The 144179-nt window shown below is 39.8% G+C and overlaps 1 protein-coding gene across 4 annotated transcripts; it reads left to right on the top strand.

Annotated features, from left to right (window-relative positions):
• The first annotated feature begins 29347 nt into the window (after positions 1–29347).
• Positions 29348–98316, top strand: SLC38A4 (solute carrier family 38 member 4). Of its 4 annotated transcripts, none has more exons than XM_032492670.1 (16): positions 29348–29368; positions 68534–68764; positions 73000–73090; positions 73610–73725; positions 77370–77443; positions 77877–77969; positions 82444–82525; positions 82612–82694; positions 82795–82853; positions 83732–84004; positions 84136–84215; positions 85632–85732; positions 87644–87768; positions 93338–93482; positions 94378–94475; positions 95990–96362. In XM_032492670.1, the coding sequence occupies exons 2-16, from the start codon at positions 68646–68648 to the stop codon at positions 96089–96091; spliced, it is 1641 nt and encodes a 546-aa protein (XP_032348561.1). In that variant the 5' UTR covers positions 29348–29368; positions 68534–68645; the 3' UTR covers positions 96092–96362. The 4 variants fall into 4 exon arrangements, with proteins under 4 accessions (XP_032348561.1, XP_032348560.1, XP_014419505.1 ...); XM_032492669.1 differs by lacking the exon at positions 29348–29368 and adding an exon at positions 29658–29679; XM_014564019.2 differs by lacking the exon at positions 29348–29368 and adding an exon at positions 36189–36430.
• Positions 98317–144179: the final 45863 nt, after the last annotated feature.

Here is a 144179-nt window from a genome sequence, read left to right as displayed (position 1 = left end):
TTTCATCTCTGCTGCCTCATTAGCTGTGTGACTTTGAGCGTGTTACTTAACCTCTCTCTGTATATAATAATAGTTCTCAGCTCCGAGAGCTGCTCTGAAAATTAACTCTGTTGTTATAACTAAAGAACTTAGAACAGTCTGGCACATTTCAAGCTCTCCTATTATTGTCTCATTGACTCTTCACTCATATATTTAAGGAGTTCCTTGAATTTATCTTCCATATCATCAACTTTCTTAGATGTCTAATTCATTATTCACATCACTTACTAATTTTTTTCACTCCGGCAATTGTACATTTAATTGCAATAAAATCTCTCCCATTTTCTGATTTTTTTTTCCATTTTCATTTTCTGATTTTCTGTCTTCATAGCAGCCTGTTCTCATTTTTGGCTGCAAAACCTTCTAAATTCTAATATTAATTTTTTTAAAGTGTGAAGTTCTTGTTTGTTCACCAAGTTATGTCCTTTTCCCCAGGACATTTCTTTTGTTTATCTTGGTCTTTCTCTTTCATGGTGTTGATTTTCCTTAAATGCCTACTAGTCCTTGATTTCCTTTTTATGCTGATGAATATTGATCAGTACACATACTGAGCTTGGTTTCCTTTGTAGTTGCGTTCAGTCTGGCTCTATATCAGTCAGAGTCCAAAGAGGAAAACAGAAAACTCACAAGGTATTTCACACATTAATACACATCAGATTCAATACAGAGATTTTTTTTTTACAAGATTATTGGAAATTCTGGAGAAGTAAAAGGCAATAAGATCAAGTTACTCAAAGATTAATAGCTATAAGAGACTGCTACCATCACTGTGCTAAAGAGGAAATAGTTTTACCCAAAAGCCAAGTTGGAGCTGTTGGAGCCCAGTTGCCTGAAAGGAACCCAGTAATTTGATCTAAATGGTTGGGACTGGGGTCTACACACTTAAATGCCTTCAGGGGCTTGGTAAGTTTTACAATAGATAAAGCAGGTGGATCACGAGGCATGAAACAGCAAGGGTGGTAGGAACTGTGGCTGGTTGGAGAATGCACACCCGGGGCCAAAAGGCATTTGCATACAATTTTTACAAAACATTATGCTGTCTAACATGCGTTTGCTATTCGTGGAGTTGAATTTGTTAACTTGCATCCTATTTTATCATTTTGTTATAATCATATGTCATAGTTTGATTTGGGTCATACTGTTCTGAACATTCAGTTATTTTTTATTCAGTACTTTGGAAGGGATGGGAAAGTGGTTCTGTTCCTTTAAATACTTTACAGTTGGTTTTTTTTTGTAGCCCTGTCTGACAAACAGGAGCTGAAGTATCATCATGATCTGGCTACTTTCCAGACATACGTATCACTTTTCAGACCATAAAAGGAGTGACAGGATCTCTGGCAAATGGACTAGAACTGACTGCACCTCAGGACTGGCTTCGTGCTGCCTGGCGCAGCCGGGAAAGGATACAACAGGAGCAAAGGGGACCTGTCCTATGTATGGTTGCTTGAATCTGCCCACATACTATTACACTTACAGGGAAAAGCTCATGCCAAGACCACACAATTATCTTCACTTCCAGGAGAAAGGAACCAAAAGGGTTTTGTGTCAAATACATGCCACAGTACCTGCACACTGCGTGATTTTGCTTTACTCCAACCAACCACCTGAGGCAGGCACATTAGCCCATGTTCCAGATACAAACCTGAGGCTTAGCGAATTTAAGTCCCTCAAGCAAGTCAAACAGCTATTAAGTGACAGTTGTGCGATTCAAACATAAATCAGTTTGATTTCAACACTCAGGTTCTTCCCTCTGCACCGTACTATCTCTTTATGAAGTCACACACAAATTGGCGAGAAATTTCCGAAGACCTTGGGAGAGCTCTCAACAAAGGAGCTTTTCTGAGGGCTGTCAATTTCCCCTAACAATACGTTGGAAAAAATGTTACGTTTTAGACATTTTACTGGTTGATTGGCAAGCGAAGTAACAAATGGGTAGAATTATTCCAACTTCACCTCCACTTTGACAGCTATGGAGCTAAGTCAGGTGTTGACGACTGCCTGGCAGTCTTTGCCCCGTTCCACAAATAGTGTCAGTGATGACTCGTGCACACAGAGGTGGTAATAAACTGGACTGCTGACACACGCACCCTGAGCTGTGTTCCCCAGTGACTTACCGCGTTTCTAAATGCTGACAGCTAGCCACATCTAAAAATCCCAGCTAGGAATAGAAGGGGACTGAGAAACCAGATATAGGCTCACTCTTTCCAGAACCTTCACAGCACAGCAGCATAATGGAAAAACCAGAGCTAGGCCTTCAACAGGCATTTGGGAGATTACATTCCGGGATGGGCAGAATTAACTAACGAGAAGCATCCTTGTTCAAGGGGCAATGGATCCTGTGACCTGCAGTAAATGAGAGGCCCCTGGAAGCCTGGCAGTGCATGGGCACCGTCTGGTTGTATCCATTCCCGTTGAAGACCAACACGTTGATATTTTATGAGCATATTAATGGTGCTGCCTAATACCACTAACTGCCACTTAGTGTTAAGCTTGGGCTTTATTCCTTCTGCGTGTTTTGTGATCCCCTCATCAGGTGACCTAGACCAGCACTGGCCCTGAAGGAGGTGAGCCAGTGCTGCCTTCTGCATCTACTCACCAGAGACCAGTAGCCAAGGGCTCCCCCGACCCTAAGACGACCACAGTTTGATTTTTCCTTTGCCACATCTCGTCTTGAAGTAGGAAACTTGGAAAGCCCTTTGCACTGGCTAGTATTAACTAAAAAGGTCCTACATGGCTTCCAAACATCCTCTCTAAAGCAGCGGTCCCCAGACTTTGGCCTGCATCAGAATTACCCGACGGGCTTGTTAGAACAGAGCGCAGGGCTTCCCACTCACTAAATCTAGGGTGAAGCCCCGAGTGTGCATTCCTAGCAAGTCCCAACCGAGGCTGCTGCTGCTGCACACTTCGCCGCCCCCCCCCCAACTGGATACCCCAGAGCCTCCCTAGGACACGTGACTTGGGCAGTCTTTAAAGACCCAGCCTTGCAGAAGCCCTGCATGGAGACTCAAAGCTTTGTGAAAAGAAACACCAAGGAAAAGCCAAACCCTGTTTTTGTTCCCCTTAAATGGGGGGGGGAAGCCACAGCGAACCGTCTCATTTAGTGGTTCCCAGAGTGTGGTTCCTCAGCCGGAATTACCCGTGTCACCTGGGAACTGGTGGGGAATGCAGACTCTCAGGCTCCGCCCAGCCCAGCTGAGTCAGACATCCTGCCGGTGGAGCCCAGCAATCTGTGCTTTACAGCCACCCCTCCACGCCTTGCCACCATTCTCTGTGATGCTGCAGCCCTCCTGGGACTACAGCCCTTCTCACAGGACCACCCCACAAGCAAACACCTAACCAAAACTTCAGCTTCGAAAAGAACATCACCCTCATCATCTCTGATCAGCTTTCAAAACACTCTGCAGTTACAAAGCAGCCTTTATTTTCCAGCACTTGTGTGGCATGGTATTTTGGCCAAGTGTTTTATAATTAGCTCGTTGATTGTTTCTCAAAACCCCTAAGGAGGAATGTTCACCCTCTCTCAGCAATTAGGGAACTGAGCTGACATAGATCAGAAAACCGCATCTACAGTCACACGGCAAATCATTAGCCCTCACTGCAAAGTGTCTCTGTCTCTTTGGCTCTGACCCTGGCATGTGACTGCTCACTATCCTGGGGAAATCCACAGAAATCAGGGGACACCCAGAGGGGGTTATACAATAAAACTTTCCCTTTCAGAACATTAACAAAAATCAAATGATGATTATTTTTAATGCCTGTGTGAATGTATGAATTGAACAAATATCTTCTTAATTTTTTTTTAAATGGAAGTGCTGGGGATGGAACCCAGGACCTCATACTTGCTGAGCACATGCTCTGCCACTGAGCTATATCCCCAGTCCCCATTCTTAATTTTTAAATGTGAACTAATATTCTGTTTAAAAGGGTTGGCTCATTATGAGTCCTGCTCATTGTTAGCTTACTAAATAGTTCCTGGCTTATGGAATAGACTCCACAAATTAGTGTAATCATTCCTAGAGCTTCTATAATATTGGAAGAAGAGAAAAACATTCACAAAGGGCACTAGTTCATTCTCTTTATTTTGTGCAATTTCATCTGGATTGCCTCTCTTGTAGTTGAGTGGAATTAAGGACATCCATGGTAACCCGTCACATTTTTAGACCAATCTGAGCCTTCAGTACAGACCCTTACACAAGGAAGAAGCACCTACTCAACGAGTCATTTACAATAAAGGAAATTTGGGAATGAGACTGCCCAGCCCCCATCCCCCGTGTGGTTTGCTCTTTTATTTCTAAGGGAGTGAATTCTGGCGGTCTACAAGGTCTCCTTGGGGCAGCTGTGGTTGGTACAAATGAAGTATTAGGGCTTCTTCTTGGACCAAGCTTGATTGCTGCTGGATCTCCATCCCTGCGTTCTTGTCCAGAGGAACAAGACACACGGGGCAGGTCGGTCTCAAAGCATCACTTGAACCAGTGAGCTAGACACAGCAGCAGTGCGGGGCTCAGTTCTCACAGCATATCCATCCATCAGAGCTCATCTCTGGTTGATCCACTCCAGGGCTGTGGCATCAGGAGCAGAAATGTACTTCCCATAGACTTAGTTTGTCCTCAACTCACTCAGATATAGATTACAGCTATACTCAATGGTTTTATCTTGCTTATGAAGATAACGTTTACCTATTACTGGGATTTAAAACATCTTTGTAGTCTGATCTTGCTGACCAATAGAAAACTGTTGTTCATTTATTTATTCAACATGAACTTATTGACTACTTCCTCTGGGCCACGTATTGTGTTTGGCACTGAGAACTGAGAGATAAACAACACAAGTGGGGCCTCTGCCCTTTTGAAGCTTTCAGTCTAGCAGGGGAAGAATTTAATAATAACAGTCACACAAGCACGCCTACCCCTCCTTTAAAGCCAGCCTATGTCTGCAGCATTGATTTGTTAAAACATCACTTGTTTCGAAACAGTTCCCTTAAAGGTACACACACACAAGACACACGCACAGCACATTATCTATAAAACTCTCTATGGCAGTGCTGTGTGGGTGAGTGTTTTCCCCCATGCTCAGTGAGAGCCCACTCAGCCATTTGAGCATCGTGTACCACGCTCCCAAGATTTTCAGCCTGCATGTGATTGTCAGGACAGCAACACTGCATTGCCTACAACCACATGGAGCTAAATTCTGCTAATAACTTGAATGAGCTTCAAAGTGGATTTAGTCCCAGTGCCTCCAGAAAAAAATGAATATTATATATAAAATAAATGAAAATTATTGAATATTTTTAAGTAGACAAAGGTTAGAATTGATTTGCATCTTAAAAAGAGCCCTCAGGAGTCCTCAGCGGTAAACTGATGCAGTGAGGTTCATCCGCCCATTGTAAGGAGGTAACTCACACATTTAGGAAGACCAGCAAAGCCAGCGTCCCTCATAGCGAGACCAAGGAGAGTCTTCTCACTCATTAGAGCAGAATTTCTCAAAAGTTAATAATAAAATGACAGACTCTCTCGAGGAAAAAAAAATTGCTCATGACTACCAGAATTGATTGAACCTATTTTAATTACAGTGTTACTTAAATATATAATAAATCTAGGCACAAACAATGTGTAATTGCAGTTCTTATACTGCTCTAAAACCAAATAGATTTACAAATTAAACACTACCAAAAAATAACTCAAATTTAGAACATTAATATACTATTATAGAAAATGTTGCTTTACAGAAGCTAAATTGCCAAAACTTGATTTACTAGTTGAGAGACGCAGTCTGCTTCTTTTTTTTTTACATCAACAATACAAATACCAATGTCTGCTCTCAAATGTGTCGTAAAAAGTGATGTTACTAACATCAAAGCTCTGCGTGCTAGTTCAAAATAATCAGATACCACATTAGTCCAAATTTTGCCAATTTTCCAATCTTCAAATGGCATTTTTAATGAGGCATAGTTTGATAGTTCTATAAAGTATATTTACTGGCATCAAGATAATATAGCATTATTAACATGACATTTAGTAGTTTTGTTGAACACTCTTCATTATATATTTACCTCTACACCATATAAAGGCGGAATTGTGTAATACATCTATTTACAACACAGCATAATTCCTTTTGAATTTAGCACACCTGTATGCAAAGAAGACAGGGAGAAGAAAGTAACACAAGGGTTAGAAAGAAAGAAACACAATTGAAATTACTTGCAAATGATATGATTTTGCACATAAACACTCCAAAAGACACCTCAGAAAGTTAGTAGAAACACCAAGCAAGTTTAGCAAAGTTGCTGGAAATCAAGTCAAATAAAAATTGATACGCATTTCACATACTAGCAGTTAAAAAATAAAATAAGAGATGCTATTTAAAATAACATCAACATCTAATAATGAATATAGTAAAAGATAGGCAAAACCTCTCCAGTAAATGTATGAAAATTTTCTGAACAATGTTTAAGGAGGACTAAATAAATGGAAAGATAGACCATATTCATGGGTTAGAAAATGCAATATTTAAGAAGGGTCAAGTCTCTCTAAACTGATTTAATAAAATATTAAATAAATGTTAAATAATATTATAAAACTAGCAGATTTTCTTATTTTTGAAAAACTGGTAAGTTAATTGTGAATTTTTATATGCAAAGAGCCAAGAATAAGACGCTTTTGAAGCAAAAGCAGGTGGGGTGCCAGCCAAGAGACATCCTTTACATAAGACATTATCAAGCAAAAGTAATTAGGTCTATAAGGTGTTGCTGCCAGCACAGGGAAATAGACAAATAAAAAAAATTAGAGACTCTCAAATAGACCCATTAGTATATGGGCTGTTGAAATAAGACAGGAGTGGTGCTGCAGATCAATAAGGGAATGATGTTTTTCAAGAAACCATTCTGGGAATTGATTATCCTTTCAGAAAAAATTAAGTTGGATGCCTTTCTCACACCATAAATAAAAACGATCACAGATAGATTAAAAATTTAATTGAGAAGGCCAAAATTATTAAACTTAAAAAATATAAAATAGAATTTTTTATGACTTCAAGGTGGGGAAGGATGTTACAAATATGATGTAAAAGCATAAACCATGAAAGATTGATTAATTTAATTACAGTGAAGTTAAGAACTCTGTTTTTTTTAAATTGCTAACAGCAAATGTGTATTCATGAGTGAAGCCAAGAAGAATTTATAAATGCATTTTAATATCTTGCTGATAAAATAACATTCCATCTTTGCAATCTTGTAAGGAATACAGGGAGATATTGTAAAGACTTTGACGTGTCTGTCTGTTAATAACCAAGTAATCAGAACACACACACCACCTACTTTAGTGTTACACTATACCAAATTTTCAAAAAGGCCACCTTGAAGCTCAGCTGGATAGCTGAGTAAATAATGTCCAAGGCTTAAGGATGGGGAGTAGGGAAGAAAGAGATGGAAGCAGTAAGAGGAATGCTAGAATTAGTGAATTCAGAGAATGTCTGTTTCTGGTGATGACAAGGCACAGGGAAAAGGAAGTGGGTGTTTGAGCTGGAGAAGAGCAGGTCACTGGAGGTCCAGGAACAAGAGGCTCAGATGTTGGGTAGGACATCTTTGTGGGCAGATGCCCATTAGGAGGAAGACCCAATAACTCTCCAGACTGGAGAGGAGGGACCATCAACCAGCTGTTGTCTCAGCCAATGAGAAGAGTGCTTGGGAAGTTGCGACATGCAGATGACTAGAAGGAAGACGGTGATGCACCAGGAAAGCGTGTGCCTCAAAGATTTTACAGAAGGAAGGAAAACACTCGTCCTGACTGGAAACTATGAGAAACAACCCACTGACTCTGGAGAGCACAAGAAGAAACAGCCCCCACATGAAATGGCTGCCGGGGAAATAGTGCCTTTGGGAGATTGTTTCAGTGAAGTCAAGGAGGTGGAGCCAAGATCCAGGAAAGTAGCCGCAGGTCTGGGGAAGACTAGTGACTACAGTGCAGGACGTGGAGATGTCACAGGGATGAGGGTGAGGGTGAGGAGAGGATGGGGGTTCTGTTAACAGTCAGAACATAGAGGGCAGCCTGGGAACGAGCACTCCACAGGTGGAAGATGGCCAGAGATGCCTGTATGCATTTTATGTGCCACCCAGAAACTCAATTAGAAGGCGTAGTGGGGGAGGCGAGCACCTGGATTTAGTGGAATTTGTTGTGTCTTTGAAGTAAGCCCAGTGACTACAGTGGGGGTCTGGTGCGCCTTCGGGGTGCTCGGTGGTTTGGTTGGAGAAAATGTGCAGTAAGCATGAGCCTGTAGTCTCTCAGTGGGGAGGGAGCGGGGTCTCCAGGTGGCCCACTTTTCTCTTCCCAGGAAAGGGTTTGTGCTTTGTGTACTGTAAGAGATTCTCCACCTACAAGCTGATAACTATTGTCCTTTCCTCCTTCCCCAAGGCGAGATAAACTCAGCTTTTAAAGTATCTCATTTAAATACTGGAAGTTGAGCCATTTAATCTTGAATACGAACACTTAAAAGTATTCATAAGCTAATTGTTTACTCAGGTTAGTAGCTCCAGGCTGACTGAGGTTTAGACACTTGCTGGTTTTATTTTGGAGGGATACAATAGGGCCTGTGGTGATGCCAGGTAACATGACCACATGTTTGAAAAAAAGAATTCTACCGTATTTTAAAGGGGGCATACCACCATGAACAGGCTATGGGTATAACGGGACAAGCGTGGTAGTCATTATATCAGCAGGAGTTTTTAGTCGTAAGCCACAAGCCAAACTGATTTGGGTAGGAAAGAGATTTATGAAAAGGAGCGTGGCTACCTCAAGGGACCCGCTTCAAGGAGCGGTAAAGCCACCATATGCCGGCAGAGCCCTGCACCTGCCAGGAGGGGGCGCCTTTTTCTTCTTCACACAGCGGCCTCTGCAGGCTCCCGGAGGCCTTGGGTGGAGAATTTGGCACAGGATGACAGATGCAGAAAGGGCTCCTACCGCTCCAGAGGCTGGTCCAAGGAAGCCATCACTGCAGGCTGCAGGGTGACCGAGAAAGCCGGGCTCTGCCCACGCCACTGGCACTCCGCCTGCTGCTGCCAGAAACAGCGTCCTCCGAGTCTCGTGGCTCCGGAGGTGGAGTGTGTCGGCGACACCTGAGTTACTTTTGGCCTTCCTTTCAAAGGAGGTGGGGACAGCAAGTCCCCGACGTATTCCGCAGGGATGAGGAGCGATGTGTGAGCCACCCAGCAAGACTCAAGAGGTGAGGGATTCCCCAAACACAGGGAGGGGCTCGGCAGGGCAGCGAGTGCCACCACGAACTTCTTGCTTCCTGTCTTTGTTTCTTCTACCTTCTGTTTTGACTTTACCTGGCATTCTACAACTCAGGCAACTGAGATGGTGCCCAAATGTAACAGAAGGCTGCGGGAAGTCAGCACTGAGTTCAAAGAGCAGTCAGCCCACGGACAGTGAGGGCTTAAACTGAGAGGAGAAAGTATCTTTGCAATTAACTGTACGGTCCTTCAGGCTCCTGAAACACTTTCCATCACAGAGATCACTGCGTGGTATGAGGCATGTGGAAGTTGACCTGTTGGTATTAAAATGAAAGACCTAGGTACGATTAAGTTTAGATTCTTATTTATTAAAGTTTGACCCTGTAATGTTATTGCTACACACACACACAGATGGAGACTCCTACCTGTATACGGATGTACATATATATATATATATATATGCATGTACCAGTGTGTATAATATATATGTGTAGAAATCGCCATCATTGTAATCATTCTTTTTCCAGTTTGCTTCTGTTTTCTCACTTTGTTTTGTATTTTGCCTCTTGCCTTTTCCCCGGCTTCCCCCAGGACTGCTGATTCAACCTGACGCCATTCCAACATGTATTTCAGCCATTCGCCACGTGTCCTTCATCCTGGTTCAGTTTAATTCTAGTCAATAAATATTTATTATTTGCCTATTATGTGCAACATACACAGATGTTATTAAAAATGCAGCAACATGTGTCCCTTCTCTTTGACTCCCTCTCACAGCTCATAGAAGATCAAGCTGCCCCAGATGGAGATCCTATAAAAACAAATGAGATGAATGGAAAGATATAGACAAGAGACACACAAAACCAATGAATCCATTATCCGTAAAGTATCAGTAAAATAGTTCCTTTGTCACGAGTTCTTTTTTTGCTGCTGTTCTTTAACATCTGGAAACACCCTAATTTTAGTACACCACTCAACAGCAAACTAAGTACATTTAGAAATTCACTACCTAGAAGATAAAACCTGTGGATAATTAAATAAAGCAGTCGTGCATGCAAGAGAAAAAATGTTAGAGATGCTAGTCTAATTTTTAATTCTCTTTTCCAGTATTCAGCAAATGTACTCTCATAAAATAGTCAATGATATTAAAGAATGTGCATTTAAGGTTAAGAAAAAATTCTAATGCACTTATAATTTACAAGAATTTAAGACGTTATTATTTCAATATGCTAGATACAACTGGAGCCAATTAATTAGTAATATGCTTTTGAAGCTTAACCGGGACTATGATGCCTATGCCGAGAGAGGTGGGGTTCCAAGCTTACTGAGCCATCCACCGACTCAAGAGATGATGAATTATGGATGACTTACATGTATTGTGTTACACTCTAATTAAGAATCGAATAAAGACACAGTTGTGTTGTTTTTAATCTAAAAATTTATCTTGTCACTTAACAGTCCTGAAGACATGGATGAGTTATTACCAGTACAATTACTGTGAATCGAAGATTTTCTGCGAAAGTAGATTGTTGTTGGTGATGTTGTTAAAAAGAGAGTGGTGACTAACAGATTCTGAAAGAAAAGGGATTTGCTTTTTTAAAGCAAATATGTGACACACATGGCCAGCTTAAAAGCAAGTTCTGGGACTTGAATTTGGAAACATTCGAGCAAAAAGTTTGCATAGCTCTGCTTTTGTTTTCATAGTCCCTACAATTCTTCTTCCTAATTTTTATAATTTCTATCAAGCCCTCTACTCAATTCCATCTCTTTCTGAGCAAATGACCTTGCCTCCCACCTTTCAGTGAAAACAGAAGCTTTCAGAGTCGAACTCTCCCAGGGTCTCAATTTTTGTGCCAATATAAATGGGTGTCTGATTATTTGCTGAGTGTCTGTGCATCTGTCCTGCAAGATCGAAAACTCTGTGAGATCAGGGATGGAGCCTGTTCGCTGGTGTCCCCAGCACGCAGCACATTCTGTTGCCTAAATGAACGGATATGCTATCTTCTCCTCATTTATAGCTGTTTGTTTTAAAACCCAAAGTTTTGTTTTTAACATAATATACTATCACGGTAAAAAGAAAAAAAAAACCCAGAGTAATACAGAATCATATTAAAGGAAATATTAAAGTCACCCTCCCTAGTAAATTCTACTAGCTCCCTTCCTCACCTCCTCTCCAGCCTTAGAAGCTAACCTTCCGCCTCTGCCCCAGATTCCATCCTCCTGTGTTCGCTTCTAGGAAGCACTTCTCCTCCACGTGGACAAGTCAGGGAGGGGAGTTTGGCGGGGTAGTCACTCATAGTGGCCAGGAGTTGCAACAGCTGAGGGTGAGGGCAATAGTGTAGCTGAGGGTGAGGGCAATAGTGTAGCCAAGGAGAGCAGTGGCCGGGTGCCAAAGAAGCTAAATCAGTCGTCAGATCTTAAGGGTGAATGCAGGCAAAAGAAAATTAAATGCAAAGGAAAAGGTCAAGGGGATGCAGCAGGAAGTCAAGAAGGTGAATGCAAGGCAAGGCTGAGGGAGAGGCCACTAGATGAACGGAGAAAGGATACTGAGAACGCGCTTTTCAATTAATTTCGGGGGAGTTTGCTAAGCAGTGAACCAGTAGGTTAATGAAGGTTGGGTTGACATCCTGACATCTCTTCAGAACTTCAACTCTTAACCATCCTCTCTCTCTCCTGTACCATGGATATCTCTCTTTCCTCTAATTCTCTTTCTCAGACTATAAATATGCTAAGCCTCTTTTACCTAAACCCAAAACAAAACAAAACACCTTTCTCCCAACCCTGTCTCCTCCTCAAACTACCCACCCAAGCCCTTTTCTGCTGATTCCAGATGAATTTCTTGAAAGAATAATATAAGCCGACCATCTATATTCATCACCTCCCACTCACTGCCCTCTTCAGTGGAGTCTGCCTTCGGCACCACCACTTTGCTGAAAACCATCTTTGCCAAATCAGCAGTGGCCTTCTTATTGCAATCATTAGATACAGATGTCGTGTTTTCAGTTCTATCTGAATGGACTCCTTGGAGGTCTGATGCTGTTGACTGCTGTCTCCTCATCGGTCCTCTCTGACATACCCCTCTGTTGGTTCTGCTCCTCTGTCTCTGGATCATCCTCTTAATTTCCTTTGTGAGACCCTATTTCTCTACTCTTTTCTATCTGTAGCTGACTGTGGACATCAGGTAACATTTTGTGGTGGGTACCCGGCTGTATGCATCTTCCTGTTCCTGGCAGCCAACAAAGTCATCCTGCTTAGGCACCGTGCCCTGATACAAAACCTGCTCTGGGTTGTTGTCCAGCATCGCCACCCCTACCGCTTCCTTTCAATCTTCTATTCCTACATCACCTCACTCTTCCTTTTTCTTACAAGAAAGTATTCTTGCCCATCATTTATAAAATTTTTATGATTATGATTCACTGAGCTCCTGCTATTTGCCAGGAATTCCACTGGGTGCTTACTCTTATTTGTTTATTCATCACGTTATTTCTTTAGTCAGAAAATATTTCCTGACTCTGACTATGGTGCAGGCACTGTGGATATATAATTTCTAGTTATTACAACTAACTCAGACAACTGCATGTTGTTAGCTTAAGGATGATGAAATGGAGGCTGGGAATTGTCCACCTTGGCTAATGCTCTAAGAGGAAGACCAGGCAGAAGTCCAGGTTTGGAGGGAATCATGGGTTTGATGCGTTATGCTGAGATTAAAGGATTTGTGGCACAATAAGATGATCACTGGTTGTACAGGTCTGGAATTCCAAGAAGAGTTCTGGGTTGAAGATATAAATGTCGGCGTCATCAGTGGAGTAGTAAACAAGCCATGGGCCTGAATGAGATCAAGTAGGGAAGAACTATAGAGTGAGAAGAGAAACTGTCTAGGATTGAGCCATCCAGAATGCCTTCATGTACAGGATTCACTTTCTAGTCATTTAAAAGGGAAACATTTTCTGAAGCAATATGAACTTCTTAAAATAAAATTTCTCATAATCCTATTTTAAAATATTAACATCAATAAGAAGTTTGGAAATAACACCCTGCACCTCTGTGGCCCCAAGTGAATTGGTAGTTTTTCACTTTAAAAAAAAATTCCAAAGCATGCTAGATATTAGTATTTGTTTAAGTCTAGGGGTGGAAACATGGGTGTTTGTTATATGTCTCTGTACATTTTGTATGAATGAAATACTTCATACCTAAACAACAAAAATTCCAGGAAATAAAGCCTAAGATAATAAAAAAGTCAGGCCAGAAAATTAAATGCTGGAAGCATTTAAGAGAAAAATAAAGGATCATAGATTTTGCCAGTGAGCTCCTTGGCCCTAAAAGGAAAGACCCAATCGAACATAATGTACCATGAAAGGTTCTGCTGATACTTTTGTAGGAATTTCCAGTTTTATAGAGACCATAACAAATAAAATCTTGGCTCTACTTAGATTTCACTATAAGAAGAAACAAGAAATTGGCCAGCATTATTTGCTTTGGCTGCACATAAAAGTCATTAGTCTGGCTTAATGAATGGATATTTCTCCTGTGAGACTATATAAGCAGAAATATTATTTAAAATTTGGAAGCAAACTATGTTGGAAACAAGAGTAGTGATCTACCAGTGATCTCTAATCAGGAGTGGCTTTGGTAGTATAATGGAATAATGAAACCATGGTCTCCCTCCTTAGTATTACAACCACCATCATCTCTTCTTATCCACCACCCCCAAGAGAGGGTAATGAATGTTTTTAGAAGGGTGCTTTCTCCAAGAAATTACTCTGTCCCTATATTAATAGATATATGGCTCAGTAATGGACCCACCAAAAACAATCCTGAGAAAGAACAAAGCTGAGGTATCATACTCTGTGATTTCAAACTATTTGCAAAGCTATAGTAATCAAAACAGTATGGTAGTGGCACAAAAGCAGGCACATAGATTAATGGAACAGAATTGACGGTCCAGATATAAACCCACACTTACACTGTCAATTTATCTATGACAAAGGAGCAATAAAAACACAGTGGATAATAAAGGACAGTCTCTTCAATAAATGGGGTTGGAAAAACCAGACAGTCAAATGCAAAAGAATAAAACTGGACCGCTATCTTACAAAAATCAATTCTAACAAAAATTAATTCAGAATGGATTAAAGACTTGAGTATAAGACCTGAAACCATAAAATTTCTAGACGACAATAGGTGGTAACCTCATAGTCATTGGTGTTAGTGATGTTTTTAAGGATCTGACTCCAAAGGCAAGGGAAACAAAAGCAAAAATTCACAAGTGGGACTATGGCAAACTGAAAAGCTTCTGCACGGCAAAGGAAACCATCATCAAATTGAAAGGGCAACCTACTTAATGGGAGAAATTATTTGAAAATCATAGTATCCAATGAGGGCTTAGTGTCCAAAAAATATAAAGAACTCATACAACTCCACAACAACAAAATAAACAACCTGATTAAAAAATGGGCAGAGGACCTGAATAGACATTTTTCCAAAGAAGACATGCACATGGCCAAAAGGCACATGAAAAGATGTTCATCACTAATTATTAAGGAAATGTAAATCAAAACCACAAACAGATATCATCTCACACCTGTCAGAATGGCTATTATCAAAAAGACAAGAAATAACAAGTGTTGAAGAACATATACAGAAAAGGAGGAACCACTGTTGGTGGGGATGGAAGTTGATGCAGCCACCATGGGGAACAGTATGGAGAGTCCTCAAAAAATTGAGACTATACCTACCATATGACCCAGCTATTCCACTTCTGGGTATTTAGCTGAAGAACATGAAAACACTAATTTGAACAGATAGACGCATCCCTATGTTCATTGCAGCATTATTTACAATAGACAAGATATGGAAACAACCTAAGTGCTCATGGATAGATAAATGCACAAAGAAGTTGTGATATATATACTATGAAATATTATTCAGCCACCAAAAGAATGGAATTCGACCATGTGCAATGACGTGGATGGACCTTAAGGATATTATGCTAAGTGAAATAAGTCAGATGGAGAAAGATAAATACCATATGATTTCACTCCTACGTGGAATCTAAAACAAAAAAACTCTAAACCCCAAAACAATGAAGAAACAAAAGAAAACAAAACAAACTCATAACAGATGAGTGGTTGCCAGAGGGGGAGGGTGTTATGAGGTGGGCGAAACGTCTGTGTGGGGATGGATGAAACTAGACTTGTGGTGGTGATCACTCTGTAGTGTACAGAGATGTTGAACTATAGTGCTGTATACCCAAAACTCACATCATAAAAACCTTTACAATTCAGTGGTTTTTAGTATACTTACCAATTGTGTAACAATAACCACAACCAATTTTTGATGAATTTATTGAGAAATAATTGACATATGTCACTGTATAAGTTTAAGGCATATAGCATGATGGTTTGATTTACATATATTCTGAAATGATTATTACAGTAAATTCAGCTAACAACCATCATCTCATATAAATATACTAAAAAGAGAAAAAAAGAAGAAAAGAAAAATGAAAAATTTTTTCCTTGTGATGAGAATTCTTAGGATTCACTCTCTGAACAACTTCCCTGTATATCGTACAGCAGTGTTAACCATAGTCATCATGTTGTACATTACATCTGCAGGACTTACTTATCTTATAACTGGAAGTTTATACCTTTTGATCACTTTTCTCCAATTCTCCTCTTACCCACATTTTTGCCTCTCATAACCACAAATCTGATCTCTTTTTCTATAAGTTTGTTTGGTTTCTTCCTTCTTTTCTTTTAGATTCCACATATAAGGAAGATCATACAGTATTTGTCTTTTTTCTGTCTGACTTATTTCACTTAGCATGATGCCTCAAGGTCCATCTATGTGGTTGCAAATGGTAGAATTTTCTCATTTTAAGTGGCTGTCAGGAGACCCTAAAGAGCTCTCTGCTTTTCAAACTTAAGAGAAAGGCTATGTAGACATCATCTTTTCCAGGGGCCATGAATCATGTCTTTTTGCAAACTTTGGAGCACAGCTACGCCTAACCTTTAACGCAGGAGGACGGGCTTCTGGGCTTGGAGAACAGTGAGCGTTCCTGGGGACAAAGCATGAGTGTCTGGCCCTGATCATGACAAAAAGCCAGACATGGGTCTCAGGTGGTGCGTGGCCACAGAGACCCCAAAGGCACCCAGCGCGAGGCCAGGAAGCAGAACCAGCTCCTCCCATCCTCCCTCCTCTGTCCCACCCCTCCCAGCACCGCCCGTGCTGCTCCCGAATCTGTGCTCTTAGCATTCTGGCCCAGGGAGAGGAATGGGAGGGCAGCTTTCCAGCCCTGCTGACGCCTTCCTCCCCAGCCCTCTCTCAACATTAAACAGATTTCACCTCCCACAATGGTCCCAATTATTTCGTCAGAGTCAAGTCAGCTACTGTACTTATTTGTAAGGTGGTAATTACAGGAAGCCACGTTCCCTGTGACTCTAAATGAAATTTTGATATCAGATCTTTTTAAATATGTTTTTATTGAAGCATAATCAGTTTACAATGTTGTGTCAATTTCTGGTGTTCAGCACAATGCTTCAGTCATACATGAACATACATATATTCCTTTTCATAGTCCTTTTCACCTTAAGTTAGTACAAGATACAGAATATAGTTCCCTGTGCTGTACAGCATGAAGTAACTTGTTGATATCAGATTTTATATGTTTCTCAAAGTAATAAAAACAGATAATGTACCAGAAGAGTGAATTTTAGTTAATAAATATCAGTGTTCTAAACCCCTCCAGCATACCCGCTGCCCCTTGTCCCGTCCCAAAGAAAGGTAAAACGTTTGCCTAAAAGCAATGTTTGCCTCAAAGACCTGGGGATAAGACTCAGCTCTCCTTCGTAGCTGCCCTGAAAGTTTGTGGAATATGTGAGTATTCTCTCCAGCACTAGAGCACAGCCCAGGTGTACGTTCAGCAGTTGGGGAACTCACCCTTTGGGCTTGGAGCTGCCGGGTCCCAGCTCCCTCCACTACCCGGACACCAACTTAAATTTCCTGCCATTGATAAGCAGGGGGAGATGTGATGGCAGGAGGGCCAGAGGATGAGTCCTGAGAAGGAGAGGGCCCAGTGGCTTCTGCTTCCTGCCCAGGGACCCAAGGATCAGAGAAGTTCCTTCTCCCCACCCTTGCCCCAGCCCATCCAGCCCTGGTGGATGCTTGGGCATTCTGAGACCACACTGCCTGTGCGGGCCAGGGTGTCCCTCTCTGAGCTTTCCCAAGGGGCTCCTTGGACAGTGGTGGTGGAGGAATTTTTGGAGCAGGGGAGGAGGAAGGAACAGGGTGGTGGTTGTGACTAACCCCAGTGACTGGAAATAACTAGGAACACTCCGAAAGACAGGAGTCAGACTCTCATATTACTTTGGTGGTGGGAGATTTATATATATATTTCTGTGTAAATATAAATAAGATGCTTTATTATGTCATGTTACATTACATATGGTATGATATATTGTATCATGTCATATAGTATTATATTATCCTCTATTAAATTTAGGCTTATAGGCTTCATAGCTTAGAATAGATAGGCAATAAATATGTACAAATGAACATCCTTTTTAAGGACAGCAAAATTCTGTAGAATGTCTTTATATATTGTATAGACATGCAGAAAAAGACAATGAGTGAGTTTATCCTTTTGCTTCATTTCTCGTTTTAAAAATTTGTTCTTTATTCCAATTCACATAAGACAAATTGTTGATAAAACATTACTTTTAAAAAAAGCACCTCCAGACTGGGGTTGCTTTAACTAAAGTCTCTTTGTGAACTTCTTTTAGTCACGGGCTACCCTTTACATTCTTTCACATCAATTTCTTATTAAAATGGACAAAAGTTATGCAAATTAATTGTATTGGCTACATAAAGCAGCTGCTTTTTGGTAAGTGAATATAGAAATGAGTTCTTCTTTGCAACTACTCAGGGTTCTATTTCCTTTATAATCTTTTCCTTGTAGGACTGAAACATTATGAGAAAATGGTTCTCTCAAATGATTCAGGTACCTGACTTTGTCCCAGCAGCTGGGATGGGGTGCCCGGCCATCTCCCTCTGCACCAGGCTTCATGGTTACAGCAGGCTCTCAAGTACCGCCCTTCCTCGCCTTAAACCTCCCTTTCTTTCTAGTGGCCACTTGTTTCCCACCTGCGGAATCAATTTCAGCTCAGTTCACAGGAATCTGATACTCAGGGACACCCCCTCGAGTCACTGGAATACCCAGAGCTGACAGTAAGTTCCTGTGTTCTTTCTTCCATCTGAATTCTTTGTTAGGAACCTGCCTTGGACCCCAGTTTCCTTGCAGAGGCTGAATTTCTGCCCTCAGTTCTCAGGGTCATAACCAGGGTCCTTCTGCTCCCACCAAAGCACTTCCTGAATCTCTTACATCAGGGCCTCTCTCCACCCTCTCCACCCCACCCCCTGGAATTTCCTCCTCAGCATCTCCCCCTGCTTGGCCCTCTTGTTCCTCCATGGAAGAAGCTGACCCCACGGCGAGTTGTCCTCAGACCCTTTAAGGACTGTGTTTGGTCTGCTAGACTGGCCATCTGCCCCACCACATCCCTCAAATCTGTCTCCTCAGTGGATGAGCCTGGTCAAGATGTTCTCAATCTTAGTGGGAGTGGGAACCACTTGAGGGACATGTTATAAATGTGGATTCCCCCTCATGCTAGAGATTCTGGTTCAGCAGACCTTGGGTAGGAGTAGGGAATTTTTCATAAGTACCCAGGGGAATTCTCATTTAGGTGGCCACCCAGGGACCCTGCTTTGCAAAACTTTTCTGATTCCAGGCCTCAGGCTGGTTGGCCCAATCCAGTTGAAGTTCTCGGACCTGGATTCCAAAGCCAGCAGGATCCATGTGACACGTATGGACACTGAAACAGAAAGACCTCAGTCTGTTCGGGGCCTAAGTCATTCCTTGACATTAAGTTAGGGTCTTAGGAGAGGGTGAGAGCTGGCCTTCCAGATAGACATGTCCCAATCTGATGTAATTCCAGGTTTTCGAGAGGTAGCAGCATGGTTTTCAGACCTGGTCACACATAAGGATGCTCTAGGATATATATCATTAAAATAGAGATTCAAGGACCACAGTCCAATGTTACCAAATCGACTTCTCCAGAATGGAGTCTGGGAGTTTCTGCTTACCCCACGCTCCAGATAACTCTGGTACAAGCCTGCGTGTGGACCTGTCAGAGATTAGAAACTATAAGGATGTAGCATGTTTCTTCCTGGTGCCTGAAATTCCACAGTTAGAGATTCATTACTTTGGCTTAAAGGTTGTTTTGTTATTCTGTGAATAGCAAACATTTCTGGAAAAGAGGGCCTTTAAAATACTGGAGAACAAGAATAATTAATAGTAAGCACTACCACATTGCTTTGGGGAGGGCTTTGAGATGTTTGCCAATGATATCCCAACTGGAAACCCGAGGCTGCTTAGTTTTATGTTCCTTCATACTTGCTCCTCAACACTGTCTGTCCTCCATTCCACCTCAACAGTTATTCTCATTTAGAATAATTATTTTTACCTGTACACTTCCCTCCATTAGACTGCAAATTCTTAAGAACAGAGGATGACAAATTAGTCTCTGTATTGTAAACATTATCCAACACATAACTGTTCAATAAGTCATTGCTTAATAAACAGAAGACAGTACCATAAATCCTTACACCTTAGTGCCAGTGGGTTATCAGGCCTCTTTCTGTGAGCAGGTTTTGACATGGAGAAGGATGAAGACGTGAGGGCCTGGGGTTCCCCCACCCTCCACTTTCCATGGGGCAAGAGAAAGCTGCAGATACATCAGACAGATATCAAACAGTCATCTTTTGTGCTGAGGTCAGTTCTAAAAGGGTGATACCTCCCATATCAAGACATCTTTGGGGCTGCCATCAAATAGCTCTTTTCAGGGTGAAGGAACAGAGAGGGTAATTCTGTGGATTCTGGTTTACTTGATGCCTAACAGTCTGCTTGCTTTAAATATTCAGCCTGCTGCTACCTGAAAAAGAACAAGCTTTTGATAAAATGAGAGAAAGGGCATTAAGTTTTGATGGGGTGTCCAAAGACGGGGCACCTACACCAGGGAGCAAAGTAGAGGTTTTGCCTTACCTGATGGACAGAATGCTCTCTCTTGTCCTGCAAAAAAAAATAGGAACTAAGGCAATGGACAGAAATCTAGGGACCAGAGGACACTCAAAGGGGAAAGTAGGACAATGTGTCAAAGTCACATCCCATCCCGTTTATTCCTCTGTGTAAGGCCAGCTTACAGAGTGGGGGCCCTACATAGTGGGATGATTTTAAAGTGAGAGCAAAGGGAACAGAATCCTAGATTTATGGGCAGACAACTTGATTTGATGAAGCTATTTGTAATTTACATTTGGAAACTAATTGTCCTGATCACCGTCATAAATCTGTGTACTAGCTCATTCATTTGAATGAGGATGGCCAAGTTTATCTGGTGGGAATTTCCCCTTTCAGTTACAAGTTAAATTGCCAGCATGAAAACTGGTTACATCAAAAAACACAAAACTCAGGACCTAGGATTGAGGTGTGACTTTGTCCTTTACACATTCAATATTGCAACACATCTTTCCTAACATACTACGTGCTGCAATATGTCAACAGAAGTTTAAAGAAAAAATGCAGGCACTGACTGAAAACCTCAGTTTCATACTGACTTCCCTGCTTTTGTTTGTTTGTTTGTTGTTGGTTTGAGGTTTAAAGGAACTTCTCTCTGTTTCATGTACCAGACCCTCCTCAAAACCGTGGTACTCAGCGTCCCCACGTCTGAGGCTCATTCCTCACCAGCTCGCTCAGATGCTCTCTCCAGTTTATAATCTGGTTTGTTATAAGAGCCAGAACCTTTTTTAATTCTGAACTCTTTGTGGCAAGTTGAACTAACAGATTCTTTCCTCCCTGACCTTGATCAACAGCAGAGGATCCGGTATCAAAAAGATTCCATCAAGCTAGATCACTCCTTCCAGACAGCAAAGGGAGCGAAGGCTGAAGCTAGTGTACTATGATGGTTAGGGTGATGTGGCTGGCTCAAGGCAGGACAGAAAAAGAGCCAAAGGCACTGTGTTGGGGAGAGGGCGGGGTTCTCTACCATTCCTAAAGAATCAGCAAAAAGAGGAGGAACTCTGGTTATCGCTATGTGAGTAAAGCATGTCTCTGCAAAATGTGTTGATTTGCAGGGGACCTAGTAACACAGACCAGCCAGCACATGGCTCTCACCGGTGAGGAAATGGAACTAGAAATCAGTCCCCGCTTTATCTCATTTGGAAACAGGTGCTTGTCTGCCTCTGCAGAGAATGAGGAGAGAAAACTGAGCAGGGAAGGTGTCCCTCTTGCTACCTAAGGCCATCGGTCCACCTGAGATGGCTCTTCGCTTCCACCACCTCCGGAGCACCGGCTTGGGTCCTGTCTCCACCACAGTCATGGGCTTCCCCTGGGCACGTGAACATGCTGAAGTCCCTTGCCTTCCTCTTGGAGAGTCATTTCCTCAGGGAAGTCTTTCCCTGCGCCCAGTGTATCCTTCCTTCACTGCAGTCTTTGTCATTTTATACCTATTTCTGTCACATTGGGTTAAAATATTTTCTCCTACTGAAGTATAAACTCCACTAGGACAGCGGCTGTTTTCACTCACATTTATGTCGCTAGCACCTAGAACTTAGGAGTACCCAGTAAATGTCTGTTAAATCAGAGGATGGGCGAATGTGGACAGAACTGGGTTTTCTGAGGGAGGAGATGGGGTCATCAGCTTTAAATAGGGGACTACCTGTGGGCAGACGAAGTCCAGAGCTGGAGACGTATCTCCAGTGGAGGCAGCTTATGTGAGGCTTCGAGTCAGAGCCTTCCTTTGTGCAGTCAAATTAGTCAGAATTTCAGCCTTAAATTGTCCACCTTGGAATACCCTTCTCAGATGCGCCTCACTCTTCAGAACTTGGCATGTGTATGTAGTCCTGCGTTTATGGGCGATTGAAGGCTGACCAGGCGTGACAGCATGAAAGTGAAGGGCCAGGACCTTCCACCTTGCTAAGACCCTCATCAGAAAAGGCACTGGGAAAGCACACGATTCGTAGATAGAATAGATGGTGGCATCTCCGTTGCTCAGTGGCAGCCATGTGGAATGGCACAGAAAATCCCAGGAAGACTCAACTGCTGCAATGTCCCACGTGGGTTAGGAAGAGCCTCCATCCAGACTGAAGACACATAGGGCCCCCAGTGAAACCAGGTTATAATTTTAAAACCAATAAGTTCCAAAATCTTCTTCCCACTAGTATTTTCATCTGAAATGTTTTTGATTAAATTCCAGCCTCATCTTTAAGAAAGTTGTTACTCAGCTTTTCAACGTCTCACAAAACAGAGAAGCATCAGTTGATTCACCCATCTATCTATTTATTTATTCAGTGAAAACACTTTGGTTTCATATCTACAGAACTTACAGCATCGAGAGGAGCCATGCAAGCAATCTATTAGGGAGTGAGAAAGAATGCAACATACTGCAGCATGGGAACAGCCAAACAAACCCCGGAGGGCAGTGGAGAAAGAAACATACAAGCCTGGCCCCAGTCACGCCATCCATCTCCTGTATTTTAAGACTAGAAGTTAGGTGTTTCCATGGCTCAAAGTTAAACGACAAGTTATGTTTTACTTTAGATTTAGTCTTGTGAATATTAAGTAATGGGTTAATAATAGTTTCCTGTTCTCCAAGTCTTCTGAAGGCAGATTTTAGGCAACCGGGGTTTCAACAAGGGAATAAAAGAAGTAATTACCCAGAAACTGTGTAGAATGTCAAGATCACCTAGGACGCAAGAATCAAACAATCTGCCCTCTCGTACTAAGACTGAGGAAACAGCCCCAGGAGAAGAAAATAAAGTTTTAGGGTAATTATAAGAATTCTTCGGTAACAGACGATACGACTATAATCAGCAGTTTCCATTTGTCAAAGGGTGGTTTAAGTGCCTCAGGTAATTCACTTACTGTTTTAAACAACTCTATGAATAGGTACAACTGTTATCCCCAAGTTACAGATAAGGAAACTGGGGCATTGAGAGGTTAATAATTTGCCTAATTATTATGTAACTAATAACTAGTTATCAGCTAGTAAATATCAGAGCTGGAATCCAAACCCAGGGAGTCTGGTTCCAGAAATCAGAAACCAGGTGTTTAATTTTATGTGTTCTACCCCTTACTCACTTGGAAAACATCTATATCTATATCTATCTATAAAATAAATATTTATTTTTAATGTGGTTCTTTTCATTAAACATGTCTAGTTTTTGGTGATAAGTCCTTTTATTTTTCCAAATAAAGGACACATGAAGTTAAGATTGACGTGAATATACTAAGTGAAGTAACTCAGAAAGAGAAAGACAAATATACAATATCACTTACGTATGGAATCTAAAATACGATACAAGTGAACTTATTTAAAAAACAGAAACAGCCTCACAGGCATAGAAAACAAACTTATGGTTACTAAAGCAGAAAGGGAGTGGGGAAGGGATAAATTCAGAGTTTGGGATGAGCAGATACAAACTACTATATATAAGATGGATAAACAGCAAGGTCCTACTGTATAACACAGGAACTATATTCAATATCCTATAATAAGCCATAATGGAAAAGAATATGAAAAAGAACATATATATATATACACACACAGCTGAATCGCTTTGCTGTACACCAGAAATTAACACAACATTGTAAATCAACAATAATACTTCAATTAAGAAAAAAAGATCGACAGGAATAAGTTTCTAAACTCTCAGAGGAATGTCACAAAGGGTAAAATTTGCTTTTAGATTAATTTTATATCATTTCCTGAAAGCTGTCAAGCTATTGTGTTACCCAACAATATTAAATTAACGTCAGTCTCAGTTCAAACACCAGTTGTGCAAAGCACGTCAGAGTTGCTGGTAGCCTGGCAGACTCAGTCACCGACTGTCTCCCAGGGCAGCAACATTATAACTGGCCACTTAATCTCGGTGCCTCCTAGCTTTAGAGGAAAACTAGAGAGAGGATACACAGCATCATTAGGGAGAAATCACAGGTAGCTGTATTTAACAGATAACTCAGGCACAGACAGTGTTTGTTACGATATGCAAATCATAGGGGAGTTCTGCACTCGTTGTCACACTGGTTCAGTTAATAACTACGGAGTTATGCTATGGCGCGTGTCAGGATCCCTGATGAGAACAGCACAGAGGCTGGCTGCCAGGGGCTCGAAGTCTAGTGGGGGCCAGACTCGTGTGTTACGATGTGCTTCTGGAGCCCAGACGAGGACAAGTCTAATGATGGGACAGAATGGGGAGAGCTTTGGAGCCATAGGCAGCTGAGTCCTAATTCTGATTCTGCCTCTGACAAGCCATTTAACTCATTCACTTTCTGATGTCTCATCTGCAAAGTGAAGTTTAAAAAAAATCCACCTCACGGAATGGTTGTAAGTCCTGAGTTCCACGTCTCAAATATGACAATTCTCTTGTCCCCACACTTCTTCTTCAAACTTCCCCACCACTCCATTTCCCCAGCGTACCAAGAGAAAAAAAAAAAGTTGGAAGAGTTGGAAAGAGTTTTTCATTCACTGAAGTGATGATATGTGATCTGAGGCTTGAAAGACGAGTAAAAGGTGAAGCTGACAGGCAGAGCTGTTAGCAAGGGCTTCCAGGAAGTGGGGACAGTGTGTTCAAAAGCTCTAGGGCACAGGAGACCATGGCACTGGTTGCTGGGAGGCAGTGAGGGTCTAGAATATGGGTTGTAGGGAGGGGTGTCGTTGACTATCTGAGATGCTGTGAGCATCAGGCTGGAAAGGGAAGATGGCCATGACTGGTCAGCTCTCAGTACGTGATGCTGTTTCCCAACCAGAAAGACAAAAGCCGACCTCCCTGGGGGGCTGTTGTTGAATACTGACCACAGGATGCCTGCTCTCCCCCCAGAGCTATTTCCAGATGCTGCATGGGCTCTGTTCCCTTTTTCACCTCCTGGATGGGACTTCAGGGTCTGGACCCTGACATCCCAATCTTGGACCCTAGAGTTGGACCTTCTAAGATCCTAGGTCTAGTTTGATATTTTTGTTTTGAGATGCAGTATCTAGTTGTTTCATCATATGTGTAACTGAGACCGTGAGTGATCTATTCGAGTATCTTTTTCCTAGAGCCCCAAGAAATAGTAGCATTGAGAAAATGTAGCACTAAAGAAACTCATCTGCAAGCATAATTCATGGTATTACTCAGTCTCACATAAATCAAACTCATATTCATAGAAAAGAAAATCATGATACTGGCATTAGAAGTTTGTAGAGGTTCATGGAATTATAGTAAAGAAAGAGACCATTACTTTTACAGTAGTTATTTTAAAAAATCATAATTTTATGGCTAAGTGTGCCACTCGGGGCTGGCTATATTATAGGCAGGCAAACAGTACACAGTCTTAGTAAAGAAAATACTCAGGAAAAAAAAAGGAGGCAGGCTGTGGAAAGGGAGACATTGAATTCGAAGCCAGAAAACCTGGCTCACACTCCAGTCTGTCATATATTGGCTCTGTGAGCTTGGAGGAGTCACTTAACCTCTCTGAATCTTGTTTTCCTCTCCAGTGAAATGGGGAAAGTAATAATACCTCTATGGTGGGCTTGTTTTAGCATCAGGAGGCAAAATATATGTCAAGGTGCTCTATAACCTAAAGCTATTTTGCTAATTATAATAATTGTTCACTGAAAAAATAATCCATGTTAAACATTTACTATCAAAGAAAAAATTTAAACAAAAGTTTACTAAAATCACTGCAATCAGACTTTGCAATGAGTCATAAATCAAGGAACTTCGTATGTATGATGTTTGAATAATAATTGTGTTTTATGTCCTTCTAAGACATTTACTTATACTAAACTTTAGTGATGACTGTTCCCTGGATAATTAGACCTTAGAAACTTTTCTCCAAAAAGAGTTCATGGTCATAGAGTAAACTTCATGCTTCATCCCACCTTCAACAGACTGATTCAAACCTCTGAGGAATCCCACAATAACTTTTAGCACAATGCTTTCCAAACTTATTGGAGCACAGAGCTCTGTTTCCAAGTATCAGCTTTAGTTCAAAGGAATATATTTTGGGAATATTTTTATAAAGACTTTTCTTAAAATAGAAGCATCCACAACAAAACCAATAATCATTCCTAGGAACAGTGTGTTAATATAACTTTAGAGTGGAGAGCTTTGATCAGTTCAGCTTTGTGAAAATGATGGTAAATTCTAACCATTCTGTTAGCTTTTTTCACTCAGTGGCAAACATTTTATTTTCCTCTATCGCTATTTGAGTTTGTAGTACTGTCGGAAAATAAGTAAGGAAAACAACGTATTCAGAAAAGTTCTCCATTTTTCAGATGGTGAACCTGAGTCACTAAGAACTTAAGCTCACTGGGCAAGGCCACACAACTGGTAAATGGTGGCTCTGAGGTTAGGACTCCGGTTTGTCTTCTCCAGAATCAGCAAATGGTCTGATGGTAAATCAAAATGTGTTTCACAGTGCGGTTCTGCAGGGACATTCATGCTGCTAGTTAGGGTTGCTTCACATGCTCTCAAACATTGGCTTAAAACAGACCCTTGAGGATCGTCGGGTAGATTCAGTGTGGTCATTAAGGGCTCACGTTTTTGATTGCAGCACAGAAGACAATGGCTTGTCAGTTGTCTCACAGCCCCCCAACATTGCTTGGAGCTCCTCTCAAATTCTACTGATGTACAATAGTAAAAAAGATGTCAAATTTGAATTTTGCTTAACACTTCATTGCTTGATAGATGAATGCAACTCAGTTTACTTCATTCAACACTGGGTTAATATTAATAGCACATATATAGATAAATAAGCCATAGTTCTCTCGTAAATTAGACCATGAACTACTGTTTTTGATCTTTTCTGTCCTAGCTAAGATACCAAGAACTGACCAAGTAAGCAGTTCATTAAAAAGTTGAGCAGATACCAAGAACTGACCAAGTAAGCAGTTCATTAAAAAGTTGAGCAGCCTCACAGGGCTGCATTCATCTCATCTTTATTTGTCTTTTCTCTGGAATAGCTTTTTGGTTTAGAATCCTGGATTTTTGCTTTTACTGAATCTCAGTTTAGGTACAGAGAAATATATATCTGTCCTGATCTCTCACTAATCCTCTCCCAATCCTATCAAGTTCGACATTTTAGGAGCTTTATACAGATGCTCATATTTATTAAGTAAGAATCAGTGGAGAAGTGTGAGAGTGTAATGATAATCTAGTTTCAACAAGTTTAGAGGGACTTCATGATTATTCCAATATATTCTAACTTCATAACATGGAAACTTCTTACGACAAACTAAAGAGGGATACCATATGTGACTGGGCAGGAGATAATCAGCTTTCATAAAAAATATTTCTTGTGTGCTCTGTTTACTCTTACAGTGGAGGTACTTATCGTATCATCCTTCTATTGAATTTGCATCATTGGATGGCTTTAGCTCAACTTGATGTGCGTGCCTGTGTGCTAATGGAGAGTTTTTTTTCTAAACACTCCTGACTGTTACACATTTGCATTATCCAGATGGATTTTTGCTGTTGTTGTCGTCCTGTTTCTTAAAGTGCTGAGGTGCTGTTAATATACTAGTTAATGGGAACTGTAAAATGAGATGGTTTGAGATATTCTTGGGCTGAATAAACAGTGAGACTTAGCATTCTGAATAGACTTCAGTTGGATGTGTATGTGAGAACTTAGAAAGGTATCTGTGTTGCCTGATGAGTTTGTTAAACTGTGGGGATCAGGTCTCCATCGGACATTTTTTTTTCCTTAAAGAATGACAAATGAATAGCAAATAAACAAGGGGTTGTGTTTTTTTTAAAAAAACAATGCCCCACCTGTATATTTTTAAATTAATGCTTAATTAATTAAATAAATGTAATGCTTATGTACACATGTGTGTGTAATATGCTTTCTTAGAATGATATTTGATTTAAATATAATACATATTAAACAGTTTAAGGACAGCTGTCTTGAGATGGGAAAACCAGATCAATACTCGCAAGCATTTGTAGTCAACTGTCATCAGGCAGGTGGTGAACAGCTTAAAATCCCACATTTTTTTTAGCGGACTCTTTACAAGTAGAGGCTGTCAGCAAACACAATGACTCTCATGATTTGGATAATTCTGCAAATTTATTTTCTAGCTCAGTGTTTCCAGGGGCTTTTGCTGCTTGACACATTTGTCGAAGTAGTTCTCACAGGCGCCTCCCGTTTGTTACATGGGCTTTCTTTGAAACAAGAATTTTGGTAACATCAGAAAATAGGTTTAATATTAGCAGTCTTCCTTAAAATGGTAAGGAGTGCCTCTAATAAGCAAAACTGAAATTATAGTCCTATTTATTATATCCTGATTTCTTCTTCATGTATATTGGGAATTATGCTTACAGTACAATCCCAGGAAAAAATGGTACCACAAAAGCCTCCTTCCCATGGTTAAGTACTAGCGAGCTGTCTTCTGCTCTGCTCTGCTCTTGCATAAAATGCTTTTTACTGTAAATGAAAGGTTTTTTTCGTTTGTACCCTTTCCCCCCAATTTTTTTTTTCTTTATGTCAAGTGCAGGTTTAACTTGAACCCAAACCTGGAGGTAGTTTAGAGCCCCCTCCTGAAAAAAGATTCTTTTACAGACTTCAAAATGAGGATCAACATGTGTTTCCGCATATAAAACAGATCCAATAAGCACAACCTTGACTAATGAAGAAACTTAATCGTCCAAAAAAAAGGAAAAAAAAAAAAAAAGAGCCCCTCAGACCCACAAAAAAGCCCGACTCACACCGAGACCTTCTCTGTTATCATGGACCCAGGAGAGCGGGAGCAGGGGCTGGCAGGTCCCAGCTTCACTCTCTGGGGACAGCTGGGCAACTCAGCCCCACCTGGGAAGATGCTTTTGTTTACATCTCAGATTGCCGCCTGACGATTGGTGGCTGGGCTGGAAGGGAGGGTCCACAGGAAACTCCACACTGGGGATGCTGCCCCCTATCACATGATGGAAATTTCCACTTTGTAGAAAGGCGAAAAGAAAGAAGGGTCTCTCAATCCACCCTTTTCCCCTGGATCCCAATCGGGAGAGGGAAGAAAAAGGCAGGTGAGTGAAGCTGTTGATATTTTTCCGTTAGACTTGAGAGACTTGTCATTGTGCAGACTTGTGGCTGGATCCCAGCTGGGATGAGTGTGGGTGTGCGCACGGGGACACGCACACGTGTGCAGCCTGGTCTCTCAGCCATCTGGGGCTTAGGTCACGCGTTGTGACTCCTCATATCTTGTTGACTGTCCCAAATCCGTTATCATTTGCCAAAGGATCCCACTTTGGGTGGGTTATTACAGGCTACAGGATTGACTAGAAATGAAGTAAACCAGGGCACACGGAGGGAAAGGACACCGGCTGGGAGCGTTCCTGTGAGTCCCTTTGCCAGGACAGGTGGCTGTGCCAAGGCTGCCTATTCCTGGGGAGCGGGCAGGGGGTGGCTGGCGCGTGGGGCGCCCCCGCCCCCGCCCCCGGGCCCGGGATTCCCTGGGCGCTTGAATTTCGAGATGCGTGTACTGAGTCAGCCTTGCACCGCTGTGGCCGCGCCGCCGCCTGCCTGGCGGAGGAGGCCTGAGCCCGCTGTGGGGGCTGGCTCTGCGGCAGCTCCGGATCGCGCTGGCAAGGTGTCACCCGAATCTCCGGACCCGTGCCCGCGTCCCCAGGGCGGGAACAATGGCCGCAAGACCCAAAATAGACTCATCGTCTCTGACAGCTGGACCGCCAGGAGGCCAGCACGATTCCCTCGGGTGGGGGGCTCCGGCCCGGGGAACTCCGGGGGAGGCTCCTTCAGGGGAGGAAGAACGTGTGAGCAGAGCTGGGTCCGGGGGCCTCGGCTGTGGGCGGTGAGCTGGTTCCAAGACTGAGTCCGCGGTTCCGAGGGCGGCGTCCGGCGCCGTCGGACTGAGACGCCTGGGGAGCGCTGGAAAGACGGCACCCGCGGGCTTTGGGGAAAGGAGAGGAGAGCCGAGGACAGGAGAGAGGAAGTCGGGGAAGCGAGAAAAGTCCAGGGAGGAGGCGAGAATGAGAAAGATAAGGGTCCAGATCCCGGGAGTGGTAGGAGTAGGAGGGAAAATTGGGAAAAGAGGAGAGGATGAAAGAAAGGAAGAGAGGGTGGGAAAAGGAGCGGGGACGCAGGGACCACCCTCACCCCCACCTTCCCGCTCCGGGAGATGAGCTGGGAGCCTGAGAGAGGGGAGAGGCGTGCGCGGGGAGCAGCCTTGGCGCTGCGGGGGCCCACAGAGAGGAGCTCTTAGCACAGGGGGGCGTGCGCCCTGGGGGGGCGCGGACTGCGGGTCGATGCGCGGAGTGGGGAACGCGCGCGCCCCCCAGCTCCCCTTAGTGATCCAGCAGGTACAGGTGGATCGGTGCCCGTTGTACGTGCATCAGGACCAGCCCAGGAGATGCGCACCGGGCTGCTGACTGGGCTAGAGGAAGGGGGTGAAATAAACCGGGGGACCCAAGCCCGGGAGACTGGGTCGCTGGTGTGCCGGGGCGTGCGAGAGGTAATGAGGGGCAGGAGTTGGGGGGTCCCAAGATAACTTGGGGAGGATCCGGAGATCCCGGCCGCTGTCCTCCGCAGAGCCTTTGAATACCTGGCCCTGGTTTCACCGGAGGAGGACAGGTTGGCTCTTTATGCGTATCTCTCAGTGCAAAAGATGTCTCTCCACCTGTCTCAGGGGAATGTTAGATCCTGAGAAAAGAGGTGAAGGGGAAGCTGTTGCCATAGAGGTGTAAACAGGCCTGGGCCCCTCCGGACTTCCTGGCCGGTGCCCCATCCCCCAAGGCTGCTGGACCTGCTTTCTTCGTTATAGGTGGGTAGCGGTACTCCTTCTCACCCTTAAGGAAGGGAGGGAGTGGCCAAGCTTTCACCGTGACTGGCCTGTTTCCCAGTTTCCTGATTTCTTATATTCATCTTTATCTGCTCCCCAGACAGCACAGACATAATCATCATTATGACTTAATTGTCTTATGTTGGAAAGAGAGCACGGCACACCCAGACCACAATTTCCAGGGCCTGGTAGCTGGGATTTGCTTCAACTTTGGTTATGACCTTTTTGTAGATCTTAAATTTTGGGAGGAGGGGGTGTAAATTAGCCCATGGACTTTTTTTTCTGTCCCCATTGCAAACAAGTCTCCAAGGAGTGTGTGAGATTGGTGGAACTCTCTCATGTGGAACACAAGAAGTGTGTGCCTGTGTGTGTGTGTGTGTGTGTGTGTGTGCATGATAGAGCCTCTCAAATTCTAACAGATGAATCTACAGAAAATCTGTGCTCTTGGTAGAACTTTGTAAGGACCGAGGCACTGAAGAGACTATCTGATCTTCCCAAATGACTGCATACCATATGTGTTCAGAGACAGAAAGCTTCTCTTGGGTTAATTGTATCCCCAAACCCTCAGGAAGCAGGAAGGTTGGTATAAAGGGATAAATGACTTCCAAGGCTGGCAGATAAGAGGACAGCTCTTCTGCCAGAGCACACAGGGCTGGGCACTGGGAGGAGGATAGTCTCCACTAGGTTAATGATAGTAATGGCTCACACACACACACACACACAAATTACTATATTCCGTATAGGTTACTGAGTGCTTCTTTTATGTTAACATTTGACCCTCATAACAACCTTACCAGATCTATTCTACTGTTATAACCCTTTTACAGATTAGGAAATGGAGATAAACAGCGTGGGGGATATAGAACATCTTTGGCAGTTCTATTTTTTCACTTACTCATTCTTAAATGCAAAGAACAATTTTCTTTCACTTTGCACTTTATCATGGGCAGAACCGGACAGGTGACATCTAGGGACCCAAACCTGACTTCTTAGTCTGTTAGAGACTAATCCTGTCCTGAGAAAGCCATAAACATGATCATGCAGCTAAAGAGTGAATCTTTACCAGCCCCAGGATTAGATTTTTCACAAGTGACATTTGAGAAATGCACACTATAACTATGGTTACCTCTGACTTTCTCAAACCCGGAGGGCAAGCATAATCAATATAGCACCTTGTGGACTTCTATGTTAAATGTTTTTCTTCTTTTTTTCCTTCTTTTATATCATTGTCTTTGTTGATTTCTGTTTTTTTTTTAACTTATCTATTTCTTTTTTCCTTATCCTTTGCACCTACTTAAGAATATTTTCTAACTATTTAAAAAACTTACACCCCTTTTTTAATTTTTTATATAGCCAAAGCAATGATTTCTATAAAAATTAAAGGTTTAATGAGGTTTTATAACTCTTTACATATTTTAAGATATATTATAATAATATTACAATTTCTTAAAATGTGCTTCCATGTTACCATGTGAAATCACCTTGTATTCTACTTCTGCTCTGATGGCTTCTTGCAGTAAGTGAGCGCCTGGAGCAGGGGAGAGACAGAAGAAAGAAAAGGAGGGCTGTTTCAAGCCAGGCTTTGAGCTAAACCCCTTCCATGCGTGAATCACATTTAATCTTCACACAGTACTCCGTGCTGTAGAGGTTTGTTACCTCCATTTTACAAAAGAGGAAATTGAAGCCCAGAGAAATTAGGGAAAGAGCCAAGGGTCACACAACTAGTAAGTGACAAGGCTGGCATCAGAACTCTGTCCCTCCTATGCCAAAGTTCCTGCTTCCGATAAATAGCAAGCAGTGAGATACAAATTACTAGGAGAACAAAAACTTAAAGCAAGAAGAGGCTTAGAGAGGTGACACCAGAGTAGGATGTGAGGGGAGGGGGAATGGAAAAACCAAATGACCTTCATGTGCCTGCTAATCTGCTCCTGATCTTCCTCCTACTCTGTTTGTAAAGGCCTAATTCCATTCATTCATTCCACCAAGCATCACTGAGTAGCATTGTCTCCCGGGAACTATATTAGGGAGTTTCTTTTATCCTTGTCTCCCTAACACCTTCCATGGTCCTGGGTAGATACTAGGTGCTCAAGAAATGTTTGTTGAATAAGTGAATCAGTCTAGTGGAGGAAAGAATAAATAAGCAAATGGTTGCACTAACAGCATGTGAAGGGCCAGGGTAAAAAAAAAAAAAAAAAAGAATCAGGATTTGAGCACTCTGCCACCAAACCTGGCTTAGGACAGAGGTCAGAGAAGATTTCTAGACCAGATAATGTCTGAGCTGGGTTTTGAAGCAGAAATAAACATTAGCCGGGCAAAGAAGTGAAGAAAATGGAGGAGGATTCTCAACAGAAGGACCCTACTAAGCATTGAAAGGAGAAGGTAGGAGCCCTTTGGAAATTTAAGAGTTTCCTGGGAGGAGGCAAAGAGGGGACATGGCAGGGAGGTGTAGTCTGAAAGTCCTTCCATGGTCTCTCTGCAAGTGTCCCATACCTCTGCTCCTCCCTTGAATTTCGAAAGTGAACTGTGCTAACAAGGAACAAAATGACTGAATACAGGAGTCAGCAATACCTTTTATTACTTTATTATGGCCCTATAATAGAGAACTAAAGGTTTTTTTTTTAGACTATAGTGTTAGTGTTTTAAAATGAGCTCAAATGGAAAGACTAGACTTCATTGTCTCCTGTATGGGAAAAATAAATCATTTTTCTTGGTTCTTAAAGAGATATTCTATTTTAGCATAGATACAATCTACACAATCAAGAAAAAGACTTCCAAATGTTTCCCTTAGGAGGTAGCTAAGGGGGATTTCTCTCCTTATTTTAGTTTTTACTGGTTTAATTTTTTTTTTAATTTTAGTGTGTTATAGAGGAATCAGGAAGTAAAAATATTTTTAAGAAGTGAAGCGGTGGGGGGAGGGTATAGCTCAGTGGTAGAGTGCATGCCTAGCATGCACAGGGTTAGGGGTTCAACCCCCAGTACCTCCATTAAAAATTAATAATAAATAAGTGGGGGAGGGTATAGGTCATTGGTAGTGGGCCTGTTTAGCATGCAGGAGGTCCTTTCTCCAATCCTCAGTACCTCCATCAAGAAAGAAATAAAATAAATAAACCTAATTATCCCCCTTTCAAAAATAAAAAAATGAAATGAGATGACAGTAATGATATTTCACCCTCTTATCTCCGAAGTAGATGTTTATGCCAGTTAAGATTCTGGCTTTTGATAACAGACTTTGAAAACTTAACTGCCAGTATCTCTTCTTTAGGGATTTTTTTTTCTTTTGGTAACAACTTTATTGAGATCTAATTCACATATCATACAATTCACCCACTTAAAGTATGCAGCCATCACCACAATCAGTTTGAGAACATTTTCATAACCTTAAAAAGAAGCCCAGCATTGCACCCATTAGCTGCCACCCCAACAACCCTCAGCAATCTTTTATGCCAATGTTTCGTTCCAGGCTCCGAGGTCTGCGTGCCAGCTTCGCCATTTCCACACTTGGGAAATACGCTCAGTCATACTTACATTAGGAAGGGAATTCAAAGCATAAATAAAATCTGTAAAGAATCCAAACCCTAATTTCAGTTCACAGATTAAAACCTCCACTTTTTAACATTATATCCTTGGGCAAGTTTCTGAATCTTTCTGAACTTCAGTCTCTTCATCTATAAAATCAGGATCATAATAAACATCTACCTCCTGAGAGTTCTGAGGATTCAGTGAGTTAACACATGTAAAATCCTTAGACTCATGCCTAGTACATAGTAAGCGTTCAATATGTGATAGCTCATATTATTAATGTTACTGCTTCTGCTACCCAAAGCACCATGAAATGTTTGCAAATGTCTGTACTAAGTGTTCTTTGATAAATGTGTTTTCCTCTAACTGTCGTAACTAAAATGAAGGAAACAGAAGGAAGGAAATGAAAAAAGGGCTAAATTATATTCATGCAGGACAGTGCAGCTGAGAATAACGTCATTCCCTGGGTAGTAAGATTGAAATGGTCCCTTATTTCCTGTTTACCATTTGCCCCTATTGGTCCTGCTACATCTAGTGTGTCTCCATCATTAAAACAAACATCATCTCTGGTTCCCTTGCTTTCTCTCATTTGTGTCTCTTCTGATCACTGCTGTCACGCTGGTGCCTCATATAGTAGGGCATAAACTGGCATAAACCACACTCATGCATGTTTGTTGAATGAAGGAAGGAAGGAGGAAAACCTGTCCCCTGCTCATCTTTTTTTTAACAATATTTTTCCTTCAAGTTAACACTTTATCATTGCAATATTAAAAGCCTTTACAAAGTAAATCTGCATTGTTACTAGTCAATCTAAACATGTTAAAATTAAATTATGTCTTCAGTGTGCATTGTTACACCTGGTTAAGCAGGCAGGTTGGGAGTCAGAATGTGTGGATATGAATCCTGGTGCCATTGTGGAGTTGGGCTTCCTGAATACAGATCTCGACTCCATCCTTACAAATTCTTCCAAGTTCAAATCTTGGCTCACTGGCTCGAGCAAGTCACTTAATCTGACTGCTTCATTCCCTTTATGAGTAAAGTGAGAGAAACAATTCCTACTTTGGAAGGCTTTTATGAGAATTAAAGGAGCTAATCTATGCAAAGCATTCAGAAGCATATCTGGCACTTGGTAAGCATTAGAGGTGTTTGTGAAACAGTTAAAAGAAACCCTGGGTTTCCAATTAGACATAATAACAAGCACCTACTTTATAGAATTAATTCAATGTTACTGCATGGCACATCCTGCTATTCCTACTGCTATTATTGCAAATCTTAATTTCTATTTTGTGCGCGGGAGGGGTTGGGTCCCTGACTCAGCCTTTCCACTCTTGGTCCATTGGAAGTCTTATTGATTCTACCTTACTTTTCCTCCCTACCCTGTGTTTGTCCTGTCATTTTGCCTTGCGTCATTCGGGCCTTTTACACGGCCTGCTCCTCAGGACAAGGACTTTGCTCTTTGTTTTGGCATAATTTTATAACACTGAGTACACTCAGGGTACTATAAAAATGTTAAAGAAGAAAAAGAAAAAAAGATGTAAGTCACCAAGAGGCAACTTTGGCCGACAGCTGATTGGGCTGCTGCTGGGTTTGCCCTGTTGGTACTCGGTGCGGACTGCTCAGTAGCATCTCCGGGTGGCTGGTGGCTGGTGGCTGGTGGCCGGTGGCTCGCGGGTGACGCGCGCGTCCTGCGCTGCCGGCAGCGGGGCGTGGGGAGCATGAGCTGGATCGCGGCGCGCAGGGAGGAGGACCGCGGGATGCCGCGCACCGCTCACAGGTTTGCCTGCTTTTACTAGGACTTCGCTAGAAAATCCAGGCGAGTGAGTTAGAAGAGCTTGGTGGGAGACTCAGCAAAGAACTGAAAAAGGAGCGCGAGAGGGAGGCGTTCGTTAAGGAGACAGGCTACGGGGACCTTTCTGTCTTAAGAGATGTTTCCTGCGTCCTGCGTGGGCTCCATGCTGTGGTCTTATTTTCTGGAAATTTTCCAAATGGGAGACAGGAATGTGGGACCTGGATGGAGAATGTCAGCGTAAACTGTTATGACCAAACTGACCTTGATCGTTAGCCTGCTCTAGGAAAGGGGTTCGTCTTTCCAGCCTCTCTCTGTGAATGCCTGGAAAGCAGTCAGACGGTTCAGAGCACTACGGAAAAGGGCGACTTTGTCTGAGTCTGGAAGACTCAGTTCATCACTATTTTGTTCCTTCTTGTCTTTGAAGCAATTCTTTAGTACCAACACATTTTTTAGAAAAAAGATCTGACACTTCTTTTGGCACGGGTTGTTATGTTATATTTATACTTGCTGTACAGAGGAGTCCAGGCTGTTGGTTGATTCCTATATATTTAAACTTTTTATTTTAAAGTAATTATAGGTTCTGGACCTGAAGATGGTCATTCTAAGGGAAGTGGGCCAAAAGAGAAAGAAAAAGGCCATATGATATCATTTATATGAGGAATCTAAAAATAATAATAATAATAATAATAATAATAATAATAATAATAATAATAATAATAATAATAATACCACAAATGAACTAATTATTATTTTGCTTTCTTGAGTTTGTGTAAGCACATTTGACTGTCCTTTATGACTGGAGTACCACATTCTGTTGATTCTTATTTTGTAGTTGGCTTTATTCCTTTGATAACTATGTAAGAAAAATAAAGTAATTATAGGTTCATCGGAAGTTGCAAAGGTAACACAGAGAGGCTCCAAATACCTTTAACCCAGTTTCCTCCAATGGTTACATCAGACATAATTTTCTTACAGTAGCAATACCAGGAAATTGACAATGGTGTGTACAATTTCTGTGCCATTTTATCACGTGCACAGATTTGTGCAGCCACCACCACAACCAAGATACAGAGCTTCCACATCTCAGAGATACAGAACTTCTCCTTTATAGTCACACCCACCCTCTTCTCTCTACTCTGACAACCATCCGGTATCTTCTGTCTCTGTATTTCTATCATTTGGAGAATGTTACATGGATGGAGTCAAGTGTATGGGATTTTTTTCATTCTGCATAATGCTCTTGAGATCCATTCAAGTCGTTGTATTCATAGCTGGGTTGTTTTTACTGCCAAGTAGTATGCCAGTTGCTTGATTGTATTTACTAGTATTTTTTTCTCTCTCTCTCAATTGATGTACTTATTTCGAAACTTAGTTAGATTAAAGAGTGAAGTGAAAAGTGTGAGAATAAAATCCAAATGTTTTTCTCTTAAAAATGATGTTTTTACAATTGGGCAAAAGGATGCTTAAACTGTATCTTTGTTTAAAACAGAGGCCACTAGAGGGTTGGAAAGGAGAAAGGAATAGGGCAGAGAAAAAGTATGTATTCAGTTAATAAGGTATAAAATTTAGCATCTTTTAAAATTTCCTCACCTGTATGATAATCTATTCTGTGATTTTACTTTAGTTGAGATAACTCAGGTTTCTTGAAACTAAGCAAAACGAAACCCCTGTAGTTAGGAATTCCCTGCCCGTCTATGCTCAGTCACATAGCTGATAACTCAGGGACAGATGCATGGCTGGCAATGTGAGCAAATGGCTCTTCTGTTTGACAAGGGTCACCCAGAGTCAAAACAGCATCTTCAGCCCTGGAGCAACTACCAAGGGTCCAGAGACAGCCAGTGTTACCCTACTCTGGCTTTTGCCCCACCTGCCAGTGGGAGGAGCATCTCCTAGAGGTCACATAAGTCAGATTTTAAAAGAGGACGTTATCCTTCACCTGAACACCCACAAGCATAGGGAACCTGGACCCTGGCGGCTGTAACCAGCCAAGGGAATTGTATCATTTCTGAATAGCACCTAGAACAGGTAGACTTGACCCCTCCATCAGCCAGCATCTATTGGAGAGCCCCCCCAACCATCACTGCCACACCCCCCAAGCAGAGGAGAAATCCCAAAATCCACTACTACCTGCAAGTGTAAATATCCCTTTAAGTTTGTAGAATTTCACATTTGGGGTTGTCCGAGACATAGCAATTCAAAAAATAACACGAACTATCAACCTGGAACCCTGATTGGACCCAAGTGTAACTGAAGGCACTGCTCTCAGTCTCCATTTGAATGATTTCTGTTACCAGAAACATATTCCTTATCCCAAACCCTCCCCGACGATGGAGGGTAGGTCCAGAATGCTGGTTCCAAAGCCTAAACACAGAAAGGACCGTCACAGCTAAAATAACTGACAATTCCTTTTATAGGCAAATCTGCTTTGCTGAATCTTTCAAAATGGGATAGAATCACTTGCGCTGTCTCTATGATTTATTCTGTTTTGTGAAACGTTAGATACTTTGTGTCCATTTGCAGACTGTTCTAGGTCCCATCTCCTGTGTTTGGACCACAAGGTCCCACAGCCTGTGGTGGGGCGGAAAACTCAGCCCCATAATCGTGAGGGAGCCAATGCTTTGCTGTAAATGGGAAGACTGAACAAAAGGCCCAGTGAATTTTGTCTACCTCTCTTATATTATACTGTTTACTTATATGACTAATGATGACAGCCATTGGCGTGGGGGACAGTGATGTAAAATGTAAACACATACATAGACCGTGGTTCCCAACAGTGCAGGAGTTGTTTTTTAAGAGGTGACGAGAAAGTTGGTTTGTTTTTTGAACTTTTTCTTTAAAGAGAAGAAATAGAGCTTTTCTGAAGGAAAAATAAGATAGAAATATCTCCTGTACTATCTCAATGTCGACAAAAATCAACCATTAGCTATACAGTTCCTTTTAAACAATTTTGTAATGCTACAGCAGTATCCATGCTTTGAAGAATGAAACCAAATACAATGCTTTACTGTATTTTTTTTATACCAGAATTCCATAAAGTCCAAACTCCTTAACCTGGCGGTCAAGGCCACCCTCAGTTAGGCTCTACATAAACATTCCATTTGAGCTAAAGTGGACCCAAGCTGTTTTGGTATTGCTGGGCCTAAACTTCTGATGCCATGTCTTCTGCCTGGAACTGCCCCCTTCTCTCTCGAAAGCCACACCATTTTTTCCTCCATGACACCTGCTCTGTTTGCCCCAGCTCCCATGCTGAGCACTCTGGTTCAGTTCCATGCCTTGAAGACAGGGATCTTGTTAGGAACAGTGTCCAGTGCAGAGTGGGTACCCAGGGGTGATGAAACCAGGCTCTGCAGTCAGACGTGGGGGGTGTGAGTCCTGCTCAGCCAATCATTCACCAGCTTTGGTCTTTGGATAAGTTACTTAGTCATTTTGAGCATCAGTTGCCTACCTTGTAAAATGGGGAGGTAACAAGACTTAACCTGGAAGGTGAAGGTATTACTGATTTGATACAGGAGAAGTGTTTGGCACAGTGCCAGGCCGTCATGAATATGATAATTACTAATGAGAGCTAAAAAAAAAAATTCAGACTTTACAGAGTTAACATAATTTTGATCTGAGTGGAGGAGAAAGACCACAAAATTTGTTTGTTTAGGCTTCTCTGTGTCTTTCCACCCTAACTGCTATCAGAAGAAAGAAGAGAGTCCCTTTATGCCTGTCAACCAGGAAGCGAGAATCTCCAGCTGCCCACCCACTGAGACTGGACACAAACAGATTGAGACAGAGCAATTCTTCCCTTCTTAGATCTAAGAGAAATGTGTGTGGCTTGGCACCGATTTTATTTTTGGTAAGAGATAATCAAGTGATGGGTGAATTTCTATAAAGATGGGAACAAATGCTAGAATTATCTTCAAAGAGTAATTAAAATAGCCTCATGATGAGTCATCTGTCCTTGAAGCTACTTACAAATATAACCTGTAGCCTTAGAAAAGTGATCATTTCCATGAGTTAATTTGTTGTTTGAGCTGCATAATACCACATTATTAGGTGTTCTAATGTTTCCCTACAAAGTGGTTGATACTTCACTGAAGCAAGGCTTCAGTCAAATCAAGGACTTAACCATTAGCACTTCTTTTGGGTTACCCTGATGTCTAAACAAACCCCTTTTGTGCTTTGAATTACAGGTCTAAAAAGGACATGTTTAGATCACAGCATGTAGTTACAAACAGAGTGGCAATACATTACATAAATAGCACGGTAGATTGGGTTTGGGTTGAGGAGTGCAGTCCCATCAGAGTCTGATTTTTTCCTGTTCCTGGGGCCACACCTTAAATACTTACTCTTTGTTAAGTGATTGGACCTCTATGTGTGCAAGTGTTTCAAGGTGACAACCCCCTCCAAAGGTGTCCTCAAAAATTAAGTGAGGTGCACACTGATATGTATAAATTTCATAGGCTCAGAGGTGGAATATTTGCTTAAAAGTCTCCTTCGTCTAACTAAGGATATAGAAAAACTGTTAAATGATTGGGGAATTCAGTGTTCCAGTTAAGAGGAAACCACACCTGCCATGGATTGTCAATTTGCAAAGAATTAGAATACAGCAAGATCTATTTTAATATCAAAATTTTATCAAACATAATTTAATCTTTCAATGTTTCAGAGTGCCTTCAGCTCATCATTGTCAACTTCATCTGTAATGGCAAAACTCAAAAGTGCCCATTAATGGAAATTTCTGATTGGTTGAAGAAATTTATAGTCTCTTCCTCTGCCTTCAAACTTTGGGAAGAAATATCAAGGAAAATGTATGTAGTAGTTCTGAACTAGGAGACTTTTTTAATATGGAGAATTTCTAACATATTCCAAAGTAGGAAATGGTATAAGGTAACCCCATCTTCATCCAAGTTCAACAATGACTAATGCTTGTCTGCTGCATCTCATCTATACCCAAGCCTTTCCTCCCTGGTGCCCCTACCATAACCATTACTAGATTGTTTCTAAGCAAATCCCAGTTATCATACCATTTGATCCATACATGATTCAGGATTTATCTCAAAAAGCTAAGAAGTCTTCAAAAATAGCTGAGATATCATCACATCTTAAGTAAACCAACATTACCTTACTAGTATCCAATATCCAGGCAGTGTTCAAATATCTGATTCTCTCTCTCTCTCTCTCTTTTTTTTTTGTTTGTTTTACCCTTAGTTTTTTGAATCAGAATCGAGAGTTCACACACTCATTGGTTATTATGTCTCTTAAATCTGTTTTAACCCATGGGTTCAACCTCCATTTATCTCCCCCCCTCACCACCCTGTTGCAATTTATTTGATGATGAAACCCAGTCATTTGTCTTATAGAATTTCCAATATTTCGAATTTTGTTGATATAACTTTAAAATGTCATCCTCAAACTCTGATTTTCTGCCTTCTTCAATCTAGCCCTCATAAAATTGCTCCAGTTTTAAAGGAAAATTGCACCTTGTCAATTCTTTGCCTGTTTCCTTGGGGAATCCTCCAGCCCGTATTTTGCCCAGTTTGGCACAAATATCCTTTCTCTCAGTACCCGTGATTTACCTGCCATTTCTTCCTGATGGAATCTGGCTGACCTGGAATGCCCTTTCAGTTTGTTTTCAAAATGTGTGCTGGTCTACTAACCCATGTGCTTACTCAATGTTCTCTAAGATTGCAAGGCATCACCAGTAAACAGTAGGGGTTGCGTCGATTTTTAAAAATGTGCCACATAACTACTTTTTAATTTTTTTCTTTTTCTCCTTTTTAAAAGAAAATTTATTTATTTTTTTTATTGAAGTGTAGTTGATGTACAGTGTTACTTTCAAGTGTACAGCAAAACAAGTCAGTTATCCATATACTGGATTTGGACATGGTCGATCATTGCTGAAGCTAGAGAATGCACATGTGAGGTTTCACTAGGTTATTCCACCTACATTTGTGTAAATTGGAAATTGTCCCCAATAAGAAATAAAAATGAGAGGTAGTATATAAGTGAAGCTAAGTAATGAAAGATTTCATTTGGAGAAACTTATTGTAATCCTTTGCCAAGAACAATCAAAAAATTACATCTAAGGAACACTACACTTGCTTTTCTCATTTTGCAAGTCTGGTTTGCCTAAAAACAAAGTCAGTTTTAAGGTCAAAAATTTCAGCATTAAATAATATTTAAATAAAATGGGGGAATGGGTTGGAGTGACTGAAAATATGATTTCTGCAGAGGCGCTTCGTAGGTTTTGTGAGTTGTCTAAGCTGCCTTTCTTAAGACCCTTGGTGGCAGAGCCCACTAGCATGCCCCTGTAGTCTGCCCGTAGCTGACGAGAGACACCCTGAAGAGGAGTGACCCAAACCATTTGATTATCTTGCAAGAAAAGGTGCTGGGATGGATTATGAAGGTCACACTTACAAGCGTTCCCTGCTCCTGTGCCAGATGAATATGCAGGTCTTCTTTTCCCAGGTGAAAAATCAAAAACCCAAACTTTCCAAACACCTGTCAGCTTTTAACTTCAGTGTGATTTCTCTTCATTCTGTTTAACTATTGAAAAGAGAAGAGAATTAACCCCTTGGGGTTACATTAGCCATTTATACTAGACAATACTTTTTAAGGGGCATTCAGCCTGTATTAATAATAAATTTCTGTTACTTCATTAGCACTCTTTTAATCAAGTTACTTGATTTTAAAAAAAATTTTTTAATTGAAGTGTAGTTGATTTAGAATGTCAGTTTCAAGTGTAGAGCAAAGCAATTCAGTTATACATCTACATACTATATAATTTTTTCTTTTCAGATTCTTTTCCATTATATCCTATTACAAGAAATTGAATATAGTTTTCTGTGCTCTATAGTAGGTCCTTGTTGATCTATATTATATATAGTGGTGTGTATCTGTTAATCCCAAACTCCCCATTTAAATTAAATACATTAAATTGAAATTAGGAGTAAGTAATTTACATAATAGTAGTTAATTTTAACAGTAATCTGCTATGCAGCAGCAACAGTTAAGATTCTAGAAATGTTTTAGTGAGCAAAAGGTGAGAAGTTGAAATTTGATTGTATTTATTCACCATCAATTTAAAATATGTAATGATATCATTGGTGATATTTTTACATTTATGAGTGTACAAATATTTTACAGATTCACTCAGGCTTGGCCCCAAGCCCGTAAGCCATATCTTCTCTGTGAGCTATTTAGTTACTCAACCTGGAATTCTCCTGTCATGGACTTTTCAGGAATTTGATCCTCCCAACTGCTGAGAGGTTATTCTACACCCAGGTCCCCCAGTCCTTCTGGGGCATTACTTCCTACAGAGCCACTTTTTAAAAGTTTCGATCGGAGTTGAAATAAAGGGCCAACTGGTGCCCTTTTGTAATTCTTTTCAATAAAACTAATATTTTAGATGTATATAGTCCTGAGGTTCTAGACTTGTAAATATTTTGTTTTGCAAAAAAAATTAGAAAAGGAATTCAATAGCCCATGTGAAAACTTTTTTTTTTTACTCCCTTCGTCTCTATCAAAATTAAGTGAGAAAAAATAAATGAGGGCAGCCCACTTTTATACAGGGACAGTATGGAAATAGTCATGTGTATTGGGCTTCAAATTGCATGAGACTTAAGTCACCAAATACACCAAATATTGAAGCCAAAAGCAGGCCCAGTCACCTCCCTACCTGATAGTAAAGCACAAATCATTTTCTCACCATAAAAATAGAAGAAATGTTTTATACTTGTTTAGAAAGATATAAAGTGTCTTTTTTTAGGTTCTTCAAGGTTCATTGTTAACAAATAAACTTCAAACATATATGTAAAATATCATTCAAAATAAAAATAAGGCGTTATATTTACAAATCATCATTTCTATACAATGATAGTCATTAACCCAAATTCTTTGCCAGAGTCACTGTTATACATCCAAATACCCTACATTCTTAATTCCTTTTGTAAATAATAATAGTAATAATAGAAGTAATCAATACTTAGAAACATTCTAAGGATTTGGAAATATTCTTATGGTCTCCTATGAAAATGTTCTTACTATACACATTTCCATTTTGCAGAATATCTAGTCTGTACCTGTACAACTAACTTATTTGTGCATGTTTCTTTAAAAAAAAAAGATCTCCTTATCTTAGAAACACATATGGCGTTGTGTTGCAATGGTTGCTATGGTAAGTGTGTATATTTTAATAAATACCAGACCAGAGTAAACAGACATTGCAGCAGACGAGGGTAGGGCTGGAGGCATCAAGGTCGTGTCAGCATTTCTGTTATACATATACATGTTTTCAGGGCTTCCTACGTGTGAAATGTTAACTCTGCAACAAGTTAACACAAGGCAATGGATGCTAATGCTTAAGAGGCTGAATATCTGAATGAGCCCATGAAAGGAAGCTATTTCTCTCGGGGATCTGTGAATAGTGCAAATAATGAAAGTTTGGGGACCATTCCTGGAAAGTTTGCCAGTAGACCTAGGAATTACATTTGCCATCTGGCATTCAGCCAAGAATATAACATGAAATGTTTAAATTGGGGTTTAGTTAATATATGGTAACTTTTTCTGAATCAAAAATAATCTGCTGTTGAAGAGGTTTCTCATAAAAATGTTAAATTCCTAGGCTATTTTATGAGGTTCACCAATTTAAAAATATAGAACCAACAAGAACAATTAATATTTTATGAGTTCTTACTTTTTCTCAAGCCCTGTTCTAAGCTCTGTACATGTATTTTATCCCATTAACAGAAAAGTAAATAAAAAGTATGCGTACCTTCTTTAATAAGTCACCGTGTTCAGTGCAAAAATAAGGAAGGAAGGAAAGAAGGAAGGTGGGAAGAAAGGAAGGGAAAAGTATTAGAATGAAATATAAAGAGATATTAATTTGCCAGTCTACTCAAGATATAAAGCAAAGTCTGTCACCGTAAGATTCATAAAGCCATGCTTAAAGAGTAAGACAGGTACTCTCTACCTTAGAATCCTTAAAAAGTAATTTTTTTCCCCAAATCTACTTATTACAGGCACACTATCTCACGTACATCTTCTGTCAATTAGTCTCAAATAATTTCAGCGACCACAATATACAATAACTAAGTGTGATTAGATGAGATAATACAAGCTTTGAAAGAAAATTATTCCTTTCAACATTTTTGGTGGAAACTCATGTGCCGAGAACACGTGACCGCACCTGTTTCTACACACTGAATATGAGTCTGTGTAGACACCCAAACACGCCTCGTGGGTAGAGCTACACTTGGTGATAATGCGTGTATAAACTGAGTGCTTTTCTTTGCTGAAATCCTAGGGAAAAAAGAACAAACAGAGCCTCACTTTTCCACTACAGCTGGAGTGATTTAGCTGATTGAAGTCATACAAAGGAAATTTCTCTGTTGAGAAGACATCTAAAAATGTGTTTCATCTTTTGGCCACATATTTCTAAATCCTTCTATTAGTTCATTAAAAAAAAAAAAACAACTCTACTGGACATTAAAGAAATATGTAAACAATATTGTGACTAAAATGTGACCACAAAACACTGAGTAAAATCCTAGGGGATTTTTCAACAACTCACGGCAGCCTCATTTCCTCGATTTTATATTATAGTTCTTGTTCTTGTTGACTCTTTTCCTAATTGGGCATGGGAGAGTTAAAAACCTTGTTTCCTTAATGACTGCCCCAAAAGAACCAGTACTGGGGATTGAACCCAGGACCTTGTGTGTGCTAAGCGTGCACTCTACCACTTGAGCTATTCCCTCCCCCATGGGGTCCTGTTTGATTAAGAACTGGCTCCAAGAGAGCCAGTCATCCATCCACGCTGCCAGCTTGTCTGATTCATAGTGATGAAAAGGTCTTACCTTTGTATCGACTGATTCTGATTAGACCAAAGCTATGTGGCTGGACAATCTGAGAATTAGTACAAAAATGCCATCTCAAATCCCAGCATGGAGGTAAAGTGTAGATCATTTACTGTGGCATCTGGAAATGTCTTGGTACATATCGGGCTCTTCATGTTTTGTCAATCTCACAGAAAACAAAATAATCCAAAGCAAAGTCAAACCAAACCCCCCAAAATCTATCAGCACATTTGCACGTTTAAACACTGGCTCTGAGGGCAGGTTCAGGGGTAAATACGGACTATGGTGCTGTTCAGTTTCACAGGTTGGTTAATGTTAAACAAACACATATTGCAAACCATGTCTTATTACGAGGTTGTTTTCTGAGATTCTAGGGGTCAGGGTCAAAACCTGCTGTTCTATCTTTTCAGCAGAGCTGATCAATAGCTTAACAAATGACATAATCGTCTAATAAACAATGACAATACACTGCCTAAGCAAAAGGTGTTGAAACTAATTTAACTCTAGGATCAATTTTTGCTAATGTCACATTGCCCTTATCACCAAACAGCAATAAAAATGCTTCCATAATGCTTCAATATCCATTATCTCATTTGATCCTCACAGTAATAATGGTTTTTATTAGATCTAGTTTTAGCGAGCAAACTGATTTTCAGAATATTTACATGAATTTTCAACAAAGACTTACTAAGTAGGTACCTTATTAGGTTTTGAAGTTAGAGACGATTCTTTAAGTATATATACCAAATATTTATATTATGTTTACTCTGTGTCAGACACTCTTCTAAATGCTCTGTGAATATAAACTTAGTTAATCCTCATAACAGCAGTGTGAGGCGGACACTATTACTGTCTCCTTTTTACAGAGGGGGAAACTGAGGCGTGGCAATAGCAAACAACTTGCCGGAAGTCAGACGGTTATTAAGTGACAGGAATCAGATTTAAGTCTAGGCAGTCAAGCTCCAGAATCTACACCACATGCAGCTCTGCTGAATCAGACACACTGTCTGCCTCTGAGGAAGGGCTTCAAAGTCTAGGAGGGCAGACACATAGGCAAATACGTTAGTAAAATATGTGGGCACAATGGTAAGGCTTGTAGGAAGCAGAGACAGCACAGAGGAGGGAGGGATTAACTCTGCTTTGTCTCAAGTCTTTCAACTAGTAGGTGGCAGAATAGGGGCCCCATCCGAATCCTTGACTTTGGGCTCCAGAGTCAGTGAGCTCTACGTGTCCTAATATCATACTGTTTTTCAAAAACAGCCAGATGTTCAGAAGTAGAAGGAGAGCCTAAAGACAGGGAGACACGGATGAGCGTCGTTTGCGGCTCATTATCGGTGTTCAGTGTTTACTCCTAACACCATATTTGATAAAAGAATTTGGAATTATGGTGAGAAAATAACAATGCACTCAGGAATATAGCATATGAGTCAAAGGATAAAAAGTAAGTTTCTTTAAATAGGGGGAAAAAGCACTATGGCTCCTAATAGTTATGAATGTAAATGTAAATACAGGTGTACAGATCTCTCTCTGTTTTTTATATGTATTTTTATGAAGTACAGTCAGTTTACAACGTTGTGTCAATTTCTGGTGTACAGCACAGTGCTTCAGTCATATAGGAACATATGTATATTTGTTTTCCTATTCTTTTTAATCATAAGTTACTACAAGATATTGAATACAGTTCCCTGTGCTGTACAGTATAAACTTGTTTATCTAGACCTCTCTCTTTGTGTATGTGACATATAATACATAACTTAATATATGTGTAGATACCCTCAGCCTTCTTGTGTGTATCAACCCAACTGGAAAGCTCTCCATTTTTCCAGGGCTTGTGGTCAGTCAGAAAAAAACAGAGGCAGATGTTCAGAAATAGAAGAAAAGCATAAAGACAGGGAGACGTGGATGAGCATCATTCCAGGCTCATAATGGGTGTTCAGTGTTTATTCCCTAATTGAATGATTGCTTGATCGACCAACAGAAAACAGGAAGAAGGAAGGGAAAAAAAGACTAAAAACAGTCCATTCCATTATTCACCTTTTAACTTGGTAAAAATGTTGATGAGCAGAATTATTTAAATCTAATTATTTAGAATAGGAATTTTATGCCAACATATCAGAATTTCAGTCCAGCGTGTCTCTATTGGACAAACACTTTGCTATTTCTCTGACAGTTGTATAAGGATAGCTACTACCTATTTATGTTTCTAAGTTTTGTGGTCCAAACGCAGCAATAGATGCTCCATGGGAAGAAAGAAAGAACTGTTTTGCCAGTTTGAACTATAGTCATGTTTATAAGTGTATTTTGGCACATAATAGGTCCTCATAAATGAATGAGTGCATTTCATTTGCTCCTTCCAATGGTTTTGTTGTCATCCCAGGAATGGTATATTTTTAATAAATGAGAAAATGAAGACCCAGAGAGTTTACCAAGTTGTTAATAGTTCCACACGGTAAGTGATGGACTTAGAACTTGAACCCAAATCTTCGGTATCCAGTGCAACACTAAATGTTAGCCTGAAAAAGGAGGAAGACTTTGTTCAACCATTCAGATCCTTTGGATGTCAGAAGACGGCTCACACTCACATAGATTAGAACAGTTGACTAGAGACAGTTTCAAGACCAAAAAAGTGAGCTCCTCTCAGGCTTCCTCTGAAAAAACTAACAGTGAAAGTCTTAAGTTTCAAAGGAAATATCAGCCTTTTAAACTCAAAAAAGCACGAGCGAAATTATTTTCATCAATATGATTGTCTTATGCACATGGAAAAATCAGATCAGCCATCATTAAAAAGCAAGTATCAGTCTTCCAATTGTTATTTATCATACTATACTAGATACATGGGGAGGATATAGCTCAATGGTAGAGTGTGTGCCTAGCATTCACAAGGTCCTGGGTTCAGTTCCCCGTACCTCCACTGAAAATAAAATAAATAAAAACCCAATTCCCTCCCTCCTCCTAAGAAACATACTATACTAGATACCACAATAAAAGAATTAGAGACTATAGATGCTTTCAAATTAGGACATTAATATTACTAATTCAATTACTCATATAATTTAGTTATCAATCTTTACTTAGATGTATTTTTAAACAATTAAGAAAAGTTTAAATAGGTCGAACCTTAGAGTCTAACTTAAAAAAATCTTCAAATATCTAGGAATAACTAAAAACAGAATCAGGATTTCTATAGTTAAAGATTCAATTTTTACGAGTCTTGAAATTAGCTCCTTTTTCATATGTTTTACACTATTTGAAGCAAAATACCTTATGAACCTGAATTTTTCTGTTCTCAGTCAAAATATAATACAACAATTCTGTTGGTCTGAACACAAAGCAGAGGGCCCAGCCCACCTAAACACTCTCTCCAAGGCCACAATGCAGGCAAGAATTGCCTCATCCTACCCTGGTGGTCATTACTGTTTGCAGTAACCTTAATTTTTACAAATCCTAACAAAGCACATTTTTTTTCCCATATCTGACATTTTGAGCTCTATGTGGCATTGCTGGGCTGGTCTTTTTTATGAACTCATTTGAACTGCACAGAACAAAGAAAGACATGGCACCCAGACCCCCGTGATCCCACCAGTGACCTCTCCAGTCACATTTCTCAGCATTCCAGAAACACCAGGCAGCCAGGAGCCAATTCCGGCCTCCTTGCTTTCACTCATGCTGTCCGTCGGCCTGCAGTCTCTCCCCCTCCAATGCTCCTGGCCACTTCATGTTTATTTCAATCTGAGCCCATCTACCACCTTCTGCAGGAGGTCTCCTCTGTCCTTTTCAAGCTGAGTTGAGTACCACACTCTCTGATCCCTCAGTTCCCATGGGCATGTCACCCACCTCATTATAGAGTCATGACCTACTTAAGTAATGGATTCCCTTGTGAGACCAGGGCTTCTTGAGAGCAGAGACTGGGCCTTATGTTTTGTCTGTCTTACCTTGACCCCTGCTATAAAGCCTGGCACATAGGTGTTCAATAATATTTACTGAATGAATGAATGAAGATGGCTGATTACTATGATCTAATAGAAACTGACTATCTCACAGCATTATGAAAAATCACTGAGGCTCCAAATATATTTAAAAGTCTCCATTTCTCTCAACAACATTTTGAGATCTATTAGAGTACCTCTTGCTGATGGGGAGAAAACAATCCATCCTTCCAGAACAAACTGGACATGTATAATTTTATCTAGACTCTAAATAACTCATAAGTGCCCATTCAGAATCGAAGATTTTTTTTAAAGAGAGTTAATTGCTGCTAGTTAAGCACCTAAAATATTCTCACTAAAAATAAAGATTTACGTAGTGGCTAGTGTCTGGGATTGATGAACAATTGTTACAAAACCTAAGAGAGGGAGCTCTTTGTTTTTGTTGATTTTGTTTTTAATAATGTTTTTTTTTTTTCTCATTGTAAAAAGTTAGTTTTTTAAGGTTTAATTTTTTTTAAGTTTTTTAAAAATTTTTTAAAGCTCAGTTGGCAACCATACGTGAGAGAAAAATAAAGATTATCCACATCTTCACAATCTGGAAATAACTGCTATTTATATTTTGATATGTGTTTTTTCAGGCATTTTTCCCTTTGCAAATGTTTTTTATCCATTATATATATAATTAAAAATAAACACATATTACTGTTAGATTTTATCTCTTGCTTTTTAAAACTTGTCATAATTATAATTTTCCCATACCTTTATTATTCTTTGACTATTCTTTGAACATGTGATTGGTAATTTACTGCTTAATATTCTGGGAAAGCAGCTCTATTAAAGGACTAACAGCTCCTTGCATATAGCATGGGCATTCACTGTACCATCTCATAGCTGGCTCTGAGCCTCGGAAGGAACTACTGCATTTTAATATACAGCAGGATCTCAATTAGGACAATTATTAGAATGTTTCTTGTTGCAACCCTTAGGTAAGTTCTAAAGAATTGTTTTGGATGCACAGATTGAATCAATACTTTTAATAAAGACTTTTATTCCATTTGACATTTATACAGTGCCTACTATGAACTAGGTATAGCCTAATATTAATAAGGTAAACAAACAAAAGAGATTGTTGACAGCTAATCTAAACTGGCTGTCTAGACAAACTTGAATCCATCCCCAAACCTCCTAAATATACCATCTGCCCAAATGTCCCTCTACTGCTGCCTGCTGAATGAGGTGAAGACATTTACTTTTTCTGAGTCAGCTTTCCTATATTTAAAGAAAGATTGGTGCTCCCAACTTTATGCACAGCCTTCCAGGAAGTATAATTTCTAACGCATGCAACCCATAAAGTACAAACATTTCAGTGAATCTTGCCATGCTGGGCGCTGCTAACCCTAGTAGCAAAGGACAGTACATCTGTCAACAAGCATGCTGTGAAGGGCTCTGACTGCGCGGTGGCCGGGCCCTGGGGTTGCTCACAGCCCAGCGCAGAGAGCGCTCCCCAGGCAGTAACCTGCCCTCTCACTTACTGAGGAGCCCTGACCCGACTCAGGAAATCCTCTGCATTCCCCGAAAAGTCCATGAGGAAATGTCAGTATCACTATGCTATGTCTTACTCTACTCAAATTCCTTTGAAGAACACTGTATGGTGGACACGCATTTCTTATTTCAATATTCTGGGTAGGCCAGCCTGAGCATATCTTTTGTTACTAGGACACTGATTCGTTTACAGCAAAGATTTGTGTCATCACCTTTTCGGAGAGTCCCCTCCCCTTAGAACTCCTGCTGAGTGCTCCTCTGCCTCCTCCCAGTCTAACCAGGCACCCTGTTGGGTCCCAGCTCGGGAAACTGTTGGCTGTCCAAATGCGAGCAAGATGACACCGGTTGACAAAGTCCAATCGCTGATAAAATTACAAAATCCAAGTGCACTGAAATCATTCTGGTAGGGAATTTGCTTCTAAAGGGAAGGCATGGGTGGGTATATGAAAGAGCAGTAAAAATTAATGAGCTATGGCCCAAATAGAATGTAATTTTTTTAAACCATCAGTTGCTATTAATTTGAAAGGCAGTCAACTCAACTTAGCACCAAATTAATACTGTATTCTGTATGAAAACTTAAATTAACAAAGTGATTTAATTGTTTAGGAAATGTTGAAATTTAATCATTATAATCATACGTCTCTTAGCAGTGCTGTTTTCAGAAGCAGGCATTTTAAAGGATAGGAATCATTCTTCAAAGCAAGTCTTTAAGAGCTCTAACTGAACACTGAGAATGTCAGTCCATTACTTAAATTATAATCACCCATCAGCCCCACGGACCTTGTCATCCTTTTTCTACCATGGTGTATCTCCTAGGCAGAAGCCTGGAATGAATGTGTGATACCCTTTTCTCTGCCTCCTTTCAATGTGGGATCAGGAAATGAAACGGACCAGGAAGATGTGAGTTTCTTGAAGCTGGAACACAGAGAACAAAACATCGTGAACAACATGAGCTGTCTTCTGACTAGGTTTTTTGTTTTTTGGTTTTTCTGTCAGCTGAGGCTAAAAGGAATTTTCTATTTAGGTCTGTGGCCAAGTCAGTTGAGTTTGTCAACCTGCACCAAACTTGTTTGCTAAGTTTGCAACACAGTGACTATTCAAACATTTCCAAAATGCTCCATTGTATAACTGTAAAGGTGGTTTAGGCTGGGCTCAAGAGAGGGAGGAGGCCATCAACCAAGCAATTTCCTCAGCACGCGTGGCTCATTGCCCTTCTCTTGGTCAGGGGGGTGTTTTAGAACAGAAAAGCAGGGCCGCCCTCAGCATCCTGGGCTGGGCAGCCTTTTGGGGCCTCTTAATTGGGAGGGTCCCAAATTTAGACTTTTGAAAGTTCTCATCAAATAAGCCTATTCATCAAGTCACTTGTATATGTGTGTGAAGGTGTTATTTTGTGAAACAGGAACATTGAAAATGCATTACAATTTAGTCACCCTGTTTTGGATTTTTTTTTTAATTTTAAAATTATATTTGGAGCCTCGAGAAATGGAACTGGCCTGTGGACATCGGAGAGGCTCTGCCGAAGGGGAAGTAGAAAATTATTTATTTTTCTGTGTTTATAATTAATTTCGTCTGTGGCTTTTGGGGGCAATACTCATATTTTTCTTTTTTTAGTCTTTATTTCTTTTTTGGTAAATTGAGGTTAATGATTTCGTAACCGTGAAGAGAGAGACTACAGCACACCGACGCTTTCCTCACCCTGCAGGTCATGCAAAGAACGTAAGCACTCAGCTCACCTTCAGGGTAAGGTGAATTCTACTCACTGAATGATTTAGGAAGATTTCTGCAACATTTCTGTATGGATTTTCTTCTTCTTCTTTTTTTTTTTTTAACCTCCCCCCCATATGTTCATACTAAGAGAGATAACATGAAGAATTTGGACACCCAAAGTATGACATCAAAAAAGATCACAAATTCTCCTCATTGCTATTAAACCCGAAACACAAAAGCTGGAGAGTAAACCCTACATTGAAAAGAAGTAATCAAAATCTTGTTTCTCACTGCAGTTGTGCTAGTGTCCTTCCATTTCTAGGAATGACTTGTTCAGATAGACGTTTACCTACAATACTATAAAAAACAGTTGGGTTAATGTATGTGTTGTCCGTATTTGGAAGCACTAATATTGGCTGTAGGATGAGGACAGACTTGTAATCTTGGAAACTGATCTACTTCATTAGATTTTGAGTTTATGAATCTAGAGACTGAACATGGTAAGAGGTAACTTCTGGGAGAATAAGGTATCAAGAAAAGTGTTGTACAGAAGAGTTAAAAAGAAACAGAAGTGAGGAAAAAGGTGACCCAAAGGGAAATTGAAATAGGAGCAAAAGAAAAAAAATCAAGTGAATACAGACACAAAAGCAATACAAAATTATTAAAAATTAGGTAATTTTGTTTGTTTCTTAGTCAAAACTGTTTCTATCTTCTTCCAACTTGGCTCTAACCAAATTGTATTTCCAAGTATTATTTCGTCTCATGACTAAAATTAGAAATTTGGATACAATCATGATGAGAACAAGAGGTTATCTTTCCCTGGGTCATTGCAAAATGCCATAATGGTCTGGCTAAGGGATTTTTTTAATTGTTGATGAATTTTAACTTTATCCAGCTGGAACTTTCTCTTTGAGGACATCGATGAAGGTAGAAATTTGAAACAAGGAAAAGTGCTTTTAAATATGGACAAGAAAAAAATCTCATTCAATGCATAGGTGTGATCTGAGTCAATTTATTTTGAGCCAGCAATTTTGTATATTTGATAAATAACATATTGGGATTTATATCCTAGGACCTCTGTACCGTTTGAAAATGATAGCCACAGACTGCTGGGAAGGGTGCTGAAATGGATGAGTTACCACCATCTAGTCTCTTTCTCTTAGTAAAGAAAAATGAAGATTTTATTACTTTTATTCTTTCTCATAGAATAATCACATAAAATTCACAGCATGTGTTGTGAGATAGTGAAGGTGATGAATGGAAATGGTAGAACAAGAAAGAGGTAAACTACCACTGACCTCACTTGAAATCCTTTCCATCTGCTTTCTCTTCTGCCAGTGTCCTCAGACAGGCAAACATCGGCAAAGCCAAACCATCAGTCAGCTTCCTCAGCGTCCTCCTTGTCCCCAGCTCCCTCTCTACCCCATCACCCTCCCCAGATCTCTTCCCTGCTGATTTTATGATTTTCTTCAGAAGCTTTCAAGAGATCCTGATGACAGAAATCTGAGCTCCCCAGACTTAATGCCTTTCACAGTCTGGACTGCTCCATCTTACCCTTCTATTTTGTTCCAGAAGTCTCTCTGTAGCCAGATTAGCTTTTACCATTGCCAGAATATGCTTTTAGCATGTCTGCATTTTTCACTCAGGATGCCGCTCCCTTTCCTCTGTACCTGCTGGAATCTCACCTGGATTTTCAGACCCTCTTCAAGGTCCATAGGCTCCCTGAAGTCATCTTGGGTGGTCTTAGTCCCCGGAGATTTTTCATCTTCCGGAGTCCTGGGACATATGATGCAATGCTGCTAACATGACATTATAGTCTGGGAAGTCAGGTCTCCCTTGAAGTGGACATAGCTCACCCCCTGCAAACTGGAACTCCCTCCCTCAACACAGACCAAGTCTCATATACTTGCTCTTGGTGGCACTTATATGAATCCCTTATGTGAAGGATCAAAGTGTCATCTCATTGCTCAGACTTGCTTCATTATTCACTACCCACATATTTTTTAAGTCTGTACATATTCTGGCTCATTATCTCGTTGTATGGTGATACTTGAACCATATCAGAGCCTAACAGAATATGTGGCATTTGCCATATGTTAAAAATGAAGAGCATAAACTCATTACCGAATGTATAGGAAATTACATCATGGTATGATATTAAGAAATATTTAAAACACTAAACTATGTAAGTCTGTGTTTTCCTTATGAAAGGAAAGTTACTGTGAGCTTTGTCAAGATCAGACTCTATATTTCTTCATTAATTTTGACATGTCTAAACATGTCAAATATCAAGGGGGAAAAATTCCAAAGTGATTTTAATTCCGCCAACTTTTGTCAAATTAGTTTTTGTATGTTTATATTTGATTTTTAAGTCACTGTTAGGAAAGATTCATGATAAGAATTTTGCAATTAGAGGCGGTTTAAAAGAACTATGAAAAGACCCTTCATAGAAGTCTCGTGTGTACTTTTTATTTTAATCCAACATGTGAACTTACTATAGTTATTAGTGTACTTGAAGAAGATCAGAGTTACATGGAAGCCAAAACTTAAATTTAAGAGGGGTAAAACTCTAGGTATTTATACATTTATCTCTACCCTATTTTATATGAAGATATCATAGTACGAAATGTAATTCCTATTAAATGGAATTTAACTAGAATATAAGTATTTCATTTTCTAACAATTAGTGAAGGTTTTTGCTTGCTTAATCTTATTCTCGTCTGGTAACTTTGCAAACAGAAGTAACATTAAGTTGGAAAGATTATAATTAAATGATGGAAGTAATCTGGAAAGGAATATTCTTTAAATTTCTCTGAAATGAACACTAGTATATTTGCTATCATTTTTTTCCCTAGACCATGATAATTTTCATCTGATAAGGGATAAAACTACAAGGTAACTCTGAAAATAAAGAAGCAGCTAACTAAAAGACAAACGAAAGTAAACATACCATATTAAAGTTAAAGACCAAATGGGCACATTTGAAAAGGAAGAGAAAAATGGGTAATTGAACATTGTTCGTTTAATGTCGTGTGTCAACTTAAGAATTTCTTTCTCAAAGAACAATGTTTAGTTGTTTTTTTTTTTAATAGAAATAGGGAATTGACACAACTGTTGCAATCTAGCATTTCTTCTGATTGGTTATTGGATAGTTCGTTCATGTTATAAATATAAAAGAGGCAAAGAACCTTTAATTCTGGGTTGATTTTTAATCTGTTTTTCTCACCCCACTTTCAGAATGGTAAGTCTGCCTTTTACATTTTCATCACAGAATAAATTATTTGCCAACACATTTTAACTCTTCCTCTAGTATGTGGAAAGCTAAGAAGATTTTTCTGAAACGGGGAAAATGCCTATTTAGAATTCTTTAAAAACTCCAAACAGTGTTTTGCTTACTCAGCGCATGCCTTTGAAATGACAGCAGTGGCTGGAAGGACTTATGATCTCCAACCTCACAGCACCTTGAGTAACTTAGTGCTGTTGGAAGTACCTGTTATTTATAACATTTCCTCTGAATAAAGTTAGCAATTCAAAAGAAAATAATTCTTCTGCTATTTAATATTTTTTATACATTCTGATTACAGTGTTTCTTTGGACAGTCTGATTCCATTCTTATTGTATTATTTTACTTTGACTGCAGTTCCTAAACCGCTTGAAAAATGAACATTTCTAGATTTATCAGTCAACCAACCTGAAGAATTTTGATATAGAAGGACATGAATTGAGGCAAAACTTTCAGTAAGTGAGTATTTGTTGCCTAAAAGCCAAAATTCCCAAAGCAAATAGAAATTGGTGTAACCGATGTTTAATCCAAGTGTACAACAGTACACTGATTTAGCTTCTCTTTTTTTTTAAGAGCTGACGCAAGTTGGACCAAGGGAGGTGTTGGGGTGAGGTGGTGGTGGTGATTGGCTTGTCTCGTTCACTCCCACTGGTCTTTAAATCATTGACTAGATCCTCAAAGGTTCATAGAAGTCATCTCTGCTTCAGGGGTCTGCCATTTCCAAACAGTCCCGGAAAGATTGCACAGGACTGGATAAATAATTAAGGTAAAGCTGTTTTTAGATGAAAATTTGCAGTGTTAAAATAATGCTTCCTTTCTTCTTTTTAAGCTATCAATTATTTATTATGGTATCGATTATTCATTACGAATCAAAATGTTTGAAAATACTACTTGGGTAGCTTTATTTTTTTTTTTCTCACTTAAAAAAAGATCAATTCAATAGAATGTCAGACATTGAAATTATTTACCCAGATCCTGATTGCCATTTTCTTTTGCAGATAATTTTAGGTTTGAGCATAAAATTAGGACAGTGGGTAATAGAAAAGGGAAACATTGCAAAACTAGCAATTAACAAGTGTTCAGTTATTTACGTCTCCTGGTTAATCACTGAGTAGAGTGAAGAGTTGACCTAATTTGTCTCAGGAAAAAAAATATAAAATTTGAAAAGTGCATTCTCAATGTCATAACATTAAAGACTTTCTTTATCTTGAAAACAAAAGCACCCACAAAGACTTAGTCTAATCAAAGAAGGAACGTCCTGTGACCACAGCAGGTGTGAGAGGCTAAGGGTTTGGGCTGCATCATTGTCAAATTAAAAAAAAAAAGTTATTCTTGTCTTATCTTCTTATGTAACCATTTTAATGAAGGAGTATTTTTCCAGCAAATCTACTAGAAGAAACTGAGAGATTGAGTTGAATATTAGCAAAGCTTCAGATTTTGAAGGACTGGAATCAATTATCTGAAAATTAGAACTGAACTCCTCAAATTTATTAATCAGACAAGGAGAGAATGCTCGGTGAATTTAAGTATCCTTGTATTTTGAGCTTCTTGTGGAAGAGCAGATGGTGATTATTTTAACTAGATGGCCCAGGGGATAATAAAACTGAGTGTTTTATAACTCAGTGAAAAGATATTTGAACTGACTATGTAGGTCATATTCATGGACAACTTGTTGGCTGGAAGAAGTTTTATTTTTGACAAAGGAAAGAAATTTAGGGATGTTTCCTAGAAAAGATTGTCATTTATTTTACAGGCCAAAAGCTTCCAGTTGTTCAGATTTATATTTAGATAATGTTTGGGTATTTTCTTGAAAATCTTTTTTATTTATACTCCTAAGAAGTATATCAATAACATTTAAGTACGGAGAAATGTAGTTTTGAGAGCTAAACTCTTGAGCTTTCTTGAACCATGTTATAAAAAGTGTGCTTCATGGGTTATAGAAGCTACTATTTTTGATATGCGAGTTACTTTTTTAAAAAGTGAAATAATTTATTCTCAAAAGAAAAAAAGTACCTCTGGAGGTGGTCCAATATCTATTATATAGAAAGTAGACATTTTGGAATTTAGTGCATCCTCAGTGTGTGACAGATGATTAAATATCACGCATTAACATGGGTAGCATAAAGAGCTCATTATGTTCATATCAGATATGCTACACGTCCCAGTGCCTTTCTGGAAGCTAACCACAGTTTGGGAAAATACGAACTAAAATTTATGCAGGAATTTAAGATGTTTCTTGACGTTTAAGATGACTAGAGAATCTATGTCTTTTTCTAAGTGCAGAGCTAGAAAATTTGGAAGCAAAAGAATATATTCAGATTTCATGAATAGTCCTTTATACTTCATTAAAAGGCTGCTTTAATTCTTATATTAACAAGCATGTAATATTCTTAATGAAGGGGAAAGACCTCAGCCATAGGGTTATTTATTTTAACTTTTCTAGTTCTCTCTTGGTATTATTTCTAAGTGACTAAGTAGAGGAAAGGAATGAAAATGCTGAAGTATCAACACCAGCTACAGTAGTTGGGTAAATGCGGTTCTGCTGTTATTGGCACTTTCTTTTCTAAGATGCACCTCAGACTGATTGATAGTGAACGCTTTTACGGAAGCTAATTTCTGTGAGAAATCATGCCATAGGCGGATAAGCCACCTGACTATCCGTGAGTGGCATTGTTGGGGACATCATTTAAGAGAATTTAATATAAAGGTCATAGTAGACTGATTTTATTGTCAAAGCTATGTTCATTTATCTAAGATACATTTTGGATGTGGATTTAAATCCATTCCTTGGATGCAAGATAATTTGGCTTTCATGATCAGCTACTTCCTGCTCCCTGAACCGAAGGGTAAATGAGCAACGAGTGAGGTTATCTGCTACATTTCAGAGTACGTTCGTCAGAGCTGGGCCGGCAGGAAAGACAAAACAAATAAGGATGATGGGAAATGCTCTGACAATATTTTCACTTTCACTTCTCAAGTAAAATAAATGTTAGTAAATCATGTTATAAAGAAATGTTGTACGTAATGTTAAATAACTGGAATTTGAATATAAGGAATCAGCTGTTCCGGACATTCAGATCGCTTAATAAATGTGATGAAACAAAGTCTTCAGAATGGTGATAGGATTGCAAATACCTTCGTTTCCAGTTTTGATTTTACACCTTCATGAATGAGTGACGTGAAGCAACAATACAGAAGACCACTGCACTGGAATAGCCAGTCTGTTTCTGCAAATTCTCCTTTTGCAGAGAAACTTAACTTCTTTGGAGAGAAACGCTTGACTATGGAAAGTGATGTCAAACCAAATGTGATTTTTCTTTTAGAAGGATTTTGAACATCCTTTGTGCAACAAAGCCATTCTTTCTCTTGGTAACCAGAAGGGAATTTTTCTATTTCACTCTGAAATGTTAACCTATAAAGCTGTAACAGGAATACACACACTTAACTGTAAAGGAGACGGTATAAAATTGCACTGGTCTCAGTAGAATGGACCACCAGGCACTGTGCTGGATGCTGGGAATATGTGTCGTCTACAAACCTGGCACTGTTCCCACCTTCATGAAATTTTTTGCCTAGTGGAGGAGACAGTAATTTATCAAATGGCCCAACAACTAAAAATGTAAGAGCAAAGTATGGTAAGTATTGTGAGGGGGAGGAGACCACGCTCCACGGGGACTGAGTTTTGATGTGAGTCCTCTCAGACCAAGCGGCATTGAAAGATTTTCGTATTCTTTTGGTTAACTTTGGGAGACACTTGGGTTAAGAATGTGGGGTAGGGCATTCCACAGGCAGAGGGAATAGCATGTTGAAGCATCCTGAGGTGGCAATGAGCAAATGAAAGAAATCCGGTGTCTCTAGTGAGTAAAGGGTGGGGAAGTGTGATTCAAAACAGGACCTTTTAAAAAGCTATGTCTGGACTGAACTATGTAGAGATTTACAGTATGTTAGGAAATTTGACTTTATTCTAAAAGGTGATGATAAAATCATTTCAGGGCCTTTAGCAGCTGTAGTAATCTGGAATAACATGATGGTCATGGAGAGAGAAGTGGGTGAATTTTAAATAAATGTTGCAAGAAGGATTTCTGGGACTTGGTGATGGATTGAACATGGGTAGGGGGTTCAGGACAGATAATGAGAGGTGTCAGTGATGACAGCCAGCTTTCTCTAAGAGCAGTTGGGTGACTGGAGGCACCGTGTACTGCGATGGGGAGCAAGGGAAGAATCTATAGCTATGAAAATTATATTATAATAGATAATACATTATATACCTATAATATAATATATTATTCTATTGTATTGTATTATACTTTTTGATCACAGTACTGGCCAGCATCATTCTTTTCTAGTCTCTCTATGCAGTGATTCATTGATTAGTTTTCAATAAATATTTATTCAGAGAAAAATGCAAAAATGTAAATCATGCTATAAACAAATAGTTTGTTCAAAGATCTGTTTTCTGTACTAAACAGATTTCATCAGGTGTAGGGATTCTGTCTTATTCATGCTTTCTCCTTCATAGTTTCTGGCTCAGATTTCATTCTCAATATTTGTTGAATAAATAAATAAATACCATCTTTACAATACTTCCATACTGAAGTATAATCATGTGATTAATCATGTGACTAAGTTTTGGCCATTATGTTGTAGTCTAAATGCTTCCAAGTAGGTACTTTGTGCTGCAGGCAAATGATTCAGTGTCCAGTTTCTCCTAATGTTCTAATTCTTTTAAAAAAGTGCTTTTAGCTGTTGTCCCCTTAAAACAGATCAGTAGTAGAACCTTCTTCAGTGCTAGAGATACGAGCTGTGAAAATGGGTTCCAACTTTTGTGAGAACTTGGCTGGGGCCAAAATGAGGATTAAAGGCCAAGGTCTTAAACTACTATTTCATGCTTCATGGGATAGATCACATCACCTTCAGAAGAGAATGAAATACGTGTTTTATATGTGGTAAAAATAGCATAAGGCGAGGTTTCAATCTTCCTATTTGTGAAGGAGTACTGACCTCGCTTACACTGTTTGTGCGAGTTTTGAGAACGATAAACTGCTCCAACTGCCCAAGGTAAATTATATGCAGGTGTGGTTATGCATATGAAATACTACATGTGTTTGCCTGCAGCCGTAGACAGTGACTAAATTCTGATGTTTGGAAGAGGGAAAAGAGATTTAAATTTATTGAGGACCGACTATGAACCAAACTTTGACACGCATAATATCATTTAAACCCTCACAACACTGCTTTATGGTGAATGATATGATTCTCATTTTACATGGGAAGAGGGAATGTCAGAACTTACTTAATTTGGTCAGGATTTACGCCCTGTTTTATTTATCACCAAAGCTAGAGTTTCTGTTCCCTGTGTGGGCTTTTGGTTCTCTGCAGGAGAGACAGCAGCACAGAGGCGGCGTGGTGTGAAGGATACTTAATCTTTCTGGGCCTCCATTACTTCATCTGTAAAATGGGAATAAGAACAAAAATAGTACCTACTTCAGCAGGCTGTGAGAATTAGATGAACTGAGAGATATGAAGCCCTTGTGACAGTGTCTGGTATGGAGTTAGTACCATAGAGTGTTTGATGGTCTCTCTCTCTCTCTTTTTTTTATCCTGAGATGAGCATGGCTTAATGTGAGTAAAATCAGTGAGGTTTCTATGAAGAAGTGTAACATGAAACAAACCCTAACTGAAGTCCCCAGGACTACTGGCATGTATACTCCTGTAATCCCCCAGGGAGTTGACTTAGCAAATTGCTGAATGCGAGAGGGGGACAGCATTCCAGGCGCTGTGACCTGAATGTGACCTGAGGTGGCGGAGAACACGGTGAATTCCTGAAACTGAAAAGGGGCTAGTGTAACGTGGAAGCAGTGAAACCAGAAGTAGGTGGACCACCTAGAACCTTGTGGGTATGCTGAGAATTTTAGACTTTATCCTAAGAGTATAGGGAAGATATGAAAGGGTTTTACACAAATGACCTAATCTAAGTTTTGTTTTTAGAAGTTCACTCTGGCTGCTGGGTGGAAAATGAACGGGAAGGGGAAAGGTAGGCAAGAAAGGACTCAAGGCGTCAGTTACAGTTGCTGCAACTGACAGTGTAAGAAATAACTGTAGCTTGGACAAGACCGGTGGTGGAAGAAATGGAAATAAGTAAACTAACTTAAGAAATATTTTAGTTGCTTGTAAAATCAACTGGACTTTTTAAAGGACTAGATGTCAGGGGTAAAAACAATCAGAAGACTGATATTTCTGGTTTGAGGAGGCTGATAAATGGTGATGATGTTCTTTGGAGAGGAAACATTGAAAGAAGAGGGAACCATCACAAGTTAGGTTTTAGACACATTGAATTGAAAATACCTTTGAAATATGCAAGTGTATATATATCAAGTCACTGGACACATGGAACTGGACATAGAGGAGAGGCCTGGGCCAAGGCTGTAATTTGAGGAGTCCTTGGTTTCTGAAACCTTGGGAGTAGATTGGAATAAGGGGGTCTTGGAAGCTACACTTGAGGAATTCAAGCTATGAAACTTCAAGCAAAAATGATACTTTTTGTTTTGTTTCATTTTTTATTGAAGTATAGTAAAATGATACTTCTTAAAGGAATAAAACCACAAAAGTTCTGTAAAATAATATGAGTGTCAATAACAAATAGAAGTTTTAAGAATTCCTAGGAGCCAGAAAGCAGATAGGGCTGGAACACCTGTGAAAGGGAAAAGGAACCAGGGTGAACCCGATAAACGGGCTTTTTCCAGAGGGAGCCCTAGGGCAGCTCCAAGTTAAGTCAATAAATACAAAGAGGAGGTGTGGATCACGAGCCACTGATGACCAGGTGTTCACCAATGAGCCTTGGCTTGGACTTAATCTGTGTGGGCTGCCTTTTTTTTTTTTTTTTTTTTTTGGCCACTAGGTAAGACTGTGACCTAGTCTGTAAAGAGCCTGAGAATAGACTCAATAATAGATGTTAGGGGCTGCACAGCAGACAGCGGGGGATACCCGCAGGAATGGAAGCTCAGCAAGAGGAAAAGACATCACTGTGTTTTCCTCCCAGAGGAAGCTCTCCCGCAGTGCCAGCTGTATCTGGGAGTGGGGTCCTGCAGATGTGGGGCACACAGGCGGGCTGCACAGATGCCACTGACACAGGACCTACAGGGGAGAAACCCATCAGTGGCATGAGCTTGCAAGATTTCAGAGAAACCCCAAGTTAACCAGCTCACTCTTCGTTCATAAATATGAACTAACGACCTAGGATTGCTGAGAATTTAAGAAAAACCAGGCATAGAGAAGAGAAGGGCCAGGATGAACAAACAGGATAACTCCAGAAAAAAAGCACATAATTTAGGGAAGAAAAAGAGCTCCTGGGAAATTTTAATCAATATCCTTAGAAAGATTTGAGTAAATTTGCATCTATAAAACAAAACAAAAAAAAAAAAGGTGTTAGGAAAAAAGAAGAAGAGAATAAACAAATTATCAGATATTTGTGAAAAATAATTAGTAGACAGGTTGAAAAATGAAGTGAAAAATATTTCTAATTTGAAAAGCTACATGCACTCCAATGGTCACAGCAGCTTTATTTACAATTGCCAAGATATAGAAGCAAACCTATGTGTCCATCAGCAGATGAATGGATAAAGAAAATATAGTGTGTATATATATATATATGTGATGGAATAATACTTAGCCATAAAAAAAGAATGAAATTTTGCCATTTGCAGCAACATGGATGGACTTGGAGGGCACTAGGCTAAGTGAAATAAGTTAGAAAAAGACGAATGCTGTATGATATCAATATGTGGAACCTAAAAAATACAACGAACTAGTGAATATAACAAAAAAGAAACAACCTCAGAGATTAGAGAACACACCAGTGGTTACCAGTAGGGAGAGGAAGCGGGGCGCAAGATAGGGGTGGGAGAGTGAGAAGTACAAACTGCCAGGTGTAAGATTGGCTCAACATAAGGAATAGGGCCAATACTTTGTAACAACTGTAAATGGAAAGCACTCTTTAAAAATTGTATTAAAATGTGCAGTGTTTTTCTAACCTACCCTCAATACCTGTACCAAATGTGTGGATTTTTTCACTCCGGCCAGTTCTCCCCAACTAGCTATAAATCAGATTTAAAAATCTTCTGAAGTCGCTCACAGAACTCAGGAAAGTGTGTCTACTAGGTTACTGGTTTAATATAAACGGATATAACTCAGGAACCACTAGACAACAGAGATGTTTAGGAGGAAATATGTGGGAAGGGGCACAGAGCTTCCGCGCCCTTTCCTGGTGAACCACCCTCCCAGTACCTCCGCATAGTAACCAGTTCAGATGCTCTCCAAACCCCTTCATTTAGGATTTTTTATGGAGGCTTCATTACCTAGGCACAATTGATTAAGTCATTGGCTATTAGTGATTAGATCCACCCCCAGCCCCTCACCTCTTCTAGGAGGCTGGGAGTGGGGCTGAAAGTCCCAACCCTTTAATCACACGGTTGATTCCCCTGGCAACCAGCCCCTCATCCTTAGGGGCTTTCCAAAAGTCACCACATTAACATAAACTCAGATGTGGTTGAAAGGGTCCTGTTATGAATAATAAAAACCACACACACCATTATCATTTCAGAACTATTTCAGGAATAGGGACAAAAACCAAATATTAATTTATCATATTACATTAGCAGCTCTGTGCCAGGAGCCAGGATGAAAACCAAATACATATATTTCTTATATGTATCACACAGTATCACACAGCTGAAGATCAAATTTGTTATTCTGAACATGACATTGAGGAATTATCCCTGAACACTGAGTATTAAAACAAAGAGATGGAAAATAAAGAGAAAATCTTAGCAATATTGATCTAGAATTCTGATACCTGGAACCAATACCAGAGTTCCAATAATAAAAGTTTTAGAAGGATTAAATACAGGGGGAGGAAATGGTTTTAAAACAGTGGAACATTTTTCTGATCAGAAGACGGATACAAGTCTTTTAAATAGATGTGCTCTCCACTTGTGGGGTAAGAGGAATTTTTTTTAAAACTACTCACATCTAGTTATGTCCTGGAGACATTTCAGATTGTGATAAGGAGAAAAATTCTAAAATCTTCCAGAAGGAAAAAATCAAAGAAATAAAACTCAGACTCAGTGGAAGCTAGAAGTTGGGAGACAAATGTCTTCAATACTGTGCAGGGAAATGATTTTGAATCTAGAATTTAATTTTTTTGGAGGGAGAGGTAATTAAGTTTACTCACTATTTTTTTAGAGGAGGTACTGGGGATTGAACCTGGGACCTCATGCATGCTAAGCAAGCACTCCACCACTTGAGCTATACCCTCCCCCTGAATCTAGAATTTAAACAAAAAAGTTTGAGGACAAAGTAAAGATATTTTCCAATGTGAAACAACTTAAAAGTTTCACTTACAAACCTGGACATATTGTGTGAAAAAAAAAGTTGTTCAAGGTAGTACTGAGCACAATGCAAAATGAATTGAAGAAAGAAGATGGAGTGGCCTTCAAGAACCATTGGCAGCTGAACGAGACTAGAGGATGGAGGGAGGCCCTTCTCAAAGCAAAAGAGCATGAATAATTTGCTTTCAAAGTTTTAGTCATATAGGATTATATGTCATTTATGATGTAGTCAAATATACCACTTGGTTCTTTGGGACCTACCATTTACACAATCATAATGCTGTCAATGCTGATCATTGGGTGTTAGTGTTCAGAAACTTCCTTTTGATAACTTATGAGAGATTAAATTGTTTTACAGAATAGGATGAAATATAAATGAATCTCAACATTGTAAAAGTATTTCATGAACTAAAATGATTGGGGGTGTGGGGGAAGGAAAGAGGAGCCTAGAAGGAGGTATGATGATTTCCTTAGCTTTCGTTAAGTGTCAGTCTTGAGTTGACAATCCAAGTCAGAGAGGTTTTAGTGAATAGTTTAAATACAGAATGAGTAACTTTAAATGAAGAACTAAAAACAGTAACTGTCATTAGTGACGGCTGCTGGGTAGTGAAACTGATCCTGTGTGGCACTGAGAGAAGCCTTTGTGTGCAGTGAGTACAAGGTTCTGTTTCTTCCTTTGAACTGTGTTCATGTCTCCCTGCTCTTCTCTTTGGTAATTTTAAGATTTTTCTCTTTATCTCTGATGTTGTACACTTAACACTACCTGGCATTAATGAATATATTTTCCTTCTGCTTGAAGTACTGTGCGATTTTTTAAAATCCTGAAAACTACTGTCTTTCTTTAGTTCCCAACAGTTCTTTTCCACTAGGTCCTTTTTGTCTCCTCCTAGTCTCGCAATTCTCTCTGATTTAGATTAACTATTAGGATATGTTTAAACTTCTTATTCTTGTGTTTCGTCCCTATGTCTCTTAACTTCATATTTTTCTTTCTTCCTTTGTGATATAGTTTGAGTGATTTCCCTTCATCTTCCAGTTTCATTACTCTCCCTTCAGCTGAAATTTTTTCAAATTTCAATGACTATATATTCTATTCTTAGACTCCTTTTGTTGGGTCTTTCTCAAACCAGCCTGATCTTCTTTTATAATGTTCTTGTTCTATGGATGCTATTTCTTATTTTGAGCCGTTTTATTATATTCGTTTTTAAGTCCATTTTAAATTGCTTTGCAGTTTGTCATCCCTCAGGTGTGAATCTTACTATTTCTTATGCCTGCTGACCCTCATCGTAATGAGTTTCCATGTGTGATGCATAACTTTTGCGATATGGGATCTGAACTCACCTTGAGTATAAATTGCCTTCCACGGATGGGCTACTGCAGCCCTGGACTGTGGAGGCTTTCTCCCGTGGCTGTTCCATATTTGTCAGGAGATTTAGGGATTACAGGAGTTCTGGAGCAATTTTTATGTTAGTTTCTCTGCTCAGGATTTCCTTACCAAATGGGTAGTGCCCGTTCCAAGAGCAAAAGTGTTTCTCCCACTATAAGGACTCAGCAAGAATTGAATGAATCTAATAGTAAAAGTTTCAGAAGAAATTGTGCTAACCACATTACTGGATTCATAGCTTTTTTTTAATGATGCCAGTCCACTCCTTTTCACTTTATAATGGAGGAAATTGAGGCTTAAAATAGTTAAATAACTTGTGCTGAGGTTCAATGAATTAAAGGCAGGGTAGAGCCTAAAAGCTGGATTCCTTTCCTGTTAAAATGCGTTTGAACTTTATATAGATGGTGACTGATGCTGATTCAAAGATAAACCCGTGCTTCCTTTTGTTACTATTCTTACCTCTGGCTTCCTGATCCAAGTGCCTGGAAAGTGGCTTCCTAAGCCTGACCCTCCCCTGAGTTGCATGTTATTAAGCATTTTGGAGGTGTTCATTCTTTCACGCCCAGTTAACAAATTAAAGCAGTTTTCTTGTGTTACTGCTAGTAGAGATGCTGGTAGATTCTGCCTTGACCAACCTTCCTGTATCAACAGTTTACCATTGTCGCCACTTCATATAGATCATGCAACCTGCTTACGAATACCTAACGCTCCTTGAAGACTACTCCCATGGGTTGAGATACATTTTTTTCTTCTTACAGCGACTAGCCAAGAACCTGCCATACATTGACATTCTATAAATATCTGCTACTTTGGCAGTTTATGAATAATTTCCTTTTTTGCTTCCATTTTCTTTCTTTGTATTGGGTGATGGAAACTTTGGGGGCATATGTATGTGACGTTCTCAGGAGTTTACTTCCCTTTCCATGTTTTTTACAGAGAACACACACACAAATAGGTGATTCATATTTATTTATCCAATTTAGAGAAAATTTTAACGACTTATTTTGTGTTCTGTTTGCAGAAGAGAGTGTTCTGAACGTTAACACCCAGGGGGCAAGCCTTAAGCTGAAGGTACAGTATACTGTTTGCACTGACGGAGCCTGTGCGTGGACGAGGAAGCGCTGACAGCTCAAATGGATCCCCTGGAACTGAGCAATGTCAACATCGAACCTGATGAGGAAAGCACCAGTGGAGAAAGTGTTCAAGGCAGCTACACCGGGACGGGAAATTTAGAAAAGGCAGCAATGAGCAGGTATGGGGTTAAAAATGGCCGGGTCCCATGGGAAAATTTGAGAGATAACAATGACATTGATGTTAACACATCCAGCTCCCTGATCCTGAACTACACATTGTTACAGCATTTTGGGGGGTCAGTCCTCTGTGTGATGAATTTAGATTTGCAGGGACAGTGTTCTTGTCCCCATTTATAATATAGAATAATTTTAATTATATCAGCCAATCACTTCTCTTACCTGTGGTCCCATTTGGCATTTTCCCAGAACCCCCCTCCTTTGACTGCCCTTTAAGCATTGCTAGGTCTCCAGAGTTCTGCAGGGACGGTTCTCTCACTAAAAGTGTCCCATGAGCAAGGTCATTCACAACTATCATGGCTTCACCCACTGAACATGTGCCGTATCTTCAGCCTGTTAGGCTTCGCAACTGGATTTCAGCTCATCACATCCAGCTGTTCACTACCCATCTCTACTGGAGCAGGGCAAGAGAGGGACTGGAGAGCTGGGTGAGGACCAGCTCATGAAGGGTCTGAATGGCCTTATTTATACAGTCAAATGTGCCACGTTTAACACTGAACTCCTATAATTCCATTCAAAGTTTTCTCCTCCTCCAACAATCTCCATCTTGGCGAAAGTCACCACTAGCTCTTAGCAACTCAATCAAAAGACCCTTGGTGTCAACTGTGACTCCTCCCATCCCCCAGACGGCACATCCAATATTTGACTGTATCCAGTTGGTTCTACCTCAGTAACGTGTCCTTGTCTGTGTCCATTCTGTGGCCGTCTGACTCTAGACTCTCTTCATCTGTCACCTATTAGAACAGCCCTGATTTGTCTCTCTAATGTCTTACGTTTTGCTCTCTTTCAACTAGCCCTCCACATCCCTTGCAGAAGTCATCTTTTACAACTGCAGGTTGACTCATGTTCCATCCCTGGGTAAAACCTCTCAGTGGTTCCCCATTAGCTATAGGACAAAGATTAGATTATACACATTGCTTGGTGTATAAGACCCTTCATGAGCTGGTCCTCACCTGGCTCTCCTGTCCCTCTCTTGCCCTGCTCCCTGTCCTGTACCCTCTTTTCTAAACTTGCTGAGCCACTCAGAGCTCCTTGTGTCTTCATGCATATTCCCTCCTGTCTGCCTGGAATGCCCTCTCTCAGCATTACCCCCTCACCTTCACCTTCTTCTCCATTAACTGCCCTCATCCTTCAAGACTCAGCTCAATGTCAGGGCACCTATGAAGCCTTCCCCCAGTTAGAAGTGACCACTCTCTCCTTTGCACACCCTTTCCCTGTCCAGATGTTCATGATGCCACAACAACAGGTTCATGGCACTGCCTGGTCCATGGTAGGTGCACCATGTTATTTGATAAGTATATTAATTTCTCACAAAATGTTATATAACACAAATCAAGTCACGTTGTGTGACTTAAGACACTCAGAAGTGAACTTGTGACCAAATCTAGGCCTGAATTAGGAAATACTATCCTCAAACCAAGATGTCTTATTTCATTCACAATATCCAGGAGAGACTCTCTGGTCCGAAGCACTGTTCTTTCTCCAAGGAGTCAGTGCCATAAACTTCAGTATTGTTGGGCTGGAGAGGCCATGAAGGTGTTAACATGGCGCTTTCTAGGTTGGCTGACTCTTGAGGAAGGAAAATGGGGCTTTGGAATCTGCAGAGGAATTGCCTGACTTTGGAGAAGATATTTATCTTCTTTGACTTTCATTGGAAAATCCAGAATGGCCAACTAGCACCTACTTTACTGAAGATTAAATGAGTGCCTGGAAGATAGATGATACACAGTAAACTAATCAAATCTGAGGGCTCTTTTTTTTCTTAGAAGGATGCACATGGATATAAGCTCTCCGCAGGGGGCAGAACTGAAGGGGACACGGTCCTCAGAATCGTCCTCCATGGTTCTGCAGAATCATTCAGTTTGGTCCTCTGAGAGCCATAATGGAAGGAGCAAGAATGCGCTTGTTAAATTTTGGACATTGTGTTCTGGAACACTTACAGTGACTTAGCTTGTTACCCCTGACCCAAACGTGGGTTTTTATTTTGCAGTTTTATAATCACTTTAAAAAAGTGGGTTTTATTTATATTTGGTTTGGATTGACCTCTCAAATGTAAATTTCGGGGGAAGTTCAATATAATACATTTATTTGGAATCATTAAACTTATGTTTTCACTATATGCTGGGTTTGGTATTAAACCATTTAAGACGCTGGGGACATTTCTTATATACTTTATAAAAGACTGGCATGTTTTGTGACTACAACTCATCTCATACCAAAATAAGAAGAAAATCTATTTACTTTCACATTTAAAAAGTTAAAAATTACTCATGGACTGAAGGATTCTAGCTTATTGGTTAAGGTGAAAGATAGAAGGTTGGACCTTCCAGAGTTTAAATCCAGATGGCATTTTTGTTTTTATAATCGTTAGGCCCAATTTAGGCTCCATTTCATCTTATTGTCTCAGTTTTCAACTCTGAACGTGACGAACCAGTCTCCACATAGCAAGTATATTAACTCCAGACTATTAAAATAAAGCACAAAAAAAATGAGGGGGAGTACAGAGACAGGAGAATGCAGCATCTGAGGTCATTATGCTGCCTACCAGAAATGGGAGGGAAAATGCCAGGAAATGGTCCTAACGTGTACGCGGCGAGGTACTAGAAAGCACGCTTCTTGGGTTCCAGAGGAGCACGTGTGACACTTTATGATTTTGCCTGCTGCTTCTAGCTACACTTTCTATTGTTTTCAAAGAGTAACGTTGTTACCCCTCTTTCTCCTAAGGTATTTTCAGGATTAGCTTCTACCATAAAAGAGAATTTGTACAGATTTCCTATAATAATGATTCCCCCCCCCTTTTTTTTTATTTCTAAGGGTTATTTTGATAAAACACTCTCCGATCATTGTATCTTACTTTCTCATGCAAGAAATGCCCTAAAAAGCACAATTGATTTAATTATACAGCACTTTTAAGAAGCGTGCATATTGGAGCATTTCCTATAACAAAAAGAAAGCCTGTGTGGCATTTTGCAGCTTCTAAATGCAATGGTGTTTATCTGTTTTATATACAGTAGTTTGTATCTGCTAATCCCAAACTCCTTTAATGAAAAAGAATATGAAAAAAAAATGTATATGTGTGTATAACAGAATCACTATGCTGTACACCGGAAACTAACACAACATTGTAAATCAGCTGTACTTCAATTTAAAAAAAAAATGCAATGGTGGCAGCTGGACTCATTAGTCAAGCCTTTTGGAGACGTGGCTGGTACTAGATCTGGGTCCTCAAATCCTCTGGCACAGAGCTGCGGGAGCCGACCAGTACAGTCGGGGTGAGAGCTTCCAGCCTGTGCCAAGTAGACCACAGTCACAATGTTCCGTGGATAGTGACATCTTAAAGTCCTGCTTCCCTCCCAACTCTTCTACTAATTCACTTGGATTTCTTTAATGTTTTTCTTAGTTTCATCCATTGTCTAACAACCCAAGTGCATTTTCAGAGTAATTAAAATACACACACTGACACACACAGATACAGCTGAACACAACACAGAGCTACCATCGGACTCCTTTCCAGCGAGGGGTATGTGTATAAACAGCTGGAGTCACAAAAGAGGAAAATGCTGGGTACAGGGCCTGTCTGAGACTGCCTGGTGCTATGGGAGACCCTAGACATGGAGTCTGGTGAGGGCAGGCATGCTGCCTCACTTTTCTGAGCCATAGTATCTTCATCTTTAGAGCAGGGACACAGAAGTTCCTCTCACAGGGACATTTGAGCATCAAGTGATCTTGGATCACTTAATGCCTAGTCACTTAACAAATATTTACTGAATTAATAAGCTCATCTGATCATGGTGCATTAGCAGTTGGGAAAACTCGGTCCCTACGCTGTTCTTTTTCTTTGGACAGGGCTCTAAATGGCAACACATTTGGCTCTGATTATTCTCTTTCTTGCATCGTCCATGTGAGAAGAAGAAATGTGGCTTGAAGAAGATCCCAACTAAAAAATATTTTCTTCCTTCTTAACTTTCTCTCTCCCTCCCGAAGTATATTCACTAAAGGAGCACAGTCATTGGTCTGGGGAAAACGCTAGTATGAAGGGAGGAGAAAAAGTGTTCTGTGTGTCTTGTTTTTCCTCCCCGAATTCAGGTACTTAGATCACCTGAAACACAAATCTAATTCAGAGCAAGGTACTTAGATGTTTTTGCAGTCTCATATTCCTTTTTGTGTGGGTTTTCAGTCAATTTGCTAATGAAGATGCTGAAAGTCAGAAATTCCTGACAAATGGATTTTTGGGGCCAAAGAAGCTGACAGATTACGACGATGAACATGTAAGTGAATCTCTGCTTTCAGGGCAGTAAACAGGACCCGAGGGTGTCTGATCTACCTAGGTCTCTGTGGGAAAACAATGTGACTGAAATTTTCCAGGCCTGGATCAGCAAATTCTCTGTTTATTCAGGCCCTTACTGGAATAAGGGCTTGTTTTTCCTGTTCGCCATATGGCTGCATAAATCATTTATGAAATTAATTTGTGTTTTTGGAGAAATCATTCTAACCCAAATGTGACTGGCAATCACGCACACTTTCCCTTCTTTTTATTACTTGACCTGTAATTAAAAAAAAATTTTTTTTTACTGAGATCCCCTGCTGAAACCAGGCACTACATTCCATTGAAAATTACATGCTCTTATTGAAGTTGAGAAGTGGCTTTTATCCGTTGTGATTTTATCTTAGTCTTCAACGTTGGATGGTAGCCTCCTCTGGTAAAGATAATGTGGGATATGAATAATCCAAAAAAGGGGTCATCCTTCAGCAACTATTTGCCTATAATGTATGTCTTTTCCCCCAAGCATCCTGGAACCACCTCCTTTGGCATGTCTTCTTTCAACCTGAGTAACGCCATCATGGGCAGTGGAATCTTGGGCCTGTCCTATGCCATGGCCAACACGGGGATCATACTTTTCATGTAAGTCAACAGGCATTTATGTATTTAGTTTGAAGCCCATGCCTACCTGGGGCTCTTTCAATGTAACAATCCTAAGTTGGATATTCATGAATAGGAATGATCTGAGAAGATATTAACATATTCTCTTGCTTTCAAATAAAACGGCAACAAGAAATCATCAGAGCAGTCTAATCATGGTGCTTGTTCAGCCAGCCAGCCCTACCCAAATGGGGGTGCTCCACCACCCCCAAAGTGCTGGGGTAGCCCTGCCAGCCCACAGAGACTATTTCAAAGTAATTCATTGTGAAATAATTTGATGTTTAATAGTTAGAAAGATCTTTCCTAGTAACAAATCTGATTTTATCACACTTTCGGGAAAAAGATCTGATCCCAAACTAGGCCTATAGAGTTCTACATGCTCTGGTCCCATCTCACATCCCATCCCTCCTGCCCCTATATGTCAGGTGCAGTGAGCACACTGGCCTTCTCTCCATCCCATGAAGGTGCCTTATTCCCTCTCACCACAGGACCTTTGCACGTGATCTTGGAACCTTCTTCCCTTTCTTCTTCACCTAGTTAACTCCTCATAGCTCAGCTCAGCCTCACTTCAGTTATTCCTTCCCCAACCTCCATAATTGGGACAAACCACTTTATTATACATTCAGCACAGTATTAACATTGTAGTGCAGTGGTCTGATTCATTTGGTTAATATCGCTCTCCCTTGCTAGACTACCATCTCCAAGGGTTGAGCCTTGTCTGTTTTTATTCACCCCATGTCTGTATCCCCAAGGCTGTGCTTGGCATGGGGAATATTTGCAGAGTGGCCAAAGGTTATTCCTGAACCTTTGCACTTTAACCACACTTGGTCAAATGCTGCCTAGGGATTGCCATGTCACATGGCTGGCCTGGAGGATGGACATAACACAGCCTGTGACAGACAGCCACAGGCATTTGTGCATTACGTACAGCCTGGTGTTCTCCAAGGCACAGTTGGCAGCAGTGGAATTCTTCACAGGAATAAAGTCTAATGTTAGTCAGGCATCAGTGTGAATGCAGACCGCAGTCCCTAATACAATGTTAGAGTGTTAAATAACTGTCTAAGAATGCAACATTTATATTATAAATATATGCTATTTATGTTCTGAACATCACTTACGATTAGGTAATCACACAGCTATTTGAGGGTCGAGGATCAGGCCAGACTATAAATATTTATATTGTGTCAGTGTTTTGTTTGAACTCTCAGGTATAATATTTTTTAGCTGAATGAGTTTTTGTATCCACTTTGCTTTAATAAGCCATATTTGAATTAAAGTAGTGTTTTTAAAAGTTCTCTGAATCTTAATGGTTAGAGATGTATTGCTATGTATAGTTGTGTAGTTTCATAATCTACAGCATGTCTAAGACGAAAAGACTGCCTTCTCCATGTTAATTACACATACTATTAAAATTAATTAGGAATTTTTCATAGATTACCGATGAATAAGAAGTAAGAAACACGTCCTCTGATCCTGGAGCCACAGGTCATTTTCACGGGAGGAGAATATTACACTTTGAAAAATGAGAGCCCCATTTCAGGCCTATAAACATATAGCAGATTAATTTGGCCAAAGCAATCTAATTGCTAGATATCACGGGTGTGTTTTGTGTATCCACATAGCCCAAACTGGATTCAGCTATTTCCCTTAATTCATAAAAAGTGACCCAGGACTTCAGCGGTTTTGCTTCTAGTCTTTTCTGCCAAAGCAAGTATATGTTTAGAATACAAGGAATGTTCAGTTTTCCAGGGAACAAAGTTATGTAATCTGAAATACAATCACATAATTGTTTAAAAATGGGTAAATTCATAAGGCATATGGGAAAATGTATGAAAAGGACATTGATTAGACAGTTCTGGTGAACATATTTTGTGGGAAATAAGAGCACAGTAGAGCTAGAGTAGTTATAACATTTGTAACTCATGGTCTGAATTAACATTTGCAGCACTGACTGCCTCAGGAATTACCGAAGAATTAGATCAATTGTGGGGAAAATGTTTAGTGTACTTTCATCATATAAAACAGACAAAGAATATGGTTTAAAAAAAATTTAAGTAATCACCTCACACCAATCAGAATGGCCATCATTAAAAAGTCTACAAATAATAAATCCTGGAGAGGGTGTGGAGAAAAGGAAACCCTCCTACACTGTTTGGGGCAGCCACTGTGGAAAACAGTATGGAGGTTCCTTAAAAAACTAAAAATAGGGTTACCATATGATCCAGCAAGTCTACTCCTGGGCATATATCCAGAGAAAACCCTAATTCAAAAATGTACATGGACTCCAATGTTGATAGCAGTGCTATTTACAATAGCTAAGGCATGGCAGCAACATAAATGTCCATTGACAGGTGAATGGATAAAGAAGATGTGGTATGTATATACAATGGAATATTACTCAGCCATAAAGAAGGATGAAACAATGCCACTAGCAGCAACATGGATGGTACTATATATAAAATAGCTAAATAATAAGGACCTACTGTATAGCATAGAGAAATACACTGGGTTTTTTTGTATATTTTTTCTATTGAGGTATAGTCAGTTTACAATGTTGTGTCAATTTCTGGTGTGCAGCACAATGCTTCAGTCATACATGAACATACATATATTCATTTTCATATTCTTTTTCACCATAAGCTACAAGATATTGACTATAATTCCTTGTGCTATACAGTATAAACTTATTGTTGATCTATTTTATATATATTAGTATCTGCAATTTCTTGTAAAAACGTATAATGGAAAAAGAATAGGTGCATATATGTATAACTGAATCACTTTGCTGTACACCTGAAACTAACACAACATTGTAAATCGACTATACTTCAATAAAAATAAAAACTTTAAAAAGTCAGGTAACTTTTAGCATCATGCCTTAATTTATTATATAGGTGCTTCTATCTACACTCTGACTTTTGCTCTCCAATTTTTGTTTTTGGAGAAGCACTGATCACTGTATCCATAAAGAAACCATACCTGCCTATGGCACATGGGGAGGGTCCTGAGCCAGAAATGATTTTTTTCTAGATACAACAGAGGTTTTCCTGCACCCTATATTTACCTTTCTCTGTTTTCTCTATTACACAGGCAATTGCCTGACACTCTGGTTCACAGAATATCCTGTCATCTAGTCTGCAGGATCAGTAGTAATGGAGCTCAGACTTCGCTTTGGCTTCCATATTTCTAAATTTTAGTTTAAAGTTTAGTCAGGTCTTTGAATAGCCCTTCATTTATAAATATGCATGAGAATGTCATGCAAATATGATACACCTATACCCACATGCTGAGTAAGTACATATAGTATTTGCTAATTTTGCTATATATTTAGCATCTAAGTTATCAACCAGATTCTACTACTGGGTAACACTGAAAAAAAAAAAAAAAAGCTAGGTTGGGGAATTCAGGTAGTACATTTTGCACATCAAATAAAGCACATTCCAGTTCTGTGACGTGAACGGACATTTATGGAGTTCTGAAGGGAATTTTTCAGCTTTCCCCAAATCTACATACTCCTAGAAAGTTAACAGTTTAAAAGGCCAGTGTAATAATGCATTGTAACATCTCACATCAGTAAGTCTTATATTTTGTAGAAGTGTTATTTCCTCCTCTCTCTTCCTTCACAGAATCTTGCTGCTTGCTGTGGCAATCCTATCACTCTACTCCGTTCATCTTTTATTAAAGACCGCCAAGGAAGGAGGTATGCTACTGTATAGACCCAAGAAATTACGTTTTGATTCTCAATAAAAGGTTTATTTCAGTCTATAACTCTATAACTATAGGATGAGTTTAGTCAATTTCCCATTTCATTTTCTTCTGACCCCAATGGCATGGTCTCTCCGTATTTTCAGTTAACTGGGCAAGTGAGAGAAGTTAAAGTCAGCCCGCTCAGGTTCAAGCCATACAGAGAAAAGGACTTTTGATGGATGACAGAAGTAACAGTTCTGGCTTCTTGTTTGGGGAACATTGACCATATTTTGCATTGGCTTTTGAGATTGTGTATCTGGGGTTTATAATTTCCCATGGTGTTTATTTACATGTGTGAGGAGGCTCCAGGGTAGAATTATATTATAAAGATATTTAAGTCATTAACCCAATCTTTCTAACAAAGTTCTTTTAATCTTTGATTATAGGATCTTTAATTTATGAAAAACTAGGTGAAAAGGCATTTGGATGGCCTGGGAAAATTGGAGCTTTTATTTCCATTACAATGCAGAATATTGGAGGTAAGGGGAGATAGCTTTCAACAGACCAGTTACACTTTCTGAAGGGTGTTCAAGAAATAAGAAAACTCGATGGCAATGAACAAGCACTTAAAATACAAAAAAAAAAAAAATAGCTGCTTTTTAGTTCTTAAATTTAAAAAGTAAGGTTTCTTAAATAGATTTTCTGTCCCTCTTTACTTAAAAAGAGCAATATCTAAGAAATGCAATACTATATGAAACTCTGCCAAATGAGTTCTGGAATTAAAATGTAGAATAAAACCTTTCTTGATTTCAAATGTCTTTAATTATTACTTTAAAAAATTAAAGCATTAGCACTTACATCTGTCCTTGCCTAAACAGTAGATGTTTCACAGTTATGACTGAGTCTATTTCACATTTTTCATGATAAAAAATGTCCATTTCCCTTGAGACACAGCCTGCATAGAGTCTGCTCATTGGAGAGAGTCCCTAAAAGTCGTGCTAAGGCAAAACTCTGGCCAGACATCAGAAGCACTGTAAACCATAGATTTCTCGGTTCTCCAGATTCTTATAATTAATTCCTACTGAATGATCCTTTCCAGAGAGAAGCCTAGAAGTACATATTTTTAATAGTGTTCCAGGTGATATGTTTGCCCACCAGCTTCACTGGTCCTGTCATGTTTTTGACTCTCAAAAGGCATCTTGACCCAAATTTCAGACATCCTACAGGCTGCCGGGCTGTATCCTCTCTCATGACCCAGACTGTATCATCCCATAGTGGCACTGACTTCCTTACCTCCTGCCCACTTCCCAGATGTGTTATTCTACACTTCTGTTCTTTCATCTCTCGATGAACAATACCAGCAGCATCCAGTTTCTTAAGCTGGAAATCTGGATGTCAGCCTGAACTCTTCCCTCTCTCCCTGACCCTGACCATCCAATCAAGTACCAGCTCGAATCATTCTTTCTCTAACTTGTCTCTTGAGTCTCTCCTCTCCTTCTGTTCTCACCAGCATGGCTCAGGTGGTTGCTGTTTCTGCTCAGACGGTTGCAGTAGCCATCTAACTGGTCTCCCTGTCTTGAGTTTCCCCCTCTTCCATCTCTAATTCACCCTCCAAAATAACTTTCTCAAATTCATATCTACTCTTGCTTCTCCCACGCATAAAATTCGTCAGCACGCCCTGATTATTTTCAAGATAAAATTTAAGCTCTTTAGTCTGACAGATAAGGGTCTTCGTCATCTTTCCTTTGCCTGCCTTTCCGATATCTTTTCTACCAGCTTCCATCTCTCTCCCTGGCTATTCCCCATGTGTCCTGTATCTCACCATAACAAGCTACATTCAGTTCCCCTACTTTCACAGTCCTCCATCCCTGCCCCGTAACACACATTCTCCAGCTCTCCCTCTATGCTCCCATGTTCCATCGTTTCTTTAGGCTACTGGGTACCACATCCTCTGGGCTCCCGTGGCCTTGTTTGTATGTTACTATTTTTTTTTAAAGATATTTTAAAACCCTCGGGTCAAGAATAGACTTTTGGAGCCTGATGTACCCAAAATTGAGTTTGTTTCTGTCACTATTTGTGACCTTAGGCAAATCACTTTACACATCTAAGTGCAATTTTTCCATCTATGCAAAGGAAAGTAATATTTCATCCTCACAAGGTCATGGTTATAAGGGTTCATGCTTCCTCTCTGTGCCTAGTTCTTGGATTCCATATCCATGTCTCTGGAGCTCTCCCAATGGTTTTTAAATGGGCGTTTTTACAATTATAAGACAAATTTATTTTAATTGTGGAAAAATAAAGCATTACATAAACATAAATTGCAAATAAATGTTTAAGTGAGTCATCCTTAGAAATAACCACTCCAGATTTTCCTCTGTGTCAAATTTAACAAATATCTTGTTACTGCTAAAATTGAATCATCTTGTAATACTGATCTGCAGCTTGCTTTTTTTATTTAACAATATGCCTTGACTGTATTTGCATATTACTCTTTTTAATGACTTTTGAGTTTTCCATTGCACGAATGCACCATAATTGGTTTACTGACTCCCGTGATGAACAGTTTTGGGTTGTTTTTTACAATTGTAAACAATGCTGCAATAAATAAGCTTGCACGGAGATCTTGCAAGGAAGTCATTCGTTTTAATTAATAAAATCATTGAAATTATCTAGGGTTTCTGGAATGCAGCAATTCCTTTAATCCCCTTTATCCAACTAGACCTGCTCCTGACCGATGGATAGTTGGTAAGCAGATAAACAAGATCCAGCCATATCTTAATGATTTGTATTTGTGTCTTTCATATTTTTATATAGTCAGAGTGCAATTCTGGGTTGATTTTGGCAGTAACACCAGAATTGTTTCATTCATTTTACTGGCATTGGGCCATAAGCATATAAGCCCCTCATTCCCCACCAGATCGACTGCTTTACATTTGTTTCAGATTTTCAGCCTTATCAAGATTTAAAATATAAAGCATTTCATAGGGTCCCCTCATGGGTCATCTAACATACTTGCTTGGACAACTGAACTGACTGGACATACAGGTATTTAGCCCTGAGCCCAGCAGGCTGAGAGAAAACAGCATTGTCTGTTATTCCAAATGTAGCTGCTATTATGCTTCTAAATAATGGAATAAACCATAATATGGTCTCTCAATCAAGCCCCCCCCCACACACACACACAAATAGCGTGGCTTTAAGGGAGTGAGATGAAATTTCATACACCATCCCTGAAAATGCGCCCCCTTGGGTTACTCTTTACCATTAGTGGTGATTGTGGCCTAAAAGAAATTATTGTATTTCTGTATTTGGCAACTCTACATTTAGAACATTTAATTTTCTCAATCCCTTGAAAAACGAACATTTACCACGGATGTTTCAACATTAGCAGAATAATGTTGACATTACCCAGGCCTGTCTGGATCATTCTGAATTTTCAAAGACCAAACACATTAACAGTGGTGACATCACTGAAAGTCAGCAATTAACAGCTCTAAAATTGAATGGTACCTCACTGAACCCGTTACCCAAAGATACCTCCTCTGTTTACGCTCTGTAAGATTTAGCGAAGGTCTTTGTAAAGATTAACTAAATGATGTTTACAGAAGATACATCACAGATATTGTAAAAAAAAAAAAAAAATCATTTCATTTCACAATAGAGAAGAGACACTGGCCTGAAATCAGAGACCTTATATTTTGGACGTGGTCTGTCGTCTTCAAGCTGTGTGATCTTGGCCGTGTCATGTAAGCTCTCAAAATCTTTATATCCCTCAGCTGTGGAATGAGGATGGTAAGGTGCGACCTGCTGTTTCGTGTGGCTTTTCAGCTGATCACGTGCAGGGCTAAACAATGTGAGGAACTGTGATCGCCACTATTACTTTTATTTGAAGTTAAGGATGTATTTTTAAACTGTTAATAGTTCAAGTTGCAACTTAGCTATCTACTTTAAATGTCTGTTCGCAAAAACTCACCGGAGGGGTGTGACACACATTTAAACCTTGCAATGTAAAATCTGTCAGTTTTATCTTTAATTGAGTCTTTTGACCATGTGTCAAATAACAAGTTAATATTATACTTCATTGAGTGGATGGACTTGTGAAAAGGATGTTGCATAAATCCCTACTTTACTGTAGGCAAAATTGTATGTTATGCATATGTATACATGTACGTTTTCCTGGGAGAAGGTTTACAGATTTTATAAATCAGATTTTGAGAAGAGTACATGATCATGTAAAGGATATGGAAAAAAAATTCATTGATAAAGGTTGGAGAAGCTATTACCTCGTGTATTTTAAAAATTTTTAATTTTTGCCATCATTTGGGGAGGGGTGGTGATTAGGTTATTTTTATTTCTTTTAATGGAGGGGCTGGGGATTGAACCCAGAACCTTGTGCTTGCTTAACGCACACCCTACCACTGAGCTATATCCTCCCCATCACCTTGTTTTTTTATTTGTTTGTTTGTTTTTGTTTTTAAATCAATCCAGTAGGATGCAGTTTATAGAGAATCAATGGTCTGAGACTTTCCGTGCCACTCAGGGGGATTACAGGGGACTAGACTGGTGTCCACCCCGGGAGGGCCAGAGTGACATCTACTCTCCCCAACTCAGCCTGTGATCCCTCCCTCTCTCTTCTGGCCCCCGCCTTTTGTGGCTGGACCCCTGCCCGGGTTATCGATACTAAAACAGGCGCACTCAGTAAGGCTGTGATGACTTACTACCACTGAGGGAAAAGCTTCACGATTATGGCTTCTCTGAAAACCTCAGAGCTGGATTTAACACAGAATCAGCATTGATACTGTAAACAAAGCTCCGTAGGCAAGAGCCAAAGGGCTGAATGTCTGTTTATGAGAAGCACTTTTGGAAGCAGGACAGAATACACAGCAGACGGCTTTTCCTTCCGTGCGCGGGGTTACGGAGAAGGATGAGTGTCCCAAACGCCTGAACTTCTCACAACTTGCCTGTGACCTCTGTGCTGTGCACACCACTAAGCTGTCACATTTTCCATTTTAGCCATGTCAAGCTACCTCTTTATCATTAAATACGAACTACCTGAATTAATCAGAGCGTTCATGGGACTTGAAGAAAATACTGGGTATGTCTTCTGTTCTCTCTGTAACATCAAGTGACTCGTTCGACTTGGTCTTTTCTGATCCTAATATTCTTGTCTCTCTTTTCTAGAGAATGGTACCTCAATGGCAACTACCTCATCATTTTTGTGTCGGTTGGAATCATTCTTCCACTTTCTCTTCTTAAAAACTTAGGTAAAGTCATTTCCAGTGTTTATTTTCATTTCCTGTTCTAATAGGGAAGCTGACTGGAGATGCCATACTCACCTTGCAGAATCTCTCTGCTAACTCCTAGGTTACCTTGGTTATACCAGTGGATTTTCTCTCACCTGCATGGTGTTTTTTGTCAGTGTGGTAAGTGATTTTTGACACGATCCTTGGAGCTTGGTGGGCCTGTGATGGTTGTGGTGCCTGATTTGGCGTCCTCCGTTTTGTTCAGCATGAAATAGTTCTTGCATCACAAGCAATTCTCTTGTATGCTAATTTGGAATGAGAAAGGAACAGTGATGAGCTTAAAAGTAGTTGAGTTAGAATGTCAAGGCCATTGTCAATAGTATGTTCTAGGCACACTGGATGTGCATTTGGACAAAAGGAACACTCCTAGCAGGAATGTGACAACGACCCAGGATTTAGAAAGGGGGAGGAAGACGAAGTGAGGGGTCTCAGAGGATAAATGAGTAGGCTATATGTAGAATGAGCCATTTTCACATGAACCAGCCATTTTCTCTTACTCATTCTACCCAGGAAGGGAGGGTGACCTTAAAGAAAGTGGAATTAAAGAAAGAAATCCTTCTTGTCACCCCAATCCCACTCCCCTCCAAAAGGGGGAATTTCTTCTAATATCATGAAGGCCAGCATTTATACAGCACTTCCCCAAAGAAGCAAAGAACAAGGGGGTAATGTCTGATGACCCGTATTTCCATTAATTTGCAGAAATGAAATATGTGAAATGGAGCAAGAAAGTGACCCTCTTTCTCATGGAAGAGTTTGCATGAAGGTTGGGACAGGTTCATGCAAAATAGTCTTGTTGACTCTCAGGGATGGGGGTGTCAACCATAGTTCCAACTCTTTGCTTAGAACAGAGGTAGAGGGCGTCTCCCTTGTCCATTCATCTAAAATGAATCCGCAGCAGAGCTCCCTCACCTCTACCCCCTCAGCCACACAGATGGAGTTTTGTTTCATTGTTTTCCTCGAAAGGCTGACTTGTCATTGTTGTGAATGACTGGGTCTAGGTGATTTACAAGAAATTCCAAATACCCTGCCCTCTGCCTGTCCTGGATCACAACGCTGGAAATCTGACATTCAACAACAGCCTTCCGATGCACGTGGTAACGTTACCCAACAACTCTGAGAGTCGCGGTGTGAACTTCATGATGGATTACACCCACCGGAATCCTGCCGGGCTGGACGAGAACCAGGCCAAGGGCTCTGTGCATGGCAGTGGAGTAGAGTATGAAGCTCACGGTGATAAGTGTCAGCCCAGATACTTTGTATTCAACTCCCGGGTGAGTGGGAGGCCGAGGCCTCTAAGAGCCCAGCAACGTGGCCTCTGAGTTTTTATCTCATAAGCTGGGAGGGTCTGGGGTTGCCATCTGTGTTGGGATGTTAAACATGCGATGTTGTCTTTGTCTTTCAGACGGCCTATGCAATTCCCATCCTAGCATTTGCCTTTGTGTGTCACCCTGAGGTCCTTCCCATCTACAGTGAACTTAAAGAGTAAGGCGGCCATCATTTTAGCATTCTCATTTGCTTTGAAAATGTGCTTGTATGTTCAAAGGTGTTCTATGCAGAAGCAGAGTTTACAGCTTTCTCCTCACAGAAAGTTTTTGCTACAATCACTCATCAGTAATGAGCTTGAACCACAAAAGTGTGAATCTACCCCCTGACTCCACTACCTTCCCTGCTTCCTTTTCTCCTATTCCTCCACCCTAATGATCTAGGGAGGGGTTTAGGACAGGGCAGGGAGGAGCCAGTGTCCGTAAGGATTTGGGCAGCGTGGGGAATTTGATTTTGGATATTGGTGGGAAAAAGTGATGGCACCTCAACTGGAAATGACCCACACCCATGAAGACCAAAAATTATGATTAGGGTGGCCTTGGTAGGTCACTGCTCTCACTTGTTGTCAGTCCCTCACCCTTGCCTAGAAGACATTCCATCGCAAGGATGGGCCACTATCTGGCCTTCATTGTCTGATCTGTATAATGGAGACACTGGCTAGACGATCTTGTTTCTTCCAGCTGATAGTCTATGATTCCTTAATTCTTTTTTGCCATTGACAGCTACTTGGAGATGAGTGGGTCTGAGCCCTCCACAGCAGCTTCCTCCTTTACCCTTAGGAGAGGGTATCAGATGATAATTCTCATCTTCTTTACCTAGACATCAATGACCTCAGTCTTCGTTCTCACTAAGTAGCAGTAACTTGCCCCATATCTTCTGATTTAGCTCTTTAAAACCTTTTGGAACATTTTCAATGATTTTTGATGTCTTTAATTTACTTGGAAAAAATCACATGGAGCAGTTACTCTACACTTGATCTTAGCCAAGAGATGAAGAAGTGATAACAGTTTTTCTAGAGGCCTGATGACAGACTTTAAGCAGCTAGGGGCCTCTGGAATGGTTTCCAGAAGCTGTCCAGATGACAGCAGCAGGCATTTGGGGTGCCTGAACTCCTGGAAATAGTGCTTTGCTGATTCTAGTGGGGTTTTGTCCTCAAACCTATCTCACAATGAAATGTGGAGGCATTCTACATTAGGAGCCAGTTTGATATTTGTGTTAATTGCGTTCTTAAATACTCAAGAGACAAGCATACTTATCACCACAAAATTAACTGATCCTCTTCTAGGGAGATAGTCATTTCTAAGACTGAAGGAGTAGTGTTTAAGGAAAATGGAAACAGATCTTCCATTGTTCCCTAAGGCAAATTTAAATAAGCTATGTTTCTGCACTAGAAATATATATATATGTATAATATATAATGAGCTACAGAGACATACATTCTTTTATTAATTTTAAATTTAATTGTAAATTTTAATTGTAAAAAGTGATTTTTTTAAAATTTTAGTTGTAAAAAGTGATATTTTCCTAAGTTAAAAAAAAATAAAACCCAAAGCTCAGTGTTCTTTTCCTTTTCAGTCGGTCCCGGAGGAAGATGCAAACAGTGTCAAATGTTTCTATCACAGGGATGCTCATCATGTACCTGCTTGCTGCCCTCTTTGGGTACCTAACCTTTTACGGTAGGTCACTCTACCAAAGTCATTCTCTTTATGAAAGTCCTAGTTGGAATACTTGTTTTATTTATTTATTTTTTGGGGGGGGGGATAAAGGTAATTAGGTTTATTTATACACACACACACACATATATATATATATATATATTTTTTTTTTTTTTTAAATGGAAGTACTGGGGATTGAACCCAGGACCTTGTGCATGCCAAGCATGTGCTCTACCACTTAGCTATACCCACTCCTCCTGGGGTAGGTATACTTCTTTTAATAACTCTCTACATGGAGCATGATCTATGGATACACATCTCAATTCACATGCTATTTTAGCCTTGTCATTTGACCTAAGAATATGGAACCTGAATCAGGCTGACAGGTTACAATCATTTGTGAATTCACACGTATTTTATAAAAAACATCCCTCAATTTTAATTCTTTTCCTTAAGGGACAGATGACATTTCTTCGGCTTGACTTCCCAGGCTATCCAAAGCTAGACGTGATGAGAGTGAACTGAATCGCAATGTTATAAAGCTCTTTCGGCAGAATAACTAACTAGCAAATAACAAGCAAATGTCAGAAAAAGTACAAATTCTTGATTTGGGGTCTGCTTCTTGTTTATCAGTCAAGTCAAATCTGGGGGCTTGGAATATCAGACAGATTTTCTGGTTTATCTCATTCTATTCTGTTACAGTGGATGGTGTCTTAAGAAAAGAGAAGGACATGATGGAATTCCCTTTGATCTGGGGATATATTATCAAAAAATAAAGTGACGAAGGCCACGTTAGATTATGCCTGTGTGGCACCTTAACAGGACACAAAAGGAGCAGGGTTGTTCTTTTCCATGGAGATGGTCCTATAGACAATTTTCAGGGAATCAAACATTGACTTGGTAGCATATGTTCACCCTAATCAATGTTTATCAACATAAATATATTTTTAAAATACACCTCTCTAAGTTTTTGCCTTTTTTTTTTCTGACTGACTTGGTAAAATTAAATTGATTGCAAGACAAGTTGGGAAGGAAGAGATTGGTGGCGCCATCATTTGCTTCGGGTTTTGTTTTTTTTGGGGGGGGGGGTTGGACTAATATTTGGCTATTAACCAAGCACTGCTTTAGACTGGGCATTAACTCTTTTCTGGTTGTGAATTAACGAAAGTCAGGTCAATGGCATTGAAGGCATTTTTACCTCTCTTTGTCTGATTTTGAGTGGGAAAATTAACGTACATCTGATTCCTTGTCGTTTGTGTCCAGAATTCTGAATGAATGTGTTTTCCAGGAGGGCAGCATCTTAATCTTAGAGCAATATTCATAGGGAGACACTATAGAAATCAGACCAATTCATCCTTGCATTGTTACTTAATGTAATGAGTCTCATAAGGCAAACAAAAACTTGGAAAAAGCCCAAAGGTATGTCTATCAGTGTCATGATGGAGTCATGATTTGTTGAGCTTGAAAAAAACATTAGAGATCATTTGTCCTAGGGTTTCCATATTGGGTTTGGAGAAGCTGCGTCAGAGCTCACTGGGCAGGTGGAGGTGGAGGGGGGGGTGGCAAGATGTGAGGAACAGGCTGGAGGGGTTTAGCCCTTTCATCCCTCTCCACCAGAGGACCTCAGCCTGTCCTCTATTTTGTGATGCTTCAGCAAAGCAGAGAGAGACATCACAATGCAAATGATTAGAGAAGAGCCTTAGCAATTTTATATCAGCTCCTGCACCTTTAAAAGCCTCAGGACCCCTTTGTTCATTTGAGCAAAGGTCACACAGCTAATAAGCTAAGAGACAGGATAACAACAGAGGTGTCTGGATTCCCAGACCTGGGTTCTTTCTGCTCAACTCTGTCTCTTTTGCAAAACATTGTGCTAAGTAAGCAGTGCCGATGTGGCCGCACCAGGTGGACTCATTTCCTTCTTCCTCTTTGCAGGAGAAGTTGAAGATGAGTTGCTTCATGGTTACAGCAAGGTGTACACATTTGACACCCCTCTCCTCATGGTACGCCTGGCAGTCCTCGTGGCAGTAACACTAACGGTGCCCATAGTCCTGTTCCCCGTAAGTACACGAACCTCTGGTAAAAGAATCCCCCGTAGATTAGGGTCAATCAGTACAAATGTTCTGACTTGCTGTTGACTCAGTTGTAATGTGAGTTTGCAATTGCAATGTCCAAGAACATTATTATTTTCATATAGCATTTTGGACCCACTTAAAATTGACCATTTAATATTTGGATAGAGCAAGTCTCTTCAAATGTTAAGTACTTTTTCAATGTAGAGGGAAAAAAAATAATTTCCACATATTTATTTTGTTTTACAGCTTTATTGAGATTGAAATTTATTTTTAAACTCAAATTCAAAAAAGCAGATCTTGAGTTCCTATCTTGTGGAGTAGTAGAAATGAGTAGGAGTTTATATAGCTTAATTTGAAAGCCAAAACCACATTATCTTTCAAATTCTATTGCATTTTCGCCACCGTTCTGAACGTATTTCATCCCCCACCCCCTAATCCCAGTTTGTTGTGCTGCCTTCACATCCAAAAGTTGCCTTAACATCCAAAACTCACCTTAACGATTCCTTGAACGCTAATGAGACATGTTAAGTAAATTACATCCTTGAACAAAATTTCTTGAAAAGTGGTCATATTATCCATCATATGTCTCTTCTACTGCCCCCAAGACTGACACACACCCTTTGGCAGACTCGTGCTGGGACACAGTCCCTTCATGACATTTGCTGTTGGGGTCAGTTGTTCTGGGATCACAGAGCAGGGCTGATCATGGAGACCTGGGCTGCATGCGTTAAAACCACCACCTATGGATAAACACAAGCCTGCACTTTCCTGCCAACTTCTCTTTCATAAACACTGAATTTACCACTCTTTTTAGGGGGGAAAAATCAGCAACATAGTAACCAGCACTGTCCTGGACAGAATGTTCCATACAGGGCCAAACCGATGAAGGTTACTCCTATAATGACACTGTGGTCACTTTAAACGCAGCCTGTGTGCTGAAATATTCTTTGGCACATTCCTTTTCCATGAGTGCATGAAATCAGATCCTTATTACTATGGTGGCTAAGAGTTTACTTTTAAATAATGTCTTGTCTCTTATATATCTGAAAGTATTTCAAATGACAGGCACTCAGCTTTAGCCTAAAGTCAGCTCCATTGTGGGTACAAGGCAGAAGACAGCTGTAGACAGAAAATGAACCATAGGGTAAACTTCCCAAAGCAAACGGCATCGCCAAATAAAGATTATCTGGAGCCTTTCTTTCTGTGTGTAAAGATATTACTGATGAAATTTTGGGACACAGTAAGCAGTCACATCATTGCTGAATCAATGCATTTTATGAAAGAAATCTGTTACGCGTTTCTGTGTTGGTCTATTCATAAGTCCTATATAGAGTGCTTGCAAGTCATGGTCTCAGGAGATTAAAGGACTTGGCTGTGGTTCCACAGCTAGTTGCTAACAGTTGAACTGATGCGTTGCTCACAGCATGATACTGACGGCTGCAGTCCTGATAATGGGCAGCGAAAGTCAGCCTTTCATTTAGTGATGACCGCTCCACCTTGACATTAACAATCCAGATCTCCCATAGAAATTCTTCCCCATGGTAACAGATAAGGCACTGGCATGAATCTGACTATCAGGAATGGCAACACATTTCCCACTAGGTGTATCTCCCATAGTAGTTTGGAAACATTTCCCATCAGATGCCCATTAAAACCAAAACTGACCATTAGAACCAGATTTCAGGAAAACAACTGCTATCCTTTGTTAAGGATTTTTACTCCACATTAGCGTTTATGAAACTTTTTGCACGTACTTCTGTTTCACCCTTACGTTACATTGAGAGGCTTTGTATATTGTCCAAATCTTCCCCTGGATGTTAAGGGTGAGCTCAACAGTGTTTGCTAAGAAAAATGGTCTCCAAATGAATCTCGCCCTTTCTTGTGATTGTATAAACTGCCTTTTCCAGCAAAAGCGTAGACTCTTCTCCTGGCTGACATTCGCCATGAACATCAGTTCAGGTGGGGTTCTTGGCTTCATGAACGAAGCCTCCTTGGAGGTTATGGATGATATAAAGGTGGATCCAGTCTCTCTGTCCCAGTCAATTGCAACAAGGCTACATTCAGACCCTTCTCCCCAACAACGACAGAAGTTGTTAAGGGTGTATTTGTTTGTTTCTGACAATTTGGAGCCAAGATTTTCCATGTGTCAAACACTGAGTCAAACAGCATGGTTCTCCTGGTAAGTTTCTTTGAGTTAAGAAACTCTTGACCAATACATTTATTTGCTTTGCCTTGATAGCCCCACATACAAATAATGAAACAAATAAAACCCAATCTGGATTAAAATCTATCCGTTTTAGATATTTTTTTGTATTCTCCTTTATTCAACTACAAAGTTGGTTCTTTTTCTTAGGAGCCCAAGAAGAGATGACAAGAGTTTTGTTGTCGGTGGTGGCGGTTGGCTGGATTCCCTTTTCATTTCTCTATGCATTGTCTTTTTTTTCCCCCCCGAGTCAGGTTAGCTTTTTCCCTGTTAGTAAAAGGCACAGAATAAATGCTTGAAGTGTTTCTTGAGCACATAAATAAAGTGAATTAAGATGCTGGCTTTCTCACTAGCCATCCAACATTGTTTTCTCTTTCTTAGAAGCGGGAGGGAGGAGCCATGGGGCTGGGGGTGTCTATTATGGGACTGCACCTCCTTCCTGGGGACTAATCACGCCATTTTCAGCTTGTGCTTCTCTTTGAGCAGAAAATGCACTTACTACCATGAAAAATAGAAAACCCGATAACCCTAATGGGTTTATTGAGAACACATAGACTCAAATTCTACCCACCGCACCTTAAAAAAAAGAGAGAGAGATCATATCTCAGAGTCTCTAGCTTCTTCTATTTCATTTGATTATAGTAAAACCATTCCTTGCTCTTACGTTGCCTTTAGACCTCCCGTTTTGAGGCGTATGTAGATATAGTCATAGAAAGATGGCAGGTGTCGCTGTGAACTGGACTAGAACACTGATGCCAGTGTGGTCCAGGCATTTCCATAGCCCCTGTCCTAAGCAGTCCTGCAAAGTGAGGCTGTGATTCACTTCAAAGCAATAGAATTGACTGAGTGATTGATTGATTGAGTTCAGAACTAACAAGGCTTCCACTTTCTACGCAGCCTCCACATTTCCGACTTTCACATGGGGCCCTACATCAGAACACAGCATCTCCTGAACAGGCTCCTGTTCGGAACGCTGTCTCTGGAAACAACAGGTGTTTTCTCGAGAGCTGCGGGGAGCTCTTCTGGAACTGTTCCGGGGTTAGAGGCTGTGGAGGGTGCTGGGGATGTCCCCACATAAGGCATCTGACCCACACTTGCAGGTTCTTGTCAGTTTGTGTCGGTGGAGCAAAGGCCCCTAAGTGGAGCAGCCGGCACGGCTTTGTGGATAATAAGCCGGAGTCGCCTGTGTCCTGACACAGCCAAGGGGAGCTGCCGGGACCCGTGACGCCAGGCGCACCCTCAAGGCTGCATTTTAACCTGGAATGACTAGCAAGCTTCCTTCTACTCTTTTCCTCCACCTAGCACGGCCGGCAGCCTCTATCTCCCTGTTTGCCCCATTGCCCATCTAAGACGTGCACTGGCAACCCTACATGCCTTCAGCTCTGTTTGGGATTTCCTTATTCCCTACTGACTATGAAGAGCAAACTTTCACCATTTATTTCAGCCATTATTCCACAAACTTTCCATACTATTACATCATTAGACCAAATCTTAGTCCTTCTGGGAGCCTTGAGACCTGAGAAAACTGCATTTATTTACATTCCAAGACCCCATACATATAGGATTGCCTCTAACTCAGCTTATTCAGTTAAACACATTATTTCAACAAAGGACTAAAAAGCATATACGTGTGACCTCTGCCCGAAAATAACCTGCATTCTGCTTGCTTAGGCTATAAGTTTGTCATTCTCAGACAAATAAACCCTTAAACCCTATGTGTGTACCATAGAAAGCTTATTTTTTATGTTTATTTTTTGATTTACAATGTTGTGTTAGTTTCTGGTGTACAGCATAGTGATTGAGTTGTATATATATATGTGTGTGTGTGTGTGTGTATTTAGAAAGCTTATTTTAAGCTCGGACAATGTTGAACGAACACTAATTGTAGGTCATAATTTCTAGGATGCTGAGGAAAACAAAATCAAACTGTTTGCTTTGCTCAGTCTACTTTTCAGAGTGAGTTTCATAATTTTCGCTCATCCAACTTTTAAAATCCGTTACAAACTCACTCTTTAGTCGTTTCCAGAGACTAGCTGGCTTTGCCATTCTGGAAGTGAACTTGCCTTTTAAAACTAAACAGATGGCTTTAATTTTTGACAGAGTGGTGTGAAAGGAATGTCACGTTAGACACAGCAAGCCATTCAGCTCAAAGCATTTGTCATTCATACGTGTGTTTCAAAATATATTTTACATTTTCTCTCTTTTAAAAGAATTCCCACCTCTATACCATTAAAAGACTTCAGAGGCAAAGTTTTAAGGGAAAAAAAATCACTCCCAATCTCGGCATTTCTCAAAACGGGAAATCCTAGCTTAACTAAAGTGCTCACTGCTTGCAAAGCCAATCAACTAATTCCACTGAGTCAAAAAAGTGTCCTCTAAAAGATTTCAAAGATAAGGATATTTCCAACTTTGTTAAGCTCTTCAACCATAAACGGCACTCCCTCCCTCGACCCACAGGGATCTTTTTATCCAGTTACATCAGAGTAACTTGAGCGGCGGCTACAACCGGCGCCTTACTTGACCCTTCACCTGCTCTTTTCAGCTGCTGAAATAGGGCTGAAATCTGTCAGGGATCCTGAAGGAAGGGAAAAGATTCATTCTGTTCAATTTAATTCAGCATTTATTGAGTGCCTGCTGTGTGCAAGACACTAAGGTAGAAACTCAGAGGAGCGTTAGCATCATTAGGTTTTGGTCCTTGCCTTTTGGGCATCTATAATCTGTAATTGGCGGGAGGTAAAGGGGGAAAAAGGAGAAAGGAGTAAATACAAAAAGTATTACATTTAAGAAAAAATCAGGGGGCAAAAAATGCTAAATAAAATGTGAAATTAAGAAACGCTGAGTTTTGTAAAAATTCTGTTCACGATCACATGCCAGTAAATTCAATGCTTGCCCTTCACAATGAATCCAGTCTGATAAGACATGATTAAAAATCAACAAGGGTTTTTCCTGCATCTCTGATTTATGCATCTTATCTAGCCTTTTATCTCTTTCTGACTGAGACTATTTTTAAGAAAACATTCTGAAAGCAAAGAAAGTGAGCACAAGATATATCCCCTGAGGGAAAAGTGACCCTCTCCCAAACATTGAAAATCAGCATCAAGCTTGCACAACAATATGAATATATTTAATACCATTGAATTGTTCACTTGAAAATGGTTAAGATGGTAGATTTTATGTTATTTGTACTTCATCACAATTTTTAAAATTAAAAAAAAATAAAAGAACCAGCATCAAGATCTTTTCTGGGAGAAAAAGGAAAACCAAGAATGTTTGAGAGGGACGAGGATATTTGAAATAGTAGATAGAGTCAAAAGCAAAGCCGTGACCTTGCCTTTAAACTTCCTGTTGCAGATTCGTTCATCAGTGATCACACTGTTATTTCCCAAAAGACCCTTCAGCTGGATAAGACATTTCCTGATTGCAGCCATACTCATTGCACTTAATAATGTTTTGGTCATCCTTGTGCCAACTATAAAATACATCTTTGGATTCATAGGTAAGTTTCAGAAAGGCTTTTATTTTGTCAACTCAAGTGCTACCTCCATTAACAGAGGACAGGGAGCCAGTGATGGAAGGTCAAGGATCCCCATCCGTCACAGGCTCACAGAATTCCTAGTAGCCCAGCTGGGCTCCAGTTGGTCACTTTCCCTCCCTCCCAGTGACACTGGAAGTTATTCACAGGATCAGAAAACGTTAGTTAAAACCTACCTCTAGGTCATGTAGCCTAGCTGCCTTTTCCGGCAGACCAGGAAACTGAGCTCCACAATAGTCAAGTCATGATACTTGGAGTGGACCCAGGATTTGAACTTAGGTATTAACTCTGCATCAGAAAAAGAGGAAGGAAGTTAGATTTTACCTACAGGATGCCCTCTGAGGTCTGTGAGTATCAGCTGAACATTAAAAGGATGTCTTTGGAGAAAGAGGAGGTTGACTTTGTAAAGTGTATTATTTCTCTTAACTGAGTGACCTGTTAATATATTTAATTTTTCATTCTGCTGATTTCAGGATTCAGTCAGACTTGAAATACAATGTAAAACTTTAAAAACTCCGGTGCAAGCATTTGGAAAAGTTAGAAGTAAATAGGAAGGGGGTGTGATGGGTTCATAGATGTATTTACATTACTAATTTCCTATAAATTTGTAACATTCAGTCTTTTTGTTTTTTAGTACATGTTATGTATAGTTAGTATGCAGCTACTATGTAAGGTACATTTAAATTGTGTTTATAAACATATCTTCTTTCAATGAGCATCCACAAGCTTATAGTACCTATCGTGCTAAGATTACGGAAGGCTTAGGTTTGGTTACTTTCAAGTGTACGCCCCTGGGTCTCTGCCTTGCTGATTCAGACCTGCTGAGTAAGACTATGTCCTGTCCCGTGTCTCTCCTCAGGGGCGTCTTCTGCCACTATGCTGATTTTCATTCTTCCAGCAGTTTTTTATCTTAAACTTGTCAAGAAAGAATCTCTTAGGTCACCCCAAAAAGTCGGGGTAAGTAAGGTTTGCCATTTCTCCCATTATAAGCTGCTCTCAGACTACATAGAGAAAACCAGGAGATGCATGTGGTTCAAAAAAAATGAATTGACAAACAAGAACTAAAATTCAGAGATGGGCTGGAACTCTCCAGTGGAAAGAAAGAGGGAGTGGATTTCTGCCACTCAGAGAATTCCAGGATTTTTTTCTCTTCAAGTGTTATATATCCTGTGTTGAGTCCCTCCCACCTGTCAAACGCTAATGGAGTCTGCGCACAGGCGCGTGTCCACCACCAAGCTGTTGCTGTATTCTCTGAGGGAAATTATGCCGGAAGGAACTAGGGTCCCTAGGAGTGTTAGGAAGTTATTTAAACATTTTGTTCCTATTCTTTAGGTTTGTAAGGCCAAAAGAAAAAGTGTTGCTTTTGTTCCCCGTCCTTAGTACCTTTTTGTCCCCTGGTGTGGACCAAGATCCAGAACACAACCATTCATTTTTTTGATTGATCTCTTTAGGTATAATTTATAGTCTTATTAACCTAAAGAGTGTGTATTTCTTTTCCATAATAGTATTACAGAAACTTATACTAGAAATAATTGTTTTTCCCAGATTAAATATTATCAACTGCTCCTTAATCAAGTCTTATATTATGGTTGGAAAGGTGCCTCTGACTGAGTGACCCTGAATTTTGCCTGGGAGTCATTCTCCTCGTGGGATTGTTCTGGGACTTGAGGACAGTTTGGTTTCAGAAAAATCCTCCCATCCCCGGCCCCCAAACTTCCACTCTGTGCAGCCCATTCTACTTGGACTTTTCCAGCAGTGTGGTCTTGGCCAAATACTTGTCTTTGTCAGTTTGCCCAGATGTAAAAGTGAGTAAAACTATCTCCTGGATTCTTTCTAATGAAGAAAAAAAAAACTTCAGCTGCTGCTTCCTATATGTAGAATTAGGAGGTTGATCTGTGTAGTAATATATAAGACCCCTTCTAGTGTTAAAATTATGAAATATTTATGTGTGTCTATAATTCCATGTATATTATATGTACATGGGTATGTATATATGTAATTTCAAACACACATACACTTTGGGGTTTTTTTCAAAGAATATGCAACATGCATTACCTTAGGCTTTTGTTTTCATTTGTTTTACAAAATTTAATCATATCATACCTACTACTCTTTTATAACCTGCCCCTTTTCACCTAAAAGATTGTGAGCACTCCCTAGGTCATTAAATCTTTTTCTGTTACCTGATTTGTAATGATTATGGGATATTCATCATTGTGATGTACCAAATCAATTAACCATTTTTCTATTTTGAATGTTTGGGTTAAATCTCTCTAGTATTGTATTCACCCTCTTTCCCCAGCTAGGGTTCTAATTTGATTGAACAGCTGGGCATAGACATCTGAGCTGAAAGAACGGTATAGTTCTGTATGCAAATCAGATTGCTGCCTTAAGTAAACAACTTGTAAAAGCAAACTGTACCGAGTGAGTATAGTTCCCATGTTCCCTAACAAGTTCTCTCTGACTTACAGGCTTTGATTTTCCTCGTGGTTGGAATCATCTTCATGATTGGAAGCATGGCACTCATTATACTGGACTGGGTTTACAATCCCCCAAATTCCAAGCATCACTAACCCAAGGAAAACATACTTTCTTTTCCCAGTGGAAATGGTTGCGAATTATGCTCCCAAAGATATTTGAGTTATCTTGATTGGAATGTTATTCATAGGAAATAACAGGAAGATTCCAAAGATGTTTACCAGCAACATCACCAGCCACCTGCAGAAGAGGAAAATCATTTTTTTTTTTTTTTTGTCGTGAATGGCTGTTTATGTATTTAAAAATCTGTGGAGTCCATTTCTACCCAGGTTTTACTAGAGCAGTGTGAGATGGTGTATTTTTGCTGCTGCACCAGCAGAATAAGAGGAGCTGCACGTAATGGTCATCAGATAATATCCTCTTCCCACCTCCTCGCCCCCTCCCACCAAAATACCAAATTCCTGTATTCTCGGAACATCAAACAAAAATGCCCTGGTGGCAAAGCTATCACCACTCAATGCCTTCCCTCAGTCTTGCACCAAATACTCTGCGTCTATTTAGTAACAGAGGCAAAAGGCATTATCTTCTGAACTGTCCCTGTGAGGTACCTGAATGATCAGACACCAGGCTAGAACATCTTACTGTCAACACAAGGAATATTTTGCCCATCCTGTTTGTGGCATCAAATTAGTGGATTCTTCATTCAGTAGATCTTTTGTAAGTGTTAAGACATCTTACCAAACATAGAGAGGGGCTTGATTTAAATTATAGAGGAACAGCAAAAATAATGCTTACCGCTGACCTGCCTATTCGGGAAGCATTTGCTTACCCATGTGATTCCCAATCCTCTCGTACTTTGGTCATTGAACAATGCTCTCCCTCTCGTCTTCCATTCTCATCCAGAATTTTTAGAAGACCACAGTTCATGTGGCGCTACACTACCCAGTATTGTTTGATACATTTTTATTTGATAAACATTCAGTGCAGGAAACTGTGATTGCTTATTTGTTTCTGTATATAACCTTATTCTGTAGTCATCAGAATTTTAATGTATGGTACATTTGATTTTTATTTTTTACGTGTGTAGTTTTCTCTCCTTCACGGTCAAACATTTATATTCCTGGGGGTGGGGGCAGGGAATTACCTTGACTGGCTCAGAAATCCATTTGTATGTATCTGTCTCTTGGGGATATCTTAAATTTGAAGCCTAAGTTATATGTAGTTCAGTAATGCTCTTCTTCAATGTTTACAATATTGAATATAATTATCTACAAGAAAATAAGGTCCCTACTTGCAAATAATTACCACTACTAAGGTTGCGTCTTTAATTTAGCATGTTTAAAATAGGATTTTAGTTCATTTCGCTTGCACAGGTGTTTGCTGACGTTCACTTGCCATTTAATACAACGTTGAGTGGTTCTCTCTAAAAATAAAAGTGCTAACACTACAAAAAGATGCAAACTATTATTCTTGCTCACTTCTACAACATAGTTACCTGAAATGGATTTAAAAATTAGTACTCACTGCCTAGAATTTCTTTTTTTTTTTCCCCCCTAAATCAGTAGCAAGCATATTTGTGGTATATTTTATATTTTAGTGTAGCCAAGTATGAAATACAAGTAGCATATAAGTATGATAATATTAAATCACATTTCAATAGCTTTTTCTGGAATGTGCCTTAAGTAAATATATATTTGTTTTATGTATTATTTTCTAGAGGCAGAATACTGCAAAATGGTGCACTTTATTAAGGACATTGAGCATTACTAGAAACTATCATAACTTCTGACTTACTATTACTGGAAAAAAATTTGCCAAATAGCATTTTTAAGATATATTTCCATTTTCATTCACCCAAGGAGTGTATCAAAATCGAAAGTGGAAAAAGGTACCTTCTGAGTGTTAAAAAAAAAAAAAAAAAAAAAGTCTAACCTGAATGTATTTAAATGTAAATATCAAAGATTAATCCAAAAAATTGAAAAAGTGTAAAAATCTGTATATATTTTGAATGCTTTACATTTGAAATGACTAACTTGAAAATATCAACATGTGTAATTGTATAAATACTCAAGAGCAATACTACAGTGCCAAATAATAAAGCACCATTTCTCCTCACAGCTATTTTCAGGATTAGAGTTCACATAGACTGCAGGGCAGACGTACATATGGTATCTTGTACTGGTTAATTTAGCCCCATTTATAAACAGATGAAAATTTTTATTTTCTTATTTCATTTATAAGATGGTTCAATGTATTGGGAGGCTTTTTTTTTATTATGGAAAGTGTATATTGGTATATAATAAATGAACTTTTCAAGTGACTATGATGTCATTTTCTTTCTATTGTTGAAGGCTGTGAATTATTTATACATGAAAAAAATTTTTTAATGTAAATACTGTCTTTTTTATATTGGTATATGGCCCATTCTTATTGTTACTCTTGGCATATAACTAACATTTGTAGCTTTCAAAATAGTTTCCCTCTTATTTTGGCAATATACACAGCTCATCCTAAATCATTCTTATTTTATATCATTCTAGAATGAATGTGGAAGAAACGATTCTCTTTATAATGCATTAGGGAAATGGCATTTGGGACAGAAGAAGAGGGAATAGAAGAAAGATGAGAATAGTAAGATAAAGATATGGGAGATTTGGAAGAAGAGAAAGCAGCATGGGAGTGCTGAGAGCTGGGTAGAATGGACTTTTAGGGGGATTAAGAGCTCACAGGGTAAGTGTATGCTTAACTTTTGAAGAGACTTCCCAGTAGTCCTCCAAAGTGGTTCTACCATTTTCATCTTCACCAGTAATACATACAAGTTCCAGTTGCTCCACATTTCTGCCGGCATTTGGCATTGTCTTTTGTATTTTACAGCCTTTCAAGTAGGTGTGAAATGTTATCTTGTCGTGATTTTCATGTCCATTTCCCTAATGACTAGTGTTGGGAATGGGGATTTTTCACACATTTAATGGCCATTCATGTCTCCTTTTGTAATGTGTCTGTTCAAATCTCTTGCTCATTTTAAAAATTAGGTCATTTGTCTTTTAATTGTGTATTTGTCAGAGTTCCTTATATATTCTGATACAAGTCCTCTGTCAGATTGCAAATATATTTTCCCAGTCTATGGCATGCTTACTCATTTTTCTAGAGGTGTTCTGCAATTCCTGTTTTACTGAGATGAGATGGATTGGACTTGTATTGTCATAATTAGTGTTTAGGTTTTCAAATTTGGAGGGTAAGAGTGTTCTTTTCTTTCTCTCTTTTTTGTTGATATAATATTCACTTGTAGTTAGCTTTATTTAATGTAGGCTGATCTAATTCTTGTTTTATCCAGAGATTTGATTAAAAACTAACTTTTTCTACATCACTTTAAATCTTGGTTAGGAGACCCAGTACTACCTAGATAGGCCCAGCACATCAAAAATGCTTTCTGTCTACTTGTAATCAACTTTGTTATTTCTCTCATCCCTTGTTACAGGTGCATAAATGGGAAACAAAAGATATGACTTCATTTGGTTCTTATTTAACACCTTGGAAGTTCAGCCATTTTCTCTTGACTCTGCATTTTCCTTCATGTGCAGAAGCGGTTCGCACAGCCTTGGCTTCTCTAGCATGCATCCTCATGACTATCTTCCCCTACCAAAAAAGATTGTACTAATTATTAGTGTTGCAGAAACTGATTTAAATGAAAAAATCAATTTAGAGCCTTTCTTTATATTATACACCAAAATGAAGAAATTCGGTATAAAAGCCCAAACAACAAGTAGACATTTTAGAAAAAATTATTTGATAGCTGCATGTGAAAGTAAAACTTGATGGAAAAAAAAATCATGAAGTTAATGATGAATTCACATAACTATGCAACAGTAAAAATACCTCTGTACATTAAAGAATAAACAATTAAAAATAATGGCTCATCCAAAACACAGACCAATATATCCTTAATGTCTGGAGAGATAATACAAGTCAATAAGGGAAATATTAAGAATCTAATAGAGTGGTAATGGACATGAAATCATGGATGAGTATTTACAAATACTTTACAACTTCTTTACATCTTTATATTTTTCAATTGAATCTAAAGACAAAATTAAATGAAAGCGCAGTTCACAATTGGGGAATACTCATTGATGACTGAAGCAGAAGCTGAAAGGATGGGGCAGATCCTGGCCAGAGGTGGGGCTGGGACAAGATGGGGAAGACTTGAAGAAAATGATGTAGCATAGCCAGTAGACCAAGATTTGAGTCCCATATCCATGTTTTGAGCAAGTTGTTCAATTTTACTGAGCTTTAATTTTCTTATTTTTGTTGGAACGATTTCTGTGTAATGCAATTCCCAAGATCGTTTAGCCTGGAATCATTGGAAATGTCAGCAGGTTCTTTCTTATAACATAGTCACATCTCTAGCACAAATGCTTGGCAATAATCACAAATAAGGGATGGAAGAATTCTTTCCAGTAAGAGAGTTCCAAAGCACACCTTGCAGCAATGATTTCTGCAGCTTGGTCCTGAAAGTGAACAGATAAGTCAAATGTGTCTGAGAAATACTCAGCTTGCCACAGTTTGCTCAAGGTGATTAAATGTTGATGTGAGTAGATTGTGATAAGTCACGTCTGTATATTGCAATACCTAGAGTCCCCACTACAAAAACTATACAAACAGATAACTTCAAGGCACTATCAATAAACCAAGATGAATTTCTCAAAAATGTTTGAGTAACCCACTGGAAGCCAAGAAAAGAAACAGAAGAATGAGAACAAGAAGAAACAAAGAGAAAACAAACAATAAAGTGGCAGACTTAAGCAATAACATACCAATAATTACCTTCAGTGTAAATGATCTAAGTGCATCAACCAGGAAAAAAAAAAAGACTAGAAGAATGAATAGAAATTATGACCTAACTATATGCTGATTACAAGAAACTCACCTCAAATGCAGTGACATAGGTAGGTTGAAAATAAAAGGGTGAAAAAATAAATGCATACAAATAATAATAATAATAGAAAAGCAGGAGTGGCTATATTCATATCTGATAAAGTAGACTTCAGAGAAAAGTATGAGAGTCAAAGAGACGTCCCTTTGTCCCTATCATGTACATAACGATAAAAGGGTCAATTCAGCAAGAAGACATACCAACCCTAAGTGTGCACACACCAAACAGCAGAGCCTCAGAGACATGAAGCAAAAATGGACAGAACTGAAGGAGAAAGATGAATCCGCGATTATAGTTGTAAACTTGCACATTTATCTCTCAGAAACTGATAGAACTACTAAACAGAAAACCAGAAAAGATGCAGATCTGAACAAAATAATCAATCTAAAAAGGTTCTAGTTGATATATGGAACACTCTATCACCAGCAGTACAAGACACAGATTTTTTATTTCAAACACCTAAGGAATATTGACCGAGATAGACCATATTACGGACCACAAAACAAACCCAACAAATTTAAGAGAATTGAAATCATATAGTGTGTTTTCTGACCATGATGGAATCAACTAGAAATCAATAACAGATGTGCAAATTAAACCACCCACTTCTATATAATCCATGGATCAAAGAAAAAGCATCAAAGGAAATTTTCAATACACAGAACTGACTAAAAATAAAAACAACATATCGAAATATGTATGGTGCATCTAATGCAGTGCTGAGAGGAAAATATATAGTGCTCAAATGCTTACATTAGACATGAGGAAGGTCTCAAATCAGTAATTTAAATTCCTGTACTAAGAAACTAGAAAAAGAAGAACTGAATAAACCAAAAGAAAGCAGAAGGAAGAGTAATAAAGGTAAGAGCACACATCAATGAAACTGAAAATAAGAAAATAAGAAAATCAATAAAACAAAAGGTGGTTCTTTGGAAAATTCAAAATGGATAAACCACTAGAAAGACTGACAAAATACAGAGAGAAAAGAAAGCACTGTGTTTTAGTTTAATGGACAGCAATTTTCCTCTTCTAATGGTACATAAAATAATGGTGCATCTTAAAATTTAAAAGTAACTTAAGTTGAATAAAATATGCTTTTGTTAAAAAAACCTCATTAACATTTTTTGGTCAAAAGAATACAGACTCCTTTTCTTCTAGTGTTTCTGTGCATGGTGGTACAGAACAGTTTCACCATGAGCCGCTCTAATCCTAGAAGGGTGTGTGTGTGTGTGTGTGTGTGTGTGTGTGTAAGGTGGGACGGAGGGGGCCAGGCCAACTAAAGGAGGGTTATAGAAGGTGACCAAATAAAACATGAGTTCCCTGCAATCTAAACTTTTTTCCAAATCAACTTCATTTAATCTAACCAGTTCACTTAATAGACTGATAGGAAGAAAATATTATATTCATGTTATTAAAGAGAAATTGAGTCCCGAGGAATGAAGGAGTAATCATGATCTCCACATTGCACTTGGCCTTCCTGGTCTCCAAGAATCCCAAGTCTGGCTCAGGCTGTGTGTAGCTCCGGCAATAATTCTCCTAGACAACCACCTTTACTCTTAACATTTAGTTTGACGTTAAGTGTAACTGTCACTAAGCTGGAGTATTTCCACCAGCCCTGGGGGTGCAGGGAGGAAGACAGAAACCCGATTCTCCCCCGTTTAGACAGCTCCGCCTCCCCGGCACAGGGTAGTGGAGCATTTGATCAGGGTCATTTGTGAATAAGCTGCATGAGAATGATGGTTTTATGGTCAGGATCCTGGTATTGTCATCTCAAAGGAAAACTTGACTATTCTGTACAAAGTGATGGCCATTTTTTTCCCTATGACTGCCAACTTTTAAACTTAAAATTTTGGAAAATCACCAAGTTTTAGTTGGGGAGTAAAAGATTGTCTAAACCTGGTTTGCAGCCCAAACCTCTGCCCCTAGATGGGTAATCAGCATTTCTTTCAGCCCATGCTAAGTCAGCAGTTTAGAGAGGGCCCCAAACAGTTGCCGTTTTGCAATTATCTCTGTTCCTAAAGGTACAAGTCTCGGCCAGCCGCCGATGGGTTGCTAAGTGGCCACAGTTGCTGCTAAGGTGACAGCAGTCCTCGTCTTGCCGTGTGTGCAGGAAAATGCAAAGAAGAAGATGGACTATTTCATCCAATAACTACTTAACTATAAAAGATGCTCATCACATAGATCATTTTCTATTTAATAGTGTTATGAACTGAAGTACTGTTTAGTAAAGCTTTATGTAATTATTTTCGCTATTTGTTTAGAATAAGAGTTAACTAAATTAAATTATTTTGTTTCCAACTCCAACTTGGCTGATGGGAAGGGTATAAAAATTGAGAAGCTGAGGCCTTGGAGGCTTGAGTGCCGGGGGACCCAGGGAAGCACTCCCACCCCTTGGCATCAAACTCCGACCCACAGAAATACCAAATGACCAGATCCTTCCTGGGGGCCTGCTGGGTCTCCAAAGCAGCCTTCAGCTAGAGGGAAATTTAGAGGAAGACTTGTCATGTGAAAGTTGCAAAATTGCTGGATTCCTGTAACACTTTCAAAATCTCCTTGAAGGATAGATTGCCCAAATATTTTGTCAGAATCGAGTGTTGAAGTAGAGTGTCAGGATGTAGCTTCCTGGCTGACACAGCTCCACAGCCCCATGTTTCTCTCATCAGTGACACACACACACACTGCTATGCACTGAATGTCTGTAAGCCTGCCACCTTCACATGTGGAAGTTCTAAGCCCCAGTTTGACGGTATTTGGAGGTAAAACTGTTGGGAAGTAATTAGGTTTAGATGAAGTCCTGAGGGTGGGACCCTCGTAATGGGATTGGTGTCCTTATAAGAAGAAGAGACCAAAGCGTTTTTGTTTTCTCTCTCTCTCTCTCTCTCTCTCTCTCTTTCTTCCATGGGAGGACACAGTAAGAAGGTGGTGGTCTGCAAGCCAGGAAGAGGGCTCTCATCAGATACCAAATCCATAGGCAACTTGATCTTGGACTTCTCAGCCTCCAGCACTGTGAGAAATAAATGTCTACTGTTTGTCACCCAATCTGCGGTATTTTGTTGTGGCAGCTCAAGCTGGCTGAGACACACACACAAACCCCCACCTCACTGTACCATGTGCATATACACATGCCATGTCACACATACACGAACACACACACACACATGTGCACACTGCACCGTGCACATATACACACCACACTACCCGCAACATGTGTACACGTGCCTCCTCCCCACCACTCCACACTCATAAGGATGCCCTTGGTCCAAACTGGTCTCCTGGAATTCTCCAAGTGTGCCATGCCCTCTCTCACCTTTCAGGCCTTGACACATGCTATCTCCTCTCCATGGACCATTTCTCTGTGACCCTCTTCAGCTGGCTGATTCTTCCTCATCCTTCAGTTCTCACCATAGACGACTCTTCCTCCAGAACACTTTCTGGACAGCTGACATCCCCATGCTCCCACCCCAACTTGGCACAGACCCACTGGTGCACTGAGGTTGGCTTGTATTCGCTCTCGGGAGCTCACCTCTCTTCGTAACGATTCAGTGATGCCATGTGGGTAGCTCAAAATTGCTGGGACTCTACACCATGGAAATGGGCAAACACTACAAATCACGGGGTTGGTTTGATTTGGTTTGGTTTTGTCTTTTTGGGAGAGCCAGTTGTTAATACTTAATCAGCACCCCACTATTTAGATCCCTCTGTGGTCTTCCTGCAGCTCCTTATAATTTCCCTTTGTTATACTTGATGCAGATTACACTTGCTGGTTCCTGTCTAGATACTCCACCAGAGTCTAAGCTCTGTGAGGGTAGACCCTGCCTGTCTTGTTCACTACTAGTACACCCAGCACCTTGCCTAGTACCCAGCTACATCGGCCTCCACAAATATTTTGGAATGGATGGCTAGATGATTTCCTGTTGTCCCTCTCCCCCATATTTGATATCTGACATGGCCAGTGACTACCTGTGGGCCAGAAAGCCATGGGAACGTGGTTACAGGACACCTCTTTTCCAGGTAACAGTGAACACTTCTGCAGAAGCTCAGAGCCAAGCTCTGGACAGCCTCTGTGATTGGAGAGCTCCATCTCTCCAGGGTGACATCACTATTTTATCCCTGGACAACTTTTAAGAAGATAGAGGAGGTGATGCTCTTAGAAAGCCACAAATTGTGACTCAAAAGGGAGGCTCTGAAAACAGCTTTCCCCATTTGTGAATGCCTGGACTTGCCTTAAGATGAGATCAATCATTTTTTGCCATGATCAGAGAGAGAGAGCTATAAAGTGTAAATGTCCTGTTAGAATGGCATATCTTGTTCTAAATTCACAGTTAAAGTAGACGAATTCTGTAAAATCTTTTCTTAAAATCAAGCTTTGATGGGAGATATAGGAGAGAGTAAAGGAGCCAAGAACTGAAGGATGCTAATTGCCTAAAACAGGAGAAGGATAATATGGTAGACAATCTCCAAAGATTTCATCTCCACCAACACCACTCAATGCCTGCCATACCTCCCACCGAGAGGCGAAGTCCCCTTGAGTCTGGGCTGGCCATGAGACTTGTTTGGACCCATACAATGTAGTTGAAATGGCCCTATGCCACTTCTAAGCCTTTAAGAGGCCTGGAAACTTCCTCTTTCACACTCTCTGGGGAAGTCACTATGAAGAGTTTGCTATGCATCCTTCGAGACCTTTCCTTATATTTTTATATCATAGACAAAAATATAAAATTGTTTCATATCGTTATTAAACATAAATTTATATATTGTGTTTATTCTATAATTTTCTTTTTATTACTTTACATAATTTTTTAGACGGATTTTTGTTCATTCATATAGATTTAGTTTATTGCTTTAACTTTGGCAACTCCATTGTATGAATACATCACATTTTATTTAACTATTCCTCAAGTAACAGCCATTCATTGTTCCTAATTATTTTCATTACTACAAAAATGCTGAAGTGAATTATGCAGATCATAATTCACATCTCCATATATATACATGCAAGCGTTTCTCTAGCTGGGTCATAGAGCATGCACATTTTTAATTTAATAGAAACTGCCAAATTATTCTGCAAAATAGCTGCATCAGTTTATTCTCTCACCACTGGTATATGAGAGTATTCATGCTCCCTCAGTCTGTTAACTCTTTGATACTGTCTTTATTTAATATTTGCCTTTGTGATGGGGAAATACAATGCTTCATTGTTTCAATTAGCATAAATAGGAGTGCCTATTTTGCAATCTGTTTATATCTACTGCTTCATCGTTGGAAAGTTACTTGTTTATATTATTTGTCTATTTTTTTTTGTCAGGATGTTTCTTTTTTATTCCCCACATTAATCTGTGTGATCAGTTTCTTACAGATGCTGTGCTGATGTGAATTTAAAATGACCTGAGCAAAGTATTCTGATCCCAGGTATCTCAGGGCACGTCCGAATTTAGTCACCCCATTGGATTTCATGGGAGAATACATTTATAAGGCAAATATTCATAAGAAGAAGAAGATGGGCGGACAGAAAACCACTTACGCAAGACCCTTCTGAAATTAAAAGTTGCTCTTTGAATAGTTTCTCCTGAAATATTTAAAATCATTCACTTTACACAAGGAAAATTCTCCTGCTCCGAATGAAGTCACAGCTTAAAAATTTGAGCGCTGTTTTTCTATTCATGGTCTTTCATCAGACGATAACATTAGTATTTCCTAATTTTCATGTATTGGTTAGTTCATTTGGAGTTTCGGTATTTTGTAACTTCTCCTTAATGCTTAGTGCGGAGTCACTGCCATGAAATTGGAAGTGTGCACTTGGAACCCGCGCGTGAACATTTATCCTGCAACACGGAGGCTTTTGAAATGCAGCTTTAGCACGTTAGGGGACTAGGGACTTAAAAAGGAAAGGCAGGTCGAAACAATCTTGTGTTGCTAATTTCATCACCCTTAATATCTACCTTGTATATTTTTAGCTTTTCATAGCCCACTCAATACACACAATATAATCTTCAAAAGAAGCTCATAACTTCATGAATTACATACAGGATTCCATGGAAAATTCATTTTCCAAACATTCTTTGACTCCTTGAAAGAATTTTGTAGGAACACAGTCTACCAATCAAACCTGTATCGCTCAGTCCCCGAGTGTTAGCTTCAGCACACCATTGACCTTCCTGTGCCACAGCCAGCGTTTGTCAGACCCGTTGGCATCATGTCGTGCACACTGTGCCCCTTCAGAAGCCCCAAAGCATCCAGCTCTCAGCCGTCCTTCCTGCTCTGCAAACCTACTAATAGGAGAGCTTCTGGTACTGGTTGATTACAGCTATGGCTAACTTTAAGTCAGCTATTTTCCTCTTCCTGGAGTACTTACATATAAAATTTCACTCACACTGAGATGGAAATCTCTGATTTTTTAAATTGTGGCTAAAAAAAACATATAACATAAAATTTACCATCTTAACCATTTTTTCATCTTTCAAAACCAAAACTCAGTACCCACTGAACAACTCTTTCCCTGCTCCCCACAGCCCCTGGCAACCATCTTCTACTTTCTGTTTTTAAGAGTTTGACTACTTTAGGATACCTCATATAAGTGGAACCATGCCGGGTTTGTCTTTTTTGTGATTGGCTTATTTCATTTAGCAAAATGTCCTCAAGATTCATCCACATTGTAGCATACGACAGGATTTCCTTCAGCACGAATGAATAAGAAAGTAGAAAAATTATAAAATTAGAAAGCAGTAAAACAGAAGCACATAGGTGTTTTATGGTTAACTTTATCAACCACAAAATCCACGTGGTTCAGATTGGGCAAACCTCCCTCTGGACAAGAATAGTTGGAGAACCGGTGTGCGTTAAAGCTCAAAATGGATGGACTACTTGCTACTCTCCCTTAAATGTCATAGAAGCGGGGGGAAAAAAACCAAATCCTTAGAAGCACTAGAGAACCAAAAAGCTGACATTAGCAGACCAGAATATTAAGGAATTTCTGTATGATACAAAGCAGATGGACTGGACTTGGATGTTGGCAAAATTTAACAGTGTGGGAATCTGCTTTCCAGGCAATTTCCTATAGCATTTGCCCCAGTCTAAACCTAAGAATGTCTCCCCAGACAACAGAGTTTATTTCTAGGGGATACCCAACATGAGCCCTGGGGCTGGAGAGGGAAGTAATGTAATGTCCCATGTCACTTCTGGCTTCTCTGTGGACATACAGCCTCACACTCAAAACATAAGCCTCTCTGACCTTCAAAAGAAGCCCACCCATCCCATGGGCCCACTCACTCTAGGGCCAGGTCCCAGCATTTGAGAAAACAGAAAGGAAGCCAATATATGGAATAAGTAGAAGAACTATCATCAAGGAAGCACAATTAATAGAAGAAATTAAATAAATCCTAAAAAATGATTTACAGGAATGTTTCCTGGAAATTCAAAAAATTATATCCACTGAATGAGAAGAAAATAGTATGAAATTTAAACATGAGAACACTAAGTCATTCTTGGGAGTTTAAAATCTGGTCACTACAATGAATGCTCAGTAGAAGGACTGAGTACAGGAAAGAGGAGGCTAGAGGCATATTTAGCAATCAGGTGGCTTTCCAAAAACACAGTTCAAAAAGAAAGAAAAATGAAAACTATTAACAGTTAATAAACTTGGAGCCATATCCAGATAAATATATATCCAGACATTTTCCCAATAAGACGAGAGAACAGAGAGCATGGAGGGAAAAGTAAAATCAAAGAAATAATTGAAGAAATCTCCACATGCTAAAGAAAGACATGTGGTTCAGATCAAAAGGGCTTACCATGTGCTTTATGCAAATATTAAGAAACATTTGGGTGAGTTTTTTGAATTCCAAGGATAAAAAAGAAAATGCTACAAATTTTCACAAAGAGAGAGAGGGGGTGGAAGAAATGGAACATTACAAAGGAGTTAGAATGAATCTGGCACCAGATTTCTGATTGGCAAGTGAAGAAGTTAGAAAACCGTGGAGAAATAGCCAAAAAAAAATTCTGAGGGAAAAGAAGTTGGGAACTTTTCACAGCTGAATTATCATTCAAGTATGAAGGCAATATGAAGATAATTTTGAGCATGCAAGCAATTTGGAAATTTAGCCACCCATGGAAGCCTCCGAAAACACTAATCAAAATAAAAATGTAATCTGAGGAAGGGAATGACTTGGGATACAAGAAACAGAACAAGAATAGGAGAAATGGACAAATAATTTCTTATAATGTAGCTGTAGTAGGTATTCCAGTTGTTGAGCAAAGATTTCTAAAAGAAAATATAAATTTAAAATTACCTGGAACAAAGGAAGAAGGAGGAGGAGAGGGAGAGGGAGAGGAAGAAGATAAGAAAAGAAGAAAAAAGAAAGAAAGAGAAAGAAAGAAAGAAAGAAAGAAAGAAAGAAAGAAAGAAAGAAAGAAAGAAAGAAAGAAAGAAAGAAAGGAAGGAAGGAAGGAAGGAAGGAAGGAAGGAAGGAAGGAGGAAGGAAGGAGGAAGGAAGGAAGGGGGTGGGAGGAAGGGGGTGGGGAGGGGAAGGAGGGGGAGGGAAGGGGAAGGAGGGGAGAAGTAAGAAGGAGGAGGGGTAGCAGCAGCAACAAGGGGATGAAGGAGAGGAGTGAGGAGGTGAGAAATGAGCAAAATGATGTCAATGCCATTGTCTTGTATAGTTTTAAGGGAAGGCTGGAGGGAGGGGACCGTGCTCAGCAGGGTACAGGTTAGTGGGAAGCACCCCTCCCCTCCATTGTCACTGAAGATTCCATTAGGTTTCCAGTTCAATTAGCAGGAACCACAATTTATCAGAACCCCAGGAACCCTATAGAGCATGAGCAGATGATGCCTATTCTGGTGTGACTATTTCCTGACCACTTATTTATTTATAAAGAAGTTGTCCATAAATTTTATCATCCAAATCTCTGTATGCATGAGGGTGAAGGGGGCTGGATGGAGGCAGAGACGACATGTAGAAACCAGGACTTTCCCAGAAAATGAGGATAATGGGCATCCTATCTCTAAGATAATTATCCCTCGGTCACACTGGCCACACTGGCTGGAGCCCTGCCGCATTGGCGGAAACAGCTGGGTCCTTGCTTGGCCACAAATCATCTATGGGTTTTCATCAGCATCGTCGAAGAACTTCTGTTATGATGTCCGTGTGTGATTCCGTCCCATTCCATGTTTGCAAATGTCAGTTCCCAATTCAGGCTCTGCTAATGGCTCTTCTTGCTGAGAGCTTCCTCCTCTGCCTTCCTGTTGACTCCTGACGTGGTCAAATCAAACAAAGAAGTTGCCACATTTGAGGTCTGTTGCAAGCCTTATTTAAAACGGTCATTTTCCTACATTAGACAGGGGGTGTAAAATGCTCCTTTGAAGGGACTTAAAAGATAAAATTGCTATCTCAGAGGCTGAAAGCTCTGTACACAGTGTCCATCTGGGCTGGTCGCAGCTGAGGAAAACACAAGGAAGCATGTGTAGACAAGGAGACCACCTGACAGGCTTATTAAAGGCAGCCGTGCTTGCAGGGCAGGAACACATAGCAGCGAACAGCCGGGAGGGCCCCAGCTGAGCCAGTCAGGGCTTCCCACTCACAGCCCTGTCTCTGCCTCCTGCAAATCTAAGCGGTGTCTCTACAGGCAAGGCTTTCTGTGATGTGGGCTTCCCGGGACGGGGGCCCAGAATGCAGGTCCTGCTACATCCTCTGAGATTTCAAAGTGTTTATTCTCTTCCAATGTCCTTCTCCTTTCTTGCCATCCTCAAGATCCTTTAAAAAAACACACACACATTTAGGTTATAATGAAAATTGTCCAAAATGCAAATAAGTATGTGATGAATAGGTGTGGCGTTCCCTTTCAATTATTCCTGAGTTTTCTGGAAAGTCAGTATCCAGTCTTCGTAAGCAGACGGACAAGTGAGTGTGAGAGAAGGGGTTAAAGAGATGCAAAATTGAGCAGCTAAAACAACTGGGTTATTTTTCTTTATCAAACGTAGGCTTAATCCCATGGAATTAGACCTGATGTTCGCCATCAGTTGATTCTCCCTACAATATATTAGCTACGGCATTAATGAGACTTGGGCTCTTTGTCTTGGTAATGCTGAAATCACCCTCTAATGTTTCTTCACTAAAGAGAAAGATTTAGTACCAAATAATCACAACAACAAGGCTGGAGCTTGAGGGCATTATGCTGAGTGAAGTAAGGCATAGAAAGACAAATACTGTATGACTTCATTTATATGTGGAATTTTAAAAAGTTGAAGTCAAAGTTACAGAGAACAGATTGCCAAAGTTGGGGAGGTGTCGGAGGGCATAAGGAGGTAAAGGTGGTCAAAGGGTACAGACTTCCAATGCTAAGGTAAATAAGCCCTGTGGATATAACGTACAGCATGCTGCCTACAGTTAGCAATACTGTCATGTATATTTGAAAGGTGCCAAGAGAGTGAATCTTGAAAGTTCTCATCACAAGAAAAAGATTGTAATTATGAGGTGATGAATAATTAAATGTGTCATGGTAATAATTCTGTAGTATATACATATATTAGCTCATGATGTTGTACATCTTAAACTAATACAATGTTATGTGTCAATTATACCCCAATAAAATTGTAAAAAAAAAAAAAGAAGAAGAAAAAAAAAAGAAAAAAAGATTCATCTTAGATCTTACCCGAAGTGGTTTAATTCCTGAAATTTTAAAAGAAAATCTCAATGAGACAAGATGGGCCCCAGAGTATGCCTAAAATATCTCTTTTTTTTACAAAAAAAAAAAGTAAATAAATGAAAGGGAACATTCAAATAATGCTTACTATGTGCCTGGAGCTATTTTAAGTGCTTTACAAATATTAATTCATTATAATGAAGTCAAAAGGGCTTCACTCTAGTAAAAAACAATAATATGAAATGTTTCTAAAAACATAAAAAACCCTATTTTTAAGTCAGGAAAGGGAGAGGAAGAGGGAGGGGGAGGGCAGACAAGAGGGGAAGAGGACCAGGGAACCAAGAAACAGAAACAGAAAGATAAGGAAAGAGAGATAGAAAGCGGGATGTTTTTCAATAGGGAAGTTAACTGAAGAGCACTAATGAGGAGAGAGAAACAGTATGAAAAGTTACTCATCAAAAACTAACCACCTTCCAGCACTGGTAGTTCGGAAAAGCCTTTTATGAGAGCATGACCCTCACAGCAAAAAGAAAACAGCGTAAAAGTTTGTTTTCACTTTGGTCTGAAGAAGCTTCAGGCTCCTCCGCTGGAGTCTGTTTTTTCCCCTCGATGAGCAGCGCGAGGCCAATAGCAATAAAGATGGTTAACGCGAATTGAGCCTCACCCCTGTCACTGGCACTGGTATGAAGCCCTTTGGCCCTCGTCTCAGGTTCTGCCGATGGGCATGCATGTCTCTGTTCCCTTACAGGCGATGCTGATGCCATTGGGTTATGCATATAACAGAAAACAGAGGATGAAAGGTGAAGGACCACATTTCCTTGACTCCTTCAGAGTTCAGCTGGTCACATAGCTCACGCCAAGCAGGCATACCTGCATGAGATTTGGAAGATTCAAATTCTAGGCTATCCAGAAAGGTACAAGTTGTTCTGTTAGTTCTCCTGGAAAACAGCGCCATGGTGGGTATTTCTGTGTTAGATATAGGAGACGCTGGTCCTTGGGGACCATCCCTAGCTTTATGGGTACCGAGAGTAAGGGGATCCATTTACCTGCCCACATCGTGGCAGAGGTCAGGGCTGGGAGACATTCTGGAAGCTTCCTATTTAACCAGCTTCCTGACTGTGGTCGAGGCACAAGCTCACATAGTGGGCTGGTACTTCAGGACCATTTTAGGAGTCATGTCTAGAAGCTCAGCCCAGAGCCTGTTACTCCAGCCTTCAAAGTTTCATAAGCACCTAACTCCTTGCACTGAATCTTTTTCTGCTTAAATTAGCTTGAAGGGATTCAGTTAATTACACTGAAATTTCACTGGAGAGCGATGACTGACTGGGTTTGGTTGGACTGGGAGGTAGTTAAGATCCAGCTGCCATTAAAGAATGGAGTACTAACTATTCACAACATGCAATGGCAAAACAGCCACTTAAGCCATCATCTATAGCCACACGGAGAAAGGGTCCCTTAGCATTTTGGGCAGATGGGAGCTACTTCCACAGCACTGTATGAGTGGCATGAGAAATACGAGACCTGTACTGAGGGCTGGATGCTTCCAGGGCACTTTGAAACTTAAAGAAAGGAAATTCAAGGCTTCAGCATTGTAAGTTTTTAGATCAAGGCATGATCAGAGAACCAGAGAGTTTCTCAGGTCGCCCTACAAGAACCTCTTATCTCAAGAACAATGTAGCCAAAAGTCAGGTGCAGAGTGTCATTACGTGGGTTGGGAAGTCAAGTCTTACAATGTATTTTGGGCGAAAGCAGAGCATTGACTGAGAAAGAGTAGAACCATGAAAATTAGAATGGTGACATCTGGGAAAATAAGATGATTTTGAATTCCCCCAACTCTACTGATCGTTCTTTGACAGCAAAATCGCCTTCTCGTTCTCTGTCTGAAATAGTTCTTGCTTCACATCTCCTTGTATTCCATCTCCAGCACTACTCATTGCCTTTAGCTCTTTCCCTATATCCCAGCATCCCCTGGGAGACCACTTAGAAAGTCAAATTCAGGATAAAAATGCTTTCAAGGCCCCCAGTTGCAAAACTTCACTAATTAATTTTACTTATTGCTACATAACATAGCAACCAAAACCTTATTGGCTTAAATCAACAAACATTTTACCTAGCTCATGGGTCTGTGGTTATCAGTTTGGGCTGAGAACAGCTTCATGGTCATTCTAGTCTGAGCCAGGGTCAACTATTTATGGCTGGGTTCTCTCCCGTGACTGGGACCCTAGCTGGAATGGCTGGGATGGCAGACATTCATATGGCTTCCCATTCTCCAATAGGGTAGCTTGGGTTTGTCCACATGGTTGTGGAATGGTACCTAGTGTGAGAGCAAAAGCTGCAACTCCTCTTGAAGCCGAGATTCAGAGCTTAAACAACATCACTTTCTCCATATTTTAATAGTTAAAGCTAGTCAAAAGCTGGCTCATTTTCCAGAGATGGAGAAAGACTCCACTTCCAGATGGGGATGATGCAAAAAATTTGAAGCTACTTTTTCAACCTACCAGATATATAATGACAAAAAAACAACAAAAACAAAAACTAAGCCGGCTGAAAAAAAACAAAGAAATGATTTCTGATGAGGCTGGCGTAGACAGACCAAGGCAGTGGTGGTGATGGTGGTGGAATATAATTTATGTCAAGTGAATTTAATAATACAGATGCACTTAGAGATTTGGGATTTAATATGCTGGCTAGAGCAGCTCAGAGTGATTCTCAGTTTTTGTTTGGCTGATTGTCTTAAAATCTGAATTAGTGGCCATACTTTAACTGAGATGCAAAAATGAAGAAACACATAGACTAATGGTAAAAGAACTGATAACCAGATCAATAATCACATACAAAGGGCCAGGAATTGCAGGTTCAATAAGAGCTACCACTTTGTTAAGCTTATGATGATACCACACTGTCACTCTCCAAGTTCTAGGTCTTCACAGTCAAATAGGTGAGTTAAATAATATGCAATATTGCTTCATTGTTACTATTTCTTATGGAAAAAGAGCTCCAGGAGATTCTACTTGGCTTTCGCTAAGCCAAGAAGCATATTTATAGTAAGCACTTGTGACATTACTGCAGGGACCATCCTCAAGGGACTATAAGTCAGTGAACTGACTCAGGTCTCAAAATTGCATGAGAAACTGTGACTTTTATTGAGGTTATTCAAATTCAGCCTCTGCTTTCAGAATCTAGGATTCTGTTTGTTGTACCATGATGTATTTCCAAATGAAGACAATTTTGAGAGGGAAAGAAGGCACTGAAGATAAAGAAAAAAAATATATATATATACATATTATATATATAACTTTATCAACACTTTATCAGTAAGTTGGCTTATACTGGTAGTATATACAAGAGTTCCATTCAAAAATTATTTTTGAAAGAAAATTCTTTCTTAAAAGGAAAATAATATAGCTTTGTGCCTTAGTACAAAATTTTTAAAAATTTATTTATCTTGATTATTTAAACATTAAAAATTAATGTAAGCAAGTTGTTGGAGATCTTTATCTCACCAAGGAAAATAAACAAAGCAGGATTTAAACATTTTTCTTCAGAACTATTTTGAAAACATTGCAGAACTATCTAGGAGGCCAAGATTGAGGACCAAGATCTCAAAGAGAAGACATCATTGATGTGAGCCCCATAGTCTGTACCATTTTTTCCTTTGGAGCATTTGCTTTACATAAGCAGTACTGAGCCAAGCAAAAAGCATCAGCTAGTCTGAGAAGATAAACAGATTTCAGATGTCTTACCTGCTAGAAAGACAAAAAACATAATTCAATATCCACAAAGTAGGAGAAACGTGTTACAAACCCATGTTTTTAGGTTGGACCCCGAAGGGCTGATTCACCAATAGTAAAGGTGAACCAGAAATAAATTAGTTTCAGCAAATGCTGAAACCCACCTTTAAGTCAGATCTATGCTTGATTGCATTGAGATAATCTACGCAACCCTGACTTTAACAAGATTTTCCCGGAAGACTCAAATCTATTTTTTCCAAAGTACCTAAAGGAAATTATCGAGTTGTAAATAAAACAATTAAACTTCGAAACTAAGTAAGTACTTAATGCCCTTAATCACAGCAAAACACAGGATTAGTGATCTACAAGATAGAGTAATAGAAAAATTGCAGTGTTGCAGGTCAGACTCCTGAGGAAGCGGACTCTAAGACAGAGATTCGTATGCAGGAAGTTTTGTGGGTAGAGTATTGGGATAAACACTTAGGGGGAAATAAAGAAACTGAAGGAAGTGGATTTGGGTAGAGGAACATTCTGGGGCTTGATACAGTCAGTCAACTCCATTGGAAACTCTCAAGTTGGTTTAGTCCTTTAGAATTTTCCTAAGGAGGGCAATGAGGACCATCTCTGCACTGATCAGTTATCAGATGTAGGCTGTTCCCAGAAAGAAATCATGAACTTCAAGGAGGTTGCTCTCTTTAGCTGAGTTCAATTCTTGGAAAAGACTGATACCTGAGAGCTGTTAGCAACTGGGAAAATAAGCCTCTCAGTCCTGACTGAGGGATGTGGGTGGTACCCAGCAGCATCCACAAAAAAAGGAGAGGGGAAAGAAAAAGAGTTAGACATATTTGTTGTGTACATAAGTATATTTAGTGAGGAAACACTTATTTTAAAAGTCAACAGCAGCATTTCTTAGTGAGAGAATCATTTTTTATCTGACAAAGCACTCTGATGGCCCACGGTTCTGGACAACGTGGGTGTGAAACAAGCAGAACGCTAACTGCTGCAAATAACAAAGGGGAGAAGATGGAGTTCTGGCAGCCCAGGAAAGAGGACCTGAGGAAACTAGGCTGAAAAAGAAGAGAGATGAGAAGTTGAAGCCAAAAGGGTGAGGAAGAGGCCCAGGGACTTGGCCCTGGGAGACAAGTGGTGGCCAGGAACACCTTCCTGGCAATGGGAATGCTCAGCGGGCTTTCCAAAACAGGGGTGTCTGAGAGTCCACAGGAAATTGCAGTGCTGTGGTATCAGCGGTGCTGTTACCCTCTAAGCCTTGGGTGACATTCTTCTAATTGGCCTTGTGATGGAGATACTTTGGGAATATTTAGGACAAGAGCCTGGGTCTCTTGGTAAAAAAAAGAATAGCCACAGGAACTGAGAAGTAAGCAGGAGTTCTGCAAGGAAGAGCTGCCATAATCGGCAGGAACACACTCAAATCTCGGGGAGGATGCTGTAGACCGGCCCTTTAGCCATTTTCATTTTAATATCAAGAAAATGACTCTTTGAGATATAGCACTTGAATTAAATATAAATAAGAATAATACCAGTGGTTTTTTTTTTTTGGTTGAAGTATAGTCAGTTTACAATGTTGTGTTAGTTTCTGGTGTACAGCATAGTGATTTAGTAATACACATACATTTTCTTTACATATTCTTTCTCATCATAGGCTATTACTAGATATTGACCATAGTTCCCTGGGCTATACAATAGGACCTTGTTGTTTATTCATTTTATATATAGTAGTCAGTATCTGCAAATCTTGAGTTTCCAATTTACCCCTTCCCATCCCCTTTCCCCACTGGTAACCATAGGTTTGTTTTCCGTGAGTTCTTCTGTTTTGTAAATAAGTTCATTTGTGTCCTTCTTTTATTTTTTTAAGATTTCACATACAAGTTGTATCATATGGTATTTTTCTTTCTTTTTGTGGCTTATTTCACTTAGTATAACAATCTCCTGTCCATCCATGTTGCTGCAAATGGCATTATTTCATTGTTTTTATGGCTGAGTAGTATTCCATTGTATATATGTACTACAACATCTTTATCAAATCATCTGTCGATGGACATTTAGGTCACTTCCATGTCTTTAATACCAATATTTATTGAATTCTTAGTATATAGCAGTTTTTCCAAACTCTTTAAATGTATTTACATATTTAATTCTTACAACAATCATATAACTAAGTAAAACCATTATTTCCACTTTACAAATGAAGGTTAGGTAACTTGTCGAAGATCACACAACTCTTCCATGGTACAGCTGGGATTTGAACCCAGGGAGCTGATTCTCCACAGCAAGTGTTCTTATCTGCCAAATCATTTCCCCCTGGAAATTTATCACTCACATAGACAGTCTTTATGATCAATTTCAAATCCAATTTCCACCACATCACAGCTCCCTTTACTTCCCTGTGTTCTGATGTGTAGAGTAAAATGTAAACTAATCTCTTTTTTTATTGTCCTTCAGTATTTTATGGGTGATTGTTTCATCAGGTTTATGGATTTAAAGCCACTTGTGTTTTTCAGCACTTTGGAATTGAGACAAGGTAAAAATTCTTGGCATCCTGAAACGTTTTTTGCAGACCCTGAATCATCTCTGTGGCTCTCAGCCCTCTAATTTAGAATGAGAGAGGAAAAGGCAGCAGGAATTGAAGAGGAAAGTATTTTTTTGGTTTTGTTTTGTTTTCTATTTTCTGGAACTTAGGATCCAGCAGTGGTGGAGTAGGTAAGTGCCTTGGGCCCCTTATGTAATGACTTGCACAGCCAGCACACAACAAACACAGACTCATTAGACACATTTAAGTAAAACCTTGGCATATAATAAAAGGAAGTAACCGAACAAATTATTTCCTTTTGCAGGAGCCATGTGATATTCACATTAAATTGCTTTTGTGCTGTTTTAATGTATTCTGGCACCTTCCGAGTGCACCTTCCGGCCTCTTTGTGCCCAAGCTGGTTCGCACACGTTCGTGCGGGCACAAGTGCTGGATACACGCTATCAGCGTTAACACCGCACGTTTGGGGAACTTGTCATGTCTGAAAGCAGGAGCTTCCTCTTCTGGTGGATTGAGGCATGTTCTTGCTTGTTTCAGTTCACGTCTTCCTTCCCCCAATGGCTTAGCAACTCAAGGAAACTGACAGCTCGTTATTTTAGAACTTGGAAGATGTGCTGAAGTTGGCAAGCGTGAGCCTGTCTTCTCCAGGATGACTCCCTCCCTGATCCTCAATGCAGTTTCATTCAATTACACAAATATTTATTAATTGACTTAAGTACAAAAGACTAGGCTGGGCACTGCAGGGAGGAAAAGGGACATGGCACACTTCTGCTATCAGAAGTCTCATGGTAAGGGCATTATAGACCCTGTACTTAAAGTAAGGTGAAGTGTCCTGAGAGAGGGACAGAGTGCTGCGTGGGAGGAAGGACACACCCAGAGCCCGTGGTGCCACTGTGCACAAGGGTCAGGGCAGCCCTGCCCTTCCCAGGCTGGGCAGGACACTCATCTCAGACCCGTTTCTTATCTCTCCTCTCCCAAAGAGTTGGATTGAGGATTAACCAAAATACCACACACGAATGTCCTTAGTACAGTCCCCAAAAGATTGTAGGCACTTAGCAAATATTACTTTCTTTTGCTTTGATAGTATCTTTGAGATGGATTCTCCCCAAAATGGGAGTGAGGTTGGCAGGAAAAGAAAGGGCATGGAGACAGACATTTTAGGCAGAGAGATCGTGAGAGGACACAGAGGTGGGGAAGATGGATTTCATTAAGAAAAGAGTGAACACTCCAGTTTTACTACTCGGAAGTAAAGAGATGGAAAGATACGTTGGGGCCACACTGAAGAGGCTGCACTGTCTGGATAGACAGGGTGGTGCCGGGGTCACGCCTGGGCTTTGGGGGCGGATTGTTCAGGTGCCACTCCTAGTCTCTGTATGAGCTTGAGCAGACTTCTAACTCTGCGTCTCAGTCCCTTAGCCAATAAAATGGAGTTACTGTGACTGTCTTTGCCATATTCATTTTCTGTGGATTAAAAGGGTTAAAGTGTGTAAAGCATTTAGAACCATGCCTGACACGCAGTAAATGCCCAATAAACCCTGGCTAGCTCCCATTAGCAGGCTGAAATATTCATCATTGACGTGGCGTGGTCAGAAGGCATGTGCATGCCAGTCAGAGGAAATCAATCTGCCTCTATCTAGGTAAATGCGCCTTTCCGATCTGAGGAATGGCTCTGCCTCTTGACCTGACTGAGATAATGTGGCGGTTTCTTAGCTTTCTCTTCTTCAGATGAACCTGTAGGCTCCCCACCTCCATGAGGCTCCCTAGTTCCCTCCCTGTAGGGGGACTGCCATCTGCCACCTGGAACCTCCTGCCAACAGCAGACATCATCTCTTCTTGCTCGCTGGTGATTGGAGAACTGATCATAACATGCTAGACAGAAAGATGACTAAATGGCCAGAGACCAGCTTGAGTAATAATAGTTCAGATTTTCGGGAACTAAAAGACTCATCTTCACAAAGAAACCACAGGAGCCCCTGCGTTCAGAGACTAGAGACCTGCCCAGGCAAGGTCCAGCTCCTGATGCCTGCCTGGCTGTGCTCCAGAGGCTGGGTGCACTGGGGGAGCCTCCCACAGAGGGACCTTCTGGGGGCCCCAAGCCTCCTTCCCCAAGATCTTATACCTAGCTGGTTGGTTCACATATTTGTGGGGTAACATTGTGTCCGTCGAGTTAAGAGCATGTATTGCCTCTGAGTAAGAGATAGGTGGTTGGGACTGAATCTTTTGCTTTCAGAAAACCCATTAAGTGAAATATGCAATCCACATTGTTTGGAGAGAAAAGAAATTATATCCAATGCTAAAACTAGGACCTAATCTCTCAGCAAAAAGAAGAAATTAGGAGGGGAATCGAGTGTGTGTTCTATAACTCCATGGTGAAGTGGATGACAGTGAATTCCATAACTTCAGACTAGGCATGAAGTACAAGATTTATTGGGGAAACGTGAAACCCGAGGACATTTGGAGACCCCATCCTCCTTATCATACAATCCTGAAAGTGGACTTACCAGTGGACTTGGACTGTTGGACTCAGGTGCTGAGCCGACTGAACGGAAGTGCCGGCTGGTTAGAGGAGCACTGAGAAAGGCTAGTGGCCCCGGACCCGGTGAACACGAGGGCCCGGGGGGATTCATGGCCTCTCCTGCTGTGGGCAAGAAGCCACCCATGTCCTTGGCAAGCTGGGATCAGGTGCAGCCCTTCCCCCTGGGAAAGAGGGCCCTTCAGTCCCAGCTCACTTGTTGTTAACAATCCACAGGGCGCTCCTGGGTCTTTCCACAAGGCTCATTCCTAGATGAGCCCACACACTGGGGAGACCACGTTTTGATCCAGGAGGGAGAGTGTGAGCTGTGCTCTGACTCCAACAGCAACGGAAGGTCAAGGAGGAGGAGGAGCCAGGAGCTGTCACAGCAGCACTGAGACATGCACTGAAGCTGCACCCGTGTGGCTCTGGGTATTCAAGATGGTGAAGTGTCCCCAACCATATCCTCAGAAAACAGCTGGACATATTTTAGAATGTTTAGCTGAGGGGGACTAGGCTCAAGTTTAATGGTCCCACAGAAGGAAAAATGGACTTATTTAGTGTAATCCCAGACAGGAGACCTAATAATAATGAATAAATTTTACCTCAACATAAAAACAAATGAAAACATAATTAGAGCATTGCCCAGCAATGGATGCCGGGGTATCCTTCAGAAGTGTGAGTTCTCTATCACTGCAGCAGGGACTGGGGACCATCCTTCAAGATGGCAAGCAGGCAAGATTTCTGCACTGGGGGATGGTTGCAGTAAACAAAAAAGTTTATCTTTGACCTACACTTACCAAGGCTGTTTTTGCTTTTTCAGTGCCCCAAACTCTTAGATGGCTTTAAAGTTGCTGCATAGAACCCCAGAGAATAAAGAGTTTTGCTTTGGTTTTTTAGGTTCTACAAAGGACCTTAAGGATCATGTAGGTCAGCTTCACCTAATTTTGCTGATAAAGAGACTGAGATGCAACTTCTAGATGGCTTCAAAGGTTACACGGTTGTTAAGCGGTAGAACAGCGATATGAACTCATGCCCTGGGGTACCATGTCGGTTTCTTAACTGCTTTACGTCCCTCTATTATCTCCCCAATGCTATTTATCTTGCATGTTCTACACATACACCAGATTGCTGTCCCTACGGCACAGATCTGATTATGTCCTTGCAGTATTTAAACCAAAAGCATCCTGTGCTTTTTAAAAATATACCTAGGATTCTTTATTATGGCATTTAAGATTTAACCTTCTTGGTTTTATCTCCAATTCTAACCCCTCAACCCAGTTCTTTTTATACACTAAGATGTTAAGTTAAATGTGTATTGAATACAACGGGCTTGGGGAATAACAATTTCATGTCTTAGACTATTTCTTGCCATATTCCTCCTTCATAGGGTTTGCTAATCATCTGGTTGTTGACCAGCATACGACAAACCTCAGAATTGTTAAAATGTGCTGTTTTTCAGGAAAATCAGCACAAGGCACCATGGAGCACGTTTGGACCAAAGTTACACTCGGGGAGATTCACATGAAAGCCTATAAATGTGGGAGGAAAAAACCCTAGTCATAGCTCACTTCCAAGAATTTCTTAATAATTCCTCTTCCTTTCACCCATAAAAAATAAATCAGAGCTTTTAAAACATGCCTTCCAGATACCAGCTTCTCAGAAATCATTTTGCAGTTGTGTGAGAGTATGTGCCTTCACAAGATCAGGAGTAGCATTTGGAGTATTTTAATAGAAAAGATCAAGCCCCTGGATGCATTTAAAAGTCAAATGGAAAAGGCTCTTCCAGAAACACGTAAGACATCTGTAACTCTGGACTTTAATAGGAGCGACGAAATAAAATGTATTAAATCACTGCTTAATTCATGACAAGGATGACTTAGACTCTTAATCACTTTTGCAAGCCATCATTTCCATTAATGATAGACAATCTATACTCTTCAACTTGCATGTCAAATGAGCCATCCTTTGAGGATGAAAAATAGAATGACATGTGATGGATCTGTTGTTTGCCAGAGTGTACGATTTAGCTTTTGCTGCCTAACAACTTACTACCCAAACCTAGCAGCTTAAAACATTTTTGGATTGTCAGGGGATGAAAGACCATCACTCAGCATCTCAAGCAATGATCCCAATGATCTCAGCCTCCTGCTATCATGTCTTGTGCAATTCCCTCCCCTTGAATGTGGGCTGGATTTAGTGACTTGCTTCTAGCAAATAGAATGCGGCAGAAGTAATAAGACATCAGTTGCAAGGTTAGGTTATAAAAAGACTGTGGTTCTGCCTTGGCAGGCGGGAGGTGGGGGGTGGGGGGTGAGGGTCTTTTTTCACTTGCTTTCTCTTGGATTTCTCTCTGGAGGTCAGGAGGGAAGAAAGCTGCCATGCTGTGAGCAGCTCTGCTGAGAGGCCCATGTGACAAAAAACTGATATCTTTAGACTTTCCTCCAGGTGATTGTGTAGCTTTACTGATGCTGTAATTGCACAGGGAACACAGCCTGGGGATCCAGATGCACAGGCGCCATTGTAAATTATCTGAGTTGTATCTATTTTCTGAAGTTGTCACTGAAGTTCTTGCTTCCTTTGGGGCCTTGTTTATCTGTTTTCCTTTCTGGGTTCTTGTCCAGTCATTTGCTCATCCTAGCTTTTAACAAACCATACGCATTCGACCATGCCAGCTTCCATTCTAACGCAATGGCTTTTCTATATGTATTATACTCATCATTGCAGAGAAAACTGATTCCAACTCCTTCAACAGCAGAAAAATCGATCTTGAAATTCACTGTAACACACAGAGCAAAAATAGACCATATTGAATCCCCTTCTCCAGCCCTATAAAGGCAATTTTTTTCTTTCATGTTCGTCGCACTAAACAGTTGTTCAAAATTAAGAGTCTCATGTAGTTTACAATGAGGCTGAATCATTAAATGTAGTTTTATATAATTGGTTATTGTAATGCTTCCTTTATAAAAATTTCTAAAGAAATACCCATTGATTATTACACAGCATAAAGAAATTATTTGTAGGTAAAAAAGGAGTTTGTGGTTCAGTTTATAAAAAGCTGGCAACCAGTTCCTTTTCAGAAAAATAATCTAAAATTCTATGGAGACAAATAGCAGATTAAACTGCTTTGAGAATATCTCTTCCAGAAATAGAGCACATTGTAAGTGTGAATGAGAGTACTTTGTACCTTGTAAGTTAATATTGATTTTGTCTATGAATGTACATAGAGTCAAAAGTAGAGAAGGAAGAGATGCACTGATTATTACTTAGAAATTTTAGGTTTTTCTTAAATGCCCTTTATTTACCCGTATTATAGTGAAATCATTCTTAAAGGGTCTCATACATATATAATTTCAAGAATATAGGAACAGTGATTGAGATAAGGTCCACCATAGACTAAAAGGTATTGAATTCCACATGACAATAGTTATCTTCTTGTATATAGTATATTATATATTTTGTGTGCTTTAGGCGTACTATATTTTTATGTGATTTTTAATGCTAAGGAGGTCAAAGAAGCTGGTAGAGACTTACATAATCAGAATTGTCTCATGGCTTCTTGTTCATGAACTCAGTATATAGTTCAAATAGCAATCAAAGCCTCACACCTAATATTTTTATAGCAAATTAGAAGTAAAAGGGATTTTCTCATCTTTTTCTTCACAACAGCCATATAATATTTCACTCCCCCCAGACCACTATATGACCCACACTCAGGGGTTCCAGCTCCAAACACATTCCTTTCACATATATGTGTCATGTCACATAGCTTTACCCCCCAGCCGCCCATAACCAGTCTATTTCTCGCATCCAAAGGCACTGAATCCACTGTGTGGGAAACAGTCTACATGAGCTCTCTGTCCCTCAGCAGTTACAGAGCTCGGTGGGCCTTCCGGCTTAATTTCTTGTTAATTCTGTCAGCAGGCATTCTGAGGGTATGGAAAATCACAAATACCTACATGACACATCATATTGATTAAGCTCAAGCTCCAGCAGTGAGCAGAAAACTTCCTTGGTGTGGGGCACACTTGTCTTGAATTCGGTACGAACATGTACATACATCTGTTGTTTATATTCTCTTGAATATTCTTAGCCAACCTTCATGTTTTAAAAAATCCTATAAGCATATGAATAAGAGAAAGATCCTTGTACATGTGAAGTGTTTTATAGTTTATAAAGCACTTTCAAATACATTATTTATTTAATCCTGCCACCAAGTTGTGAAGGAAACAGAGAGCAATTGTCCTAATTTTATAGACCTAGAACCAAAACCCAAGGAGAGGTTAATATTCCCTTGAGTTTAGACGGCCCTGCTCACGGGGCAGCTCATGTCAGATCATCAGAGCTGGAAGGATCCTCCTTAGACACAAGGCAAGGCAGCGTTTCCCAGCGTGTGTTCTGCACCACACTGGTTTTTTGAGATGCTCTATAAAAAGTCGTGCAACATTGTAAACTGACTATAATTCAATAAAACAAAAAAAGTGGTTCAGTGCTCCAATAAATTTAATACACACTGCATTTTATATCCCCTACATGAGAATCACAATATGTATTGGCATCAAAAGGCTCTGAGAAGTATTACCATTTTTTTTAAGATGATTATGCTCAACTCAGAGCTTCCCCCAATTGACTTGCAAAACCTTGACCTAAGGTAACCCCCAAATTACAGAGATGAGAGAGCTGGTGTTGAAAAATGTAAACTATTTATTCAAAACCACACAACTTACTTACATTAGAGTTAAGGATGGAACTTAAATCTCCAAATCCAGATTCAACATTCTGCCTAATATCCCCCACGGCTTCTCTGTACTGATATGCTTACTTCTTTATTTTAGGAAAAATAATTGGCTGGTTTCTATATTCAAAATTAGAAGCATATCTTGAATAAAAACTCTTGTAGAAAGGAAAAGAGACCATTCTTAGTTCTGAATTCACTTTTGTGCTAATTAAAATAATCTCAGTGAAAGTAGCCTTCATTCTTGTCTGCCAAGATTATCAAGAATTTTTAAAGCTTGTAACAGACTTGCCAGTTGAATGTTTTTACAGGTGAAGACACTGAGGCTCAGAGAAATAAAACAGCTTGAAGAAAATCATCCATTAAAAGGAGAAGCCATGATTTAAAGTCGCATCTATCTGACTCCAAACCTGTTCAAACTAACATCCTAAGGGTCCCATTTCTTTTAGAAGATTCTTGAAGCCTGACCACTCTCCATCTCATATGATGACTACTGCACTAAATTTTAAAGAGCAGGCAAATCATACAGGCAGAAACTAAACAATAAAACCTATACACAGATCAAGCAGACTGGGAACAGAGCGCATGAGAAAGGGAAAAGGATTTAGTTAGAATTACACTAGACACCGTATGCATTCTCTTCTTAATGTCTCTAATTCTGCAATAAGTATTTTTAAATGTAAGACCAAAATCCTCAAACACTTTTCAACTTTCTTTGTACTATAAACCAAGCTAGCCACCATTGGCACGCGAATGAGGCTTGTCAGAAAATCAGTATTTCAGGTCTAATGGAGACTTAAAGTCCTTGAGCATTTATTTAATCAGGACCTGAATTCCATCAGTGATGAAAGGACATCTTAACACCTCTAGAGGGAGGCTGTTTTATTATTGGACAATTCCAACTGTAGGAACTCCAATTAGATTCCAATTAGGAACTTCACTTAGAAGAGGTACATTTCTGTCTCACTCAAACTACATCTTTAAGTGTCTAACAAGAGAGACTCCATCACTAAGCTCTTTTTTTTTTTTTTTGAATGATTGAATGGTACTGATGTGAAATATTCCTTCTTGTAATGTTTATCCCATTATTCTAACTCTGTTTTCTGGGCAGAAGTTAAATGATCTTCCCAGAAGGTATACAACTGGGCAAGATGCTTTGGGAACAAAACCAAATCTAGGTACCTTAAAAAAAAATGATACATAATTCAATACTATAAAATCCACCCTTTTAAAGTGTAAAATTCAGTGGTTTTGAGTACAATTAGAAAATTGTCTATACCACGACAATGATCCTCTCCTCCGTGAATTAAGACACTAGACGGGCATTCAATAGTTATTTCAACTAGCTGACTTCGTATCAACTATTAGATCCCAAAAGCACCCTTCTAAGGCAGCATTTTCTTGTTAGAAATACACTAAAGAGCCAAAGGTATTCACAAGTGTCAGAGAAATAAGTATTATAAATATGACATTTTATCTGATAATCTAAGGATTATTCTCCAATGTAAATTTCCACCTTATTTTTGGCAGTGCACATTTTCAGGTAAAGTCATGAATGTCTGCTGTGGGCGATATTTCATGATGGAGACTTATAATGGATAAAACAGTATTATGTGTGTGGGTTTGAAATTGCTCATACCTATGCAGATATTTACATTGTGAGTTACATAAATACGGTTTTTGAACTGAGGCATGTAGTGACGTAGAGGAACGTGGATTCCGTGTTGGAATAATGAGACTTGAGATGGATGACGGGAGCCATATTCACAGAGTCGTGTAGGTGAAGCTACGTGCGCCGTCCTTACATTTAACATTGTTGAGAGTTCTAGAGTGGGAGCTGATCGCGCTGGGTCTCAGTGGGTTAGTGTACGATAGCAAATTATACAAATACATCTACCACACCATCAAGTCAAGAAATTAAGCAAGAATTAGGTTTGGTAAGTATTCAAGGAAGGGGTGTCCTGAAATTTTGCCCTAAGAGACTAGAGTTTTTTATTTAAAATTATTTTTAAGTTGGATTTTCTAAGCCCCCAAATCAAATGAGTTGACCCTCTACCCCCCTCTACTGGAAGATATTGGTACTTGATGATCTAAAAAATAGATAATAAAAATCCCTTGCTGAGGTGCTACTAATTTGTTTGAGAATTCCAATATTCTCCTTTGGCTTCTAACTATAATTTGCCAGTGCTTGTTATCTTGATACCATAGTTTCTTCTTAACTTCTGGGAAAGGACTGGACAATTCATCTTTGACTTGTAATTCTTATTAAGACCACATAATGAAGGAAAAAAGGAATTTTAACTCTGATTACAGAAGAGTGGACTGATAATTATTTCAGTTATCATACTTGCTTAACAAGATACTTTGTAATGGGTGGGGAGGGTATAGCTCAAGCAGTGGAACACATGCTTAGCACGTATGAGGTCCTGGGTTCAATCCCAGGTACCTCCACTAAAATAAGTAACCTCCCCACCAATAGGTAAGATACTGTGTAACGATTCCTTCATTTGTTTTAACAGACTTCACCTAAGAAACTCAAACAGCTTTTTAGGTGTATTTAAGTAGCCTACCATTTATTTCCCTTCTCCCTTTTTCCCTTTGCCTCTCATTTCTCCATTCTTCCCTCACCCTCATCCCACCCTTGCTACCCTCAAGGCAGTATCTATGTACTTTTCCAGCCAGCAACCACCACTCTCTTCTAAATCAAGGTAAGAGTATAATTTAACAACATCGTGGACCTAGAGATCGTCATTCTAAATGAAGTAAGCCAGAAAAAGAAAGAAAAATACTATATGATATCACTCATATGTGGAATCTAAAAAAAAAAAAAAGAAAGAAAAAGGACACTATGAACTCATCTACAAAACAGAAACAGACTTAGTACACAATCTTATGGTTACTAGGGAAAAAGGGTGGGAGGGGATAAATTTGGGAGTTTGATATTTACAAACGTTAGCCACTATATATGAAAATAGATTTTTAAAAAGTTTCTTTTGTATAGCACAGGGAACCGTGCTCAATATCTTGTAATAACCTTTAATGGAAAAAATATGAAAACGAATATATGTACATGCAAGACTGGGACATTGTGCTGTATGCCAGAAATTGACACATTGTAATTGACTGTACTTCAATAAACAAAAACGGGAAAAATAAATAAAAAGTAAAACAAAATTCTATAAAAAACAACAACAACGACAACAACATCATGATTAAATGTGTTAGCGAGTGAGTAGAGAGACTTGGTGCCAAACCATTAACGAGTTGCTTGGTGTTACAAATTGTAACCTCCTTAGAGCATTTCAGTTAACTTTATGAAGACGTTGTATAACAGAAAAGGAGACCCAGGACTAAGACTTAAGGACTGACTCAGAGCTTTGCTGAATCACCAACTCCCCTTTTAAGGTGCTTCTTGCATTTTCTTAGCCTTGTGCTGCACCCAGGTAGCCTTCTTTACTTCACATCAGTCCGGGCATCAGCACAAGGCTATAGGACGTGCAGACTCAGAGACCTAGACCCCACATTGCCCCTTAACCCAGCACGTCAGCAGGCTGCCTGCTCAAAACTATGCCTCTTCTATTCCCCTGTCAAATGACTGCCAAACGTTTCAGCTTTGCCCAGTCATCCTGTGTGTGTGGGGTCTTTATCGCCAAAAGGTGTTTTTAAAGATAAAGTTATATGATATACCATTAAATTAATAAGACTAATCTTCCTAGGTGGCTTATTGGAATTAGCTCTGTTACTTCATAGTCACGTATTTTTTTACTGGTCTCAAATTATCCAGTTAAAATTCTTACTGCTTTGGATGAGCAGGTTGGCTTAAAGTCTTTAAAGTATTCCCTATAAAATTGTAAAATATAACTTGGATTCTGAAAAAAAAGCTACGAATGTTACATTAGTATTTAAAATGTCACAGAAAAAGGCAATAAATAGTTTAATGCTAAGATTCAGCTTAAATCAACTCTAGAAATTTTAAGACTTTATGATTATTTCTTGCTTTTAGTTAGAATGATAATAATTTCTAATGATCCCTATTAGAGGCTAGAATAATAAATAAATAAAAAACTGGTGACCTCATCTTCTTTGAGGATATGGTTTCTTTTTCTTATGCCAAAAATCCAGGACTGACAAAGCCTTCATGTAATAAAGAGGTTCCTTTCTGGGCACCACTGCCACATCCCAGCAGCTCCTAATGAGCAGTGAGCACCTGAAGGTCACCCATTCCTCTGAAGAACTGCTCCCAAACGTTAATTCACTTAACTGAAATTCATTCTGCACATTACAGTCAGAATTGCCTCTTTAAAAATGCATATTTTTTCTTGTCAACCCCTATTTAATTCAATAAGTGGCTACCACTTATCCTTAAAAAACCCTATCTTGTTCACCTAATTTTTTCCAGCACATTGTAGTGTTTCTCACACATAATCGTGGTGGATGGATAGGTGGGAAGATGAGTGGGAGGAAGTGTGGGAAGACAGGTGGGAGGATGAGGGGAGGATGAGTGGGAAGATGGGTGGGAAGACAGGTAGAAGGATGGGTGGGAGGATGGGAGGATGCATGGATGGGTGGGAGAAGAGGTGAGGGGAATGCACAGATAGATGGGTGATGGGTGAATAGATAAACCAGAGGGTGGATGCAACTAGCAAATTTCCATTACAGCCAACTTCCAGCTTCCTATAGGATTTGGTTGTAGCAATTGTGGAAACTCTCCCAACTTCCCTCTAAAATGAGCATGAAGAAAGAAAAAGACGGAAACTCACAACACCATAAACTTATATTTAAAAGCAATCTAACTGTGTTCAGAAAAATATACTCAAGTTTTGCCTGCAAACAGAATTAGAATTCATCTCATGAAAAAAATACACTTGAGACAAGCAAATACATCTTCCAATGTGATCTAAACCAAATGAAAGGAAATGAACTAAGTGCTCAACTTAAGTTTAGGCGGAAGAATTGCAAGGAAGAAGGAAAGTGAATTAATAAAGATGAGAGCAGATCTTAATTAGTTTCCATAAAAGCACTAGGCCAAATAAACTGTATATTAATAACTCTAAGAGTTGGTTCTCATAAAGACCAATAAAATAATTACACCCTTGATGATACTAATCATGAAGCTAGAAGCAAGCTAAATGCATCTCAACATTAGAATGAATAAATAAATCACATCCTTTGCATACAATTGAATGCTATACAGTAATAAATCTGAAAAATCTACAGTTACATGTACCAGCACACTTGAATCTCACAAATACAATGTTAAGCAAAGGACCTAGACAAAAAAAAAAACAAAAACAAACAAAAAAAAAACCACACATAATACATGCCTCCTTTTATAAGAACTTCAAAAACAGTCAAACTAACCTGTGGAGATAATAACCAGGCCAGTGGTTACTTTGGGAAGAATGATTACCTTTCACTGTAAAGTGCTGTCTGTATCTGCAATGGGAGGTTCTTGAGATGCTGGTAATATTCAGTCTTGACCTGAATAGTTATCTCACTGGGTTCAATTTACTTTAATTCATCGCGAGATAACTTTGATTTATGTACTTCTCAATATATATGTTATATTTCAATTAAATGGTTTTTTAAAATGTAATCAATAACAGAAATTTTTAAGGCCACATATAAATTTAGTCAAGAGAAAAATGTCAAAATATTAGTAATGTAAATAGCGAGTATCTATTGAGTACTTACTATATGCACAATGTTGTGCTAAGCACGCTGTAACGTCACCTCACAACAGACCTGTGACATACCTACTTTATTAGCGCTAGTCTATGAATGAGGAAAATGATCCTTATCATAGTGAAGTAACTGCTAGAGGTCACACAGCTCAAAGCCCATGTTCTCAAACACTGTTTCACACTGCTTCAGAATAACTGCAATCCTCAAGGCACAAACAAGTTTATATTTCTTGCATGCTGTGTATATTTTTCTGCAATGAGTTTTCAGACTTTTGGATTTCATGAAAAAGTTGGAATCACCAGCTTTCAGTTTTTTCTAGTAGAAATGTTGCGTTTCATTACCACTTATCATCACAATCATTTCGTAAAGAACAAAAATGCTGACATTGAGAGCATAGGAGGTACACAATCTCAGAATTAAGGACTATCCTCTGAATTAAATCAAATTGGGTTTTCAAACCCACTACATTATCCTTATTTTTCTCATTATACCAGAAACTCATGAGAACTTTTTTGCAGATCAGCATTTGGGATGCACTGTTATCTACTGGGGTTGGGGCAGAGAAATATTCCAATTTTATGATGATAGTACAACCTTAACACTCTAATCTGAGAAAGATAAAATAGACCTATATAACCAATGAATGAAGACACAAATGTTCTAAATGAATAATAAGGTAGATAGAACCCAGACCTATGTTAAAATAATAATAAATGCTTATTTTTTCAGGAATCTCAGGTTTATTTTAGGAATGTAAAAGAGTTTTATACCAGAAATGCAATCAATATAATTAACCAAGAGCATGTTTGCATCAGTCAGCCATTGCTACTGATAAGGCTGTATAACACATAGGTACAAAATCTCGCAGCATGCAGCAGTAAGCATTAGTTCAAGTGTCAGTCAGTGAGTTGGCTGGAGGTTGACTGATCTAGGCTAGCGTCAGCTGCAAAGGCCCTACTCTACATGTTGCTCATTTTCTTTGGACCAATGGACTGGCAAAGGCATATTCTTCTCACAAAGATGGCATGCATACTAGAGAGCAAACAGAAACATCGAGCCATGAAAGCTGAGGGGAAAAGTTGGAGAAGACCAACGTGGAATCACCAGCTTTTAATTTTTCACACTGTCATTTCTGCCTCATTCTATCAACTGAAACAAGTTACAGGACTGAATCCAAAATCAAGTGATGGAGAAATAATATTATTCTCTTTTGGTGGCAAGAACTGTAAACTCATAGGAGAGGGGTGAAGAATTGATGCAAACTACCTCAAAGGCAAGGGAGAAAAAATAATACAATCATCTCAATAAATGCAAAATATATAATTGAAAGAAAAAACCTACTCTCTTAGCAAACTAATTTAAGAAAGATACTTTAAGCAGGGAGGGTATAGCTCAGTGGTAGAGCGTGTGCTTAGCATGCAAGAGATCCTGGATTCAATCCCCAGTACCTCTATTAAAAAAAAAAAAAGATAAACATAATTACCCCAAAAGATTAAAAAATAAATAAGTAAAATATAAAAAAGAAAGATACTTTTTCCCATCATGATAAAGAATATCTATCTTGATTTTAGCCATTATCATACTCAATTCTAAGACACTAAATTCATTTTTATTAAAGTCAAAAACAATTAAAAAAATACAAGTTATCACTCACTCAACACTAAAAATTCTTGCCAACTCAGTAAGAAAAGTAGATATAAATATCATCCACATTCTTTTTTTGGTTCTGGAATTGGATATATTTCAGAATTTAGAAGCTTTATTTTAGAAAAATTAATTTACTATATATCATGGAATAACAGAGACTGACATAGATTTCTGTGATCAATGATATTGCTGCCTTAAAATGTGTGAATATTAACAGAAAGGAATCATCAAGACTGTAGATTCAGTCAAGTCAGATTTTAGTGCCTAAACGTACAAACTTTCCATCATCAAACTTAACTGCAAATAAGAGATTGTGAACTATGATTAAAAGAGAGACCAAATTATGGTATCAGTGGATTGTCTGCCTAGAAAATCCCATGGAATTAACTTGAAAATTATAACAAGAATTCATCAAGGTGATCTCTTATTAAAGAAAAGTGCTTTTGTAAACACCAACAAAACTCAGAAAACATAATGGAAAAGATGGTTTTCATAATAGAAACAAGAACCTTACACAGAAACTAGCTTAGCAGAAGTGTGTAATAATTTTTTGGATGCCAACTTCATTTTACCAAAGAAAATGAAATAAACAAAAAAAATTGTAAATAAATTCAATTTAATTTGATGGGAAGATTTTATTTTGCAGAGTTGTCAATTCTTCCAGATTAAAGTTACTAAAATGTATAAAAATTAATATATAAAATAACATATAAAATTAATGATATTCTACTTAATTTCCTAATAAGGAATGTTTTGGAATTTGATAAAAATAATTCCAAATTTCATCTGGAAAATAAATAACTGAATTTTTTTCAACAGAGTGGCTTCCATTATCTTATAATATTAGTTCATTAGAATATGTACTCCAAAGTTATAATAATAAAATCAATAGTAATGAAGTTGAAGTAAAACAAAAGGAATATATGTTCCTTTGTAGCTCTTGACAGAGTCACTTTGGAAATGCTCAAAAATCTATAGCACATGTTTAGATAAACTTGAGAATAGCTTTCATTTTGTGGACTTTGCCAAAAATATTTCGGTGTGTAGACCTAAGTTGTTGACTACAAGCTGTTAGTTTCTTCAATCTACAATTTTTAGCTTTCTCTAGCTTAACTCAAGGACTATCACCATTCACCAAATTTTCTTTTTATTCTTTAACCTGAGACGTTTCAAATTTTATTATAATTTCAGAAGATATCTGAGCTGATACCTAGATAACAAAGTGGTAAACCTGTGTGATTTTGTTGTACTTTCATTCTACAGTGTGCATCTACAAAGTAGCTGGTAATAAAACATACAGGAAAGAAAATATGTCCATACACAAGATTTGTTTTGTGATACATTTCCGTCCAGAGTAAGAAATAAAGGTGTTGCCTATGGAGAAATCGATTAGATCTAAGGTCACTACCACTTGCCTACCCTGGGGTCTCAGTAATTGCTACATTTGTTAATGATTAAACCTCAGTTATAGGTAATGTTTCTTATCTATTCTCATTCTACCTTACAAGGATTTTTCTCACAGTATAAAGTCACAGCTAAGCTACTAGAAGAACTTGACCAACTTGTGTTGCAGGTTGACAAAGCCCCGTTTTCATCCTTGTCTCCAGTATTGAAGATGAGAATAGCTCCTAGTGGAATGGGACATGGACAAGGCTTTTAAGGATTTCACATCTCGTTTAAGATCCCAGGCTCTTCTATGTTCAACGTTTTGCTACAAGCAAGGTTAAACTGCTGCAGACGAGTCTGCTGGGAAACAGAGAGCATCTCTAGATTTCTACGTGCAGTCTACCCACTGTGAAGATGGCCAGTGCTTCCCACGACTTTCAGAGCAATGCGTAAACAAATTTCCACCTGTTCTACAAAACATTATTTGTAGAATGAAAATAAATGACGTCATGCAAAAGAAATAAAAATCTGTCTGTGAAGCAAGATGATTTTAAGTAGAGTTTGTTTGAAATTAAAATTAAAAATACCCTGATTTGTAGATACTAACTACTAAATATAAAATAGGTAAACAATACAGTCTTACTGTAGAGCACAGGGAACAATATTTGATAGCTTGTAATGGCCTCTAGTGAAAATAAATATGAAAAGGAGTATACATATGTCTGTATAACTAAATCACTATGCTGTGCACCAGAAATCGACATAACATTGCAAATCAACTATACTTCAATAAAAAAAAATCCTGATAATTTTTGGCAATAGAGTGATCTAATGAAAGAAACTGAAGAAAGATAAATTCTGGCAAGTATAAATAAAAAATGTACTAGTACAGGATAAAGAAGATGTGTTTTATTAGCAGTAATGCAGGCAAAACAGACAGCAGGGCTTAAGTCAGTGGTAGCCTCAGCGTGAGTCAACAGCACCCTGACCTGACACTCAGTGGCAGACACATGGTCTGACCTCACCAAGGAGACTGTCTTGGGCTCTGTGTGTCCCTTAAAAAAAAAAAAAAAAAGAGAGATCGGTCATGTCAAATGTGTGAAGAAGGAACTAAGCAGGATTTGGAAACCTGGCCTCACACCATATTATATGAGAAAAAAATCAAGTAAAAAGTAATTTAGCATGGAAGTCCAAATGGGAAAATGAATACTATTTTCCAATACTTCGTAGGCTCCGTTCCATATGCTTCAGAGGTTAAAGGGGGATATGGACTGATGAGGACTCAGCGTAAGGAAAAACCTCATAGTTTTCCAAACAGCCCAGTGATGGAAACGTTGTTGTCGGAGCTGCCTGTGGCTGGAGGAGCACCAGTATAGCAGGGCGCGGGGATCACGTGACAAGGCTTTTGCAGGAATCGACAGGGAGTTTGGACTAAATGACCTTAAAAGTCTCTCCCCCACCTGAATTCTGCGATTCCTTTACTCTGAAACAAGAATTTAAAAGTTGCCAAAAAAGAAGGGCACACTTGATATCTTAACTCCATTAAGTCACCTTAATTAATAACTGCCCATGCATCATGACAAGGCATGGCGTGGATGGAAAGCTAGCCAGCAATGAAGCGAGACAGGGGTTGAATATTGACTCTGCTACTTGCTGACTGAGTAGACGTGGACTAATTCTTAACCTGTGGGAGCCTCAGTTTCCTATAAAGTGGGGATAACAGCCTGCACCTCGCAGGCAGCACATGCAAGAGGTCTGGCTCCAAAGATTCTCAATCCACAGTAGCTACTATTATTATCACCCGAGAGAAGGTCTGAAAAACAATAGTCTAGCTACAGCAATGCAGTACTGAACTCAGCACAACTTGATGAACTTTACCTCCTCAAATGGAAGGAAAATACTGACTAAATTGAGTAAGGAGTGAAAAGAAGAAAATCACATTCTCAACTTTAAGAAACGGTATAAAACTTCTTTCTTCACTAGTGTAGTAACCTTCCATCTTTTGCATCTTTCCAAATTGCTCAAACACCTGTTTGGGTTTTTTTTAAACATTTTTTTAATTGAGTTATAGTCATTTTACAATGTCAAATTCCAGTGTAGAGCACAATTTTTCAGTTATACATGAGCATACATATATTCATTGTCACATTTGTTTCTCTGTGAGCTACCACAAGATCTTGTATATATTTCCCTGTGCTATACAGTATGATCTTGTTCATGTATTCTGCATATGCCTGTCAGTATACAAGTTTTGAACTCCTAGTCTATCCCTGCCCCCCCCCCCCTTAAACACCTGTTTGTTTAAATCCCAAAGAGGATTTGTGTAAATGGATAACCTCTGGCTGGAAACAAACACAGCTCGACTAGAGATGTGCTGAACTCATAGGAGTGAAAGCGGGGAGTGGGCTGAGAACTGACAATCTCAGACGGCGGCTGCTTTTTTCACTCATTTAAACCCCAAGTAAGCAGTGCACAACTTCTTGGCAGGAGGCACATTTTCTTTTCCCTAAATGTTATTTTCTTTAAATCATGAAGTTTCTGATGAAGAATTTTTTTTTTATCTAAATGTTGCTATTTCTCCTTCAGAGAGATAAGGAAAAAGGGTAAGCACCATTTTTATTACTTTGTGTTTACCAAACTCTGGTTGAAAGTTGAAAGTAAACACAGAGTTTTCCTAAAATTTTCCAAGATCTGTTCTTTAGGTTTAACTACAATGTGTAGAGCTGCATGCTACAGTGGGAGTACCTCTGAGCTCTACCTGAAAGAGACCTGGATTCTGGTCCCAGCTTGGCTCCAGAGTCATCCTTTTGAAGCATAATAAAACATGTCAATCCTCCATTCAAAATCCTCCAGGGCCTGAAAGCCCAGAGTCATTACCACAGCTACCAGGCCCTATGATGTGTCTTCTCCCTTCACTATTCTCAGATCACATTCCCTGCCACTCTGTTCTCCATCTACCCATTCTGGCCACATTGACCTTTGAGTTTGTGTTGACCTCAGGGCCTTTGCACTTGCTATTCTGTCTGCCCTGTCTGATCAGTCTGTCTGGACTGATCTTTCCCCAGATGGCCACATGGTTCATTCCCTCACCTCATTCAGGACTCTGCTCAAATGTCACCTTCACTGAACATTCTATATAAACGAACACTCTTCTTCATCACTCTTTATTCCCTTACCTTGCTTAATCATGTTTTCTTAATGCTTACCATTACCTGACCTACTCTATATTTGTTTAATTTTTATTGAATGTTCCCCTTCCCATTAGCATACAAATCCTTGAAGGCAGTATCCACATCTGTTTCACTCACTGGTGTGTGTAAACCCACCATGTAGAATAGTACCCAGCATATGAAAGGCACATGGTAAATACTTGCTGAACGAAGGAATTAAAGAATGACCTTGGACAAGACTCATAATCTCACTTGTGTTTCAATCTGTAAAATGAGGAGGTTAGAGCAGAAAATCTTTAACTAGTTTTCATGCTCTAATATTCTATGATTCTTTAGTTTCCTAGGCCAGTGTTCTCAACCATTAAATTAGGAGAAAAAAAAAAAAAAAGGAGAGAGAGAGAGAGAAGTTCCTTAGGAAAAATACGCTTCTGGGAGACCAAAAATTTGAAGTAGATATAAGGTTATCATCACTAGAATTTAAAGCATTGCTTGTAGGAAAAAAAAACTGTTCCTATTCAGTCTTAAACATATCCCTCAAAGATACCATCACAGATATCTAGATACCTATCTTTTGCTGGGAAAGAGAATTTTTCCCACTGTGTTGGTGGCAGCTCTTTAATACTCAATTCTACAATCCAAACCATCTCCACTTTGGAAGATTCCAGAGTTTGGAATGTGTCTCTTAGTCTGTTTGGCTGCCGTAACAAAAAGTCCACTACTAGGTGACTTATAAACTTACAAAAATTTATTTCTCACAGTTCAGGAGGCTAGAAAGTCCAAGATCAAGGCACAAGCAGATCTGTTGTCTGGTGAGAGCCTGCTTCCTGGTTCACGGGCAGCCGCCTCCTCACTGTGTCACATGGCAAATGGGACAAGTGTACTGGGATCTCGTTTATAAGGGCATTCACCTCCCAGAGCCTCCACTTCCTGACATCGTTAACACTCCGGGGTTCATATTTCAACATGTGAATTTTGAGGGAAGCCAGGCATTCAGTCTATACAAAGTGGGGAAAGAGACAACTCATTCCTTTAATATTAAGAATTCAGGACTTGGCTACTTGAAACATGTGATGATGTACGTTCTTATATCCACAGACAGACAATCCAGAAGGGGGCTCTAAAAATGTTGGACCAATCAGATTATCCTCCGCCTGTAAGACCTGCTTTGCACGGGGTCGTCATTGTCATCACGTGTCCTCAACTTCTGTGTATCCTTCTTTCTACAAGATGTTAAACGTTGTCTTCAAAAATGTTTAGGGATACACCCACCCCTATTTTAGAGACGATAAAACTGAGTATCAGCTAGAATAAAAAAATCTGACCAAGAATATTTTCCCTCTTATGTAAAACTGTAACTCTAGGGCTTAGAACATGGTAGAATATAAAATATGTACTGAGTGGATGCGGGAGTGGCAGAGCTGGGATTTAAATCCAGATGTACCTAGTTCAAAGCCAGTTCCGTTTTCACTCTACCCTGTGGCCTCCCAGTTCTCATATGTCAGGAAGGTCAGGGGAACCTGCAGTGTGGCAGAATAGACCCCATCTTCTAGAAGCTTCTTACTCCATGGCCTTTATGACTCATTTCTAGCCAGGAAATGTCTCTCTGGAATTCTTCTTGGAATCATGAAAGGGTAAAGTGCGGCTGAAAATAAAACAAGCAAAACAAAAACATCAGGATGAAAGCTCAGGAATTCTGTTCCAAATCCTGCCTCTGAGGCTTACAGTATGTCCCATAGGCTCCCTGAACCTCGGTGTTCTTGTCTGTGGAATGGTGTCACGAGTCTCTTTCTCAGAGGGTCACTGAGAGGACTGACTGCCTGGCAGTTGGGAGGCGCTCGGATTCTGCATTCATTATAAAACACTCATGGAAAGGTCGCGATCTCACGGATCTCACCGTCAATGAGGCAAGTGACCGCTAGGGGGCACTGGACCAGCAGGAAACGCGGAAAGAATGAGACTGGAGGAGCCGAAGACGCGTGTATTTGCGTCGCGGCTTCTCCCTACTGGACGGACTGTTGAATTGCATTTGGGGTCACCGTGCTTGGAGCCTTGGGGAGAGCAGCCGTCCTCTGAGGATTACTGAGCAGTCCGAGGCCGCGAAGAAAGAATTCTATTTCAGCGCCGTGGGTAGGTGACTGCATCAATGTTTACAAGCGTGCGTCTCATCCTCGCCGCAGCAGCGACAGAACGATAACAGTCTCCCCCTGAATTTTCTAAAGAGACCAGGTTTTAGTTTTTAATCACCGTGATCGGAGATCTCTCTCAGTGTTTTACTAATACACTGAGATGGAAGCGTCTGGCAGCTCAGTTTAGCAGGAAAATACAAGTAAATTGTATTTGCCTCCCTGGTGTAAAAGATGTTTATGCAATATGTCATATAAAGCCTCGTCCCCTGTTCCTTCCCTGGCCCTTGTACAAAGGAAGATGAAATCTTTCAGAGACACGCGGGCAGGCGTTTCCAGGAAAGGAAGTCAGAAATGAGAACTTGAGGTCGCGCCGCCCCACACCCTGTGTATGTCCTTGACACAAGACAGAAGTATTCACCCTCCCTCCACACTCCATACTATTTCTAGCATCTTCTGTTTGTGATTGCCAAATCCTTAACAGTGAAGATGGGACTCTGTGAAAGGACCCCTTTCCAAAGGCTGATGCCGATTTGCATGTGATTTACTACACAGACTGAGACAGTTTTGAGAGTGTAAGGGGGTGCGATGAATAATGAGTTTGTAATCATTTGGTGCTTCACTGTGTTTAGAAACTATTCGACTAAAACATTTACTGCCAATATTTTACCTGAAAAAAAGTGCTCCTTAGAAAACGTCTTTACACAAACAAATGTCTGTGCTTGTTCTATACAAACAAACTGCCTTGGCTCCCAGGGCAAGTTGGTACCTGCCTCCTGGAGTGTCTTCTGTCTCCTCCTGTCCCTTCCTCCCTCCCTTATAGTCTGTTGGCCCTGTGAGCCCTTCTTTTACGGAGGCTCTCTCTGGTGGCTGCGTTTCTTCTGGACTTCCTCCTCTGCCTCCCTTCTGGGTCAGCTCTATACAACTAAGCTTGTCTCCTCTCTGGAACTGTTTTAAAATGCTCGTATGCTATTGTCATTTCCAAAAATGGGTTCTTACTAGTTTTCTATCTAAAGGCTACTTAGAATCCCCTTTTCCAAGAATGAAAATGCCATACTGATTATTTAATTAATCTCCCCTAACTCGTAAAATGTTGCCTCTGCTTGTTGAGAAGATGAACGTAGCAATAGAGACGGGGACGGTCTGTTGACCAGGTAGATCTGGCTGCTGGGGAAAGAAGTAGATGCCCGGCTGACGGATGGATGTAAGTCCCATAAGTGCGCACCACCAGCGGGGTAATTTCCTATGAAAGATAGAGTCTGCGTGTTTACTGGAAAATCCTTCTGAAAGGAAATGAGCATTATGAGTGCACTTGAATATTATGTATTAAAATTCAGCCTAAATGAGGAAGTAGAAAGGAAGTCATGGGGCAAAGAGGAGGGGTGGAGAAGACCGAAGACAAAGGCCATGCTTTGTTGTTCTCTGTGCTTCCTGGGCAAGCAATGAACAAAAGTTGGAACGTTTTTTGTTATCAAAAAATCATCTTGATTGTTCAGACTCCTCCCCAATCACTTCAGGTGGGAGGTGATACAGATGCGTAACAGAAAAGGAAAAGATAAAAATAAAAGCTTGCTATATTTGAAAACAAACAGTGTTTTGAGGTTTTCTTAGCTATGTCTTCTCCTTTTTGAGCCACAGACATTCTCCTTTCGGTCTCGCTTGCCCATGTGTTCAAAATAGAAGGTTCCAACACAACAACTTAAAAAAAAAAAAATTCTCTAGGGTCACCAGCTCAGAGATAAAAAAGAGCTTTCCTTAGGTGGGAGCTGTCCTGTGAGCCATTTCCAACCAGCATTCCAGGAGGAGTCCAGAGACTGCAAGGTATTTTTAAAAACAGCTCTGGATTTCCCTTAAGAGCCAACCCAATTATCCACAAATACATTTATGACATGATTTCATCGGCTGCTCTAAATAACAACTTGTATATATCATTGTTTAAAAAAGTACCTAGCACAGGGAACTATATTCAGTATCTTGTAGTAACCTATAATGGAAAAGAATATAAGAACGAATATATGTCTATATATGTATGACTGAAACATTATGCTGCACACCAGAAATTGACACAGCAATGAAAACTGACAATACTTCAATAAAATAGAATGCAAATTAAAAGAAAAAAACTATCAATTGGGTCTGTCAATACACCCCTGTGACCTGTACACACACTTGGTCTGCCCTCGCCCACCCCGCCACTCTCGGCTGCCCCACCTGAAGTACAGAATGTTCAGTGAGCATCATTTCCCTAGGGCCCCCGAACACTGGTCTTCTGTTTGGAAGTTCAGTTCCCAAACACTTCCCCAGAACACTCAACCCACAGTTAAACTCTATTAGTTAATTCGGTCTCCATGAATACACCACACACCACCCCTTATTTTCTGGTCAAAACAAAGTTAAACAAGAAATAAAAGATTGGCAAATGTTTTTCGCATCAAGCAAAAGATGTTACCCATAAGAGCCTCTTGTTTCAAGGCCCAGAGGTGGTGGACAACAACTTTCTAAGCCCTGAAGTACAGAGTTGCCTCCAAGTGGGGTGGAAGGTTGGATCCCAGGGCACCAGGCATTATAATTATAAATTAGCTGATTTCTCTCGGGTTCTTGGCCATGTTGGCGCTAATTTACCTGAAGTCATTACTCAGGACACAGGCTTGTAAGTTCCTCACTTAGCTCGTTCTTTCTAAAGCACTGGGAGTGGCTCCCTGAAAGAACCTTTTGTGAAGTCATGAAACTTTTGCGGGCAGCATGAATATTCCTCTTCTAATTGCCAAATTCCTTTTCTTAGTGTGTAGGATTTCCTCAAAGTGAAATACTCTGATTCGGTGATTTGATACGAAGGGCACGCCACAGTAAATCTCCTGTAAAAATCTAATAAATCAAGGAGGGAAGTAAAAATCCCTGACGGCGGCTTTTCCTCCTTCTCAGGTGAGGGGAGAAGAGCTCCCCCCCTTGCAGGACATTAACCCTTGCCTTGCCAGTTTCGTCTCATCTTGCAGCAGTCACGTCCAAAAGAATGGCTAAAAGTGCAGTCAGGCTCGCATTATATCGTTCAATAAACTGCAATATTTAAAATGGACCTAATCCTTTTTCTCATACCATGTTGGAAAAAAACAATCTGAAGTTTTGTGATGTGTCTTTCCGGCTAGTTTAAACCCTCTATGGAAAAGTCGGTGTGGTTGGGTGTTTTTTTCCCCTCCGACCTAAAAATCAGCCAAGTGCCACCTCCTTCAACCAGAAGTCTGAGCATATTGGAAGGACAAAGAGATTAGGAAGGTCATTCTGATCTAGGATTAATGAAATAATCCAAACAACTAAATCCCTCTAACCACTCAGCCGCTACAGAACTCCAATTTAATGACTCTGAACGGGAAAAAAAAAAAAATGACGATCCTGATTGATCATATTTTGCCACTTTCTTGTTCATTCTGTTCTGCTTAGCGTCAGTAACAGCTAATGGCCTTAATGGTGTCTCTGTCTGCAACGCGGTATCAAGGAAGTGTGATTGGTTGTCACTTAACACACGCACCCATCTGCAAAGGGACGGGGTTTCTGTCTATGGGCCATGATGTCAATGACATTTCATGACAGCTGTGTCTCAAGAGTGAGTCTCCCTTATTGAAAAAACATTAAAAAAAAACACTTCCTGGGGAAGTCTGTCTCTCCCACCAGTACTGAGTAGTGTCCCCCTCCTCTGAAAAGGAAAATCATTCAAATATGATAACTTTCCAAGTTTGTTGGTGCAACTCTGTTTTTGCCTAAGAAAAAAAGAAATATGTGATTATGTGAATTCGATACTGAATTGTCTCCGGTATAGAATTTCCCTTTAAGCTTCAGGACAATGTATGTATTGGCTTCTATGGTGAGGATTTAACCCAAGAGCGAATACACCCAGTTCTGATGAAGAGATCAACTTTCCCTTACAAGAGCAGGAAGGACTGAAAAACTATCCGTTTGCCTGGAGGCAATACCCTTCACCCAAGCACATTATTATTGTAGTAACCTACTTCATAAAAAAAAAAAACCCAACAACAACATTGGATCAAAATTAAGTTAGGGTGTCTGATAAGCTGGAGCCTTCATTGCTTGGATTTATTCTTCACAAGTCCACATTTGACCCAAAGTTCTAGGAGATTAATTTAAGATACCTGAATGAAAACACTCAGCCTTGCTGGTTTTGCAAGCTTTCCAGCTACATAGATCTGAACTAGCCTCAGAGAGTTCAAGGGATTCTTAAAGTTTCCCAAGTCCTATGGAGAAACTGAGGCTAAAAGAGATCAAGCAACTCGCCAAAGAGCACAAGCAAGCAGTATCAAGAACCGGTCTCCCCTGCCTCCTAGTCTGGGACGCCTCCCTTTCCACTATATGACTGTTACTTAGGTCAGCGGATTCGATGCATGAACCATGACAATATGCACCCACCCTTCACTTTGACAAATACTCTTAGGTTCAGTAAACTTATATAAAACATATTTAATAACCAGCATTCAGGGAACTATTATCTTGCAAAAAAAATCAGTATTTAGTAAATCCAACCATCTAGTTTTTGGATATACTATATCCCATCAATCACAGCTCTAACTCTAGGAGAAATTCAAGCATAAACCTGGAAGAATAAACTAGTGGGATGGGCCCCATTAGACATGGCAGGTCTCAAGGCAGCTGTTCCAAGGGGTGGGTGAGCGAGCAGCCAATCAAGAGCCGCCACTGAGCGGCGAAAACGGTGCAAGAATGGGGCAGAGGTGAGCTTGTCGGAGCCTGAGACCCAGCCCTGTGCTCACATTGACTGTCCAGCCTGGAGAGGGCTTACAACCATCCAAAAAGCTCTTCCAAATGCTAGTAACAAACACAATTATGCCCCAAGGACACTGTTGTTTTTTTAATGTCTTCAGTTACTAGAAATTTCTGAACAATGCCCCCTCTCCAGTCCCTACCCCCAGGCATTATATAATCCACCATTATATAACCACTCTGTGACATTTTGATAGCCTTCTCTTAGTTCACCAGAACCTATTTTTCCCCGTTCTCTGAGGTGAATTGTGAAAGCATCTTAAGGCACATGACTCAAACATTGAAAGCCATGT

The sequence above is a fragment of the Camelus ferus genome, chromosome 12 (assembly GCF_009834535.1).
Source record: "Camelus ferus isolate YT-003-E chromosome 12, BCGSAC_Cfer_1.0, whole genome shotgun sequence".
Classification (NCBI taxonomy): Eukaryota; Metazoa; Chordata; class Mammalia; order Artiodactyla; family Camelidae; genus Camelus; species Camelus ferus.
The sequence above is the reverse complement of the archived record's forward strand: the minus strand, read 5'-3'. Positions and strand labels throughout refer to the sequence as shown.

Excerpts from the sequence above, each read along its gene's own strand:
- SLC38A4 (XM_006190308.3), top strand. The coding sequence starts at position 68,646 with ATGGATCCCCTGGAACTGAGCAATGTCAACATCGAACCTGATGAGGAA. Across the intron at positions 82,695-82,794 it reads TTCTCTTCTTAAAAACTTAG|GTTACCTTGGTTATACCAGT; the intron begins GTAAAGTCATTT and ends GCTAACTCCTAG. Across the intron at positions 93,483-94,377 it reads ATACATCTTTGGATTCATAG|GGGCGTCTTCTGCCACTATG; the intron begins GTAAGTTTCAGA and ends GTCTCTCCTCAG.